At 41.6% G+C, this 144,179-nt stretch overlaps 1 long non-coding RNA gene across 1 annotated transcript; it reads left to right on the top strand.

The window, feature by feature from the left end:
• Window positions 1-27,837: 27,837 nt before the first annotated feature.
• Window positions 27,838-88,506, top strand: LOC141982537 (uncharacterized). The gene is made up of 4 exons (XR_012638112.1): window positions 27,838-27,998; window positions 63,063-63,184; window positions 87,944-88,041; window positions 88,437-88,506. It is a non-coding gene; the product is annotated as an uncharacterized LOC141982537 (long non-coding RNA).
• Window positions 88,507-144,179: the final 55,673 nt, after the last annotated feature.

Genomic DNA, 144,179 nt, shown 5'->3' with positions numbered 1-144,179 from the left:
AAAATGTAACTCAATTGAAAAAACAATTAGCTAAATTCATGAAGGATAAGTCATGGCTATTAGCCAATATGGTCAGGAATGTAACCCCATGCTCTGTGTTTCCCTAAACCTCCAACTGCCAGAAGCTGGGTCTGGAGGAGAGGGGATGGATTATTCAAAATTGCCCTGATATGTTCATCCCCTCTGAAACATCTGGCACCAGCCACTGTGAGAACAGGGGATATTGGATTAGATGTACTACTGGTCTGACCTAGAATGGCCATTCTTCTGTTCTTCTGAATGCTAACATTACTTAACAATCCAGGCTTTAATTTATGGGACATTGATAGTTAGTTTAGGTGTCGGTTACAATGGAAAAGGAGTGTTTTACTTTCTCCGTTTGTTAGTGGGCATGTAGATATAATGAAGCAATTTCCTCACCTTAGCCTAAAGACCAAGGAGTAAGGACAGTGACCCAATCTGGCAGCTCTCCTAAAGACCATAATTAGGAACTTCACTATTAATTCTCAGCACCTTGGTTTAAAGGAGCTCCACAGTAACCAAACACTTAATAGTACAATATCTGAACTTGGGATGGGAGAATCTAGTTGAATCTAGATGCTTGTGTTTTCATGAATAGTTTTGTGATTTATATCTTCCTTTAACTTCAGCCACTGATGTGAAAGGGAAATGTAATCAAACAAACATACTCTGAGCTAATTGGAAGCCTGTGCTGTGCAAAGAATAAACATTTGTCCTTTAAAGTACTTTTTGCCATGCTTTCAGGATAAGCAGAGGAATAAATTGTGCAGCAGCAGGAAAGCGACAATTTGGCAGAGAAAAACAGAAAAATCTCACAAGATGAGATTTGCTCTAAGGCTGGAACTCCTGGTTTCCAAGTGAATTCTAAAGTTTGGCCCAATAAGTTCACCTATCCTCGCTTTTTCAAATTGGGTTGCATCCAACCCATCTATTTTTTTTGCTTTAGTCTGATAATCATTCGCTCCTGCTTCTGTTGTTTGGAATTATAAGAAACGGAAAAATGAGTCCTGGAAAAAAGTAACAGCTGAATCCGTCTGGGTTATTAGTAAGATTTGTGCAGCTTTCTCTGAATATAAGATGAGCTCAAGCTGTCATGCTCTGCAGCTAGTTTAGCACCTACAAGACTCTCTATGTTGTTTGATTTTATTACAGTTAATGATGAGGAAAGTTTATTTTAGCATTGCTGTTGAGTTCTTTTTCAATATGTTCTTTAGTCTTTGGTGCAAAAATATAATGCTACAACAACTGAAAATGCATTATCAGACAATAGTTTGAAACAACAAAGATCATGAAAAGATCTCAGTTGCAATTCAGGTATATGACTCACTTTCCCCTGATAACAAATATTAACTTCATCAAAAGACTAAGGACATACTGAAAAACAGAAGGAAAGGGAATATAGTAAAGACAGCAGATAAAACATTTACAGAAGTGTAGTTATCCCTTAGCTACTCAGAAAGATTGTTTAAGAAAACTCATATATGACTTTACTGCTTATAGACTAAGGGGTGGATTTTAAAAGATATTTAGGCATTTTAAGATGCAGATAGGCATCTAATGGGATTTTTAGGCACCTAAGTCCCTTGGTAAATCTCCCCTAAGGCCCTGGCTCTGCAAATGCTTATGTCCTTTGTTGTCCCATTTAACTCTCTAATATTAATCACATGTGTAAAGTTAAACATATGCATAAATATTTAAAGGATTGGGGCCAAGAGGATTATATAGGTACATCATGGTGGGCATACCTGCACTGATAAGCAGATATCAACAGTGGCAGTTTCTAGAGCTGAATGAAAAGTTGGCAGTCAATCACTGTCCAGGACATGCAGGAAGAAAGACAAGATGCAAGGCATGTGGTTTAATTAGGCCACAAATGTATTGACTTAACTCATTTGAGAGCTATCTGGCAATAACTTATACAGTGCAGGTCATCCTTCTTTCTATAATCTGTTCAACCTGGTGGTGTGCTGCCATCAGCCCTGCTAATCACTGACCTTATCTTGGATGATATATGGTTTTGGGTAAAACATAATCTATTTGCTAAGCATGCCTATAGAAATAATAATGGAAGTTACTGAAGTTGTAACAGCAAGCTGAAGAACCAAAATATATGTATTAAAAAAAGGCTTCACTATAGATTTCAAGTATTATGTGTTAAGGGCTTACAGTGAGGCGTAGAAGTTGACAGCTGGCATAAGCTAATGTGATTATTGTGTACCTGGCCTATTGGTTATAAAATTTAGCAATATATATAATGTGAAATTTTAGCAATGCATTTTGTGATAAACAGGTAAACCACAAACAAACATATGGTAACATCTTAGGGTAATTTTGCAATAAGGTAACAATGAAGCTAACTGCATTGATGTATCAAAACTATTGGGACATTAATGAAAGCAAGTGAAGTGTTAAAGGTCAGAAGTTTAGCTATGGTTAGCCAGAATACCACACATAGGAAGGGGCCAAAACCTTATCAAATATGGTCCCAGACTTGTGTGGGTGAAATAGGTAAAGTTGCAGGGATGCTGGAACCAGAAGTGCTGGGGATGCGGCAGCATCCCCTGGCTTGAAGTTGTTTCCGTCATATATAGGGCTTTCAGCACCCCCGCTGTACACATTGTTCCAACACCATTGAGAAGTTGTATAAAAGATGTGGTTATCCAGCCTGTTGTTGGGATATGGGATGACTTGGGACAACCAGATAGGAAGACTACCCAGCACCATCCTCTTGGGGTGATTGGCACTTACTTTTCCTTCCATCTTATAGATTTCAGAAGGTTGTAAGTATGCACAATGTAAATCTGTAAGTATGATCAATGCAGGAAACCTCTTTACTGTACTTATTCATATGTATATTGATTTTTCCTATGATTTCAATTATATGTGTCTGTATTTACTAAAGCTCATAAAGTCTCTCTAATTTCATCTTCTTAATTAACTCTAAGTAGCTGCGTGAAAAAGAACCTCTTGTGTCAGGTTTATGTTGCACTCCAATAAATAATTTTATAATTGCAATAATTAATCAGACTATAGCTCTCATCCCTTCCAAAATGCTGGACCCCTATTAAAAAAATACCTGCACTGGACACATGACAAGCTGTGACAATTTACCTCCTGTCCTACTCATTGGCTCCCTGGGCTGCTATAGGGAAGGTGAAGAAAAACAAAACCTATCCCATCCTGTCCAAGCTGGGAAAAAATATTTTGCAGTCCCCAAAACCTAACAATAGCAGGCCCCAAAACCTGGTCTTACACTAATACCATGGTTGGGAGGCGGGAGCTGCTGGTCCAGCTCAGAATGGCATCCAGACAGTAGGGAAAAAGCTTATATGCCCTCCCATCCAATATGTGAAAGCCAATGGGCTGCCAGAGAGCTCCTACCACTTCTATTGTCTCCCAAGTACTCTCCCCCACCACCAGCACCCTCACCAAACTGCAAGAAGCTGGCTCTCATGAGGTGTTGGGAAGAGAGGGGACACCTCCCACCCCCCATTATAAGAGCAGCAACCATTTTCCTCCTGCAGTTTCACACAATGAGCCCTGCTTTTGAGGCTGTGGGGGGTGCAATTTTTTCAATGTACATGAAACATCTACAAGCAGCTTGCATTGCCTTAAATTATTAGATTATTTCTTTTTTGGAATATTTTTACTCTGTGAATTGATCATGAACAATTTTCCTGTGCACATTTGATTTTTGATACTTGCTACTTGAGATGTATTTGTTAATTGTGATTGGTCAAATAAATTAACTAGAATTGTTTCTACTCAATGATTGGACAAGCCCACAAGCATCTCTCATATTAATGCTCATGTATGAAAATTTAAAATTTGGCTTCTGTGAATATTAGTCCCATTAAAACCCAAATGGAAAGTGAACATAAAAGGGACATGAACATGACAAAGCAAATCGATTTAAAATTCTGAATGAGTATTTGAGGAAACTTTTTCTTTACTACTATTCTAGCTCCAATGCTATTTCATTAATTTAGCACCTTCTTTTAAAAAGATCCCAAAGTGTTTTAGGGATGGCCAAAGGCTTCTTCATATATAACACACCTAGGTTAGCTCCACGGACAGGCAGATATTATCATCCCCAGAGAGACTTCTATATCTTCACTACTTTTTTGGACTGTACCACTGAAGAGTCCTTTCAGTCATGGTCAGGCTAAGCATCTCTGACCCAGACACGCTTCCTGCCTAACACTCTTGTAACCAACACTTCCAGCAGTGAACTCCAGGTATGTTTTCTTGGCATCATGTCAACTCATGATGGCTGTCAAGAGGGTCAAACTTCACTTCTTACCATCAATTTGCAAAACATATAAACAAATACAGTAGTGCACAGCCTATATTACCTCCTTCTACATCAAACAAAATCAGCCCAACCAAAAAAATGCATGCACACAGCACAGCCTCCCTGATGAAACTATCTTTGGAATTGCAGACATGTCACTAGGATCTAGGCATTCATAGAGGTACAGTCCTGTATTTAAGCCCTCCTGCAGGTGTCCTGACTTTTTCTTAAAAATGGGCAAATTGTCCTGTATTTTATGTCTCCGCCCCATCAGTATTGGTGGGTCTTGATGCTGGCTGGATCCCTGCTCGCCAGCCACCCGCCCACCAGCGGTGAGTGGTGGGCTCCAGTGGCCGACGATGGAGGTGGGAGTGTAAGGCTGGTGGAAGGGCGAAGAGGCAATGCATGGGACCGGCTGCTTTCCCTGTTGGTCCATCAGGACAGCCCCCACAGCCCGCTGGCTGTCGGCGAGCAGGGCCCCAGCCCCTATTCTGTTTCTGGCTGGCATTGGCTGAGAGTTGGTTGGTGAGTGCGGGCAGGCACCAGGAGGCAGCTGGCTACATGCTGCCCACCCATCAGCCCTCTACCTGCTTCCCCTCTCACTGACCTCTCCCTGCTTTGCCCCTTTGCCCCCACCCCAGCCCTGCTGCTTCTCCATATTCCCCCTCCCCGGTGGGGCGCATCCTGCTCCCAGCACTGTGCAAAGAATCAGCCCCTGGTCAGAGCGCTGAGCTCACCAGCAGCCTGGCGGGCAGGCTCCTTCCTTCCCACATTACCTCTGCCTGGGCTGGCACCCTGGGAAATCTCAAGACCCTCCGGCCCAGGGCACTGGACAGGAAGAGCCGAGCCCTGCATGTGCCAAAGCCCCAGACAGCGCTGGCATGAGAAGCCTCTCTGACCCTCAGCTAAGCTCTGGAGTGGTGGTGGGGGAGCGATTTCCAGCCTGTTCGCGCCCTGACCCTGCAGGCTCCACAGCAGCCCCCGGGGCAGGGGCTTATCATCCTTTTCATCCCCACCCTCCAGCCGTGGGTCCTGCCCCCAGGGAGCATGGGGCTGCTCCATTCCCTAGGCACCTCTCTGACCGGGTTCGCTGAAGCCCCTGCAGTCAGGTTTCCTGGGTCCTGGGGCAGAATACAGACTTAGGGCTTAATTCCTTCCTGTCCGTGCTGTAGCCAGGGGACAGGAGGTGGCTGGGTTATATCGGTGACCAGTAGCAACCTGGAGATGTTAGCTGCCTTTCAACACTGTGCAAGCCAGAAGGGACAAGCTGGTTCCAGCAACACGGAAGCGGTGCAGGGAGGGAAGACCTGAGCTCTGCAAAGACACAGGCCAGGTCATCCCTCCCCCACGACTCCTGTGGTTGGAAGCAGAGCAGCTCCCATCCCTTCCCTCCCGCACAGTGCCAAAAGGCTGCTGGTGGCCACATTCTGGTGTGAACCCTGGCAGAAATCTGGTGAGGGGGGACATGTGACTCTGTATGCTCCCCCCATAGCGTTGCCTCAGGAAGGAGCTGTGCCAGGTACCTCCTGGGGGCTCAGTCAGGCCCAGAGGGCAGAGAGTGCCAGGCAGGGAGGGTTGGATCGGTCGGTCACCCGCCCGCCCTGTGTGACAGATATGTATGGGAGTGTGTGTGTGACACCCTTCCCCATGTGTGTGTGGGGGGTAGGGTGTGTGTGTCACCTCTCCCGTGTGAACCCTAAAGTCTTATGAATGTAAATAAAAAGAATCCAATTATGCAGTATTTCTTTTTAACAGGGGCTCAGTTGACTTGATGTTAATTTGAACATTTGTACAACTGATTGCTGTTGAACTCGCTTGAATACGAGTAATTTTACCAGGTGTTCCATATTCAGCATAGGGAAATATGGTCACCCTAGGCATCCATATATCACTTCGTAAATGCCGCACTGACCTTGAATTCAAGCCCACACCCATTTCTGTGGACTCTTAGGGTATGTCTATACTATTGGCCAGATCGGCGGGCAAAGATCAATCCAGCGGGGGTCGATTTATCGCATCTAGTCTAGACGCAATAAATCGACGCCCGAGTGCTGTCCTGTCGACTCCTGTACTCCACCAGCACGAGAGGTGCAGGTGGAGTTGATGGGGGAGCACCAGCAGTCAACGCACTGCAGTGAAGACACATCGACTTCAGCTACGTTATTCTTGTAGCTAAAGTTGCGTAACTTAGATCGAACCCCACCACCCCCCCAGTGTAGACCAGGCCTTAGTATGAGCTCTCTCAAAAGAGTTTCCTGTACAGAATAGTGGCTCCCTTTTAGTAAGAAGCTGATTACTGACATATATTTACTTTTGCAGCACCTACCCTGGGAATGTGGATTTTGGAGTTCAAGGCCTATCGGCAATGACTTCATTTTATGTATCCTATACATAATATATTCAACATTTCTTTGAAGAAGATTCACAGATCCTCAGACTTCATTGGATTCATTCATCTCTAGTTTAAACTAACAAAGTTTGAGTAAGTTTTACCTGGATACAGAGATTAACACACCTGCTCTTACAAAAAGTGTTGTGGGCAACAACCTAAGTTCTACATCAAACCATGTTGAGATAGTTCAAATATGAAGAGATTGGCATGCACAACATTCTCCTGAACATATGCAAGAGTCCCATTCGGATACTAAAAGGACCCAACTTTTATATCCAGTCACCTCATGGAATAAGGTGGGATTGCTGCAGGATAAATAGACTCCAGTGTAACATCAACAATCTAATACCCATCTTTTATCTGTATTTAAAAGTCTTGCTGGAATTAGCACAATAACTCAGTGGTCTTTAGAGAATATAATTTAGTTAAATGTGTGTTGAAACAATTCTGTTCTCAAAGGAATCTTGTTGTGATAACTCTTCTGCCTTCAGTTTATCTGACTCTTCCCTTTTACCACCTTTTTACACTTCACACTTGAAGTTAATATTTTTTTTGCTGTATCTCATTTTAGGTATTGAACTTGATCTAGTGGTACCAAAGATGTTTAAAGGACTGTTATAATATGTCACTCCTTCTGCTGACTCTCATTTTGAAAGTTTGAGTTTTCTGAAGATATTTTATTTTTTTTAGTTATAGAATCATTGAAATGTAAGACTGGAAGGGATCTTGAGAGATCATCAAGTTCAGCCCCCTGTGCTGAGGCAGGACCAAGGAAACTTAGACCATTCCTGACAGGTTTTTGTTCAACCTGTATTTAAAAACCTCCGACTCCACAACTTCCCTGAGAAGTCTATTCCAGAGTTTAACTTTCTTACAGTTAGACAGTTTTCCCTAATATCTAACCTAAATCTTTCTTGCTGAAGATTAAACCCATTCCTTCTGATCCTACCTTCAGTGGACAGGAAGAACAATTTATCACTGTCCTCTTTAGAACAGCCCTTAACATATTTGAAGACATATCAGATTCTCTCATTCGTCTTCTTTTCTCAAGCCTAAACATGCCCGTTTTAAGTGTTCCTCATATGCCAAGTTTTCTAACTTTTTATCATTTTTGTTGTTCTGCTCCAGATTCTCTCCAATTTGTCCACATGTATATACTATACTATGATTTTTATATATTTTACAAATTCCTCTGAGATTTTGGGCTCAATGGAATATTCAAAGAGGTATCAAGAATGCAGCACAGAGTTAATTGTCCTACTATGTATAACTCTGGTGACACAGCACTTGGAAGACTGAATTTGGCTCTGGGCTCCTCAGTACATGAAAGGTTGTCAAATTTTAGGAAGCGAGAAAAAGAAGTGGCTGGGTGGATTGATTTATGAAGAAACATCATGAGAGCACTAAATACATACAGCTTGACTAAATAATAATAACTATCTGGGGGACATGATATGCATATCTGAAGGATATTAGCATCAAGGAGGGCCTTTAAGGAATACACAGTGGTATAATTAGAAATAAGAGATTAATATCTTTGAAGCTAGTATCAATAGTACTAAAACAGCCAACCTAATGTCTTTTAAACCATTATTATGCTTTGCAAATGGCCTTTATTGTGACTGTCAAAAAATTTATATTAGTTAATAAGTATATCACCTTTGCATTAAAATTAATTATATTATACTATCCCTGTTGCACTGAGCAGCTGGTATTCATATTTCACTTGAGATTTGTGTACTAAATATTATCTGTCATGATTACCAAAATTTTCAAAAAAGAAAAAAAAACCCAAGAAATAAAGGTAAATTTAGACTAAATATGAAGAACAAAGAACTTTGACTAAAATTTCCAAACATAGATGCCTAAATTTAGGGCCCTAACTACATATTTTTAAGGCAACTAAATGAAGTAATCTGATTTTCAGAGTTGCTGAGGATTTATAAAATCCACATCTTTGAAAATTAGTCTACGCTTACTTAGGTGCCTAAATGAAGATTAAGAAACCTAACGCTTCACAGCATTTAGCTGTGAAACTTTTTGCTTTCTCTTGGTTATGCCTAATTCCAGAAAAGAACTTGTGGAAATACAACAATTAAATAAAGCTAAAGTACAGGAAAAAAATCACTTTGAGTTCCAGCTGGGTATTCCACTTTGCTAGCAATTATCACAAGTGCCTCCCGACAACAGGGAATGAGATAGAAGCTTCTGTTTCTGCCGCTTCCCAGCTCTCCATGCCCTGGTCTACACTAGGAGTTGAGGTCGATTTTAGCAGCATTAAATCGATTTAACCCTGCACCCGTCCACATGACGAAGCCCTTTTTTTTTACTTAAAGAGCTCTTAAAATCGATTTCCTTACTCCACCCCCGACAAGGGGGTTAGTGCTGAAATCGGCCTTGCCGGGTCGAATTTGGGGTACAGTGGATGCAATTAGACAGTATTGACGTCCGGGAGCTATCCCAGAGTGCTCCATTGTGACCGCTCTTGACAGCACTCTCAGCTCAGATGCACTGGCCAGGTAGACAGGAAAAGGCCCACAAACTTTTGAATTTCATTTCCTGTTTGGCCAGCGTGGCGAGCTGCAGGTGAGTGCAGAGCTCATCAGCAGAGGTGACCATGATGGAGTCCCAGAATCGCAAAAGAGCTCCATCATGGACCGAACGGGAGGTACGGGATCTGATCGCTGTATGGGGAGAGGAATCCATGCTATCAGAACTCCGTTCCAGTTTTCAAAATGCCAAAACATTTGTCAAAATCTCCCAGGGCATGAAGGACAGAGGCCATAACAGGGACCCAAAGCAGTGCCGCGTGAAACTTAAGGACCTGAGGCAAGCCTACCAGAAAACCAGAGAGGGAAATGGCCGCTCCGGGTCAGAGCCCCAAACATGCCGCTTCTTTGATGAGCTGCATGCCATTTTAGGGGCTTCAGCCACCGCTACTCCAACCATGTTGTTTGACTCCTTCAGTGGAGATGGAGGCAACATGGAAGCAGGTTTTGGGGATGAGGAAGATGATGATGGTGAGGTTGTAGATAGCTCACAGCAAGCAAGCAGAGAAACCGGTTTTCCCGACAGCCAGGAACTGTTTCTCATCCTGGACCTGGAACCAGTACCCCCTGAACCCACCCAAAGCTGCCTCCCGAACCTGCCAGGTGGAGAAGGGACCTCTGGTGAGTGTACCTTTTTAAATAGTATACATGGTTTAAAAGCAAGTGTGTTTAATGATTAATTTGTCCTGGCATTCGCAGCTCTCCTGGATGTACCCCAAAAGCCTTTGCAAAAGGTTTCTGGGGAGGGCAGCCTTATTCCGTCCACCATGGTAGGACACTTTACCACTCCAGGCCAGTAGCATGTAGTCGGAAATCATTGGAGAACAAAGCATTGCAGTGTATGTTTGCTGGCATTCAAACAACATCCGTTCTTTATCTCTCTGTGTTATCCTCAGGAGATTTTCAGAGTAGCAGCCGTGTTAGTCTGTATTCGCAAAAAGAAAAGGAGTACTCGTGGCACCTTAGAGACTAACCAATTTATTTGAGCATAAGCTTTCGTGAGCTACAGCTCACTTCATCGGATGCATAAAGTGGAAAGTACAGTGGGGAGATTTTATATACATACAGACCATGAAAAAATATACATTGTAAGGAGAGTGATCACTTAAGATGAGCTATTACCAGCAGGAGAGTGGGGTGGGGGGGAGAGAAAACCTTTTGAAGTGATAATCAAGGTGGGCCATTTCCAGCACATTTCCAGGAGTTAACAAGAACGTCTGAGGAACAGTGGGAGGGGAGGGGAAATAGTTTCACTTAGTATAATGACTCAACCACTCCTAGTCTCTATTCAAGCCTAAGTTAATTGTATCCAATTTGCAAATTAATTCCAATTCAGCAGTCTCTCATTGGAGTCTGTTTTTGAAGTTTTTTTGTTGAAGGATAGTCACTTTGAGGTCAGAAATCGAGTGACCAGAGAGATTGAAGTGTTCTCCGACTGGTTTATGAATGTTATAATTCTTGACATCTGATTTGTGTCCATTTATTCTTTTACGTAGAGACTGTCCAGTCTGACCAATGTACATGGCAGAGGGGCATTGCTGGCACATGATGGCTTATATCACATTGGTAGATGTGCAGGTGAAGGAGCCTCTGACAGTGTGGCTGATGTGATTAGGCCCTGTGATGGTGTCCCCTGAATAGATATGAGGACACAGTTGGCAACGGGCTTTGTTGCAAGGATAGGTTCCTGGGTTAGTGGTTCTGTTGGGTGGTGTGTGGTTGCTGGTGAGTATTTGCTTCAGGTTGGGGGGCTGTCTGTAGGCAAGGGCTGGCCTGTCTCCCAAGATATCAGGAGAGTGATATCATTCATGATCACCTAGTTGAAATAGGGTGCTTTTCTTAAGGGGACATTCAGAGGTGTCTGTTCCTGCTGGGCTGTTTGCCTGTGGCTGAACAGAAACGTTCCCTGCTGTCAGCCATGGGGAGGAGGTAGGGGTGAGGTGCTAGCCACGTGGTGGGGGGAGGCAAAATGCGACCTTGTAACGAAAGCACATGTGCTATGTATGTAATGTTAACAGCAAGGTTTACCATGAAAGAGTGTACCCATTGTTCTATAAAATGTGTCTTTTTAAATACCACTGTCCCTTTTTTTTTCTCCACCAGCTGCATGTGTTTCAAGGATCACAGGATCTTCTCCTTCCCAGAGGCTAGTGAAGATTAGAAGGCAAAAAAAAAACGCGCTCGCGATGAAATGTTCTCTGAGCTCATGCTGTCCTCCCACACTGACACACACAGATGAATATACCGCAGAAATGAATGCGTGGAGGCAGACAATGTCAGAGTGCAGTGAAGCACAAAATGACCAGGAGGAGAGGTGACGGGCTGAAGAGAGTAAGGTGGCAGCAGTGTGATGAGAGGAGGCAGGATTCAATGCTGAGGCTGCTGGAGGATCAAACTAATATGCTCCAGTGTATGGTTGAGCTGCAGAAAAGGCAGCAGGAGCACAGACCGCCGCTACAGCCCCTGTGTAACCAACAGCCCTTCTCCCCAAGTTCCATAGCCTCCTCACCCAGACACCCAAGAACGCGGTGGGGGGCCTCCGGCCACCCAACCAATCCAAGCCAGAGGATTGTCCAAGCAACAGAAGGCTGGCATTCAATAAGTTTTAAAGTTTTAAACTTTTAAAGTGCTGTGTGGCCTTGTCCATCCCTCCTCCACCCGCCCCCCCTCGCGGTGCTTCCCTCCTCCACCACCCCTCCTGGGCTACCTTGGCAATTATCCCCCTATTTGTGTGATGAATTAATAAAGAATGCATGAATGTGAAGCAACAATGACTTTATTGCCTCTGCAAGTGGTGATCGAAGGGAGGAGGGGAGGGTGGTTAGCTTACAGGGAAGTAGAGTGAACCAAAGGTGGTGGGGGGGGTTCATCAAGGAGAAACAAACAGAACTTTCACACCGAGCCTGGACAGTCATGAAACTGGTTTTCAAAGCTTCTCGGATGTGCACCACACCCTCCTGTGCTCTTCTAACCACCCTGGTGTCTGGCTGCACGTAACAAGCAGTGAGGCGATTTGCTTCAACCTCCCCCCCCCCCATAAATGTCTCCCCCTTACTCTCACAGATATTGTGGAGTGCACAGCAAGCAGTAATAACAGTGGGAATATTGGTTTCGCTGAGGTCTAACCGAGTCAGTAAACTGCGCCAGTGCACTTTTAAATGTCCAAATGAACATTCTACCACCATTCTGCACTTGCTCAGCCTGTAGTTGAACAGCTCCTGACTACTGTCCAGTCTGCCTGTGTACGGCTTCATGAGCCATGGCATTAAGGGGTAGGCTGGGTCCCCAAGGATAACTATAGGCATTTCAACATCCCCAACAGTTATTTTCTGGTCTGGGAATAAAATCCCTTCCTGCAGCTTTTGAAACAGACCAGCTTTCCTGAAGATGCGAGCATCATTTACCTTTCCTGGCCATCCCACGTTGATGTTGGCGAAACGTCCCTTGTGATCCACCAGTGCTTGCAGCACTCTTGAAAAGTCCCCCTTTCCGATTATGCACTCACCAGCATGGTGCTCCAGTGCCAAGATAGGGATATGGGTTCCATCTATTGCCCTACCACAGTTAGGGAATCCCATTGCAGCAAAGCCATCCACTATGACCTGCACATTTCCCAGGGTCACTACCCTTGATATCAGCAGATCTTTGATTGCATTTGCTACTTGCATCACAGCAGCCCCCACAGTAGATTTGCCCACTCCAAATTGATTCCCGACTGACCGGTAGCTGTCTGGTGTTGCAAGCTTTCACAGGGCTATTGCCACTCGCTTCTCAACTGTGAGGGCTGCTCTCATATTGGTATTCTTGTGCGTCAGGGCAGGGGAAAGCAAGTCACAAAGTTCCATGAAAGTGCCCTTATGCATGTGAAAGTTTCGTAGCCACTGGGAATCGTCCCAGACCCGCAACACTAGGTGGTCCCACCAGTCTGTGCTTGTTTCCCGAGCCCAGAATCGGCATTCCAGGGCATGAACCTGCCACATTAGCACCATGATGCCCACATTGCCAGGGCCCTGCTTTGAGAGAAGTCTGTGTCCATGTCCTCATCACTCTCATCACCACGCTGATGATGCCTACTCGCCCGGTTTCGCTTTGGCAGGTTCTGGTGCTGCATATACTGCTGGATAATGCGCATGGTGTTTAATGTGCTCCTAATTGCCAAAGTGATCTGAGCGGGCTCCATGCTTGCTGTGGTATGGCATCTGCACAGAAAAAAGGCGCGGAATGATTGTCTGCCATTGCTCTGACGGAGGAAGGGGCGACTGACGACATGGCGTACAGGGTTGGCTTACAGGGAATTAAAATCAACAAAGGGGGTGGCTTTACATCAAGGAGAAACAAAAACAACTGTCACGCAGAATGGCCCCCTCAAGAATTGAACTCAAAACCCTGAGTTTAGCAGGCCAATGCTCAACCCACTAAGCTATCCCTCTCTCTGGTATTTCAGGCAGGACTGAATCTCCATTAAAGTTTTCAAGGTGCCCCGACAGAGCTCACCAAAACGATTGTTGGCCGTTGATTTCACAGAGGGAGGAAGAGAGGGAGGGGGAGCAAATGAATACAAAACAAATCTGGTCTATTTCTTGTTTTGATCCACTCCATCTATCTTTTATACCTTTGCCTGGCAGCAGACGGTGCAGTAGGACTGATAGCCATCCTCATCTCCTGGCTGCTTGGCAGAAGATGGTGCAATAGGACTGCTAGCCATCCTCATCTCCTGCCTGCTAACCATAAGGTGGTACAATACGACTGCCGGCAGGACTAAAGAGAATGACCTGGTCGAGTCACTCCTAATTTAGTCCCTGCACCCATGTCTGCCCAGGCGCTCCTGAACAACCTTACTGAGGTGGCCAGGAGCACCTCAGACATGATGACGATGGTTATCAGACCTATTGCACCATCTGCTGCCACAAGGCAATGGGTTCCTGCTGCTGTGTAGCAATGCAGTAGCGCGTCTGCCAGCACCCAGGAGACACACGGTAACAGTGAGCTGAACGGGCTCCATGCTTGCCGTGGTATGGCATCTGCAGAGGTAACTCAGGAAAAAAGGCACGAAATGATTGTCTGCCGTCACTTTCGTGGAGGGAGGGAAGGAGGGAAGGCCTGACGACATACCCAGAACCACCCGCGACAATGTTTTTTGCCCCATCAGGCATTGGGATGTCAACCCAGAATTGCAATGGGCGGCGGAGACTGCGGGAACTGTGGGATAGCTACCCACAGTGCAACGCTCCAGAAGTCGACGCTAGCCTCGGTACTGTGGAAGCACTCCGCCGAGTTAATGCACTTAATGCATTTTGAGCATTTTGTGTGGGGACACACACAATCGAGTGTATAAAAACGATTTCTAAAAAACTGACTTCTATAAATTCGACCTAATTTCGTAGTGTAGACATACCCTATGTTGCTATTTTATCAATGGTAGCCTCCTAAACAAGTTATCCAAAACCAACAAAGTGCACCCACTACATACTCATTTCAAAAGCATTTATGCAAGCAAACTGCACACACTGTTCCTAGTTTCTCAGCCATCATCTTTTTCTACTGAGAAAACTGACAAACAAAGCAAACAAACCAAAAACCCCATACAAAATGAGAGCATGATCTGCTGTAGAAAAATTAACTATAGAAACAAAGCGAAGTGTTACTCTGGAAAGGTGCTCAGGTCCTTGGACAGCTGGGTACCACTCACTAACCTTGTTTTCATCAAATTCTAGTCTCTGGGTGAGCCCCTTGGTGCCTCTTGTTCTAGTAGTACAAAGGACAATTAGGTCATCAGCTGAGGATTCCATTAGTGCAGGGAAATCCTCAGATGGTGTAGGACTGTCATAACAGCATTTTACAATAGCCTAAGGCTGGCCTTTTGGCTGATGGGATGTTCCAGAGTGGGAGGGTAGCATGGGTAGGGGCAGAATCAAAGTATGATATGCTTTTGAGATCAAGGCCAGGGAAGTGAGCCACTGAGGCTTGATATCTTCTTGCACAATTCAGGGCTGTCCTAAATACCTAACTGCCCCTCACCAGAATCAGGGGGATAGATATTCATTGCAAGCCACCCACAACTCCTGTCCTACATATACTGAGCATTGCAGTGGTGCACTAACCTTTGTATTTAAATCATTTGCTTTGTGATATTTCAGGATGAAAGGCACTACATACATGAAAATAATTATTATGATTAAAGTTTCTAGTAGATGTAGCAGTTTAATAATGACCCCTTCATCTTCTTTGTTGTTACTTTGCATGATATGCATTATTACTCCTCTACTGATCTGTGGACTTCACACAGCAATTAAATATGTTGGGTTTTTAAGAAATATATTGTCTTGTTTTTTTTGTAAAATTAATATAAGCCATTTACACACTGAGTGCAACGAATGAACTTGAAATCTGTTCTGGTTAACACAAAAGGCTGTAGTCAGGTTTGTATTACAAATAAAAACTAGTGTACTTTCAAAAATATAAGTCAAATAGGACATTCCATATATTAGCAAAAGTAATAAACATAAAGGAAATTTTAAAAATAATTATGAGGAGCAATAATGAACTAAATTAAGGGCATCATGAGCATCCATTTAATTGCAGATGTCATTAAATATATCAGTAAAGAAATATGTCTGTGTTTTAAAGTTTTTCCAGAGTTTCTGGCCAACTCATTTTCACAATAAGTACAAGAAGGAACTTCCAATTCAGGGACATTTGGTCACAAATTAGTCAGAAATCTAAACCAAAAGTTTCATTTATTTTAGGCTCATCTATCTATTTAATTGAACTACAGAAAAATGATACTGTATATGAAGTAAGTAGAGCTGAGTGAAATTTTTCAGATGAAACTTCTTACAAAAATACAGATTAGAGTCAAGCAAAACATTTAGCAAATCCATATTTAATAAACCTCAAAAAATGAAACAAAAAATTGTGTTTCAGGTTGAAGGAAACACTTTGTTCGACCCAAAGTAAAAGTTTACACAGTTCAATTATTAACCATATTATAAAGGAGTAACACAAGTTAATCATCTCTGGTTTTTATTGTTCTTTAGGGCCTGATCTATCCCCCCTCCTCTCAGAGTCAATGAGGCTAATAGAACCATGAAAAATAAGCAGTGTTAGTTTATAAAGATTGATTATATTTTTTAGAGGCAAAACATGATTGTGCTTTTTATTTGGTAGTGTCTCACAAAATCTTACTCTGAAAAATCAAATTGCCTTGGATATGAACACTTTTATATGGCATGAAAAGTGGCTGAATAACCATAAACAATATTTAATGATGAACGACAACTTATCAAATAAGGAGAGATGTCTAGGGGCATATCACTGAAGCAAGTTTCAACTTTCTTCTTATCTGATATCTTCATTAACTATTTGGAAGGGGGGGTTAAATAACACATTAAATTCACAGATAATGCTAAATTGAGATGTGTTGCAAACATACATGAGGACAGAGAATAATATAATGAGACATTGAGTTTGATCCTGATAGATACTGAGTGTCTACAATTCTCACTATTTATGCCAGTCTAAACATTTCTATGTGTACATCTCAGTGTTCCCCTATACATAGGCATGGCAGAATTCAATTTCTTGCATATTGTTTTGACAGATAATATTGATGTTCATTTTAAGCCTTTTTTTCCAATTTTTATCAATTAAAATTTTCACAATTGTAGGAAATTGAGGAGAGGGGGGTAATTATTTAATGACAGTAGCTGTTGAGATTCAAAAGGTTAAAGCTTTATAACTGTTAAAACAGAAATTGTCAATGTCACATCAACACATACAAAGTAAACATCCTTAAAGTGAACTCTACGTTCTCAAACAGTATTTTTCATACTTTGTCTATCTGTAAAGTTTCAGTTATTATTGTTGGTTTATGTGTGTACAGTGAAATCGACACTTATCAATAAAAATCTAATCCTTCCAAGCCTATCTGTACATGGAATAGCCTGACACCTGCTTGTAAAGTCATTGTCCTCCTGGCTTTCAAATTCTTCCTAAAACACTTCTGCAGTGTCAACTATGGAAAGTAGACAATAATAATAAAAAATAAATGATGAGACTATAATAGTTTAGCAGAAACAGAAAGCTATATTGTAAATGCTTTGATCCCACAAGCTACTCTGTACTGGAGGTCCTATGCAAGGAGTAACTGACCGTAGTAGGGTTAAAATATGTGACTGATTTTACCATGTGATATTATTGACAATCTTGTCCTACCCATTGCCCTTTTTTTTAATTAGTTCATAACATTCTTTTTGTGTGTCATATTTGAACTGAGCCCTGATCCTACAATCTGATCTATCTAGCAGACTTTGTGCAGCCACACAGAGCCCCACTGATTACAGTAATGATTCTGATGGAAAGAGGAAGCTACCCACATGGATTATATTGCTACATCATTGAATTGTATGTTCAAGTTCAATACTGCTGCAGAAGTTTAATGTTGTTACTAAGTAACAGGACATTTGTACTGAGGCATGCACCAAAAAATAAAAATAAAAAAAATAAAAGACGACATTCACATAAAAGTAAATATTTTCATCTGCTAATATTCACAATCGTCATGTTCTGTAAAAGAAGTTTATATTTTTATTAGATCCACAGACCCCTTTATTCTCTTACCTCGCCAAGGGAAAACTTGATACAGTCTCAGCTTCCCCTATCCATGTTTGAAAACGTTTAGCTCCTCTAGAATAAGAGCTGCGTTAGTGCATTGAATCGGCAGTCATTCAAGTGTAAATTGGATTTTTTTAGTTTGTAATGAACAAAGTGACATTCATCTAACAAGCCCTACTGTATACTTCCATTAAGCTTCCTTTATTTAAATTTAATGAGCCTTAAGGATTTCAATGAAAAAAAAATCCCCAAAATGGAAGAAGAATGCCAGAAACTCAGCACTCAAGAAAGGAACTAAAAAAGTCAATTTTAGAACTTTTCTTTTTGGTTCATCGTATCAGGGCAATCTGCATTATTCAGATCCTTTGCAATAACAGGGAATTATTTTCATATTTCATGCACCTTATGAATGATATCATATACAATATTTTTTTCTGGTTAATACCAGTGCATCTTGATTTACCTTAGGAAATACTATGTGTCAGATTCTCAGTCTCAGTTGAGAAGTGTACAGAGCATATGAGAAGGTGTGTGTGCACGTGCAAAGCTAAAGTGAAGAACACTTCTATGCTCCCCTGATCTGAGGACTCCCTGTGTGCTGGTTCAAACCTCTGGCACATTAGAACATCCTGAAGTCTTCTCTAAGTTATTCTAGCTGTCAACAGCTTCCAAGAGGCTGAACAGATGTCAGAGACTGGTGGGGAACAGAGAAACTACAGCTATGGCCCTTATGTTGTCATCATCAGAGGTGGCTGCGGTTGAGCCTCTCTACACCAGCTTTACGTGACCAGTGAATACCCTTAGGCTGGGTTTATTCTCTCAGTGCCGGTTACGCCGGAACCACTATCAGTTTCCATTGGTAATGTGGTGCAAAGAGGATATACTTGATTCAAAAATTTCCCCCAGTGTCTCCAAGATCAATGCTCTACAGTGCATTGAGAGGCCATGAAATGACTGAACTTATAGCTTCTTCCAGCTCAAGCTATTGCTTTTCTAACTCCATCCCATATACATTGTTTTCTCTTTGGTTTCTTAATTATGCCTTTGCTGTAGACAATGTAAAACCAAATAATTTTTCCAGGACCCATCTGATTCCCATTCCCTAAAATGTCTCACTCTCAGGCAATGGAGGGGAGTGGGTGCAAATGAAATAATTTTCCACTAGGTTCACACTGTATGTTTTGAATGTGAATTTTGGAGCTGGTAGAACATTTTGGGGAAATCACAGTGAACATATGCTGAAGGCACATTAAATAGTAGCATAATTTGGGGAGAACATTGGCATTTTTGAGTAGTGGAACCTTTCCAACAGCACATAAGAATTAAAGAAAACCCCATTACACTTAGAATATATATATTTTTAATATTAGTAGAAGACGGCAAATGAAATTGACAGGCGCATCAGCAAATAACATAAATTCAGCAGATCTATACAAGCGAAAGTTATACAGTTAGCAGAATGAAAAGAAGTACTTGTGGCACCTTAGAGACTAACAAATTTATTTGAGCATAGGCTTATGCCTCCTTTTCTTTTTGCAGATACAGACTAACACGGCTGCTACTCTGAAACCAGTTAGCAGAATATAATTTTCATTTCTCTAAAGCTTAAACCTCATAATAAAGCCTCCACTAGAAGGGTTATATGAACCCAGTCACCAGAATCAGTTACACTGAGCCATCCAGCAACACAGCTCCTTTTTTTATTTTTCCGTTAATTCTGACAGGTTGATTCCAAAGAAAAAAATCTGTCATTAGCATCTGACTCCTGCAGAAGACAAAGCATAACAGATAAGTCTGGAAATTGATCCTTCAAAGATTGATGATCCGGTTATCTATGTATCTTTGTGCACTGTCTTGCAGAATCAAACCTTCAGTTGGAAATTACATTTATGGTTTCTTTTTATTTCCTTCCCCCTTTGGTGGGAAACTACCTTTGTAATTAGCCATTATTCTTCATTCCTCAAGTTGTATAATTTTTCTCTGGGAAAAAAAATTATATGTTGGCTCTTCAAACCTCTCAAGGAATGAACCTTATTTGCATGAAGTTATTCTAGCATAAAATTATTTTATCTGAAGGAGACTAGCAGCAGGTCCTGAAATAAATGAGCACTCATCATTCTGGAGGGATATTAGAACAGCACACTCTCTCTATAAAACTGGCTACTGATGTAAACGAATTTGTGTGGGAACAGCTAATGCGAGGGTAACAGCTTAACATGAACCGTTAGAAGCCCTAAGATATATATTGTGACATGGTGCACTGCATTTGAAGAGGGCTAACACCAGCTTTAATATCCTGCTAACTTTCTCCGAGACATGTACTGTCTGTATAGAAAATAATGGATAGAATTCTCAAAGCATGGTATGCACCCAAATAATGAGGTTTCATCAAGCAGGTTAGTAGAATTAAGCAAATAAAAAAAAGGCAGAAGGATGACTTAAGCTCACACAAAGCTGCTGCAGGCACCAAGATTGGTGTGTCTAATATTTGTATGTTGTAGGTATGGCCAAAAGGGATTTTGAAAATAGATGTCAGAGCACCCAGCCAGAATTAGTCACTGAAAAGTTACACCAATCTAGGGCACACCTACCTTGTTAGGTGCTAAGGCAGATTTTTCCTTGGTGCTAGGTCAGTGCTGAAGAGGTTGTTTGTGGGGAACATCAAAAAATACCAGCTGATGGAGGAAAAGAACTAAGGTAAGAAATCAAAGAGAAAAGGCAGATGATACCAAAGTAAAGTAGGTGCTTCGTCTTCATTTTTTCCTCTTCAAATGCTTGAGCTGTTTCATGGTGACCTGCTGGAAAGGTGTATGGATGACTCTTAGGAGACTCAGTGAGAGAACTTCGCTGGTCCATTGTTGCTGAGGACATATGTGAACCTTGTGGCATGGGTAGGGAAGAGGAGGTATTAATTGATCAGAGGGGACAGAAAAATTAAAGATTGTGATGTCATCTTGAGTGGATGCCTTGCCAAGAAAGCTGTGCACATCTAGTGCTGGGTGACTCTACTGAAAAATCTGTGCTCTTGCACAGGGAATCAGCCATGCTACTCAGGGCCTCAGGGAACTCTGATGTTCTGCATTCACAAAGGCCTAGTTTGTCATTTCCCTGTAATGAAGGTCACTGCTTCTTGGCCTTTACATCAGGCTCCTGTCTGGGTCTGATCCAAAGCTCACTGAAGTGAACAAAAAGACTCCCATTGACCTCAAAGGATTTTGCATCACAGGCCTGTGGTGTCTTAAGTTCCTGAAAAAGCTTTCATTTTGCCAGACATCAGCATCTTTTCCGTGAGGGTCAAAACCTCCTGAAGAGAAAGTTCTGTGCTCTGCCAGAAGTACCAGGTGCCCCACTGGGTCTTCATGGAGAGACATTGCTGTCATCTTGGATGAAGATGCCATTGCTCCTATCATGCCATTGCTGACTGAGAAGGCTGTTGGGGTGGAGGAGCACACATTCCTGTTCCATAGAAGGAAGGAAAAGATAGGCACGACACACTTCTGGATATAAATCTTGGAGAACAGGCAACAGTCATCAAGTCCTTTAGAAAATCCAAATTCTTCCCTGGTTGACAGGGCCCCTGTTAATTAAACTCAGTCCGATTTTCAAACCAAAGCTTTTGAAAATACATATGTAAAAGAGGACACATAAATCAAACCCCATGACTGTAAACTTAGATGATCACAAGCACATCTTGAACATTCGGACCATCAGATTAGTATGAATGCTGAGACTGTCAGAATGCATTATTAATTTATAATTTGCAAATTTAATGTTGCAGAAACAGACTGCAGATTTACACTCGTAAGAGATGCTGCTAATTTAGCTTCTACTTCTTCACATGTTTTGGATACAAATAAAATGTCACACCTCAGGAGATAACACAATGTTATAGATGCTATTAGCAATAAAAGGAACAGAATGAATGGACTTTTTTTAGTTTCTGGTTCAACTATATCAAGATTGTTTTAAAAACGGAAATTTTGCTTGCTACTTTAATGGAAGCAGCATTGCTGCACAGTGCCAGGATATATCAGCTAAAATGAAGGCCTGAGAATTCTTTACTCATTATAACATCACTGTGTAACAAAACTAATATACAACTTATTCACACCATATACTAGAGAAGGTTCAGGTAAACAGCAATAATAACACTTCATAGATTTAGGGTATGTTAGATTTGTCACAGAACTGACTGGCATATGTAATGGTGAATCAAAACACAGGTTAGCAGTGAGAAAGCACATTTTACATCTGACAGGTTCTCTCGGCAAATAGCTTTTAATGCATGGTGCGACATCACAGACAAAGAGACAGCGGCAATGTTTGCAATGTACTTCTATATGAATGAAACAGTGTTGATAAATAAGCAACTATCCAAGTCTGACCTTCAGTTCAATGTCAGTTTGGCTTTCAAAAAACACTAGTATGCTTGAGAATGTTCATGGTAAGAGAAACTGTAATTGCTACTGTCAGATCATATTTAAGTATTTTCTTGACCTTGGCATAGGCTAATTTTAGGAAAACATTATTTTACAAGTATTTGCACTGGGAAACAAGGCAAGATTGCTACAGTTTGTTCTATTTCTTGTTTATTTTTCTTTTCTTGTTCCTCTTGCATAGTATGTTCCATTACATTAAAAAAAAACTACATTAAAAGAATGTTAAGGTTGCCAAGTCAAGCACTCAGAGCTAGGAAATGCCAGAATGAAGGGTGCCCCGCCCTTGCATTAGGATGGTCTAATTAAATGATTGCATATTATTTTCCCCTGTCTGATTCAGTGAATAGGCAGTTATTAAATATTTCTTTGTATCCACCATATTCAGAGTGTGGCTTTGAGCCTTATTTAACATACACTATCCAAACCTGCACTGCACTTCATTTCCCCCTAGCTATTTCTACGGTACTCTCACGCATCTGAGTGCTTTACTAACATTAATGAATTTATCTTCACAACAGCAGTGAGATTAGGTGATATTATCCTCTTTTACAGATGGAGAACTGAGCCACGGAGAAATTAAGACCAAAACGGTCAAAAGTATCCATTACATTTGGATGTCTCTTTGAAACATCTGTGGTCTATTTTTCAGGGCATTTAGCATTTTTATATGCTGCTTTGTTCAAAGCACAGCTACCACTGGCTTCAGTTGTGGTTATGAGTACTCAGGACTTCTGCCAATTCGGGCCCCAAGTGTCTCAGGTTGGGCACCCAATCAGTGGTCAAGTGTGAATATTTATTTTAACTGATTTGCCCAATATCACATAGGAGCTCTGTGGCAGAGGCCAGCATAGTATTCAGTTCTTCAGGGTGATGTTTAATTGTACTAACCATGAGAACATACTTTCTCTTTCTATAATCCCATGCCTTGGTCACCTTCCAGCTTCTATAAGAAATAAATCAAGGGTCTTACAGACAACAGTCTCCTTCACTACACACTTCTGATTCATACCCAGAGCAGATCCATCCTGTGCACTGAATCAGGAAGGGTACTATGGTTCAAAAATAATGAATATGTGATCATGCAATTAAAGACTGTATCATAATGCATACACAAAAAGCTGTCAAATTGTGAAACATTAACCTTGGCATTTCCTAACTTTTGAGTGATTGATTTTGCAATCTTAATGTTCTTTTCAGGTAGTTGGTTTTTTTATGAAGTTTAAATTAAAAAAGAAATCAGCCAGACCAAAAAAACTCACAACAACAACAAACACCACTATATAGAACCATATTGACCCTAATTTGGTTCATCAGCAGGGTTGAGTCCTTTAGATCCATGGCAAAGACTTCTATCACATGGGCTAATGGAGTAACTGGTATCAGTAGTAAGCTGTTATCCTCTGTGTGGACCAGTCACTAGATGGGTGACGATGCACACAATTTGTACGTTTCACAGCTATTTTCTGATAATGAAAGATTGTAGACACTCTGGACTTCCGGGTTCAACTCCAAGTGTTGTATAGGAGTGTGCTCTAGTTATCATAGACCTTTCTATCCCATATTTGTAGCCTATTTCTGTCCCCTTGTGCTCCTGTCTGCCTCAACCCAACTCCTATCCACACCTCTGCTGCTATGTGGCCCTCCATTCTGGATCCTGCCTTTCCCCACATACTCTGTTCCTATCCAATCCCCATGGTGCATGGCCTCCTTCATTACCTCTCCTTACTCTCAGGATCCTGCTACCCCCTCTCCCCACCATACTTCTCAGCCCTCTGAATTCCAGTGTAGCTGCTTCCTCCTTCTCTTCCCTACTGCCTGGATGTGCAGAGGTAGTATTGAGAGCAAAGGAGAGATCATTTAGTTCTGGTTCCCAGTAGTACAGCAGCCCATAGCAGCCAAGAGGAGAAATTGCACGGAAAGTCTTGCTCAGCCCCTGCATCCATGGGCTACTGTAGCATGCTTAGTGCAGATGAAATCTCTGGAGAATTTAGTTGCCAAGCTCTAACAAGTCTCTGCTGTTCTAAGTATGTTTTTATCATGGGAAAAACAACATGTTTTCCCCTAGTTTCATTATCAGAAACAGCTAACTAGTTTAGCTGAAACGTTTCCCAATCAATAAATAGTATCAGCCTGAGGCCAAAACCTGGTACGGAATATTTAAGCCTGAGTGGTTAAAGTTTGGAAAAGTTGTAAGCAAAATGGCCTATGATGGCAAATGTTAGGCAATGTTAAGTATCGGCTCCACTACCAATTTTGCCTATAATAAGCTCAAAATGCACATAGATCAAAGTCATATGATTAGGTCTGATAAAATGTGGGTCAAATTTATCACTGATCTACCAACAGGTAAGTCAGTAGAGTTCTGCCAAAGATGGAATTAGCCCTATATATTTCTTTATGAATGAGGCAAGATAATTGTTAGTCCCAATTTTGCATCAGTCAAAATGTTCATATATATGAATAATGAAGAATATGATAAATATTCTTTGATCACAATTAATGCATCTGATAAAGTGAGCTTTAGCTCCCGAAAGCTTATGCTCAAATAAATTTGTTAGTCTCTAAGGTGCCACAAGTACTCCTTTTCTTTTTGCGAATACAGACTAACACGGCTACTACTCTGAAACCAATTAATACATTGTAATTGTAATCAACAATTCAGTTTGCAGGAGTTTAAAGCAGTTGCTTGGAATTTTGAGTTCAATCCCTTAGCCTATCCCCCTGCAAGAAACCCTAAAATCACTATTCCCACCTTCTTACCTTGGATGTCTCCAAGGTGGTCCTTGTACTTGTTGGGAATGGAGACATGCTGGGGGAGCTCAGAATGGCAGCTGTAGGGGAAGAAGGGTCATCTATATTTCAACTGAGATATTCCATGCTTGTCTATCTTTTGTGATCACAGACTGTATTTGTGAAGTGTATTGAACCTTGAACACAAGGCTCAGTGGGATTGAGTTTGAGGTTAAATATAGAGATTATGCAACAATTTGATATATATTTGCAAATGGGCACACACATGCATGTGCACGCACACGTCATCTTTTTTATTATTCAGATTCATAACTCTAGCCTGAAGCTGAGAAGATGGATCATCATTTTTATTTGGTGCCAATGTGCATTTGTTTACTGAAGGTCAATGCGTATTTATGGTGCCAAATAAAACAACAACAACAAAAGTCATGGAATAGCTACAATCCTTTTAAAACTTGTGACAATTCTAGGTAAATCCATCTAGTCTAGGATTTACCTGTCACTATTACATGCAAAAAATGCTCACTAATCAATTAACCCAAAGGAACGGACAGGCTGACAGATTCCTCTGCTTCCTGACTGAGGATAGTTTAGTTTTCATTAGTGTACAAGCTTCACTTGTGACAGCAAAATGTATATTCGAAGCTGAATTTTTTGGTTTGTTTAAATATATTGTGATTTTTCCCATAGCTGGGGGAAACTGCATTTCTTTGTTTCCTCATCTCAAGGATTCACAGTATGTTTTTAACTTCAGGGAGCCTCCCATTCTCCACCAGTCTGTGAGCTAGAAGTACACTCTCAAATCCATTTGCAGCTGCTCTGCCTGACAGTACTTTATGGTACAACCTTACTGAATATCCAGGGAGAGGTTTAAATAGCTACTTAAAATGTCTGTACAAAGGCAGACATATTTTAAAAAATATACCTTCCTGTAACAAAATGTTCCTACTTAAAAACTTTGCTTTTTCTGATGGCAAAAATCGTACTGCAAATGCTGCATCTAACACAAATGTCACTTTATTTTTATTGATTTCTTTTGAACAAATGGCAAGGCAATGGCTTTTGATAAAAAATTCAGTATTGGTAAATGGATCAGGAAATATGACCTGGCCAATGGATTTAAGATAGAGTGACTAAGGTCACTCAGGGTTGTGTGTGAAATGATTAAATTCATGTACAGTAGTATAAATTTTTATTTATTGTACACTTACATTAAGTGTTAGAGCGCAGACCAAGGGATGTACCGGCTGCCGCTTCCTGCAGCCCCCATTGGCCTGGGACGGAGAACCACGGACAGTGGGAGCTGCGATCAGCCGAACCTGCGGACGCGGCAGGTAAACAAACCGGCCTGGCCCTCCAGGGAGCTTACCCTGGCGGGCCACGTGCCAAAGGTTGCTGATCCCTGCTCTACACAGCAACAGAGTCTGTCTCCCAGTGTTCCATTCCCAGGTCTGACGCCACAGAGTGTTTACCTATTGTCCCCCTTCCATGCTCTGACACCTCAGAGCCTTGCCTGTGTCCCCATTTCCTATTCCCCATTTCCATTTCCCACCTCCTCCTTCTTAGCAGGCCCAAATATACGTGCAATGCACGTCCTTCGTCCCACCCCTTACAACTTATGGTCATGTTCCGTTTGGAGGGTCATGAGTCTAGGGTCTTCGTCCCACCTCTTTTGTATCCCATGGGAGGGGTGAGGAATGAGGTTGTGCTATGGTCAGAGACAGGCATTTCTTTGGCCTTTTAGTGTTTTATGCCTTCTCCCCAATCCCGCTTTGCCCCTCTCGACTGATTGCTTGACCTTGCCTTGAGAGAAGAGCCAGGCACATATTAGTATAAGTAAATATAAGTATATTAATATAATATTAGTATATTAGTACAAGATGTAAAAGTGTCAAAAAGTCAAACCCAAAATTCTATCTCAGGCTGAAAAACAAGCCTACATACTAATATTAAGCAACACAAGAAAGCATTCTTTCTAACTTACTATGACCATCGGTTGCCGTCGGTTGCATACACAATTTAATAAGGTACCCAACTGTCTGTGGGCAGAATTTGTTCCTGTGCAAATCTTATCTGGCCAACATTTTTCTTAAATGAATATTTCAATTTTTATTTTTTTTTACTCTCCTTGTTTATGAAAATGCAACAGGGACAGATTCTAATCTCATTTACACTAGAATAATTCCATGCATATATCAATGACTTCAGTGGAGAATTCAAATTCACACCAGGGGAGATAGTGATACAAGCGGGGTTTTTTTTAAGATGCTCTCATCCTGTGTAAAAATTTGCAGCACCCAGGACAGAGACATGCCCTGAGGCAGCTGGAGAGGGAGAGACACATCATTAAAAACGTATCTCCCCCAATTAGCATAACAAAGGTGGTGACAGTATCATAATGCTTTAGCTTGCATAAAACAGTAGTTAGTTTTAGAATTAAGGCATTAGATAAGGAATAAATAATGACAGTTTAGAGCTGAAAATCCAAAATGGAGGACTCAGGTCAAATCAACCAATAACAGATAAGAAATAGGAGTGAAATAAAGTTCAGCAGGTATGACTCTGCTCAGTGCAAAATACCTGAAGGGAGGGATAAGGAGGAGGTTCAGCTCCAGTGACAGGCAAGGGTGATTGGCTGAGCTGTTGCCACCCATGCAGGGAGGATCCATGCTAATTAGTGAACCAATCCGAGAAGGAATTCAGAAACTGAATATAAGGCTGACAGCAGGCTTGGGTTGGGTGTTGGAGTGGGTGTTGGGTTGGGTGTTGGAGCAAAGAAGAGTGGGTGGTGGAGAAGGCAGGAGAAGAGCAGAACAGCAGCAGGAGAGTGGAAGACAGTAGAGTGGAGAAAAAAAGCAGCAGCGAGCACAGCAGCAGTGGCATCTTAGACAGAGCAGAAGGACCAGAGACGTGTCAGAGGGATTGATAGAAGACAGAGTGTAAGTCTGATTTTATGTTTATTTCTAGAGAATGACTGGGTGTGCTTGTAAATAAAACTAGATACCTGAGTTTGAGTGCGATCCACCCCACGTGTTCTGTGATTGTTTGTCCAGCGCTCACAGAATGTCAGTGTTAAATAGTAAATGCTTCATTGGTATGTAATGTTGAAATGTTCTCTAATACATAGGTATAGAAGTTCTGCATGTTACATCATAGTAGATTTAGTATTATACTGTAATACTTTATACATATGTCTGAAGGGTCTCAATCTACCTTAGGTATTACATTGTAACCGCATATAGTCTGTGTCTCCTGTGTATTCCATTATACTATGCCACTTTAGTGTATAATTCTCAATGAATGAATGAATTCTATAATGTCTTATAAATTATAGTGTATTTTTCTTGCTATATTGAATGTATTGTAACTGATGAGTTCTTTTAAATAAATGATGCCTTGTTTTTGAAGAATTACTGCTTGAATGTCAATCCTTGGAGCAGAGGGCTATATCCGTGTCCTCCCACAGGTTAGCAGGATTAGCCTACCCTGGGGAGTCCACTGTGGGTCAAAGACAAACCTCCTGGTAAAACCCTGGCAATTCATATAGTAGGGTGAGCCATCCCTTGTTACACATTTGGGTGGGGAAAAATTAACATTTGGTTTATGGTCATGGGCAAGCCATTATTAGGGTGCCTTGGGACCAAATTTAGGGGTAACAATAGGGTGACATTGTGTTATCAAGGTAAAAAGGTTATAGGAAGAAGCCTTTACAATGCAGTGGAATCACCGTAGCTCTGCTGCATGGAAGGGAGAACAGCTGCAGAACGGGTGCACATGGGGAATTGTAACCTTTGTTCATGATGACCCAGGGTTCTGCATTAGCTGTAGAGCTGGTTGCAAATTTTTCATCAAAATGACATTTCTGTCAAAATTGAAACCTTTAGAAAAACAAGTTGTTAGGATATAGATATTCAGGCTTATCTGTAAAGGCCTATACTCTTAAGAATTTAGGTGTATTCTTATCACTTGGCTAGTTATAGAGGTATAAAAGAAAGAATCAAAATCACTGTCTGCCGGTGTAAGGGCCTTCTCTTACTGTGACAGTCTGAGGCCCTGTTCTTAGGCTAAGGCCTTTGGCTAAGCAGCAGAGGCAGCCATAAGCTGGGAAGCGAATGGTCACATCCTCATATTCCAAACTAGTCACATTGAAATAAGGTGCTATTGGGCAGTTAGGAATACAATCCTGTCCTGATAATGCCTGTCACCTCCAGAGAAAGGGAAGTGCCTAGAAAATGTAAAGGGAAACTTAGTTTGATAGCATCCTGTCTGGCAAGAACTCACTTATCAATACTGGGATGTGAAATCCTCTCTTCTGTATTGTTTTGTCATTATAGTTCCCACTTTGCTATTGTTTGTCTGTATAATCTCTGTCTGGTTCTGTGACGGTTCCTGTCTGCTGTATAATTAATTTTGCTGCGTGTAAACCAATTAAGGTGGTGGGATATAATTGGTTACATAATCATGTTACAATACTTTAGGATTGGTTAGTTAAATTTCAGGAAAATGATTGGTTAAGGTATAGCTAAGCAGAACTCAAGTTTTACTATATAGTCTGCAGTCAATCAGGAAGTAAGGGGGGGAAATGGGAACAGGGAATGGGGGTGGGGAATTGGAATCATGTTTTGCTAAAGGGGGAAATGGGAACAGGGAATGGGGGTGGGGAAATTGGAATCATGTTTTGCTAAAGGGGGAAATGGGAACAGGGAATGGGGGTGGGGAAATTGGAATCATGTTTGGCTAAGGGCAGGGACACAGGTGTAAGGCTCTGTGGTGTCAGAGCTGGGAAGGGGGACACTAAGGAAGGAAACTGGAATCATGACTTGCTGGAAGTTCACCCCAATAAACATCGAATTGTTTGCACCTTTGGACTTCGGGTATTGTTGCTCTCTGTTCATGCGAGAAGGACCAGGGAAGTAAGTGGGTGAAGGAATAACCCCCCTAACACAAGTCAGCCTCAACAAAATTTCTTTAGAATCACCATTCCCTCTACCCGCACACAAAACATTTTGATAATGTTGCAACATTTTTAGAACAACTTTTCAGTTTTTCATTTCAACATTAAATCTTTTATATAAAAATACACTTCACAATGTTTGAAGGCAAACTTAGAACAAGCATTTTCATTTTATCAAAATGAAACATTTTGATCAACCCAAAATGACTTTTTAAATTTTCCCCCTAAATTTCAACATTTTGTTTTTATTCAATTTCTGAAGGAAAAATATCAAAGTCATAGAATTTCCCACAAAACAGAATATCCATTTCCTGCCCAGCTTTAATTCGCTCTACTTAACCCATCTCACAGTGGTTTATTGTAGGAGAACAACCAACATTATGAGTATGTAGTGGGCACACAGATACATGGGGGGGCCATCTTGGATTTCCAACTTGCATTCCAGCTCAAGAGTTGAAGTGATGCCTGTGAAGTTTGTAAAAGAGACAAACTAGTGAAGCTCCCACCTACCTCATGTTAGGGAGCTATGGCCCAAGAGCAGTCAGTCCAATAAAGTCAGTGAACTTAAATACCCCCATTGTATCTTCAAAGAAGTAGAATTAGAGGCAAGTATTTGCACTAAGTTGCATATGCACAATTAGAAAGCAGTCTGAAGAGACACTGAAATGCCTGAGTAAGGAGACCTTGCTACAGCTCTCCCTCATAAATCTTTGCTGAGCTTTTTTCCTCACAAATGTTATGCTATCTACCAAGTCTACTGTAAGTTTAAAGTCACCATCTCTTGCCTCTGGGTTGACAGTCCAAACATGTGATCACCTTGTCCCTAAGGTAGTTATTCAAGGACAAAGGCCTGCAGTACACAATACAACTGCTATTTAATTTATCAAATCTGAATCTTTTTTTTCTCAGAAACAGCACTACTTGGGATATGTGGGATGGAAATCAAGGTTGAGAATTTGCAAGGAAAAGGTCACATGCCCCCTGGCTTCACTTATGTATCTGAGAGAAATGACTAACAGAAAAATTGAAAGAATAAAAGTTAAAATGTTAGTTTAGTTTCCTGCTGTACCTTCTGTCCCTTATATAATTTAAGAAGCAATCTACATTACTGGAATGCACCTGTGAATAAATGTAGCATGCACTGTAATACTTCAGGTTTCAGAGTAACAGCCGTGTTAGTCTGTATTCGCAAAAAGAAAAGAGTACTTGTGGCACCTTAGAGACTAACCAATTTATTTGAGCATAAGCTTTCGTGAGCTACATCCGATGAAGTGAGCTTCTGCTCACTTCAGCTTATGCTCAAATAAATTGGTTAGTCTCTAAGGTGCCACAAGTACTCCTTTTCTTTTTGTAATACTTCAGTCATGGTTAGTCAATAGTACATTGTTATTATTGTCAAAGCTGTGTTGCCAAGAATGGCCCTTCACGTGCCTTTGAATTTAGTAGCTGAATCTTGTCCACCCACACAGAGAAAAGTATAACTCTGTTGTCAAGATTTTGCAACTTGAAATTATATAGCATTATAATAGTTACCAAAATGTAGCCAATTTATTTATTGTTAAGAGAATCCATACTTATGCTAAAGTGAACTATTTTCCCTAGCATCCTCTATAATGAAATATATTAAAAACTGTGTGAGAGCATTTGTTCTTCACACACACAGAGATAAAGCAGTATTTTGCTACGGTCTGTGAAAATAATAAGCAACTGATATAATTGTTGTTAGACACTAGGTACAAATTTCTAACAATCTTGAATAGCAAGTGCAGACTGCATGGGAATGAAAATATCAGAGTAAGAATGACACAAACTAATTTAGGAGAGCTTTGTGCTAATGATAACAGCCTAAGATATATATATATATATATATATATATATATATATATATATATATATATATATATATCTTATATGTATATATATATATTCCTCAGCAGTGACTTATATTTCCAGAACAGTCGATGCTGCCCATTTTATCCCTAAGTCAATGGAAAGGTAAAGTATTTAACCTTTATCTTTCTATATTTGTGCTGGCTGATCTTTGACTAACAGTCATGGATTAATAAATTTGGTTAACTGAGATTATTTGACATTTTATTGATAAAGAAACAAATCGAGTAACAGATATTATTCTAATTTATAACACAGGACAATTCATACAGAGAATCATTTGATATCAGTTATTAATTATTATTATTATTTTGGGTAGTAGAACTTAATATGAACAAAGAAGAAAGCCACCAAGGGGCTGACCAATCTCCTATTTAAGTTAGTGGAAAGATTCTCAGGGAGTTCAATGGAGTTGGATTGGGCTCCAAATGAGCAAATGTTCAGTTGTCGTCTTCTGCTCCCTATATACAATAGCTAACTTGTCTGCTTGTCAGACACTATCCAGCTTTGAGTTTCAACAATGAGAAACACTCAGATAAGTCTCATTTAAGAGAGCCCATGGGATGTATTAAAAGCTTGCCAATCATACCTTAGAATGATAACATTATCTCAGTATCTGTAGTATTTTCAGCAAGCTGGTAGTCCCTACACTACATACAGGGGAAATAGGAATATGCTGAAGTAACCATACCAATTCATTATCTTAGCCAAAATTGGCAATTTTTAAGGGTAACAATTGTACTATAGTTTGCAGTAATATTCATTAGAGCAGACTCTACAGGTGTGTAAACTAAGCACAAGCACAAAATCATATTATCATCTTTGTCCTGCACCTGTCCACCTTCTTTGTTTGTAACCTTCACTTGTCAAATCATGACTGGAATTTAGACTGTATGTGAGGTGTAGCAGGAACCTCATTTTTACATGGTTGTAAAATACCTAGAACAATAACAATTTCAATGTTTTTTTTTAAAAGTAAGATAAAGAATAAGGACTTTATCATGCCTCTAATATCAGAAGAAACTGTAAATTTATTTTATTGCCATAGTTTAAAAGGCAAGGCATTGTTCTGAAATACATATTTTTCTAATTGACTCGGCCTCAAGTTTGTGTAGTGCTTTCACACAGTTTAGTGAGTGTCATCCCACTTACTCCTCAGTATAGCCTAGTTAGACAGGCTGGGCAGCAAGGGCTATGCATGCATTGTTCCCTAAACTGGGAAGAAGGGCAAAGATACAGCTCCATCCCCCATAATATGCTGGACAGCAGAGCTGATTGGATATGAGAAGTTAAGGATGTTGTGCTCTGTAAAAGTGTCTGTAGCAGATTACTCACCCCTCCAAACCAGAAGTGGCTCAGGGAAGTGTCACTGAGCCTCTCTGAGTAACTGCTGCAGGATGCAGTGTATCCACCACACCTTCTTAAGGGCTATGCCTAAAGACACAATTCAACCTTTCTTTTTTTATTTCCCTCTCTGAACACATTTCTGAAAGGCTATGACCATGTTCCATTACCATGTATTAGATTCGTTGCACTCTTGCTCTGAATGTAATACTTGGAAAGAAATAGAAATATCTCGAATATTAGAAGTCGCATTAGCAAGGCATTGTCTTCACTACTGTTGAGGTAAGGATTCCAGAAACATTCTAAAGGTACAAGGTGAGGCACAAAAGAAACATTTGGGAAACTTTAAATCATCTCTCCCCCAGAAATTGTTTTTTTAAGATCCCTCAGTGCTTCACACCCTTTTAGTTTGTGCAACATATTTAATATGCCACAAGGCAGAACATTTCAACAAAATTATGTCTCTTATTATAAGAACCATATGCTTAGTATAAAAGCAGCTCGTAGCACTTTAGCATTTTGGACCCCAGGAAACCAGGAGTGCATTCTGTCATAGCATGTTGTAGACACGAATCCATCATTGTCTCTAGGGGGGGAAGCAAATGGCAAAAACAAACACCTTGTATTGGTCTTCAGGGCTAGCCAGGCAAGCCCAGGGGTGGTACAGCAGGCAGAAACTCCTCTTCCTGTGCACAAGGGCTCTTAGGCAGATATTCTGCCTCCCTGCAGCAAAGTTCCTTCTATGCCCTCCCCCTGGGATGGTGTAGATCAGGGATCAGCAAACTCTGGCACTCAGCCCATCAGGGAAACTCGCTGGCGGGCCAGGACAGTTTGTTTACCTGCAGCATCCTCAGGTTCAGCTGATTGCAGCTCCCATTGGCCATGGTTTGCCGTTCCAGGCCAATGGGGGCTGCGGGAAGCAGTGGCCAGCACATCCCTTGGCCCACACCACTTCTCACAGCCCCCATTGGCTTGGAACGGCAAACCATGGCCAGTGGGAGCTGCAGTCAGCCGAACCTGTGGACGCTGCAGGTAAATAAAGAGGCCTGGCCAGCCAGCAGATTTCCCTGACAGGCTGCGTGCCAAAGGTTGCTGATCCCTGGTGTAGATCATAGATAGTGGCTAAGTTATACAATTTTACCTACATGGATCAGCTCCTCTGAAGCTGTGATCCATTGTACCTGTTTTCTGTCCCTGAAATGCAGAAACTCACCGTTCAACAGCTTTCAAGTCCTTCTGCTTCAAGGGCTCAGTGAAAACAGAACATCCTCCAATGACCATGGACAAGAACATCACAGGGCTGAGTGCTCCCAAAATGAATGTAAGCTTTGCCATTTACTTTAGTAGCAGGCCCCATGTGAACACACAGAATACAATCTGAATGTTTTTAAACATTTCAAACTAAGAGTATCTTTTCAGTGCTAATTAACATAACTTGACACAATTTTAGGTATAAACACTTTATAAGCACTCAGTAGCAGGAGTGTAAAAAAATGTGCTACACTCCATCTGCTCAGACTGCATACTCGCTCAGACCTCATGTAGCACTTGAAAAGCAGAGGAATGTGCTCAGATTAGCTAGCTAGCAATACAAAAGAGGGAACTGTGCAATTCAGGCTGTCAGCAAAATAAGCCTGGAAAGGGACAGCTTGCATTCTAAACCAAGAATGCGAAACCAGCATGGAGAAATTCAGAATATCGTAGCCCCGTTTTCCAACACCCGTTTACCATTGCTGGCACTGGTAATTCTAGTCTTAGGTAGCAGAATTCTGAGGCCTTGCCGTTTAGCTGCTCAGAGGAGAAGAAATCGGTAATGCAGATTGTGATATATTCTATATGTTGTTTACACATATACACCAGTCCTGAAACAAAGGCAGTTTGTTTAACAGTTTGGCCCACCCCTTTAATGGCCAGAGGCCTAGGGCAGCCAGCCCTGGTCAGTTATCAGAACCATCTGGGAAGGGAGTTAAGTTATTATAAAAGTCAGCAAGTGGCTCAGTTGAGAGGGGATGACAGGGAGAAGCTGCAGGAAAGGACTGGCTCCTGCAGTAGTCCTGGAGGAAGTAGGAATCCGGGGGTAAGCCCTGGGATTCATGACTGGGTACAAAACCCCAGCTGTTTATTTTCCTTCCGTAAGTCTATGGCTAGCCCAGAACTAAGGGCTACAGACTAATTCAGTCTGGCTGATAATTTCACAGGCTGGTAAGGAACCCACTGTCTTAGAGGCATCAAAAAAAACCAGCCAGACAATGCCTCCTTTCTGAAATCTCAGCCCACTCACCAACACCCAGTTTCTAGGAAGCTGTCCTGTTCCAATGATTGCCTCCCTTGCCTCCCAATGTAAAGAATAAAGCAAAGTGAAAACTGCTACCTGCCACAGCTTCTTTCCAAGGAGTACTGTGTAACAAGATCAAGTGCTGCAATTATTAAAATACTAAAAATCATGCTTATATGTTAAGAAAAATAAAGTCTAAAGTTATATGTAACTGTATCAACTAGGGACGCCTGTCATCACAGTATTATAACTACAGCCAGGTGAATGCCTCCAAAAATAATTTACATGAATAGTCTCTCCCAATCTAATTATTTTGTTTGTCATATTCATACCCCTTTTCTATTCTGTCCATGAATATTCATGTGATAACATTCACAGAAAGCAGATTTTTTTCAGTCGCATGTGGGACTGAATATTTTATTTACACATGCAAGCGTAACACCGTCAGACCCTGGTTGTCGGCGGGCAGGATCGAACCTGGGGTCTCTGGAGCTTAGTGCATGAGCCTCTACTGGATGAGCTAAAAGCCAGATGGCACTTAGCTGAGGCTGCGGAGCAGACTCATTTTATCTCTCTCTTTAAGTGGTCTTGGTGCCACTAGATGAGACAGAACCTCACACCCAAGAGGTGTGTGGGTTACATACTTGCCCTAGCTGAGGAAGCATGTCCTGAGCTTCAGAGACTTCCCACTTGAAATCCCAGATAAGCCCCCACTTGTAATACTGACAGACCCCGGTCATTGGTGGGCAGGATCGAGCTGGGGACCTCTGGAGCTTAGTGCATGAACCTCTACTGCATGAGCTAAAAGCCAACTGGCTGTTAGCTAAGGCTGTAGAGCAAACTCATTTAACTCTCTCTCTCTCTAAGTGGTCTCGTGCCACTAGACGGGATAGAACACCACACCCAGAAGGTGTGTGGGTTACACAAGCAGTTGCTTGTGTGCTAATTCAGTCATGGAATAGAAACAATATCATAAAAAGAAAAGGAGTACTTGTGGCACCTTAGAGACTAAGCAGTTTATTTGAGCATAAGCTTTTGTGAGCTACAGCTCACTTCATCGGATGCATAAAGTGGGAAGTACAGTGAGGAGATTTTATATACACCCAGACCATGAAAAAATACACATAAGATGAGCTATTACCAGCAGGAGAGTGGGGTGCGGGGGGGAGAGAAAACCTTTTGAAATGATAATCAAGGTGGGCCATTTCCAGGAGTTAACAAGAACATCTGAGGAACAGTGGGGGGGAGGAATAAACAAGGGGAAATAGTTTTACTTAGTATTATGACTCAACCACTCCCAGTCTTTATTCAAGCCTAAGTTAATTGAAGGATAGTCAACAAAAAAACTTTGAAAACAGACTCCAAGGAGAGACTGCTGAATTGGAATTAATTTGCAAATCGGATACAATTAACTTAGGCTTGAATAAAGACTGGAAGTGGTTGAGTCATAATACTAAGTAAAACTATTTCCCCTTGTTTATTCCTCCACCCCCCCACACACACACTGTTCCTCAGATGTTCTTGTTAACTCCTGGAAATGTGCTGGAAATGGCCCACCTTGATTATCACTTCAAAAGGTTTTCTCTCCCCCACCCCACTCTCCTGCTGGTAATAGCTCATCTTAAGTGATCACTCTCCTTATAATGTGTATATTTTCATGGTCCGTGTGTATATAAAATCTCCTCACTGTACTTCCCACTTTATGCATCCGATGAAGTGAGCTGTAGCTCACGAAAGCTTATGCTCAAATAAATTGCTTAGTCTCTAAGGTGCCACAGGTACTCCTTTTCTTTTTGCGAATACAGACTAACACGGCTGCTACTCTGAAACAATATCATGTGATATATCTGAGCAACCGCAACACAATTTAAATATATAATAATGCAGAGCTATATTCAGAGTATACCTATGGTATTTTTGGGTTTCACCCAGGCCAGTAAGGAATTTGATCACCATCTGCCTTGTAACTTGGGGTATCTTGTGACTGTACAGCTTTTGTCCAGAGCTCTGACCCCGACAGCCTGCCAGCAGTTCACAAGCCTCAGTCTGGCTTTGCTCAACCTGGCTATTCCTTACAGTCTTACCTTAGTACCTTTCCAGTCCCAAATTTCCCCCTAAATCATCCTACTGTAATGACCAGTCCTTCTTACTGGACCCTCACAGAGAAAGTGTTAAGTTTTCTGCCTCTTCAGAGACAGTAAAACACTCCAAGTAGCTAGCTTTCCAGAAGCACACACTTTACTGAACTTAGCACTGATTTATAATGAAAGCAAGACAATTAACAAAAGAATATGGATTAAGTGATACCAAGTGACAAGGATAAAGGATAGAAATGGTTACAAGCAAAGAAAAATGAAAACACACATCTAAAAGACTAAAACGTAATCTAGCAAGATACAGTCTTTGTTCAAGATAGTTTCTCTCATGCAGTTTCATTTCCAGCTTTTACTTGCCTGCTTGGCCAGGATCCATCACAGAGATCAAATTGCTTGGTGCCTTTTTCTTCTAAGGTGAAAGATAAAGATGAAGTCTCTCTCTGTGTTCCTCATGTGCCTCAAGGAATGATTTTGTTTTACAAGTCAGGAAGGCCTCCTGTGGGATTCAGTCTCCTGTGTCTCTCTGGGGTTCAGGAATCATGTTACTTCTCTGTTTCTCAACTTCAGGATCAGGATAACCTCTGCTAGTTGAGCTCCATAGCTTTGTTTACTGCTAATATGTAAATTGAGGTAAACTCTCATTCCTTTGTCTCGGACAGATCTGTTTATCCCCTTTACATGGTCTTAAAACATATTCTAGTAACAGCATTCAGAGATCTGGGGGTCGTGGTGGCTAATCAGGAGAACATGAGCTCCCAGTCTGACACTGTGGTCAAAAGAGCTAATGTGATTCTGGGATGCATAATCAGGGTAATCTTGAGTAGTTGCAGAGAGGTTATTTCACCTCTGTATCTGGCATTAGTGTGACCTGTGCTGGAATATTGTGTCCTGTTCTGGTGCCCACAAATCAACACACATGTTGATAAAGTGGAGATGGTTCAGAGAAGAGTCATACACATGATTAAAGGATTAGAAAACATACCTTATAGTGAAAGAGTCAAAATGCTCAATCAATTTAGCTTAGCAAAGAGAAGGTTAAGGGATGATGTGATTGCAATCAATAAGTATCTGCATGGGGAACAAATATTTAATAATGGGTTCTTCCATCTAGCAAACAAAGGTATAATAGGATCCAATAGTTGGAAGTTGAAGCTAGAAAAATTCAGACTGGAAGGTGTAAATGTTTAATGGTGAGATTAATTAAACATTGGAATAATTTACCCAGTGTTTTAGTGGAGTTCCTATCACTAACAATTATTAAATGAAGAGTGGATTTTTTTCTAAAAGAAATGCTTTAGGAATTATTTTGGGGAAGCTTGATGGCCTGTGTTATACTGGATGTGCGACTAGATGATCACGACAATCCCTTCTGGCATTGGAACTATGAATAATGCTCCTGACAAGCCACGATACAAGTTTCTAATGCATTCTGTCTCCACACCTGGCTTCAAGATTGCTTGGAAATGGTGACCGACACCTCTGGTAGTCTTTATTGTTGTAGTTCATTGGATAGGACCCTCTAGAAAGTCAGTAGTTCCAGGAGCTGACAGACTCGAAATAGGGGCTATACTAAAATGCGCAATATCCTGAGAAAAATTATAGCATTTCACGTTTTGTTTTTCTCCTGTCATTCTGAAGTTGATTTTACTGTTCAAGGAGAAGTTCTAGATCTGAAGGGAAATTCACAACATTGCCAATATCTTAGTGAAGAATGCTATCAATGTCATTTCACATCCTGGGAGTTCCTCCTGTGAGTGGTGCCTGGCTTAGAAACAAACTACTGTAGAGTTCTTTCATACATATTACTTGGCATTATCAGAATGGCTTTCATCTAGCCAACCTTTATCAAAAGGACTCTTATCAACCACACAGAAGAAAATGCATTTTGTGGGCTCATAAGTGCCTCTTTCTAGATCATTTTTTTTAATCATTTCCTCCAGCAAAGATTTAAGTACAAGAAAAAATCTAATCCAGTATCAGAGCAAGGTGAAAAAAACCTGTAACTCACAGCCAATTATGCAGTGCTATAAAAGAGAGGAAATTCCTTTCTGACTCTTTTAGGTAATTATTATCCTTAAGCTACGGTAATTCTCTGCATAACACCCTGCCATTTTATTTTTGATCCATGACATCTTCTAAGACATTGTTTTCCTTAGCACTAAGGGAAAGGAAACAAAGAAGCAAACATTTAAAAAGAAGAATGAAGAGGGGAATGTAAGAATAGAGAAGTTTTACAGACTGATAGAAAACAGACAAGAAAGGAGAAGGTACCTCAGCACACTAGTGTCAGCAGCAGACCCTAGGAAAGGTATCTATCGCGTATTAGCATATTGTTTCTGAAGGGTGCCTAAGGGCAGAGATGAAATGTTCTTATTAGGAATAACTTTAATAGGACATCATTATTTTTATTCCAACACTTCCCTAAGAGGCAAGGTTAAGCCCCCTAGAGTGGGCTTTGCAGAAAAGCTGATGAAAAATGATTGTTAAATCAAATATTGGTGAAAGATGGAGGCAGCTTAAGAGGGAGCTGAATGGTTTCAGAAACGACCTTCTAGTAGGGTGCAGAGGATCAAGGAAATAGTAATTGACATAAGTATTACTCAGCCAGGATTAATTTAATGAGTTCAAAAGTACAGAGAAGTTGATTAAGGCTCAATTTCTCCATTTTCTGTTTTCACTCACAACACTTATGGTGTTATGATTCTGATTCAGAATCAAGATATTAGAATGTCACTATTAATACTACTAAATATCTATATTATAATGGTGCCCAAAGGACCCTGCTGTATTAGATGGGATACAAATAAATATAGACTCTCTTCATTACCCCAGCACTTTTTAATTTAAAATGACAAACATACACAGCTATGTGGAACTAGTATGTATGTTTAAGGCAAATAATCAATTATTACACACACACACACACACCAGTATCCTTCCATTAACAGGCTTTGGATAAAGTGCTTAAATGCTGTTCTTTAAATACTTTCAAGCCACTATGAATCATTTTAGTAACTCCCCCACCATTCTGCTGTGGAGAGTTGAAATTTAGATTTGCTATTCACTGAAAGTAGTTACTACTGATCAGAGGAAGGACACTACAACCCTCCACTATCTAGTTTAAAATACAAAGGCAGCATTAATTTTCCATTACAAAGGTTTAAGAGGAAATACAAAGAAAATGAGTATTTTGGTCAGTTATTAAATATTACAGACTAAACATGCTGTCCCAATATAAAGACTTTTTATCAATTATAAAATCACATGTCTTGCTGATTTATGGAACAGATGAAGCAGGGCATAATTAATCACTCCCTTATGCCACTAGAGCTTTTAGAAGTAGACACAACAAAAATGTATGAACATCTAATATTTGGGGGAGGTTCAAAAGAGCCATGACACTCTACTTCCTATTAAGGTGTGAAAACGGTAAAAATGCCATCATCCCACACAAGGCTCATTTGCAGATTCCAGCACTGGCACCTAAAATTCACAAAGCAACCACCAACATACACCCAGATTTGCTTATTCCAAAAAACAAATTATCCTGATTTTTGTTGGTGCATTCATCCAAACACAATGAATGAGGAATATACAAGATACGTTCATCCATTTCTGTACAAATGCAATAATGTTACTACTACTGTTCTTAACAATAAAATCTTCTACTGAGGTCCCATAGGAGTACTGTACAAATACATATTAAAGGACAGCACCTGCCCAAGATACATTATTATCTACATACACAAGGAAAACAAAAACCAGGAAAGGAAAGATGGTATAGTGGTTAGGGTACCTGCCTAGGATTGGGGGAACTAGGGTTCATGTCCCTGCTCCACCACAGGCTTCTTATGTGATCTAGGACTGTGAGCAAATCTCTTAACCTCTCTGTGGCTCATTTCCCTACTTGCAAAAGGGGATAAGAGCACTGGGATCACAGAGGGTTGTTTTCAGGACAAGTACATGAAAGACTCTTGTGAGGTGCTCAGATGCTAAGGGAATGGGGGTTTTCAAGATAGTGGACTCACTGCTGGAGTGCCTTCTAGTGGCCAGTAATGGGTCTCTCCTTACCTGACAACCCCTACCAACTGGCACTGCAGTCATTTCTCTTCCTATGACTTGGTCCTCCAGCCAGGTCACAATTTAGCCCATCCCTTTGGGTTAATAATGGCCTAACTCAAATGAACAAAAACTTTTCTATCTTTCCCAGAAACAATCCTCTGCACACTTTTCACACGACTCCAGGCTCTGCAGAGTCCCTCTTCACTCTGTCACAGGGCTGCCTCCCAGGGCCTTCTCCTTGGGGGCCCAGCTCCTCCTGAAACACTGACCCTCAGGACATCTTCTCTGAAGCTTCTCTTCTCCCAGGCCTGCTTTAAGAGTCTTCTTCTTCCCATCTGCCTTCTCCTTTCAGGGACAGTCTCAGGGCACAAGCTCCGTCATCCAAATCCCTCTAGTGTTCCTTTCCCCTTTCATACTGGCCTTCTTCCTTAGCCCAACTTTCCTAGCCTTGCTCCTTGTTCAGGGCTTAACTCCCTTTTCAAAGACCTCACCCAATCCTACCCTTGTCTCAGAGTCCAGTTCTCTTCCCCTGTCACCCAACTTTTCTTCCCAGCCTTCTTCTAGCCTGGCTAGGATCCCAGAGGTTCCTTTTTTCCCCAGAGCTTCCGCCTCCCTACCCCTCTCTTCCCAGAGAATGACAACAGACTCTCTCCTTATAGCCCTTTTCTTCTTATGTTTTATGGTGAAGCAGACTCACCTACTGAGCCTATAACCACCACCAATTATATTCCTTGTACATTCATGTCACTACTGCCTTATCCTGCTCTATATCCTTAAAAATTATAGTAGAGCTTTTCTAATGTTACGCCACTTTTCCTATACTCTCACTAAACCCCGGTTAGTGTATTCTGTCACCGTAAATTCTTCATAAAAGACCTGTCTTCCCCGGGAACTCACCCTGCATTCCCATATCAGGTGATCAATTGTTTCTTTAACATTACAAGTTACATAATCCATCTTTATGTCTATTCAGTAAAAATAAATTATTCAAGCCACAGTGACCAGTTAATAGTTTAAATCTAAGGACTTCACTGATTCTTGCATAACTTCGGAGTATCCTCTATTTTGGGACATACTTCATAGAAACGTTCCGTTCTTTCTCTTTGGTCCACATTTGTTGCCCTGACTTTTCAAACTTTTTTTTACTTTGAATTCCTTCTTACTCAAAGGAATCTTGAGATCAATTTCTTCATTGTTAAAGCATTGTTTGCTTCCCTATCTGCTATTTCGTTGCCAGGTATCCCAGCGTTATAACCAGGCTACTACTATGTTCACACCTGTGCATACTATCTCTGTTGTCAAAACCAATATTTCATTTATGAAATCTCTCCTGCATTCTGAAGTATCCCTTTTAATTGCCAGTATACCTGATAGCGAATCTGAAAAAATAATAGCTGTGATAGGCCATATGTCCTGTGAGGGGTTTGGTCACAGAGACCCCCTTGGGACTGTCACCTGATGTGCTGAAACTACCTCTGAGCCCGTTTTCTTTGCCAGCTTTGGACTCCAGAACCATGCCTTGTTGAGCCAGACATGCCAGTCTGCTGCAACACAGACCCAGGGTCTGAACCACACCACCAAAGCTGCAGACTTAACTGAAAACAGCTCAGCAAGTACTCCTGTCTCCAGCACCCAGACACCCAGCTCCCAATGGGATCCGGTTGACCTCCAGTGGCCCAATGGGTTAGCACACAATATTTATAGAGCAGTGATGCTGAGGTTGTGATTTCAAACCTCATCTGGATTGGGGAGGTTTAGGTTGGATATTAGGAAAAACTTTTTCACTAGGAGGGTGGTGAAGCACTGGAATGCATTACCTAGGGACATTACCTCAAACATCCTTTGAGGTTTTTAAGGTCAGGCTTGACAAAGCCCTGGCTGGGATGATTTAGTTGGGGATTGGTCCTGCTTTGAGCAGGGGATTGGACTAGATGACGTCCTGAAGTCCCTTCCAACTCTGATAACCTATGATTCTATGGTCCAAACCCCAAATAAATCCATTTTACTCTGTATAAAGCTTAAACAGGGTAAACTCATAAATTGTTCACCCTCTATAACACTGTTAGAGAGAGATGCACAGTTGTTTGCTCCCCCAGGCATTAATCACTTACTCTGGGTTTACTAATAAACAAAAGTGATTTTATTAAGTATAAAAAGTAGGATTTAAGTGGTTTCAAGTAATAACAGACAGAACAAAGTAAGTTACCAAGCAAAATAAAACAAAACATGCAAGTCGAAGCCTAATACATTTAAGAAATGGAATACAGGTAAATCTCACCCTCAGAGATGTTCCAGTAAGCTTCTTTTACAGACTAGATTACTTCTTAGTCTGGGCCCAATCCTTTCCCAGGTACAGCCCTTGTTAGTTCCAGCTCAGGTGGTAACTAGGGGATTTCTCATGTTCTGTTCCACCCCGTTTTATAGCTTTGTCGCAAGGCAGGAATCCTTTGTCTCTCTGGACTCCCACCCCTCTTTCTAAATGGAAAAGCACCAGATTTAAGATGGATTCCAGTTCAGGTGACATGATCACATGTCATTGTAAGACCTCCTTCTTCATAGCCTAGTAACCGGGAGACACCTACACAGGAAGGCTTGCAGGTAAACAAATCCATTCACAGTTCATTGATTCTGAAGCACCCTTAATGGCTTCCACTTAACATGTTTACATCAGTAATACAAGTTTATATCTTATTTTCCTAACTCCAGACATAGAAATAATACATGCAAATGAATAGGATGAACACACTCAGAAGATCATAAGCTTTGTAATGATACCTTACAAGAGACCTTTTGCATGAAGCACATTCCAGTTACATTATATGTACACTCATTAGCATATTTCCATAAAACATATGAAGTGCAACGTCAAATATCCCTTATGCATTTTAATACTAACATTATTCCCACCAATTCAGCTGTCATAATAACCACAAAATTAGATATGCTTTTAGAGTTCTAAACTCCAGTCTCAGGGATACAAAAGTCTGCTCTCACTCTACTTATTTTCTCATCTTTATATCCGTCAGTATATATTTAGTGATGGTGACTCCATTTACCACATAAAAAGTCAAACTTTATCTGTTATGTAGGATGACTTTTTCTTTTCTTTTCTTTTATTATATAATTCTAAATTCACATCTGGAGGGATGATTTTCTAGGTATAATTTACTGCCCCGTAACTATAAATCTTAATCTCTTCTAGTCTTTCCTTTTCACTTACATATTTTACCTACATTTTAACCCTAACAGATTGAGGAAATTTATGTTGTTGGGCGACATTCTATCTGCTTATTTCCCAAAATTCCTTGTATATTTGTCAAGTATTCTTATCTGCACTATTTTATCTGATTTTAGCCCAAAATGTCAGATCTAACATTAGAGAGACAAGTTGGGAGAGGTAATATCTTTTATTGGATCAAATTCTCAAAAGCTTGTCTCTTTCACCAACAGAACTTGTTCCAATAAAAGATATTACCTGATCCACCTTGTCTCTTTAATATCCTGGGACTAACTATCCCAATCACACTGCACACAGATCAAACATTTTCATTTTTAAATTGGCTGGATTTATTCAAATAGCTGCATTACACACAGCCATAAGCCTTTTTGTGCTACAAACTTCCTCTCTTTATATTAAGCAACCTGCTCTGACCCAGCTGAGCTTCATGATCTGTTAAGTCTGGCTAGCCCTCCAAGTGCAGCCTGGTATGTTAGTTGGCCTCTCAGGACCACATTAGCCCATTCAGAGCCTATATGAGGTGTATACCCAACCACAGTGACATAAAAGTTCCATATCTAGTTAGGAAGTATTTAGATGGAGTGTTGTAATTAAGACTATGAAGCACTGATAAGACCTCAACTGAGTATTGCATCCAGTTCTGGACACCACACTTCAGGAAAGATGTGGAAAAATTGGAGAAAGTCCAGAGGAGAGCAACACACAGTGATCAAAGGTCTAGAAAGTGTGACCTATGAGGAAAGATTGGAGAAGAGAAGACTGATGACATAACAGTCTTCAAGTATGTAAAAGGGCTGTTATAAAGAGGAGGAAAATAAATAGTTCTCCTTAACCAATGAGGGCAGGAGAAGAAGACTTAAATTATAGTGAGGGAGATTTAGGTTAGACATTAGGAAAATTTTTCTAACTGTGAGGGTAGTTAAGCACTAGAACAAATTATCTAGGGAGGTTGTGGAATCTCTGTCACTGGAGGTTTTTAAAAACAGGTTAGACACCTGTCATGGATGGACTAGATAATACTTAGTCCTCCCTCAGTGAAGCGGATTGGACTAGATGATCTATTGAGGTCCCTTCCTGTCCTACATTTCTGTTATTCTATTTTCCTCATTTTAGGGACTCAGCACTGAAACTCAGAGGGCTAGATTCACAAAGAGGATTTAGGTGTTATAACTTCTAGGTGACCTGCAACCCAGTGGAATTCACAGCCTTGGGTGAGGTGCCCAGGCTCTGTGCATTGTATAAGGAGAGTCAGGTGCCTACGAAAGCATTTACAAAAGCCAGCAATGTGTGAGGGCAGCTGCCTAAACTAGCCAGCAATGAAATTAAGAGGAAAGGGGAGGAGGGGTTACAGATGTAGAGACCTAAATGAGAGCCTGGGGAGAAATGCTGCTTTTCAATTGTGGCTCCACAAGGAACTTCTCATGGAGTTATGCCTGGTCAGCTCTTTGTTGCAAAAAAAAAAAAAAAAAAAAAAGAGAGAGAGACCCCCATCCTGTTACAGCCAATAGCCCAGCAGTTAGGACACTCACCTGGGATATTGAAGACCTGTTTTCAAACTCCTGCTCTGCCTGATTGGGAGCAGAGATTTGAGTCTAAGGGTATGTCTTCACTACCCACTGGATCAGCGGGCAGTGATCGATCCAGCGGGGATCGATTTATCACGTCTAGTCTAGACACAGTAAATTATTCACATAGCTGAAGTTGCGTAACTTAGATTGATTCCCCCCACACACACTAGTGTAGACCAGGGCTAAGAGTTCCACACTCCAGATGACCTAGTCACCAGGTTATTCAGTACTCTGGGGTGGGCTGCTCCCAGCCTCTCCTGTGGCAACTGTTCCATTTTGTTTAGATAATTAAATAGTCATTGGTTCAGAGAAAGTGAGAGATTAACTCTGTAGCCCAGTGGGATGTGGAGAATCAGGTTCCAGTCCCTGCCCAATGAATATTTAATTGTTTATACAAAGTGGAACAGCTTCAGCAGGAGAGATTGAGAGACTCATCCCAGTGTACTTAATACACTAGTGGTTAGATCACTTCCCTTGGAGGTGAGAAACCCAGGATTAAATTGCTGCTTCAAATCAAGCAAAGTAGGGATTCAAAATTGGCTCTCCTACATCTCAAGGGAGTGTGCTAACCAGTGGGCCATTGGGTATTACTCAGAGCACGCCCCCTGGGCCCCAGAAATGAGATCAGTGGAGGAACACCTAGTCTGAGAATCCCACTGGGGCTTAGGCATGACCTATGGCACCAAGCAGCTTGGGGGCATCAGGACTTAGCTTTGCACATGCCCACAGGCAGAGAATTAGTCACCTAGGGGACTTTAGGTGCTTAAAAGGGTAAGCTGAGCAGTGGTTTTGTGAATGTCAGTGGAGTTGGCGTTAGATCCTTTTGTGCATGTAGCCCAGAGAGACTTTAAGCAGATGCTTAATTTTAAGCACATGAATAATCCTATCCCTGTTCAGCAAAGCACTTAAGCATGTGAAAAGAAAAAAGAAAAGGAGTACTTGTGGCACCTTAGAGACTAACCAGTTTATTTGAGCATGAGCTTTCGTGAGCTACAGCTCACTTCATCGGATGCATAGCATATCGTGGAAACTGCAGAAGACATTATATACACACAGAGACCATGAAACAAAACTTCCTCCCACCCCACTCTCCTGTTGGTAACAGCTTATCTAAAGTGATCATCAAGCAGGGCCATTTCCAGCACAAATCCAGGTTTTCTCACCCTTCCCCCCCCCACACACATACAAACTCACTCTCCTGCTGGTAATAGCCCATCCCTCTTTGAAACCTCTCTTTATAATGCGCATGATAATCAAGGTGGGTCATTTCCAGCACTAATCCAGGTTTTCTCACACCCCCCCCCACACACCCCCCTCCAAAAACCACACACACAAACTCACTCTCCTGCTGGCAATAGCTCATCTTACAATGTGCACAGCAATAATCCAAGTTTAACCAGAACGTCTTGGGGCGGGGGGGTTTGTAGGAAAAAAACAAGGGGAGATAGGCTACCTTGCATAATGACTTAGCCACTCCCAGTCTCTATTCAAGCCCAAATTAATAGTATCCAATTTGCAAATGAATTCCAATTCAGCAGTTTCTCGCTGGAGTCTGGATTTGAAGTTTTTTTGCTTTAAGATAGCGACCCTCATGTCTGTGATTGCGTGACCAGAGAGATTGAAGTGTTCTCCGACTGGTTTATGAATGTTATAATTCTTAACATCTGATTTGTGTCCATTTATTCTTTTACGTAGAGACTGTCCAGTTTGACCAATGTACATGGCAGAGGGGCATTGCTGGCACATGATGGCATATATCACATTGGTGGATGTGCAGGTGAACGAGCCTCTGATAGTGTGGCTGATGTTGTTAGGCCCTGTGATGGTGTCCCCTGAATAGATATGTGGGCACAGTTGGCAACGGGCTTTGTTGCAAGGATAGGTTCCTGGGTTAGTGGTTCTGTTGTGTGGTATGTGGTTGTTGGTGAGTATTCGCTTCAGGTTGGGGGGCTGTCTGTAGGCAAGCATGTGAGTGGCTCCATTAACTTAATTCTTGCAGCATCAAGCCCATAGAATGTACAAAAGGGGAAAAAAATCAGCCCTGCTATACAGAGACAGCACTCTTGTTGGCTCAGAGAGGTGTTGCACCATGTTAGGGGTCCAGGTGTGGTCCAATGAACCAAATATTTGGGAATTGATGAAAGTCATGTCACTGTAGAAGATGACAATGACTCGTATCAGTCTTCTGATGTTCCTGACCTCTCTCTCTTTCTGTTTACCCATCTGTGTAAATAGAATTCAGTGTAATTTTAAATCTTTTTGAAATGAAAGTTGCTAATGGAATTGAACAAATGGAATAAAAAAGTGGCAATATGGTAAATTTTAGCTCCTTTTTATTTCAGAACAATAGCATTTAGTTTAAGCACAAAGTAAATTTGTGACTTTAATAAATGTCATGTAACACTTCATTATTCATAAAATTGACTTCACAAAGCTGACTCATAGTAGGCTCTGATAAATTATTAACATACATTATTGCCATCTTTGTTCATCTGTGTGTATGGAAAACACAGCAGGTAATCTACCAAAAGTCTTATTTGTGACAGTAAACCATTTCTGAGAATCTACACGATAATACTCTATCCTCACGTTCACTAACTCAACAATCTTTTCACCAAACATTTCTCCAAGCCTGATTTTATTTTAGCAAAAGCCCTTGTAGCCCATATGGATTCCCACATACAATGTATTTCAATAGAATGAAATAACCCCCATGCAGCCTCTTAAAGTGACATGTCACAGATTAGCAAGTGATTTCCACATTGCCTGATGTGTAGTGACTGCCGCCGTTGCTGGATCAGATTTATTTCTACTCCAAACAGTATGTGGCAGCTGGGACTTGATTCCAGTTTGGACCTTTGGTGAAATTAAGGAGCCATTCTTCAAAGATAAAAAAAATATAACATTTTAATCTGAGACAACTCCCAAAACAAAGAATTTATAGCAGTAGCAGATGAGTGATTATGTAATGATTTATAGTGTAATCACTTATGAGGGACTTAAGGGTTTATGTTGCTGGCTTGGTATCAGCCAGCTGTTTTACACAGTATCCAACTTTTGTGAAACAAACCTTTTTTAGCTTTTTTCCTAAGAGTACTAATGTGCTTACTTCATCAAATAAATAGGATGAAATTTAGTACACATAACAGAAAGCAGCAGGAGTCACCGTATGTTTGACTGCAGAGAAGAGTCTGGGAAAGAATATTTAATAGGATGTCCACTTAGGATACTCTAAACATCATTACTGGCACTTGTCCAGCTCAAAAAAAAAAGAAAAAAAAGGAGGAGAAAGGAAACTACATACTGCTTATTTTAATTAGGTGAAATTATGTGGTTCAATAAAGCATGACAGCCTGCATAATGAGAGGAGAGACCCATGTTTATGAGAGAATTATTGATGACAAAAATGTTGGCAGAGTGCATGTTTTACTGTGACAGTTGAAAGCCATTTTATTATCTTTTCATTCATAATTTCCCACAAAGTGCTTCAGAGTGTAAACTGATAACACCATAGAAGTGTAGCGGGGAGGGGAGTAAAAGCTTATATACATATATATATATTTTGCACAGGAATGAGCACGAAGCATTTTTGTTCTTCACTTCAGAAGAACTGAGTCTAGTTGACCCTATCACAGTCCTCAGGGGGACAGTGTAAAGGCAGGTAAAGAGGAGCACTAGACTGTTATTTTATCCTGCCATCTGTGTCTCAGATTTCTTTTTTTTTTAAAGGTCAGCAACTAAACTTCAAATTGTATTGATCAGCACAATAAGCTCTAGTTTTTGGCACTAAATGGAAAAGTATTGGCTGCCTACAATCTAGCAGAGGGTTTAAATGTAGACCTTTATTAAAATAAGCTTTCTGTCTGCAATATTTTCTCCCTCCTCCTCTCCATACGTCATCACTTACTGTTCAGATCCTAAACAGAGACTATCTCAGCATGTTTAATGCTTAGCAACTTAGAGATGTGTATTTTCATGAGTGCTGTAAAAAAGAAATAAAAGGAAGCATCAATACACTGAGAAAACAAGATGACAGATCACTTCCGATTGGAATTGGTTTTAAAAAAGCCATTTTTTCCCACAGGAAATCTTTTTAGAAAAATTGCTTTCCAACTCACTTTCAGTAAAAGAATTAGATTTCAGATTTTTGGAAAAAATACAGGAAAAATTCATCCAAACTGAAATTTCTCCACAAAAAAGTTTCATTTTGTTTGAGAAGCCATTTCTCAGAGAAAAAATGTTTGGATGAAAAAATGTTGATTCCACTTTGGACATCCAGCTGCAACCACTCTTCTGAACAACTAAAGAGTTAAATAGTTTGGCCCTGCTCTACTGCTGTCAAAGTGAATGGCAGTTATCATTTCGGTGGGAGCAGGAATGGATTCTAACATCTATTTTGAACTATCTGAAATTTTATTGACTGTATTATAGTCAAATGCCACTATTTACATAGGGAAGACGGGCAGTGTAATTGCTTGCATTTCATGAGTAACAGAAAAGAAAAAAAAAGAAGGTGAAAAAAGAGAAAAGGAGAGACAGAGGGGGAGAATCAAACCTCTCCTTTTACTTCACCCTTTCATGAAGCTCAATATAACTACCTATCTTTGGTGCAAAGAGAGAGAGAGAAGAAAATGTAACTGAAACAATCCTAATATAGATTACTAAAGTGGTAGATTCTCAAATTGCTTGAATAATACTTCATGAAACTGGCCCAGGGGCCACTATGCTACCTTCCCTCCTGCCTCAACCCTAGAGCAGCCAAGGGACAGCTCAGCTCTCGCCATAATTTAGAGCAGACTTTGAGTAAATCAGCAGTTTCAAGGCTGCTCTAAGTTAGGACAGCTTGTAACAGGTCCCAAAAGATTTCTGGGGATTCCTGGAGCATAGCAAATTCTGACCTCACCCCTTCCCTGTGAACATGGTATTACAACAAACAAACAAACAAAAAGCAGAGAATGGGTCTTACATTGTCACCCATAATCAGTCCATCATTAGGCAAAACTCCCATTGACTTTGCTTGACTAAGGCTGATTAATGGCTATAAAATTTGGCCTCATATATTTAATACATTGGTTAAAATGTTCAAACCTAGATGCCCCAAATTGGGCTCCTAAATTCAGTTAAGAGATACTCAGTGTCAGCATCTTTCATTGACTTCATTGGAGTTACACCCGATTTACACCAGTGGGAGTGAGAGGCGTATCAGGCCCAATAACCACTAGCAGATTATGAAAGAAAAGATGTACACACATTATAGCTTCTGTTCAATTTGTACTTAATATTTAAAGCAAAATAACATTTTAACTCTCTGCTGAAGCTGGAAATAAGTTAAATTGTGTTAAATTTTCTTTACTCTTACCTTTATAGAGAGACACTGTAAACAGGGAGCTTTTGCCAAGGGGAGTGCTAGCATTACTAAATGATTTAAGATATTTTAAGGCTCTACTTTAATTCCTATTGACTGTAATGCTAATCACTAGCAAGGCCAGAGATGTTCAACTGCTGGCTCCATGAGGCTTCAACTGCTGACTTCGGATGGTTGTGTGCTTTACACCGTATAAGACCTTTGCAAGCCATTACTCCTACACCTTTCTAGAATAAAATGCCAATGTGTCAAAACTATGAAAACCCTCTTGTGATTCCAGAGAGGAAAGTGCTAAACAATGAGTTTCCAAACACTTAGCAGGTCTTCTGGGGGGTGGTAGGGAGGGGCATGATGAAGGTAAAATAATTGCGGAGTCTAAATAATTCAGTTTTAATTTGGCTGATCTACTACTTCCTCATATCCCATTGTAGACATTAGTTTCTCACTATGACCCCAGTACAGGCCAGAGATGAGGAAAGGTTCTTACTGGTTCAACAGACCTGCCACTGTTGAGTATCCTGCTGTCTCCCGTAGGGAGAGGTGTTCATTTGAGATTTTAGAGAACAAGAGCCTTTTCATAACCTCAATTACCACAAGGTCAATCTGTGACTGAGTGTTCGAGTGGTACTTAGATTGCCTGGTAAGCAGCTGTGGCCCAAGAGCTGTGCTGAAATCAAGTTAAACTGTCATCAATGTCTATCTGCTAATGACAGCAGGAGCAGAGATTCTTTTCTCATAATTGGCTTTTTGAGGAGCCAGAGATGGGATTTGACACTTGAACAAATAAAGCCTTGTCAGGATTAAACTTTCATTTGTAATTCATAAAAAACTTCTCTGTCTTTTCTATGTCCCTTTTCTTCCCATAGAACTTAAAAAAATAATAATTTGCTGGGCAATAGACTTAATAGGCTTTCAAAATGGCAAAAAAATATATTCATATATTTTACTATAAATATATATTACATTTTTGCAATAAATATATTTATGCTCTGCCATGAGATTCATGCATAAGAATTGAAAATTACTGAGAAGCTGATGGCAGTATGTCAATTGATTGAGAATCCTTCACTCCCTTCAACTTTTATTCTTTCAGTAAGGTCTTACTGTAGGTTAAAATACAGTATGAAAAACAGCATTACAGTGGAATGAATAAACTGATCCAGTTAGATTAAAAACCAATGATAGCTTGTCAATACCTAAATCAGAATGTTCCAAATCAAAGCCCCAAACTAAACCAAATGTTTTAACTTAAGGTCTACTGCATATCCATAGTAAAGAACTAAATGTGTTGTAGTCACAACTGTTTGAATGTTTGTGATGTATTATAAACATACATGTTTTATGCATTATGCAGACTCTCTTTTATCTTCCCTTGGAACTGTTAGTCCTTGCTGACAATTACTTAAGCCTGGCAGGTTTCTGGGTAAAAGCCATTAATGCACATAGAGTAGTATGCCATCATTATTTAATAACGTATTCTAGAAAGGAACTTTCTACCCAATTTACTTCTCTTTCTGAAATTTAGCTGCAAATGCTTTCTATTATTGACAAATCTGTGTTTATTGGGAAGATGAGTTTTGAATGGTAGGCTCTATGTACTATTTTATATCTATTTGGTTTAAGCATACAGTTGTTACCCAAGCAAAACAACAAATGACCTCAAAGGGAGTTTCACTGTATCAGAACTACATAATCGTCGCTTGTAATTCTAGTCCTTTATTTCTCAGTTTCAGTGAGTGGGATTTTTATATGCAGTGGAATTCTGATAATAGGGCCAATCCTGCAAACGGTCCTTACATATTTACCTCTAACTTGAGCAGAGCCACTGAAGTCAATGAAACTAGCCCCGAGACAAGCAGCTGCAAAAATGTTTGCAAGGCCATAATGGACAGTTTTTTGCAACTCCCTTTTGGAGTGTTACAACCAAATGATCACTATATACAAATTCATAAAACAATGAATTTCCAGAAATCGGGCATACAGCCCGAAGGAAAATCTTTACTTTAGGGTATGTCTACACAGCAAAAGCTTTGCATAGGCTAGCCTACCCAAACTAGCTTGCATCCAGCTTGCACAGGTAACAGTGGCAGTGAAGGCAGAGCAACATGGGCTTCAGCATAGGTAGTATAATCCTGGCAAAGACCCTGGGTATGTATTTGGCTCAATACCTCACTGTGGGTTAACTTCACTGCTCTGGTAGCTAGCTCAGGTAGGCTAGCCCATACAAAGCTTTTGCTGTATAGACCCCTTGGAAGGACGGGCATTAGGTTAAGTCAGTCAAGTTATAATTTTACCAGTCAAGTTATAATTGCTTACAAATGGTGTTTCCTTCAGCTGATTATTATTAAAATGCTGAAGAAAAGCCTTTCCAATCTGATGCTTACACCAGCAGTTCTCACTGGTCAGTGTGAGTGCCAGTGTGAAAGTGGCTTTTAGAATGTGCTGTAGGGTTTGAATTGTATACCCATCTGATCGCTCACAGCAGTGATCAGTGAAACAAAATCCCCTGGTATTCAGTTAGGTGCTACAAGTTATTAAAAGACACTAGGCTGGTTTGTGACTTGTGCTACAGCCCTGAGTGGTGTGGGGGCTACAGGGCCTCCCTGTTCACAAGAAGCCTTCACGAGCTTGTGCCTCAGGCAGATGCAGCCCTGGCAGAAGTTGTTTCTTGCATATGGTGAAAGAGGTGTGGGGAAATAAACCACCTGCGTCAACCCATTCAAGGGGGGAGTTTTCTCTCCCAAAGCTTTGAGTGCCCTGTGCTCAGGGGTGGCAGAGTGCCGGAACGAGGAGGCATCTTCCTCACTCCTGTGCACTTGAGAAGTGGCTACAGTGCTGCTCCATGGCTGATAGGGGCCTTTTCCCCCAGCTCACACAATGGTCTTAATGCACAGAGTCACTGCTCAGGCCATCTTCCCTACTCTGGGCATTTCACTTACCTCTTATTTTGATAAGAGGTAAGTGAAATACCCAGAGTAGAGAGTTTAGAGTTATGTTTACTTTGATCATAAACTCTTTGGGGGCAGGGACTTTTTTGTGCCGTTTCTACATGGCCCAGCACAATGGTGTCCTGGCCTGTGACTGCGGGTCCTAGGTGCTACTATAATACACAAAATAAATAAATATCTAAAAGTGGGTAACATTTTTCTAAAAGGGTAGGGGGAATTCTCAAAGACAGACAAGAGAGTTTGACACCTGAGTACCATGGAGAGTTTTTAACAAGCTACAAACCACCTCATTAAATCAAACATTTATGCTATGTGATTTATCTTATCAACAAATGAATTAAGTTTTCCAAGCATTGACAGTCAAAGGACTTAAGAATGTGAGCAAAAATTACAAATATCTCTTGTTCTTTCTCAAAGTTATACTACTGAGATCAATTTTCAAATATAGAAGTCTAAGATTAGATAACTAACTGCCTATTCAGGTGTTTAAATCCATATGTTAGATACCTCAATGATAATTTAGGACCTTGATAGGATAATGATATCAATATTGACATTGGGTACGGGATGCAGAAAATTAACTCAATTTCAGGCTATATAACTTTCCCTTTAAAATCTCTGTAGGTGTGGTAGGGGGGAAGATGTGTAGCATCCTGGCTCTGCTCCAACCCACCCGGTGTTCCCTTGGCCCTTCTTCTGCCTGCCACCACACCTACACAGAAATGTGGGCTTATGGAGACTGCCTTCTGGGGAGGGGGAGACATTGCTGCAAAGGCAATGACCCCCTCTTTGTGGGCAGAATGGGCAGGTCTGCACCTTGATCACTAACATACTATCAGTTAGTACTATGTCTCTTTTTTCCTAACCTAAACAATTACCCAACCTACCTCAGTGTTTGTGTTGCTACATAAATACCCTTTAGCCAGTAGATTGGGCTTATGTACCCTAATCTTTACATTGCCTGCTTGCTGTCACTTACTCATACAATTCTGATCCAAGGGACCAAATTCTGTGCTGAATTATATGCCTATAACACTACTGAATTCAACAGAATTACTTCAGATTAGGCCAGATGTAACTCAATTGAATGTTGGTCCTTTGAGGTTTATTGGATGATAAATGGCCACCATGAGGAAAAAGGAACACTCCATTCCCATTGTCATTACATGACTATATGTAGTTTTACATGTAGATTACAAGCAATTTTTTTTTAATATCACCAAAATTAGACAGGGAAAAAGATTTAAATATTGTTTTACACAAGGTTTTTGTTATTGATGTGTTTTGTTGGTCTTTCAGAAACAAAAGCTAGATTTCTCTCTTCTTTTTGACACATTTTGACAGAGAATGGAGAGATGTAGAAAAGACAACTGACACTGTAGAGTCAAATATACGGTAGTAATTTAATTTAAAAGTGTGCTGATGACTATAAACAACTCACACTTCTCTTTCAGAGTTTATGAGATCAATAGAACCCCTTGAGTGAATTACTGCCTGATATTTAGATCTCAGTCATTCATCATTCTAGCTACTGCATTTAGCTTATTCTTTATTATTTTTAATATTTTACTATTTCTATTTTTTCAGACAGAAATATTGGAAAATCAGTAAGGTGCTTTTTTCTTGTATGATCTTTTAAGATATTTGAATCCAGGGAGTACTAAAATAGCTCTAAATAAAGACATAAGAAATTCAGGAATATTTTAGCACATGCTTGCAGTTTCACCCAAAGCTGTTTGGCTTTACTAATAGAGAAAGGAGAAAAAAAGGGATTTTTGGCTAACAAATTTTTTCCCAGAAGGCAGATTACACAGATGATGATTATGGCACCGGCACCTTGACTACACATTCGATAAAGTGCTTAGCACAGCCCATCTCTGTGCTGAGTATGCTGAAAAACAAATGGAACCCCTGGGCATTGCTGAGAATACTGAAGGACTCCTGATACCATTCATTTGTCATTTATCTTCTTCAGTGTCAAAACTTCGTGAAACTTGGTGATACTTGGTGAAACACACAAAAAAAGAAAGCCAGATAGGAAACTGATAATTGTCAAGGTCAAATGGAGACATTCTCCTTTAAAGCTGTCAGCAAAAATTGTATTTGCACGTTCAATTTAAGAAACTATATTTTAACTTTTTTAAAGCCTAACTACCTCACTGGAATTACAGCTTTAGCTATCCGTGCTGAAGGCCAACTACAGGTAAGAGATGGCCAGCAGGATCCATTTATTCGAGTTGTGAGTGTGTTACCTGCTATTTTCCTGAATTGTCCCTGAAAGTAGGACATCAACACCATTTTTTATTTTGATGAAGGCTGCTCTATAAACAAAGTCAGAGCTGCTGTTGACCAGACAGTAGTGTACTGTGAGAAACCCCAAAAATGTCAGACATGATTCTGTAGTCAATGTTGCATTCCCTAACCTGCCGATGCTCCAGTGGTCACCAATTCTTGTAAAATATGAAAATAGGATTAAAAGAAAAATCTCCTTCCATCTGTTGACATTTCTCCCAGTTACCAAACAGTAGATTTTGAGACAGACGTGTGTAAATCTCCCTCTTCAGTTCGAATAGGACATAACTGCAGTTTCTCAGATATTGCTGTCTGGTAAGCATGAGTAAACATTAATTTTTAAATAGCAACTACTATATTTGCAGTATTACAATGTTTGACAAGGTGGCATATTGCTCTAGACATTTTCATAGCCCTAAAGAAAAGTATTACCTTTGATAATATACAGTGTCTCCACACCACTCTTCCTGGCATTTTGAATAGTTTACATTCACAACGAGTCTTTGGCTACTTTGTAGTCAAAGGACTCAAATCCAGTCCCCAGTTCTTTTTAAAGTCATTCCCATGGTACATTAACGGATCAGGTAATTTTGAATTCCATAATGGCAGATGAATGGATAGGCTCGGAATTGGAAGACTGGTGTTCAATTCCCTACTATTCCACAGACTTCCTGGGTGATCTCGGGCAAGTCACTTAGGCCCAGGTTGTCAAAGGTATTTAGACCTTGCTCGGTTCAGCATTGCAACACTTAACTGGGTTAGGCTCCTAACTCTTATTTTCAGAAGTTACTTAGTCATTTAGAAGCCTATGTCTCATTGAAACTGAGTCTGCCTTTGAAAATCCCATGCTTAGTTCAGTGCCGTTCTGAAGTTTGCCAGCTGTTTGGTGACCAATATGAAGAGAGTTGGTTGTTTCAGCTGAGTTCCCAGTAGCTGGGTAGCTGTCCAGAGCACAAGAAATCACAACTGACATTAATGAGCGCTCACAATAGAGAGACCAAGGGCTGAATAGTAATGGATACAAATCTAGACTCTTCCTCCTGCTGGAAGATTGGTGAGTTAAGCTTTCTCTATTATCAGTCCGAGATGTTGCTGGGTTACTAAATTAACATACAGGTAAAATACTCAGTGAGGAGATCCACAAACTAACATACAGTGCATAATCTATTTCTATAACTGTATTTTTCCCATTATTTTAATAGCCAAATAGGACATATGGTCACATTCTGAACTCATTTGTAGTGGGGCATAGCTTTACTGTTGTAATTCTAGAGTACAATGTCATTATTTTCTGTTTACACCAGCGTAACAGCAATTGGAAAATATATTGTAATAGGGCCTACGTTTTAAACTGAAATTTACTTCAGGGGACAAATAAGAGTAGAGTTGTCTACCTCATTCCAGAATGGATTGAATAAATTTATACTACTTTACTTTCACAGAGCTGTTCATTGTTAAAAGCAAATTCACTTGTGGGTGCTTCTATAAGGCTGCCCAGTTCATAGCCCATTTAAACCAGAACCACTGCTGATAGCTATAATTAGTTTCATAACAACTCTTCCTGCTGCTGCTCTGTAAATGAGACTGCCAATCCAACTTTTATAGCAGGCGTGTCACTAATTAGCACAGCCCAGACCACGTCCAAGGATGTCATAATGAAAGTATAACAATTGAGGAACTGAGGTCATTTTTCCAGCAGAATCTTGGAGACATTCCATTTGTAATCTGCATGTAAAGGTCGATTTGAGAAGAAATAATTATACTTTGTTTTAGTCCATCTGGATTGGGCTGTAAATATGCCTTTCAGTTTTACAACATTAAGGGTTGGGGACAGCACTCAATGTCAGAATAATGTTCAAGAAGTCCTATCTGGGTGATTAACCTGGGAACATTCATCAGTTCCAATGTCCTGGTTTTGTCTTTCTAATCTTCCAAAGATTTATTCTTAAATGTAAGAAAAACGTCTATATCTCAGATCTTGGCAGCTAGACCAGGATCTGAATTCTTAATAGGGTATAAAATTTAGTTCCAGGGCAGCATATTTTTCCTTTGTGGCCAGTCATAACATATGTAATAAGTTTGTTAGCAGGGGAGAGGGAAAGTGAAGAGAACAAATCTATATTCCTTTGGTATGAAGTCTTTTTATTGGTTCTTCAGCAATAGGAAGCATTGTATTTTGCTAATCTTCTGACTTGCTTTATATTAACTTGCTGAGTTTTACATAGTGTTTGAAAAGTATCTGACATTTCTAGCTGTTTCTATTTCTGGTTTAAATGTTCACATACCCATTAACTTACTTCTTTCTCTTCCAGTCTAAATTAATTTAGAATGAGAGCTAGCAATTTTAGCCCATGCAAGCACAGTATCAAGGCTGAGCAAGGCTATTGGACTAAAGTGTCTAGCTCATTCCCAAAATCTTCACTTTCCAGTTTCAAGTGTTCTTCAGCCAGCCACATACTAGCCATTAGTACCAAGAGGGCAACTGGTCACTCTTTAAGAAATTATTTAACAGAAAATGCCTGAAGTAGAAATAAAGTCATGTTGATGTCCCCTTTTACAGCCCCATCCTCCCCCGCATACCCCTACTCTGCATGCTCTTTCAGCTAAGGACAACCAGAAATTTGTATTTAAAACCCAGAAGAAATATAGGTCACCAGGTGCTGGGAAACATCTGGTACTTAAAGGCCTGATGCAGAGCCCCCTGAAATCACAGGCAGGCTTTCTATGGATGACAGTGGGTTTTGGATCCTTAAACAGGTCCTTAAACTGCAGGACTGTTGACTGCCATGCCTTTTTCTACCAGCCAAACCTTCTGAAAGTATAGGAGCTGTTTTTCTTGCCACTCTTGTCTCTGAAAACAATGCTAGTTCCAGAATGACATTGTAGTTTTGCAAAATGCTAGTAGAATGGCCCTGTGACTGGCACTGACATTCTCAGAACTGCTACCAAATGGAGTAGGTCACATATTCCCATTCTGCTGTCTCGATGCAAGCAGCTTTTTGGTGTGTTTCTTTTTAAACACTAAGTAATGCCAAATCCTTCTATCCAAGAATCATGTGCAGCTCCCATGCAACTCCATTTGGAAGAAAACTTCTTTTCATCTTTCTAGGTGGCTAGAAATGGTAGAATAGAGATGGTATGCTTTTAATTTCCTTGGGCAAGTTCTACCAGTATGCATCTACAGTCAACTTCCGCTGTAACCCTGTACAACTTCAGTGTAACCCTTCTGCCCGTCAGAGTTGGCAGCAACAAGGGCCGGGTTCAATATCTAGGGGATCCATTCCAATAACACAATGCAAACCGGCTCGAGCCCCCACCCAGTGACCTGGGACAAATATATACCACCCCCGCTGGGCGCCTCCAAGAGGCAATACTTCCCCTCTTGCAAGCACATAGTCTGAGTGTAGCAAAAAGCCTTTTAATAACAGAGAGAAACAATGTGGCATTATGTTGGGGAAACACCACCAACAGGATTCATAACACAACACATGAGCAAAAACCCACCCCAAGCAAATTGGGGCATGCCCTTTCCCTTTGGTTCTTGAGTCCAGCAACCCCAAATCACCCAAAGTCCCAAAATTCCAGTGACCCAAAAGTCTCTGTCCCTGGTCAGGGCAGCCCCAGAGTTCGAAAGTTTATCTGCAGAGCTTTACCTCCCAACCTGGGTGGAGATGGGGGGGGTAGAGAGAGGTAAGGGGCACCTTACGTGATCTGAAGCTGACTGCCCCACAGCTCCATAGGCCTCCGCTCCACCAGCCGCCCCACAAACTGTTTCGCTCAGCTCAGCTCCGCTCTGCAGCCCACAAGCAGCTCCCACCGTCCCACGAACTGCTCCGCTCTGCAGCCCACAAGCAGCTCCTGCCGTCCTATGAACGGCTCCACCAGCCTGTCCACAAGGCACTCTAGCCGTCCCACAAACTGCTCCACAATATATCTTCAGGCTCCCCCACTACTTAACACAACGCTCCGTGATTTCAGCTCTTAGTCAGTTCAGCTCTTTGGTGAATTCAGCTTGTAGCGGGGAGCCTCAGTGCTGGTGCACCATTAGCCCAAAGTGAGCTCAGCAGCCTGTAACTAGACTCCTAACAGAATCAAAATTAGCTCTGATATTCCACAGTGAAGAGAGGAAGTACAATTAGCATTTAAGGCCCTCACCAAGGGGCCCATGCTACCAAGTATTAATACTTGTCCCCAGCCTCTCTCCATTCACAGAGTTTTGGAACCCATGACCCTTGCCTAGCAAGTGCTACTTAGTTGATGGTGAGTCCCTCCATCATAACAAAAGGCCAAGTACAGTTCCAAGCACAGTTCCCATAATCAGGGTAATAACAATTTATTCTTCCTGCCTCAATAACAGAGACACTGGGGATCCCACAGCAGCCAAAGTGACCATTTGGGCAGCTATGGCCTCATTCTAGGCGGGGTGGGTGTGCCTATGCAAATGAGATCGGCCCCTGAAGTTCTTTTCCACAACTTGCCACACCTCACCACCAGATGTCAGGGTGGAGCTCATCCTGACACTGCTTACATCAGTAAGATCTCTACAAGCATATCTGAATTTGACCCCTGGGTATGAACAGCATATAGTCTTCATTAACACTTTCCCAGAAATCTAGCAAAATCAGATGGAGAAGTTTTCTTTACTCATTTGTAATATCTGTCTGTACACAATCATCTCAACCTCACACATATATTTTTGGTCAGTTTAAAAAAAAATCACTGCCATGCAACTAATGCACCTGTTGTGACAAAGGAAACAAAAAAGGAATAGGAAAACTATCCTTGTATAGAAATATTGCTCAGAATGGCCCTTATATACTAGGTGACATGCTTAGAAATACTTGTGGATGAAAGGCATATAAAAATGCAAGGTTATCATTAATGCAATTAATAACTGAACTAGAACATCAACACATACTTGCACTCCACGTACACCTTTACATGCATAATTTATAGGTTTAAAGACATAGGACTGACAAAGTGAGCATTTTGGTTGCACACACCAAACAAACACCATCTACTTTCATTCACTGCAACCCTAACTAATTTTCCTGGGACTGCCATTACGATGAGGTGCTGTTATATTTCCTGATTCTAGGGCCATTGACATAGGGGTCATTCTCTTTAATCATGGAAAGTGTGGGGAGTGGTTCCCACCTGGAGAGAAAAAAGGAAATAGAATTCCTGTCATCCCAGATTGTTTAAACATGTTGCTGATACAGCAACACTATTGACAAGCAGCAGCTGTGGAGAGAGCTTGTATTATTTCTGTCTCTTCAGTAGCAAAATATTCCTGCAAGGCCGTATTATGATTTGCTAGAACTAAAAATATGGTAAACCAGATTGATCATGCTTACCATAAAAGAACTGTCTTATATGTGTAGTAGGCATTTTACTTTAAAAAAACTCACAATTTTAGGTTATATTTTTTCCCCCAGACATGAGGAATTCTTGCCAGAATAAGAATCTCACTCACAATTACAAATATATATTTGAATAACTCAGCTTCTTTAATGAGACTTAGAGAAAAAATATATACTGCTTGTGTAAAAGCAGATGTGTACTATACCAACCCTTGGGCTAGCACATATTTGCATACAGAAATTGCATTCATCATAGAGAAAGAAAAACTAGGGGAATTCTTGTAAGTTAGTGGTAGATGCAGTGCAGGTTGAAACAATGAGTGGCAAAGTACAGCTGATACTGTGAACTGAATCTGAGATAAACTAGGCATATTCTATTCATCTGCTGAAGTCAGCTACTCAGAAAGGTGATGAGCATGGTATAAAAGAGAATGTTAAAACATTCATTGATTTCAGTGAGAGCAGGATTAGGTTCCATACTTGGTTATATGGTAAAGCAGATGCTGTTACTATAGGCTCTCAAATGAATTGTTCTGGTTTTGTTACCTTAAGCCTTCTGCTTCATTGTTTCAGTGATTCTTAAAAGAAACATTTTTTTTTTAAATCAGGGTATGTTCTGGAACTCCACTTCTAAAGACAAAAGAAATTTTTTCTGAAAAATGTCAGGAAAAGAGAGAAATGCCTAACTGGAATGTACCTGAAGTCTTGCTTTATAGGGGCTCAGTTAGAGGTATGTGACACTATGTATGTAATATTGGTTGACATAGGGTTTAACTGGGTCTGGGCTAAACTTCATGCTCATAATACAACAGGTGAATTTAAATATTTTCATGTTATGAGAGTCCCCTAAAAGTATATTCTCAATGGTGACACCCTCACTATGCTGTTCTGTTCACATTTCCTTTCTCAAAACCCACCCCCGGTCAGGTAATCTACCAGTCTGATGCTCACCAGCTCCACCATATTAGACAATGATTTAGAGAAGCATTGTTTTCCCTCTCAGGGTCAGAAAGTGCCAGATCTGTGTTATTCTCAACACCTCCCGGCTGAGAAAGCTTAAGAAGCGACTCAAGAAGCATCTAGCTCAGAACACAAAAATGAACCTGAATCTCTGACAGAGCAAGTAGCCCAGAGCACTAACCACAGAGTCACAATGCCATTCCATAGCTGATAACGGTAAGGAAACATGCCAAACAGTTTCTTTCTTTCTTTTGGTTAGGAATGTTTCAATACCTTGAGAAATATACAGTAGCATGAGTAGGAGGAATAAGGAGATTTTTCCATTGAACATTTATACCAACTAGGCACGACATAGCAAGTGCTGGATGCTTGATTTACCCAAAAACTATACATAGATAGCCCTTTCAAAATATACTACACACTATTTTCCTCTTTTTAGGATTATTGTGTGGATTTAAAAAAGCAAGCAAGCTGGTGAGCAGGGAACATTATTGTAAGAGTAACACCTCTGGTGGGTGAGAGAAGGGATGTAACCTCTTTCAGGCATAGTCAGCATCCCTCCACAACCACAAATGTTTTTATTTGCTTTCAGCCTCGTATAGCCGGGTTATTTTACCACAGTTTATTTTGTTGTTCTTGTTGCTGAAAAGTGCAGGAAATGCCAGCATGAGAATGGCCTTTTCCGGTGAGGTTTTTGGACACAAGCTGTGTTGTAAATCGTGGCAACTGGCTTCAGAAAGTGACAAGAGAAGTTCAAAGCAAGAGGATGGTTCAGGGGATCAGACTGATGACAGCAAAGCACATGAGATTTGTTTTTTCAACAAATCCAATTATTGAATTTCAAAATATGGTGAATTATTGCTTCAGCAGTACTGAGGGTGCCTACAGTTAGGCCTGGTCTACACGAGGAGTTGAGGTCGAATTTAGCGGCGTTAAATCGATTTAACCCTGCACCCACATGAGGAAACCCTTTTTTTCGACTTAAAGGGCTCTTAAAAGCAATTTCTTTACTCCACCCCCGACAAGGGGATTAACGCTGAAATCGGCCTTGCCCGGTCGAATTTGGGGTAGTGTGGACGCAATTTGACAGTATTGGCCTCTGGGAGCTATCCCAGAGTGCTCCATTGTGACCTCTCTGGACAGCACTCTCAACTCAGATGCACTGGGCAGGTAGACAGGAAAAGGCTCGCGAACTTTTGAATCTCATTTCCTGTTTGGCCAGCGTGGCAAGCTGCAGGTGAGTGCAGAGCTCATCAGCAGAGGTGACCATGATGGAGTCCCAGAATCTCAAAAGAGCTCCAGCATGGACCGAATGGGAGGTATGGGATCTGATCGCTGTATGGGGAGAGGAATCCGTGCTATCAGAACTCCGTTCCAGTTTTCAAAATGCCAAAACATTTGTCAAAATCTCCCAGGGCATGAAGGACAGAGGCCATAACAGGGACCCGAAGCAGTGCCGCGTGAAACTTAAGGACCTGAGGCAAGCCTACCAGAAAACCAGAGAGGCAAACGGCCACTCCAGGTCAGAGCCCCAAACATGCCGCTTCTATGATGAGCTGCATGCCATTTTAGGGGCTTCAGCCGCCACTACCCCAGCCGTGTGCTTTGACTCCATCAGTGGAGAGGGAGGCAAAATGGAAGCAGGTTTTGGGGACAGGGAAGATAGTTCACAGGAAGCAGGCAGAGAAACTGGTTTTCCCAACAGCCAGGAACTGTTTCTCACCCTGGACCTGGAGCCAGTATCCCCTGAACCCACCCAAGGCTGCCTCCCGGACCCGCCAGGCGGAGAAGGGACCTCTGGTGAGTGTACCTTTTTAAATAGTATACATGGTTTAAAAGCAAGAGTGTTTAATGGTTAATTTTCCCTGGCATTCACGGCCAGTACAGCTACTGGAAAAGACTGTTAATGTGTCTGGGTTATGGAGCAGAAATCCTCCAGGGACATCACCATGGTAGGACACTTTACCACGCCAGGCCAGTAGCACGTAGTTGGGAAACATTGCAGGACAAAGCATTGCAGAGTATGTTTGCTGGCTTTCAAACGACATCCGTTCTTTATCTCTCTGTGTTATCCTCAGGAGAGTGATATCATTCATGGTCACCTGGTTGAAATAGGGCACTTTTCTTAAGGGGACATTCAGAGGTGTCTGTTCCTGCTGGGCTGTTTGCCTGTGGCTGAACAGAAATGTTCCCTGCTGTTAGCCATGCAGTGGGGGGAGGGGCTAGCCACGCGGTGGGGGGAGGCAAAATGCGACCTTGTAACGAAAGCACATGTGCTATGTATGTAATGTTAACAGCAAGGTTTACCGTGAAAGAGTGTACCCATTGTTCTATAAAATGTGTCTTTTTAAATAGCACTGTCCCTTTTTTTTCTCCACCAGCTGCATGTGTTTCAAGGATCACAGGATCTTCTCCTTCCCAGAGACTAGAAAAGATTAGAAAGCAAAAAAAACGCACTTGTGATGAAATGTTCTCTGAGCTCATGCTGTCCTCCCACACTGACAGAGCACAGATGAATGTGTGGAGGCAGACAATGTCAGAGTGCAGGGAAACACAACATAAATGCAAGGAGAGGTGGCGGGCTGAAGAGAGGGCTGAAGATGATAGGTGGCAGGATTCAATGCTGAGGCTGCTGGAGGATCAAACTAATATGCTCCAGCGTATAGTTGAGCTCAGGAAAGGCAGCTGCAGCACAGACCGCTGCTACAGAGCCTGTGAAACGAACCGCCCTCCTCCCCAAGTTCCATAGCCTCCTCACCCAGATGCGCAAGAACGCGGTGGGGGGCCTCCAGCCACCCAGCAACTCCACCCCAGAGAATTGTCCAAGCAACAGAAGGCTGGCATTCAATAAGTTTTAAATTTTTTAAGTTTTTAAGTATTAAAGTACAGTGTGGCCTTGTCCTTCCCTCCTTCCCCACCCCTCCCAGGCTACCTTGGCAGTTATTCCCCCTATTTGTGTGATGAATTAATAAAGAATGCATGAATGTGAAGCAACAATGACTTTACTGCCTCTGCAAGCGGTGATCGAACAGGGGAGGGGAGGGTGGTTAGCTTACAGAGAAGTAGAGTGAACCAAGGGCGGGGGGGGGTTTCATCAAGGAGAAACAAACAGAACTTTCACACTGTAGCCTGGCCAGTCATGAAACTGGTTTTCAAAGCTTCTCTGATGCACACCGCGCCCTCCTGTGCTCGTGTAACCAGCAGCCAGGCGATTTGCCTCAACCTCCCACCCCGCCAAAAACATCTCCCCCTTACTCTCACAGATATTGTGGAGCGCACAGCAAGCAGTAATAACAATGGGAATATTGGTTTCGCTGAGGTCTAACTGAGTCAGTAAACTGTGCCAGCACGCTTTTAAACGTCCAAATGCACATTCTACCACCATTCTGCACTTGCTCAGCCTGTAGTTAAACAGCTCCTGACTACTGTCCAGGCTGCCTGTGTATGGCTTCATGAGCCAGGGCATTAAGGGGTAGGCTGGGTCCCCAAGGATAACTATAGGCATTTCAACATCCCCAACGGTTATTTTCTGGTCTGGGAATAAAGTCCCTTCCTGCAGCTTTTGAAACAGACCAGAGGTCCTGAAGATGCGAGCGTCATGTACCTTTCCCGGCCATCCCACGTTGATGTTGGTGAAACATCCCTTGTGATCCACCAGAGCTTGCAGCACTATTGAAAAGTACCCCTTGCAGTTTATGTACTCGCCGGCTTGGTGCTCCGGTGCCAAGATAGGGATATGGGATCCATCTATGGCCCCACCACAGTTAGGGAATCCCTTTGCAGCAAAGCCATCCACTATGACCTGCACATTTCCCAGGGTCACTACCCTTGATATCAGCAGATCTTTGATTGTGTTTGTTACTTGCATCACAGCAGCCCCCACAGTAGATTTGCCCAATCCAAATTGATTCCCAAATGACCGGTAGCTGTCTGGCGTTGTAAGCTTCCACAGGGCTATCGCCACTCGCTTCTCAACTGTGAGGGCTGCTCTCATGTTGGTATTCTTGCGCCTCAGGACAGGGGAAGCAAGTCACAAAGTTCTATGAAAGTGCCCTTACGCATGCGAAAGTTTCGCAGCCACTGGGAATCGTCCCAGACCTGCAACGCTATGCGGTCCCACCAGTCTGAGCTTGTTTTCCGGGCCCAGAATCGGCATTTCATGGCATGAACCTGCCCCATTAGCACCATGATGTGCACATTGCCAGGGCCCGTGCTTTGAGCGAAGTCTGTGTCCATGTCCTCATCACTCTCGTCACCGCACTGACGTCACCTACTCATCCGGTTTCACTTTGGCAGGTTCTGGTGCTGCATATACTGCTGGATAATGCACGTGGTGTTTAATGTGCTCCTAATTGCCAAAGTGATCTGAGCGGGCTCCATGCTTGCCGTGGTATGGCGTCTGCAAGGAAAAAAGGTGTGGAACGATTTTCTGCCGTTGCTCTGATGGAGGGGGGGCGACTGATGACATGGCTTACAGGGTTGGCTTACAGGGAATTAAAATCAACAAAGGGGGGGCTTTACATCAAGGAGAAACAAAAACAACTGTCATACAGAATGGCCCTCTCAAGGATTGAACTCAAAACCCTGAGTTTAGCAGGCCAATGCTCAACCCACTGAGCTATCCCTCTCCCCGCTGTGCCAGGCAGGACTGAATTTCCATTAAAGTTTTCAAGGTGCCCTTGACAGACCTCACCAAAATGATTGTCGGCCATTGATTTCACGGAGGAAGGGATAAAGGGAAGGGGGAGCAAATGAATACAAAATAAATCCGGTCTATTTCTTGTTTTGATCCACTCCATCTATCTTTTACATCTTAGGCTGGCAGCAGACTGTGCAATAGGACTACTAGCCATCCTCATCTCCTGCCTGCTTGCCAGAAGACAGTGCAATACGACTGCCGGCAGGACTAAAGAGAATGACCTGGTTGAGTCACTCCTATTTATGTCCCTGTGCTCATGTCTGCCCAGGCGCTCCTGACCGACCTCACCCAGACAGCCAAGAGCACCTAGGACATGATGACGATGGTTATCAGGCCTATTGCACCGTCTGCTGCCACAAGGCAAAGGGTTGATGCTGCTGTGTAGCAATGCAGTAGCACATCTGCCAGCACCCAGGAGACGTACGGTGACAGTGAGCTGAGCGGGCTCCATGCTTGCCGTGGTATGGCATCTGCACAGGTAACCCAGGAAAAAAGGCACAAATCATTGTCTGCCATCACTTTCATGGAGGGTGCGAGGGAGGGCCTGACGACTTGTACCCAAAACCACCCGCAACAATGTTTTTTGCGCCATCAGGCATTGGGATCTCAACCTAGAATTCCAATGGGTGGCGGAGACTGCGGGAACTGTGGGATAGCTACCCACAGTGCAACACTCCGGAAGTCAACGCTAGCCTCGGTATTGTGGAAGCACTCAGCCAAGTGAATGCACTTCATGCACATAGAGCATTTTGTGTGGGGACACACATAATCCACTATATAAAAAAGATGTCTAAAAACCGACTTCTATAAATTCGACCTAATTTCGTAGTGTAGACATTCCCTTAGAATGGACAAATGAAGGGGGAAAACACAGTCAGAATGATGAGACTCCTCACAAGAGGCACAATGGGCAAGATCCAGAACTAATGTACATCAGCATAACGCCATTGATGCATTCCAGCTGAAGTTATAGCCAAAAAATCCTGGGCTACATTGTCAATAGCCCTGCATGGCTGTATAAAGGACCCAATAACTCCACCCCCTCCCCCACACACCTTGCACAGTTGCAACCACAATCTTGGCTTCCATTTCTTGTGCATAAGGACCAGCGGTGGGTAGCACCACCAGACCCCTAAAGAGGAGGCCTGGCCTTGCCATTTTACATAGCAGACAGAAAAGCAGCGCAAGGGAGAAATGCTGCACCTGTACAAAGGGTTCAGAGTAGCAGCCGTGTTAGTCTGTATCCGCAAATAGAAAAGGAGTACTTGTGGCACCTTAGAGACTAACAAATTTATTTGAGCATATGCTTTTGTGAGCTGCAAAAGCTTATGCTCAAATAAATTTGTTAGCCTCTAAGGTGCCACAAGTCCTCCTTTTCTTTGTACAAAGGGTGTCAGCTCCCATAGTGGCAGTACCATGTTCTGCAGGGTTAACAAGGAAAGTCTGCCAAAATGCCTTGGGAGGCTGTCATTGAGGTAGAGAACTTCCAACCCCACCCTCACTACTAACAAACACTCTGGCCATAAGAACACTTCCATTACCTCAATGTGAAAAAAATCCCTTCCTTCCATGAGAGATCATACACAATGTAGGAGAAACAGTAACCGAAGCAGGAAATGGATAACGGAAGACAACTGCTTTTAAGAAGAAGCATATCATACTTGCCAGAAAACAGCCACACCCTAAACTTTAGAGATCTGTCAAAAGCCTCAGAGAAAAACAGGTACAACTCAATGAAAAGGAAGGAAAGGGTTTCTTCCTTTACTATGTTTCTGAAAACTCCTTACATTATTGGGGGCTGAAATTTTGTTTTTGTGTGTTATCAGAAACATTGCCTTCATTAATTATATAAACCAGAAATGATAGTAAAGTCTAATGTCCATCCATCAACTTCCTCCTTTTTCCAGGTTGTCTTCATAATCACTGCAGAATTAGACCTTCAGTTTCTGTTCCTGTCTCAAGGCTTCAAGTAAATCATAATATCCAAACTAACTTCTTGAGGATTTCAGATGCTCTTCAGGATTCAGATAGTACATCAGCTATCCTAGAGATACAAACTAAAAGTAAAAGTGAAAGAAAGAGGTTATTAAATTATAAACTTATCTATGCCCAATGTCCAGAAGATCTTAAAACGATCAATTGAAAGCACTGGGGCAAATTCACCAGTAGTATGCTATGATGGTTTTGGCAACACAAAAATAGCTGTAAACCTGTGAAGATTAGTTTAAAGCTACTTTGTGTTGCTGAGGAAGTACAAAGCTGCTGAAGTATACAGGTGTATCTTTATTTGCAAACAGCTCACTAGTTGCAAATAAAAAAGCAACATTTTCCAAATAAAGCAAAAAGAGGAGCAATGGGGAAAACCTCCAAACATTCCTTCTAGACAAAGTATAAATATACTCACATACTCAGCAAATACAAAAATAACAAAGAAATTCAAATAAAGGGGCCTTGAGCTTTGCATTAGAAAATATCACAGATTAAATTTGGTGTATATAAAGATGTACTTCAGAGAAACAAGCCTTCAAAGAAACAGGCCCTCAACAGAAATAGCTCCCTCTCCTTGGGATGCTCAGCAGCTATAATCTTGCTAACCTCAGTTGCTGAAATAAGAGAATGGGCAACAGACCTCCTGGTTTGGTAGGAAATATTTTTGGAGATTCGAGCAGTTTGACTAAACTTCCTGGCAGCTCCTCCTGAATTTATGGCTTTGCTTTTCTGGGTGGATCCAACAGTTTTATTTGGTTAATTCCTTTGATACTCTGCAAAGCCGTTTGTATCTGTTCTGTGGTGTTTCTCTCTTTTTTCTTGTAACTGAAAAGTGGCACAGACAGGAAGACAAGGATCAGTCCAACTCCTGCTCTCCTTTTACAGCTTTTTGTGATTTGCTTGCAATTTCACCTACAAACTTTTCCATTTTAACATTTAAAAGATTAAAGACTGAGAAACTGACAAAGAATAACTGATAGTATTTCATCTATTTACTGTTTCCTCTCTGGCCCTAAAAATACCTCTAGCCCCTATTTTTCTAATTCTCCCACAATTCCCCTGGAAAATGGGGATGATTCACTCTTGAAATTTTGCCATCCTCTTCTCTGCTTCTAGTGTGCCTATGCCATGGTACCCCTCTGCTGACTGTAGGCCTGTTCATTCTCCCACCCCAGTCTAAGATCCTGATTTATTCCATTGCTGAACTATTTCTTCTATCTGAGAAGAAGTGAGGCAAGACAATATTTTTAATGGTGCAGTTATAAAAACTCAGCATTTTCCACACAGCAATATGTGTCTTTACTGAAAGATTTGCAATCGTCTTTAAACTAGGAAAAGAAAGTTTACTACACCTGATAATAAATGTTGATTAATGGCATTCATGTACTCCAGGCAAGGATTCTGATTTAACCTGCCTTCCAATGACCAGAAACCCTCCCCCTCTTAGCAACCACACTCAGTGACTAAGTGATTTTACCAGGAAAACAGCTCGCAGCTATCCTACTGCTAAGAATTAGTCTGCTCTCCAAATTCAGATTTATACTCCTTTCCTAAACTCAGAAACCAACCAAGTCTCCTTCAACATTCTGTTCAGCTGCAACCAGGCTCACTAGCCCTTCAGTCTGCCCTCACCCTTGGAAGTGTGTGCACCTGGTCATACTCATTATCTTGTCTTGCCTAAGTTTTTCATATCTGGTGCAGGGGTGGGCAGAGGGGGGAGGAAGGGGAGTTCCTACAACCTGGCCATCTGGGACTCTTAAATAGGGGCACAAAATAGGCAGAATCCTAAATCCCTGCATCAGAATTGCATCGCCCCCACCCACCAGGAATTTCTCTTCCTTCCTCCCTCAACAACTCATACATGCAAGACAGCAGGCTGATCTCTTCCTTGCACTCCAGGGATGTGGAGGTACTCACTCTATCATGTACTATGCTTTTGTAGGATAATATTGCTCCAATAAACTTTTTATAATTTTGCACTTGGACTGTTATTATTCATACTTCAAATGCTATCAGTAAAACACTCTTGAATACCTGAGAGCGCACCATTGGTATAATGTTCCCCTAGAAGCAACACTGGCACTGACTTGCTGAGTGACCTTCAACAAATCACTTCATAGTAATGTACCTTAATCTCTCCTTGTATGCAATGGAGATAGGAACACTTGTGACGTTATCTGATTAAAATATGATCATCTAGATCACTGTTTCAACCACTGTTACATATTTGAAACAAATCTTGTATAAAATATGGCATGTAAGATGTCTATGAAAAGGTTATGATTTGCTGGTTATGACTGTGCTATCTGTATGCTTGTATCATTTTTGTATTTTGAGTTATGAATATTGGCTCTATACCTGGATTTCAACTGTCTGCTCCTGGGGTAGCGCCCACAAGGGAGTTAGCCAGCACATCTTGGAGGGAATATTCAAACTGAGTGGCCCATCAAAAGGACACTTAACCTACAATGGACCATGGGAGATGCCCTTCATCACTGAATGGACTGTCCTGCAATTGTTCTGTTTGAGGTATAGCTAACAGCTTCCACTGTTTCCAGACCTTCATGAATGGACATGTGACTTGCTCATGTGACTCCAAACTCCCATCTTGTCATCTGTAATTTTCCACTAGCTGTGCTGAGGGCTTTGTTCGAAACAATGGGTTTCCCTCCACATGGCAGAAGATATAAAAGGGCCTGGAAACTCCTCCATTTTGCTTCTTTTGTGCTCCAGCCTCTGGACTATGAACTTATATTAATGGAAGCATTCTAACCAAGAATTTGAGGACATTCCAATGATTTGGAAGCAGCCAAAGACTTGACTTAAGGTGGCAGTTTATTCCATCACTACTACAAGCCTGAACCAAGAACTTTGCAATTACTCTATGTATTTAATTCCTTTACCCAATTTTAACTGTCACCTTTCTTTCTTTCTTTTTATGAATAAACCTTTAGATTTTAGGTACTAAAGGATTGGCATCAACACAATTTTGGGGTAAGATCTAAGTTATATATTGACCCGGGTGTTTGGCTGGTCCTTTGGAATCAGAAGAACCTTTTATTTGAAGAGACTGGTTTTAAAGAACCACTCATCTCTAAGTCTAGTGTTTTCAGTGGTAATACAAGGACTGGAATGCCTAAGGAAACTGCTTTTATGAATTCTTGTAAGCCAGTGTGGTGAAACAGAAGTTTACTTTTGTTGTTGGTTTGGTATATCCTATGGGGGATTAGCCACCAGTCTTGAGGTGTATCTGCCCTATTTCTCCGCAGTTTGTCCTGAATTTGGCATTCTTAGGTGTGGCCTTGTGCAATGGAGATAGGGACACTTTAAAGCTGCTTTACAATCTAAGGATGTAAAGCCCTATGTAAGTCCTACATATTGACATCATCATTACTTTTAACTCTGGGGCTAAGGTGTACCTTGTCCCATCTCCCCAGCTCAGGGGTTTTGAAAATGAAACAATCCACTCTGAGAAAATCCCTGGGAAAAGCCAATAGTCTCTTCTTAGCCTCCAAAGGGTACATAACTCTGAGGTTCTACTGTATCTGTGCATTCAGACTTTTCATTTTCAAGAGCTGTCAACTAATTTCTATCACCTTGAATAGCATCAGATGATACCAGCGACCACATCACTAGGGTAGCTCCCCAACTTGTTGATACAGTAAATGTTTTGCTACTAGATACCTATAATAATAAAATGTCTAATGAAAGGATCAAATCTATAGCCTTGAATGTGTGTAATTGGCATATGATGATACTAAAATTAATTCTATTTTATATTTAGAATGGTACCTGGAAAACATACTTTTCAAAGATTGGAAAAACATGTCTTAGCTCAGCTCATTATTTTAGTATAGGAGAAGAATCTGTTCAGTTTCAGATTTCAACAGGTCATCACAATAGAGCAAGCATCTTACTTAAGTGTTTGATTTTTCTTCCTCCAAACCATGATAATTTATTTAAAATTTTGGGGAAAATTAAAAATCAACATCTCACTTCCATGAAAAAAAATGATTAATTTATTGTAAGTCTTTTAAGGTAGTTTCCATTTGGGTCACCCAGGTGGAGTATGATTTTTCTCTATGTACATTTCTTATGACGAGGTGCAAAAGGAAGTGAAGTTTGACTGAAGAGAAGGCAGATACTGCAAAAATATTGGTTGGATGTTACTTTACTTCCAACTAAAATGTATTAGAAATACATGAATCAAAATAAGCCGTTCTGTTGAGGCTTTATTGTAAAACTATGATTATTTACTATATCCTGGAGAATACCTGGAGGCTGGATTGATCTATCTTGCACAGTCTGAAAACTGTAGTGCTGCTTGTTTGCTGTTCCATGATAAAAGAATAAGGGTTGGCTCCTCATGAATGACAGAAAGTTAAAAAAAAGAAAAAAACAGAAGGAAAAACTCTTCACACCACATATAGCTAGTATGTGGAAGACACAGGTACTAAAGGAGAAGCACAGTCCTATGCTCAGACTAGCAGATGTATTTGCACACATGCAGAGGTCTCAGAGAACGTGAACAAAACAACATTCATATGTATGGACTGGATCCTTGGCTAGTTTAAATTAAATTAAATTAGTGCAACTCCATTGAAGTCAATAGAGGTTCACTAATTTACACCACCTGGGGATCGGACTTACAATGTCTAATTTTTTTTTCTGTATTTTGAGATGCACAGTTCTATGAGTCAATCTTAAAAATCAAGGAAATAATCGTACTCTCATCATTATAGAAAATATCATTCCTATTTTCTGCACAATGGCCATAGATATTAGTCACTGCTGATAACTTCTAAAGGCTTGTTGGTGCTTTATTGCTTTGTGTAACGGCAGGTATGCTAAATACATTAAACTTATTGCAGCACTGCTCCCAGGTGCATCACCATCAAAATCATCACTGAGTGAATTAGCATGGTGAATCAATGCTTCTAGCAATATAATTCTCAGCAACCCAGGATAACTCTTCTTGGAATGATGTTCACAAATCAGGCAGCACTCAAGAGATAAGCAAAGGTCTGAGTACCATGTACCTTATTGCAGGTCAGCTGGGGACCCGCTGGCAAAGACATGGAGTACAATGTTAGTATGATAATCTGTAAAAAATAGAAATAGAATAAAAATGAAAGACATCGATATAACATGTAAAATTTACTAAGTCAATGGATATGACTCATTAGAGAAAGAAATATATCAGTTGCCTTTCAGTATTTATGCTTTTATACTGACAATATCCAGCCTGATCCTGAAAACACTTAGGCACATGAGTAAATGTAATGCTGTCATTTAGGGACTTAGGAACCTAGTCACACACATGACCCTTTTAAGCTAACTTGCTCTTGGGTCTGGATCCTGTGTGAAGCACAGGGAAAGAGCTTCAGGTGGTGAAGTTAGGAGTGAACTGAGTAAGAGAAGCTTTTGCTGGACACTGAACTGAACTGAGCCCTGAACTGAGCCAGGCTCTTTTGTTTTACTTCCTCTCAAGGCTTGGTATTAGCTGCTGGCAGATCAAGGAGAGGGTAACTTGTCTATAGGCTCTCCTTACACCCTTCTCTGCTGGTGTGGGGCCTCTCTAAGGCTTCACAATTATTCATTACAAGATAATATACACCATTTTAGGACATTAGTTATAGAGTTGCCCACTAACATAGCAATGGTTATCATGCAGTCAATGTTTCCACAATATTAAGCCCATTTTTTGGTAAAATTTCCTTTGGGTTTAAGCTTTGACACAACTGAACAGCCACTTTCACTTTTGTCATCTATTTCCCCAATCCCTTCAGAGAGGAGTAATAATCCTGTCTAATCTTTTATATAATTTTCCTCTCTATATTAGATGTCTAACTCTTACAAAGACTAGCTTTTTGTTGGCTTTGTGTCCTGAATTTGGACTGGTTCTTTATGTCCATTTTTTAATTAAAATGATTTATTAACATTTGTATGCATGTGCAGTTATTCTACAGCTTTTTTCCTGAAACAGATTTTAGATTGTATCTGTTTAACTTTGTGGAGCTCAATGTTGTGAATTGAATCATGTTAATGTTTTATTTTATTGAATGAAGCCACAGCCAAATCCACACTGTGGATAAAATCCTTAGTCGTGCCCACCCCAGTCCAAATAAAAAAATCAGTATTTATTTATAATATGATAGCACCCAGCTGGTGTTGAAATACCTCCAAAGAGCTTCTAATCTAAGTATCAGACTCTGAAAAACCTCATGTAGAATGGGTATTTTTTCTCTTCTCTTTATCTAAACATTACACTTAGTTTATTTTCTTCAATTTCCACATATTTTTTATTTTAAATCTAGTTTAATTATTGCTAAACTATTGATTATAAACTCCCTTCCACAATGACTTTAATTTTCCCCTAACATATTACTACTTTTTGCTTTATTGTAATGTTTGGCTATTTTCTTTTTATACCCTACTTCTCCCTCTCGTGGTAGATTCGACACTTAGCACATCACTCCCCTTCTCTGTCCCTCATGGTTTCATAATTCAGTTCACAGTTCTTCTGGTACCAGAAGACTGAACACATCCAGAGTCGCTGAAGAAGGAAGCTGCTTCTATCCCACCATTTCTGTCTGTCAATGACCCAACACATGCCTAATAGGAGGAGCAAGAGCCGTATGGTTCATTCCTCAGGGAGCTACTTGGAGGATATCTGACCACTTGTTCCAAAAGGGTAGGTGTCATGTTCTGGGGCACAATTCAGCCAGCGAGAAGCTGTATCACTGTTTGTATTATAACCCTGAGTGCCCCAACATTCTTCTGCTACTTGCGGTTCCCTGCCTGGGGCATACACACAGCCAGCATGCACTTCATGTTCTGTATGCTGTACAGCTCTGATTCAACCACTTGGAAAGCCTGCCCGCAGTTATCACAGACACACTTTTGTCTTTACCAGACATGGCTAATGTTGGCAGGTGACACCAACATACCCCAGTCCTGAACTTCCTCAGACCTTTGTAGTCTGATATGTCCAGCGCTCTCCTGCAACATTCAGAGGAATATAAAGATCCTTTTGCTCCTTTAAGGAGACAAAACCCACCAGCTTGCCACATTAACCAGAGCTGACATTCACTTTAGTACAGACACAGCACTGTTGGTTTAGATAATGATAAAAGAAGTTTATTAAAGGTAGGATTTTAAGTGAGTTGAAGTATAAGAGATAGAGTTAGAAATGGTAGCAAGCAAATAAAAGGGAAAATGAATCTAAAAGTCTAAAACTTAATCTAGCAAGGTTCGATTCACAGCTTTGTTCAAGATGGCCTTTCTCAGGCTTCCAGCAAAATGTTGCCAACCCCCTTCCTCAGTCAGGATCTCTTCCTAAGGCCCAAAGGTGCTGGTTCTTTTTTATTCTTAGGTGAAAGATAGCAGCAGAAAACTCAAAGCTTTCTGTTATAACCTTTGAAATGGATTATTCTGAAGTTTATTCCTCAAAGTAAAATTTATTCAAGCAGTGAGGAAAGAGTCTGGTGGTAAAGGATGCTCCATGCACTTTTTATTTCCCCCTGCTCATGTTTGCTAAAATGCAAACTATTTGGTTTCCTACAATCTGCTTCCCCTGATTCTGTTTACTACCTATATGTAAGCTGAGGTAACACACAGTCCTTTGTTTAGGATAGACCTGCTTAACAACTTCTGCCTAAGCAGGACTGTCTAGTTTGAACAAGTAACAAGTAACGGGGGAATTCAGAACTTCACATATAATGTGATGAATACATTTAACCATGATATTATTGGCCAGCAAGTTACTAGTTTTCAAATGATACCACACAAGGCATTTTTGTATGAAGATCGTTACAATAGTGCATATGGTGTGGATACAAGTTGCTTAGCATCACAGTGGGGAAGGTCCAGCTAGCCTGCTCGCTAGTCTGCCACTCCTTTGGCTGCCACAATCCCCATGTGCCTCCTCCCAAGGAAGCAGAGACGTCATGCTCCATCCCTCAGGGAGACAGTGATTGGGTTCCTGCCCAGGCGTTCTGGAAGTGGAAGAGGACAGGTGTCTCAGTGTCCTCTAGTGCAGTAGGGCAGAGTTACAGCATGATAGAATCCACTCCCTAGATCGCCAGGAAAAATTAGTGTTCAATGTTAAAGGGATGTAGCAGCTACTCCTGCCTATAGAAGGAAGTAGAGTATGTGGCTGCTACACTAATGCCCACACAGGATTTTAGGTCACGGTGTTTGTGCTGTGCAAAAAAACATTAGTTATCCCTCCACTGCATACTTGGGAGACTAAGGCCATGTCTACACTACAAAGTTAAGTTGACACCGAGCCTCTGATTTAAGCAAGTCGATTTTGTGTTTCCACACTACACTCATTGCGTCGGTGGAGTGAATCCTCACTAGCAGGGCTTGCACTGACACATGGAGCACTGCACTGTGGGTAGCTATCCCACAGTGCACATAGCCAAGTGAAATTTTGGGTTGAGCTTGCAATGCCTTATGGGACCAAAATATTGGCGTGGGTGGTTATGGGAACATGGCATTAACTTCCCAAGATCCATTTACCTCCATCCCTACCTGAAATCAACAGAAAAGAAATCAAGCCTTTTTCATGCCTTTTTTTGTAAGCCTAGGTTACCTGCACGGACACCATAGCACCATAAGCATGGACTCCACTCTGCTGTAAACTGTTGTCTTGAGCATTTCAAACATCTCATGCCTTTATCCTGCAGTATTTGTAAAGCTGATAAAGGAGCCACACAAGGAGCCCTGCTGGAAGGCAGAGTGGAGCAATTCAGTTTCTGGTGACAGTCACGTACCACTTTTACACAGCTGAGTGCCATTTCTGGGCCTGGGAAATGAGCATCGTTATGCAGCTATGGGATGACAAGCAGTATCTGCAGAACTTTCGATGTGTAAGGCCACTTTCCAGGAACTGTGTGTAGAGCTTTCCCCAGCCCTGAAGTGCAGCAATACTAAAATGAGAGCTGCTGTGACAGCGGAGAAGTGTGTGGCGATAGCTCTGTGGAAGAAACAAAATAATGCAGAACTAATCCAGTTCCATAAATTATGCCAGGTGCAAAATAATAATGGTTTTAGTGGGCGTTCCACACACTAAATCACAGGATCGGGACTTTCACTGTCTAATCTGACCCCATTGCATGTGGGTACTTTAGGAATCTCACTATAGCCCGTGGTGCTACATAGAATATGTGTTGTATGGTTTAGAGCACAATGAAATGAGGGGAAGATGGAATAGGGTTTACTCTATTTCCTTGTTTTTACTTGTTTTTAATCTGAATCTTAACATTAACATTTTACTACTTAGAACAGTTGCACACCCAGGCATTTCCAGATCCCTGCTGGTGCAACTATATCATGCAGAGATATTTATTTAATGCTACACTGAGCAGATGAAGCACTCTACACAATAATAGCTTCCGTTTTCTGAATGTAAACAGAAAAAAAACCTTATAAGTGCTCAATACTCTTGAGAAACCTTTTTCCGCATTCAGAAAGTTTGTGGCTGTTTTTCCTTATAAATGATTAAGGTTTCATAAATGGATTAGCTTATTATTTTTTTGAAGAAAAAACCCTACTCTCACATGATCTAAACATACACTGAACAGAGAAGAGACAGAATAAGGAATGTGGAAATTAAATTAAAGGAACTGCACACAACTCCTCCTCGTCCTCCCTCAGACATTCAAATAAAGTTAGGGCTTTTCTTTTTCTTTCTTTCTTTTTTTTTTTGGGGGGGGGGGGCAGACAACATGGAACAATCCCAAGCATTCCAGACACAGGAATAAGAGAATAACTTGAAAAACTAAACTTTTGTAAGTCACAGCATTGAGAAAAATCCAACAGTGTGGATTCTAGTATCCACAAAACTAGGTAAAATCCTCTAAAACTCAATATTATAGCAGAACTAAGACAAAACTTAGTCTATTTTTCAGTGAATGATACAGTAGGGAAGAGTAATTAAAATCCAATGTTATGTGTAGCAGCTGCCAGGCAAGTCAGAATGTTAACACTAGGAGTGATATCCTGACCCTATTGAAGTCAATGGCCAAACTCCCATTGTTGTCAATAGTGGGGAGGGCCAGGATTTCACCTTAATGGCAGAAGTGAATGGTTTCTTTAGGTAAAGCTGTTGGAAAGGGAGAGAGAAGTATAGGAAATGAGAGTGAAGCTATATATCCAAAGATGGAGTCTAGGTTTCCATTTTTCAGTATCATTATATGACAGGGAGAAAATCAAAACAAATATATAAGAACTTTGTGCCCAATCCTATATAGTCCTGGGAGACTTCTGAGACGTGTTAATGGTTATCATTTGCCACTGAAGTCAGTGAGAACTAAGGATGGCTGGCACCTATCTAGATCTGGCCTTTACCATGGCAGCTACATGCTGTTATTTTCCTAGAGGCTTCTTACAGCAGATTTTCCATGTGTGTTTCCTCAACTAATATTCATCTTGCCCAGAAGGAGCAGATTTCATTGCTGCTCTCCTTCTGAGCTAAGGAGATGAATCTGTAAGTGCTGGATAATTTGCACTAAATATAATACTGTTTTTTCTCCCAGTGCCCAAATTATGTCTTTCCCTCACCAACATCTCCTTGTGGTGACGTCAATTGATTATGTACATTGTAACAGTGTAAAACTCTTCCATATAAAATAAAAACCTTCCAAAATTATGTCACCAGTCTCATGACTGAGTGAATAAAATAATTTTGCTCTTTTCCCCCCAGGATATTTTTATATGAAAATTAGTTATATACTTGCAAAAAACCCACCACCACCTTATAAATCTGAGTGACTGTTAAGGCATTACCCCTCGCCTACTGGAGAAGGCATGGTCCACACGGATCACTCAGTGTGCTCCTGCAGCCCTGTGCTGTCTATTAATGGCCATGTATGGAAACCTAAATAACTGCTCAGTCCACAATTTCTGCGCTGTTTAGGTTTGTTCATTTGTTGCAAATGCTCATTAGGCCTCGATTGCTTTATCTGCTTCTGCAAGTGGAGACCAACATGCTCGGCTGAGCCATCCTGCATGTGTGGAAAGTGCTGGCTGTCTCTACAGCATCATTGCCCTTTCCCACTATGATATACCCAGGGTACAATCCACACTAAAGAGTAGCTGTGTCACTCCTGCCCTCTAACCTGGGGTGCCCTTCACACTGCTTTGCTGCTGTAGTCTCCAGTATGGACTCCCCACAAACAGCCTCCAGCATGCAAGTCACTCCTAGCTACATCTGTGTGTGCTGCAGAAAGTGTGGGGCCAGGGGGCTAGCCTCCCCAGACGCATGGTTCGTTTGCCACCCTTGCCTACAAGCCCTTTCATAACCTCAATCTATGCATGCCACTGACAGCACTGAGAGTTGCAGAGCCACATTAAGGACTTGGCATAGTCCTAAATACATTATATAGTCCAGTCACCAGTTTTCTGAGGACAGCAGCAGCAGGTAAGTAGCACAGTACACACTGGTTTTCATAAAGTGTCCCATTGGTGAAAATCTCCATAGAACATGTAGTATATTGTATATCTACTTCCAAAAATACCACTACTGCTGGTAAGAGCTAGGTTTGCAGAGGGATGTCAGAGTACCATATGACAATCCAAAAGCATGCCACTGTATTAAATTTGGATGCAAACTGGTAGTTCTGCCCAATTCTTGTGATAACATGGGGAATATTCAGATCAAGACCTATTGGTCAAGCAAGTTATATTTTATCTCTGACCTTCAGTTCAATTTCCACTGTGGTGCATGCACACATTATACAGTTTTTTCTAAGTGAAAGTGTTTTCCACAATAGTTAAACACGCATAAGAGCCCCAAGGAGCTGATTTTTGCTCCAGTAATTAAATAAGTGTGTATGTATTAGAGTGTGTGTGTGAGAGAGAGAGAGAGAGAACACAGAGATTTAAGTTTTACAGTCGTGTTTTAGGTAGTATACATTTTCACAAGCCTCCACGTGACCATGTCTTACATGTCAAGCACCTTACCAGTTGGAGTTATTCAGCTTCTTTCACAAATAGCATTAATATATAGGTCATTAAGGAACACATCTGATAAAGCCTCCAGATGCAAAACACAATATTACTCTTTGCCTAACTGGGATTTAACATACAATTATTTCATTTGCTTTAGGAACAGGACAAATTTGAACTGCAAATCTGAACCCTGATTGTTTACATTTGCAGCATCTAGACCCAAACTGGTTCTACAGTTTTGGTTCTCTATCAGAACAAAAAGCAGTAGGACCCTAATTTCCGTTTTTCATAGTATTGCTTCTCATCCTACCTTTTAGGTCACTTTCACACAACAGATATTTCCTCCCCAGCCCATCACCTCTACTCCCACTCCCAGACAGCTCCTTCCCACGTATTTTAGATGTCACTAAAAACACTACTTGCTTTCATTTGGATATGCAGATAATCTTGTCATGACAATCCAAATCAAACCCCCATGACATTGAGAAAGGATTAACTTGAGGACCTCCAAAATATGGAACAATACTTCCGGAAATGGAGGCTCAAACCAAACCCTGGAAAAACAATAGTAAGCACATTTCATCTTGATAATAGGAGCGCAAAAACACACTGAAAGAAGCTTTCTGTGGTAAAAATGTGCAACACTATTACACTCCAACAGTATCTTGGAGTGAAACTTGACCGCACCCTCTCCGTCCATGATCACCTTGAGAAGGTAGCTGCAAAGATACATATGAGAGCCAACATAATCCAGAAACGAGCAGGTACAACGTGGGGTACACCAGCTTCAGAGCTGCGAACATCTGCAATAGCACTTGTCTATTCATTGTGCACTGGTATGGAGCGGACGCAGCCACACACAATTTGTGGATACCCAGCTGAATACAGTGCTGAGATCCAACACCATGTCTAACATTGCTCCCCCACCAATACGCCAAACTGATGCAACATTCTGCGAAGCTCAGCGAATCTAGGAACACAGATGACTTCCTATTCACCAAGACTTTGACAACACCCTCCCTGCAATGTCTTAAGTCCCACAAGCCTTGCTGGGAACATTAGTTTAGCATCATGAAATCAGGCTATGATCAGAAGGAGGCTTGGAGAGCAGATTGGGCTAAAGTAGACTTTAAAAATAAGCACCCTGTGCCAGATACCAAACAGAAGGTAACTGGGTTTGACCTTCCATGGTCATCTTGGTAAACTCTCAACCGAATTTGAATCAACCATGGTAGATGTGGATATATAATGCACAAATGGAAAAATCAAGAACTCCCTGATGTGCAAGTGTGGTTCCCTATGACAGACCATTGAACATATCCCTACCGACTGCCCAATTTATAAATATGAAGGAGGCATTATTGCAGTAAATTCTGCTACTCCTGATGTAGCCATTTGGCTAAATCAACTTCCGGTGAAATTGTAGTTGTTGCTCTACACCAACAGAAAGAAAGAAAGAAAGAAAGAAAGAAAGAAAGAAAGAAAGAAAGAAAGAAAGAAAGAAAGAGAAAGAAAGAAAGAAAGAAAGAAAGAACTACTTGTTTTAAAAAATATATATTTCTACTCTGAACAGCTAACAATCTAAGGCTCCAATCTTGCAATCAGAATCATGGGATGGACCCTTTTATCTCACAAGATCTAGTTACAAGATCAGAGCCTAAGTCAACAACCATGAGAGGTGCAGGAGAGAAAATCAATTGATACATTTATATACATACTATGTATGTAGTACTTATGTTATTTTTATATGTTACACACACACACAAAGTAAATAACCACTCTTCAACCTATCTCTAATTAGCAGGTTAATTTCTTGTAGGCAGTGCAGAAGATTTGGATCTTGAGGAGGTCTTTAAGGAGGAACTGACTCACATTTAGCTTGCCAAGTAACTGTTTTGTTTTGTTTTTAATCTGTGAGAGTCGTCATTATATTGATATATAATAACCTTGGTAATCAGGAAAAAAGTCTCTCACTGCTCCTCTCTAATTTATTGACACTGGAATCAGAGTATGTTTTTTAAATATTTGCTGGAAAACTAAATATGCCAAAGGTGAAGCACAATTTGAAGTAACTAAAAATCACACGCACTATGATTGTAATTATTGGATTGTTTTAACCCTTTGGAGAGAAAGGTGTTAATAAAATATACTTGACACATGATGACAGGGATGTACAGTGCATTTGATAACTGTGAGCCATGTAAAGAGATTAAGTGAAGCTGTCCAGAACTTGTTTTGCACACTATAAGAAACATATATGGGTTGACTTGTTATTTAGGTGGTGGGAACAAATAGAACTATTGCTTCAAAATTTCCTTTCTGTATACCTCAAATTTAATTGTTTGCAATCATAATTTGCTTACCATACAACTACTACTTCAATACAATGCATACACAAGGATACATTTTCAAAGCATGGGAAGAATTACCATGTAACTCCCATTGACATTAATTGAATTCACACAGCTAAATCCCCATGGCTCTACTTTAAAAACGGATCCTATACCATAAATATAGATTTGTACTTTGGATCAACATAATTTTGATTTATAATAAATGCAGTGTGCAGTTTAAGATTTTCAGGTAAATAATTTGAGTATCATAAATCTATCCATCAATAAATACATGAACTTTAGTGAACTCCATAAACCATAGAGAGAGACAAGGTGGGTGAGGTAATATCTTTTATTGGACCAACTTCTGTTAGTGAGAAAAACAAGCTTTCCATAGACCTGAAGAAGAGCTCTGTGTAGCTACAAAAGTTGGTCCAGTAAAAGATATTACCTCACACATCTTGCCTCTTTAATACCCTGGGGCCAATACAGCTACACCACCACTGCATACCTATAAACTGTAGAAATTTGTAACATGAGTCCTATAAAGCACTTTTTTACCCCAACTACATCTGATAGACTGACATCACTAAAGTTCCCATTCAGCTAGTATTGACCCCTTACATTGCCACCACTTAAACCCTTCTGATGTTGGTGCTCTGGATAATGGGCTCCCAGATGGTAAGTGTTATTCCAGCCAGCACTGGCCCTTTGCAGTGATGACATGTGACTTGTATTTTGTGTTGTATCTCCCGCTGTCTTTTTTCCATCAGTTATATTAATGTACCTGTATCAAATCTAATATACAATGTGTCTGTTCTACTACAGTCATGTTAGTTTCATATTGCAACATTGATGTATTGGAACATGCATATTTATGATTGGTTACCATAAATATTCTGGTTTAAACGGACTCAATGTTGGGGCATGGTATCCATGACCCATCTCCAAATGAGTCAGATGTCTTCTAGATATAGTTGAAGTATTGCTGGTGTATTTTGAATTACTAGAATTATACACTATATTCCCAACCATAAGTAGAAAAATGAAAATAATAATTATTGTTCTCTGAATGTATTAAGATATGTTTGTATTGGAGCCACATGTCAAGCCATGTAAACATGGAATCATTGGAAGCACTAAATATTTATTTGTCAAGTGTTTGTGATTCTTGTTTCCAATGTCATTGTACCAAGGTTTAAAAATCCCAACCATTCACCATACTTCAGTTCCGGTTCACCTTAGTAAAGGTAATTATGAAGCAGTGATAAAAAGACAGAATATCTGCAGAAGCAGTATGTTCAGATAACATTTACTGGTAAATAACTTTCCTCCTCTATACATCCCCACAATAAAGATCTGAAAACCAGCAACATTTCTCAGGAGGTCAACTGAGGAGCACTTACTAAAAGAGACATTGAAACACTGTTCTCCCAGAGATTCATAATCTAGAGAATGCCACCATGGTGAAATTATTTATTTGTATATACAGCTTCATAAGACCTTTATGAAAGTGGCTCTGGATAGGTGATGTCTGATGCAACTTCACCAGGAACAAGACATCCATCCATGCAGATATGTATACCATGCAAACAACTGTGGTATTTAAGTGCCTGAGGTATTTAAGTGCCTGAGTTATGAAAAATTTTCTCTCAAAACAGACATCACAAACAGAGATAATTCTGAATTTATCAAAGATGAATGACCACCTAAAGAAAAAGGAATAATGCAAGAATAAAACATTCCTTTAGATCTTGCAAAAACTTTGTAACTTCAAACCTAAAGCATAAGAATGCTTACTGGAAAACTTTGTTCGTACAACATAGGTCTATATAGCATATTCCAACAGAAACATTCCCCAATTAACAGCTCAAAACCAAGTTTTCATATGAAGTAAATTCAGATAGGAGTGTAACCCCTGATTTTCCTTCCAGGAAAAAAATAATCTGGATTTGGGTAGGCATAGGAAATGGAACTTTTGGAACACAGTTTAATCTTCAAGCTCCAAGAACTTAGTGGTGAAACTGATCTTTGTGAAGGACCACATACTGCTCTTCTGCTCAGCTTAGCTACTGAAGTGTTCATCAGTCTTTCAAATATCTAAGGACACAGGCATTGTTGTTCCCAAGGGCACATCATTTAATTCCATTCCTGGCACATCTAGGGAGACATCCTCCTTGTCGGATCAGATTAAAAAATTGCCACTGTGCTGTCTGAGAAAAAGTGTACTGTCTGTCCTCTGATCAATGGAAGGATCACCCTGAAAGTGATTTGTATTGCACTGAGGTTCAAAAGATTTGTGAAACCTGATCCCCCTTGCTGACCAAGCACTGCAAATTATTTGTTTACATGCAGTAACTGTGCACCACATTCTAAATTGGACGCATCTGACACTATCACTAGATATGAAACTGGGGTGAAAAAAAGCATCTCCCTCAAAATATTTCTGGAGATATATATATAAAAACTACCCCCATGTGAGAGCTCTTGTAGGACACTCAGACAGCTGTGAGGGGATCCAAATGCTGAACCCCCTGATGGGCCAGGGCAGAGTTTAGACAATGTCTGGGCATCGGGTATCTGGGCACGTACTCCAGGTGCAGCCTCATATCTGAACCTGTCTCTGCTGTGGGGATCCTGTGGACCAATTACCTATGTCCTGCAATTAATGCCATCTTGAGCTGGGCAAACATTTTTGGGCTGAAACTTTTTCACCAAAACCCACAGATTCAGGCTGATCAAAATATTTTGAAAATTCACGCCAGTTTCTGCAAATTGTTTTAGTTGGAAAAAATGTCAAAACAAAACACTGATTTTTTGAGCTAGAGTCACAAGGGGCTTTAAGTGCCATTCACAAAGAGGAGGTTTTTCCCAGTGGCTCCAGCACTCGCTTGGACTATGGGAGACCTAGGTTTGAATCTCTGGTCTGGAGAAGGGACTTGAACCCAGTTCCCCCTATGAGTTCCCTAACCACCAGGGTATTCTAAGGTTGCGCTCTGTTGATGCTGTATAAATAATTAAATATTCATTGAGTCAGAGAGAGAGAGACTCTGAAGCTCAGTGGTTAGGGAATGTGGGAAGCCAAGGTTCCAATCCCCTGTTCTAATATGTATTTAATTATTTATATAAAGTGGGACTGCTTCAACAGGAAAGCCTGAGCAAAATTCATCCCAAAATACCCTACAGACTAGTGGTTAGGGAACTTACCTGGGATAGGGAAAGTCCAGGTTTTGAGTTCCTGGTCCAAATAAGGGGTCAAATCTGAGTCTTTCACATCCCGACTAAGTGCCCTATCCATGGGCTGTAGCGCACAAGGCAGGGACTGCCATTACTTTATCAACAGCACCTAAAATGTTGATGTTAGGCATCTAAGGTCCCTTGTGACTTTCCAAGTTTCCTTTGCTTTTATTTAAAAAGAAATTATAAATTCCCAGAATAGAAATGAAATATTTTGTTCAACCCAAAACAATTTTCCCAACTTTTAAATTCATCAGAATTTAAACAAAATTTGTTTTGAGTTGACCTAAAATTAATTTCTTTGCTTTTTCAGAACTGCTGGCAAACCAAAGAGTCATTCCCACAGATCTAGTGCCATCTCCCTCAAGCCTTCTTAGCAGTTCTTGGACATTTCACAGAATCCCACCAAAGGTGTGAGCCTTACTGTTTATAGTCTACATCTTCAATGATGTGTAGCCCATAAGGCCAGCTTGCTAGCTTGCTATATTGCATAATGTGTTTTCTTTTGGTTTGATTCATATTATTGTATCATATCTTATTATTAGTGAATCATAGTATTTTGGGGTTTTTTTGTTAATGTTGAATTCCAGTTTATGGTATTCATAAGAGTTATTCATAGTTATTCATAATAGTTGGTTGTAATTCAAGTAACCTACAGGCCTATATCCTGTATGATTAGCTACAGCAAGGTAGCATGAGTGTTTTTAACCTTTGGCATAGATAAATGGCCTACTGGTCACCCCCCCCCTTAATTTTAGGGAACTGAATGGAGAACCGAACAAAGAACTGAATCTTTTTTAACTTAGGTCTGGAGCAGACCGGTAACCAAAGGGCACACTGCAGAACATGGAAGTCATGAGTTATGCCAAGAGTAACAGTTTCGGGAATGAGATAATCAATACTAGTATGTATGAATATGTCATAATACATTAACCTATAGAGTAAGTGTCCCCGAAGATTTATGTGGGTGAGGAAATAAGATTTGGACATGGTAGGTTGGGCCTAGATTCCGGCAGTGGGCAGTACCGGGACCCTATAAGAGGGCAAACCACCATGCAGGAGAGTCGCTTTTGTCTATCATCTCTCAAGATACCAGCTCAGCTTTGCAACACGGCTTAGCTACTCAACATTCAAACCTAATCCCTACCAACTTGGGAAGCCTGGACCACCAAATTCATTGGGCATGCCAGAGACGAGGCTGATCCTCTGTCTCTTACTCCCTGGATTTCAAGGAAGGGTGTGAGTATGCTAGCTTAAGTACTCTTTTAGAATAGAGATGTTACCACCAGGGGTCACAGAATTGTATTACTTCTTTGTGACTCTGTGTTTTGTAACAATTATTCTTCTTTCATTCATTTTAATAAAGATCTTAGCAAGTTGGTATTGTCTTCAGTGTAAGTATCCTTGCCATACAGCCCGAGAGTCCTTTCACGATATTGAACTGTCTGTGTTCTCTATCCCTGTAGCCTGAATTGGGGCAAAAACCTAAAATATCTTCTGATCTAATCAGTGGCGAGACATAATAAACTAGCTCATACATTCAGTAGATGCATGACTGCAGAAACAAATATACACAGGCTTAGCAAAGGTAATGTAACTCAATTACTCTTTGCTTAAAAGATAAAGCATAGAGGATGCAGTTCATTTAGCAACCATCCTAAACCCAGCACTCCTCACTGTATCTCACCCTTCCACCTCTGAAAGTTCAGGAGGTTTTTTGACAGAGAGAAACCAAGGATCTTCTGGAATCCAAAGAGATCTGAGTGTCACCATCTATTGGGTCTTACAATAAACTTTTCTACATCCCCCACAACGTAAGGAATAGGTTAGTAGGGAACAATCCCGCTATCTCATTGGGAAGGATTGGTTGATCTAATAAGTCATTTTTGTCTCTAACTATTATGATTTAACCACATTTGTTTCTTGTGTTACTGTAATTCTCAGATTGTTCAGTTGGAAAAATATATTATATCCTCCCACTTACAAATCAATTCAGCATTCCAACAAAGCATAGTATGACTTCTAACTGCTATGGGCACACTGTCACACTGTCTGGGGTGGCTCATGACCATGAGTGCCAACCTGAGGGCAGACTGTCAAAAAGCAGCGCAGATACCTCCACAGGTGGTATGTTCTATAGACTTCACCAACCCAGTAATAAATGTGAACTCCCAAAGTACTACAATCGTATTATAATGGAGTCACAGACAGTCTCCTTAGACACTCCAGTCTATCTTGCCACCCAGGCCTATGTGATAGGTGGACACCAAAAAATCACAAAACATTCAGGTTACACCCAGTCCCAAGAGAACAATCACTCACTCAGGTCCCTTTGCATCCCAGATCTCACACCAAAGACAACACTAATGGTCAATTCTATAATAAACTCACTAAAGGTTCATTAGCTAAGAAAAGGAATGAGAGTTATTGAGAGGTTAAAGCAGGTAAAAACGTATGTACAGGTGAATCACAGTCTGCAATTCAAAACATAGCAGAGATGTAGTAAACCACCGGTTTCCCAAAAGTCTTTTAGGGCTACCCAGAGTAACTCTGGGGATCTCTGTCTTCTCATTCAGGTATTCTGCCCTGTTAGAATCCAAACAGTGCAGAGATTAAGAATTTTTTCTTGTGTCTATATTTATAGCGTCTCACAGAAACCAAGTTGACAGCAACAGTTCCCACACAGGTCTCTTCTTCGTGGTGGTGGTGTGCGGGGTGTGTGTGTGTGCAATGCACTTAACAAAGTCTTTGATCCTCGATCTTGCACAATGGCTCATTTGCATTGAATGAACAGGATTTTATATCATCTTGTAAGAGACTGTCATTTGCATTACACAAGGCTTCTTTCTCATTTGATGAATTACTTAGTTACAGGGATATATGCAATAAAAATATTTCCTGCCACATTATAACATGAGGTATAGTTGAGTGAGAACAATACATGCAGCATCACACAAATGATTTATAAGACATTGAACACATTCTTATCAACTTAACTTCTAATATTTATTTTGATAATGCTAATACACATGTAAGCAGGACCGGTTTCCAGCTATGCATTTGTAAGTGTTAAGTGAAGCCTGGGGCCTTGGGATGAACTGGCACATGGTCTGCCAGCATCACACAGACTCCCATAACTTTTCAGTGGTAGTTTTGCCCACTTCAGTGATAGCTGTCTGTGTTTAAAAACCACAAGACTTATCCCTTTGGGGCTACTTCAGTGACTACTCCATTGTTCACCATTTGTTTTGCTCCAAAACAGTCATTCACTGAAACTCTCACTACTCATGTATTGTCAATGGTCTCCTCTTGTAGTACACGTTAGCTATTGTATGCAACCATCTCAAACAATAGTACCAGAGCATTTATTTTCTTTGGTCATCATTTCATTGTTGAATATACCGAAAGGTAATGCTTAAATAGGTTTCATATACTAACTCATAGAACAAGTAGCAGGACATCTGTGAAGCTATTGCAAGATACAGTAGCCAATACATCAAAAAAACCTATTTTAGATTAAAATATTAATAAAATAAAAAAGCAATGGACACAGAACATTTCATTGCACAGCACTACAAATTTTCTTTCTGACACCATCTCTGTTTGTTCATTTAGTTGAAGACCTGTCTTCTATACATTGACTATGAGATAATTCCATTTGAACAAGTACTTTTTCCACTTGGAAGAAAAAAAAGATGCATTTCACTCTTTGCAAACTATACCTTGCTGGTAAATTTATGTAATGTTTTCTAAATATTAGCCAATTAATCCTTCCATCTTCTTTGTGGGGTTAATATTATCCCCCTCCTTCTACAGATGGGGAAAGAGGCAGAGAACTTCATTGATGTTCCCAAAAACATATTCTGTCAGTGATGGTCTTAGAATTTGGGAGTTTCTCATTCCTACTCCTCTATTTATAGAATTTCACCATTCCTCCCTCACTCTCTCAGTACATCTTAGATGCCTTTTCTCTGAATTACTTGCTGTTATTTACCCAACATAAAGGCATGCCAAAAGGAACAGCAGACAGAATGACTTTATATGGAACATGCAAATGCCCTGCTTGGTTCCAGAAATAAAGATTCAAATGGCACTAACATAGCATGTTGACTGGAGAGATGTAAGTATTTCACCCTTCTGTTTGTGTTTATTGTAAATAATTTTAAAAATTAGATTGGACATCTGCAATTTTTTAGGCACTAATTTCAGAGACCATGAAGCCCTTTGGGTAACTTTTTTTCTTTTCCTTAATAGATAGTTTAGTTTTATACTACATACGTTTCCTTCACAAGATGAAAAGCTTTCCATAAAATTGATTTGGCATAAACATAAAGAAAGTCTTTGTACGGAGCGGTACTAACCAAGAAACCTTCTCCATCAAACATCTGTCAAAAAATTAAAGTTTTACTCAATTCTGGATAACTTCCCCAGAAGAAAATTGCACAAGTCTGTTCTACAAAAAACCCAACCTTGTATGTACTGACTTATGTTTTTAAAATGAGTCATTAACTTTTGGCTGCAGAATTCATTGTGCCCTACTCTAAGACTGAAAATATAAGAGACCTTAAGAGGTACATTAGATATTCTGAACTAGTTCTATCCAAGATGATTCTCCATACCTCCTTTCAGTCTAAGTGTCCCTATTATTATTTTTTTTTGTTTAAACTTAAATATACAATAGTTTTGATAGTAGATTTTATGTTATCAGCATATTGTTCTGTTCTGTGGAAAAGCCACACGGAAGAACACATTTGAAACTCTCCATCACTCAGTGAACTAGGGAAGAAAAACTCCTTTGAGGGCATGACACAGAAGGTGGCAAGAAACTCGAAGCTGCTATATTATTCCAATACACATTGCTGTCCAGTTTATGAATAAAATTGACATGAATCTTACAAGAGGCTGCTTGCATTGCCCAATTTAGGATTAAAAAGAAAAATGCCTTACTTTCAAAAGATATGCCTATCTTTAAAAAGCAAGGATACTTTCATACCTTATTGAAATAATTGATCGTATGTTAAATGAATTCTGTGTTGGATGAGCTGTACAGAACAGTCTTTTAATATGTATTATTCTGTCAGTCTGATGGTAAGCCCTTCTCCATTATCCCACCCCACCAACTAGTTATTTACCTTATCTGACTGCTGTGATGTCACATGTATTTAGAAAAGTCAAAGAAACAATTACCAGACTAATTACTTTTTATCACCTGACATGACAGCAATGCTGAAATGATTCATTTTCCATTTCAAAGAGTAGCCTCAAGCTCCATTCCTTAATTTTATTTATTCATCTGGCTCAGAGACTAGCTGTTTCATTTCTGATGCCCAATGTTTCTGTAAAATAATTTTTGATAAACTACAGTACCCAAAACCAGGAGCTTGAAAGCAGTGCCCAGGCACATTTGTGCTCAACTGACTTTCAATCATATCATGCCCAATGCATGAACAAGTTCATGAGCTGTACGTATGCATTTAAAATATACATGAAAATGCTATAATCTGCCTGTGCATAAAGTCTGTACGACAAGATTTAATAGAGACAAATATACAAAAGAGAGAAAATATATTGTAATCTGTTAAATGTGAGAATATATATTTTGTATGTCAAAAATAAAATCTCTTCAACAAGTGTGAGATATATAATATATAGATATAAATATAAAGACAGATTATCTCTCTCTGTTGGTGTGATATTTATATATCTGATCACTGGTGCATTATGTATGGTTTGCCTATTTAGACCCCATTTAAGAGAATGGGACTACTCAGATTCGTAAAAACTAGGTTTATCAGTAAGTGTTTAGAGGACCAGGTCGTAAAAGCATAAGCTCCTTGAGGCAGAGACCAAGGTATGTACAACATATAGGGTGAAATAAATAAGTATCTATTTTCAAATGCATGATGTGTGAGAGTTTACATACAAATAATGCAAAAGAATAAAATCTGGCCAAACGACTTCTGGGTAACAGGTCAGTATGATATAGTCAACATCACAAATGCACTGCATCCTCTACATCATGTAAAATACCACCATATCATCCAGGAACCTCACAAGAAATATCCATAAATATCAAGTCATTTATATAAATCCCTGATTTACCTGTTGCCCTTTTATGTGCCTGAGATAGGAACCCATCATATCCCATAATGAATTAAAGGCTTGAATGAATCAGGTGCACTTGATACCATGCTCTTAACCCACTGATTGCACCACACAAGTGGTTTGTTGGAGGAACGTGTGTGCCACTTTAAGGGGTTAGAGCAGCAAGGAGTGACTTTAACAGCGCTGCAGAGCCGGTCAGCCTGGGAACGCTGACCCATCCCTTTCCCCAGGCCACAGCAATATGGGGGGTACTATTTAGGTCCATGCCAGGCAGGAAAAGGCACCCACCCACACACATGGAAGTGGTGAAATACCAGGTTGTCGGGATCTGCTGTGGACATTGCACTGGTTGCTCCTTTCTTAGAGGCCTGGGAAGGAAATTTTCCTTCACTGCCAGATTGGGCAATGCAAGGTGGGGTGGGTTTTTTAGTTTTTTTTTTGTTTGCCTTCCCCATAGCAGGCTGTGGGGGAGGGGAGGCTCAGTTGGGATGAACTTGGAACTGGAGTTAAGCTATGATGTCTCCATTTGTTACATAAATGTGGGGTGGATGTCCAGTGCAGGTACTCCATAGGGAAGGGATACAGTGATCAGATAAAATGGATTAGTAAAGGATTTAAAGGAGGTATTTGTTAAAGGAGCAGGGGGTTCCAGGCTTCTATGAGTGGCACGGCAGGGAGCCAGCACTCCATTTATAACCCCTTCCACCTCACTCAAGGGGGTGGGGATGGGGAGGTCCCAGCAGCGGGTTGGCTGGGGTCTAGAGTGGGTAAGTGGGAGGGCTGACAGAAGCCCCCCAGATATATATAAAAATGCTCATGGAATAACCTTCACCATACACTTTTATCTGCTGGGTACTCCCAGACAGTCAAGAATAAAGTTGAGGACTAATTAAACCATATCTAATGCCTCCTATCCTTCCAGCATAGCTGGACAACAAATGTAGGCACTAGATGATCAAAGGGAACATGTTCCACATGGGAAGGCCTTCAACTTAGAATACTCTGCCACAGTTCCTAGAAAGTTTTACTCCAGGAGAGGAAACGTAATTATTCCTAACACCCTATGGGTCTGGTTCAGTATCTGAGTTACAAATGGCTCAGGATTTTAAGGATAGTTACTGCTAAAAGTTTGAGCTGTATTTAAACGACTAGATTGCAAGAATGGACAAGAATCATGGTGTTCCTCACAGTCTACCCCATTATTATTTAATAGGTGAGAAGCAGCCCGTTTGAGCTTCTTGAAGCTTCTCAAAGTCTTTCTAGGATAGCTCCATGTAGAGAGCATTGCAATTTAAACCTGGAGGCAACCAAGGTGCATATAACAATGGAAAAATCCTCACCACAAAAAGAGAGCTTTTTGCAGGCTTTTGGCTAGCCATAAATTGAATAAGGTATTTTTAGCTACTAGTGACATCTGAAAAACAAAGATGGATGTAGTCTGACCCTGAAAAACCATCTAGGCAATAGATAGGCATAGCCTTTCTAACAGAAGAGGCTGACAGAAACCTTGCCGACTCCCACAGTTGCTTTCTCCTGCCAACTAACATTATTTTCTGGACGGAGCCTCATTCAATTTATTTTTATCTGTCTCAGCCTGGAACACTGTGCAAGGAAAGACAAGTAGAATGTGGGTTAGCTGGAAAGAACATAGAGCCAAATATCACCAACATATTAATGATAGTGTAAGCCAACATTCTCAGTCATCCCCCTTAGCCTTAGATATACACTGAACAGGAGGCAGGGAGAGATTGATCCCCTATATGGAGCTCACATGTGAGCCCTCAGGGAAGAGGAATAAATTATTCAACACCATCCTTTGGGATGTCAGTGCTTATGGTGTAACAGACTACACATGTTGTGAGAGTGCCTCAAGGTTCAAACATTTGGGAACTTATTCAGTAAATACTGCAAAGGAAGCCTTGTTTAGACATGTCAAACTTAACATAGTCGTAAGCCCAGACTAGGTAATAGAATGAAACACCAACCTCTCTTGGGTCCTGGCAGCAGTAAGTATTACACTCACAGCATGCTGGCAAAACTCTTTTATTCCAACAGCCAACAAATGGTGTGTTAAAATATAGGATGCGCTCCCCACTGACTGATGTGTCTGCATCAGAAGAGACAATCTGGAATTCTGAATCTTTCAGTTTAGTCTCAAAGAACAGAAATAGCTCCTTTCCCACCTATTGATATACTGTAATATGGAATGGATGCTGTAAGGGATTAATTTTTAGTAGAACTACAACTACTGCCAAGATGGAGAGCCGGGGAAAGAATCAGAACTGAAAATGTGGCCTCTTTGCTTTTATGCAAGATTGTTAAAGTGACTGGAACTGCGTACCTGTTTGTAGAGAAGTCCCTATTTTAATTTCTGTGACTAGAAAAATATACATCCCTTGCTAAACCAGGGTAGCAGATAATAGTGGGGTATACTGCTCTACTTCAGGGCGTGGTCATCCCCATTCACACAAACCTCAGGTCTCACTGGCCCCAGTCAGTGTTACCTTTATCTTTGAAAACTCATGGCGATCTGGGGAAGTCCCGGACGACTGGAAAAAGGCTAATGTAGTTCCCATCTTTAAAAAAGGGAAGAAGGAGGATCCTGAGAACTACAGGACAGTCAGCCTCACCTCAGTCCCTGGAAAAATTATGGAGCAGGTCCTCAAGGAATCAAATCTGAAGCACTTAGAGGAGAGGAAAGTGATCAGGAACAGTCAGCATGGATTCACCAAGGCCAAGTCATGCCTGACTAATCTAATTGCCTTCTATGATGAGATAACTGGCTCTGTGGATGAGGGGAAAGCAGTGGACATGTTGTTCCTTGACTTTAGCAAAGCTTTTGACATGGTCTCCCACAGTATTCTTGCCAGCAAGTTAAAAAAGTATGGGCTAGATGAATGGACTATAAGGTGGATAGAAAGTTGGCTAGATTGTCGGGCTCAACGGGTAGTGATCAATGGCTCCATGTCTAGCTGGCAGCCGGTATCAAGTGGAGCGCCCCAAGGGTCGGTCCTCAGGCCAGTTTTGTTCAATACCTTCATAAATGATCTGGAGGATGGTGTGGATTGCACCCTCAGCAAGTTTGCAGATGACACTAAACTGGGAGGAGAGGTAGATACACTGGAGGGTAGGGATAGGATACAGAGGGCCCTAGACAAATTAGAGGATTGGGCCAAAATAAATCTGATGAGGTTCAACAAGGACAAGTGCAGAGTCCTGCACTTAGGATGGAAGAACCTCATGCACCGCTACAGACTAGGGACCGAATGGCTTGGCAGCAGTTCTGCAGGAAAGGACCTAGGGGTTACAGTGGAAGAGAAGCTGGATATGAGTCAACAGTGTGCCCTTGTTGCCAAGAAGGCCAATGGCATTTTGGGATGTATACGTAGGGGCATTTCCAGCAGATTGAGGGACGTGATTGTTCCCCTCTATTCAACATTGGTGAGGCCTCATCTGGAGTGCTGTGTCCAGTTTTGGGCCCCACACTACAAGAAGGATGTGGAAAAATTGGAAAGAGTCCAGCGGAGGGCAACAAAAATGATTAGGGGACTGGAACACATGACTTATGAGGAGAGGCTGAGGGAACTGGGATTGTTTAGTCTGCGGAAGAGAAGAATGAGGGGGGATTTGATAGCTGCTTTCAACTACCTGAAAGGGGGTTCCAGAGAGGATGGCTCTAGACTGTTCTCAGTGGTAGCTGATGACAGAACAAGGAGTAATGTTCTCAAGTTGCAGTGGGGGAGGTTTAGGTTTGATATTAGGAAAAACTTTTTCACTAGGAGGGTGGTGAAACACTGGAATGTGTTACCTAGGGAGGTGGTGGAATCTCCTTCCTTAGATATTTTTAAGGTCAGGTTTGACAAAGCCCTGGCTGGGATGATTTAATTGGGGATTGGTCCTGCTTTGAGCAGGGGGTTGGACTAGATGACCTCCTGAGGTCCCTTCCAACCCTGATATTCTATGATTCTATACCTGATAAGGGCTCCTACTCAGGGTAACAAAAAAAGACCAATTATGGACGAAGAGGACGAGAACCAAGTTTGCCAATGTTAGTGAAAGTGGATAAGCTATGACTGTAGAAACCTGGACCGCAATAGGGCAGAAGAAGAGCTAGATCATTTTAAGGGTAACCCATGGCCTCAGGAACTAATGGCATCTGGCAGAAGAATTCCTGGTAAGGGGGATGGTGTCCTCAAAATAAAACCCTTCTATATCTCCCAAGTCCCAAGGAAGCAGAGTGAAATGCAGCCCTCGCAGACCACAACAACAGCACAAGGATTACATCTCCTTTTATTACCATCTTCAGGAGGAAGGGAATGTTCTGCATGCAGAGGATGGGTACAACCCAACCCCTACTTAGCGATGGTACAGCCCTAATGACCCCAAATTTATCGAAGTCCAAATCAGAGATTAGAGGCATATTCCATGTCACCATAAAACATGTTAACACTGAATGGAACCGGGTTACAAAACAGCTTTTGTCAAAAGAACTCATGCTACAAGTCTATCCTCACATTCCAAACTAGTCACATTGAAAGAAGGTGCTATTGGGCTGTTAGGAATACAATCCTGTCCTGATAGTGCCTATCACCTCCAGAGAAAGGGAAGTGCCTAGAAAATGTAAAAGGAAACTTAGTTTGATAGCATCCTGTCTGGCAAGAACTCACTTATCAATAGCTGGGATGTGAAATCCTCACTTCTGTATTGTTTTGTCATTATAGTTCCCACTTTGCTATTGTTTGTCTGTATAATCTCTGTCTGGTTCTGTGATTGCTTCTGTCTGCTGTATAATTAATTTTGCTGGGTGTAATCTAATTAAGGTAGTGGGATATAATTGGTTAGCTAATCATGTTACAATATGTTAGGATTGGTTAGTTAAATTTCAGTAGAATGATTGGTTAAGGTATAGCTAAGAATATTACTATATAAATTAGGGGCAAACAGGAAGTAAGTTGGGATTCGAAAATAAGGAAAAAGGAACTTGTATTTAAGCTTGCTGGAAGTTCACCCCAATAAACATCGAATTGTTTGCACCTTCGGACTTCGGGTATTGTTGCTCTCTGTTCATGCGAGAAGGACCAGGGAAGTGGCAGAGTGAAGGAATAAGCTCTCTAACAAAAGGGAAGGAGAATTATCTCCATTTTACAGATAGGGAACTGGGGCACTAAGGGTGAAAGATTCACAAGTGTTGTAGTGCTCAGTCTCCCCTCTTCAAGGTGAGTGTCCTAATCACTGCACTGCAGAATCACTCATTCTCTGTCAGGTCCAATGAACATTTAATTTATACACAGTGTACTTCTGGGGGAAATCTGCGCCACTGGGCGTGAACAGAATTTATGTCCTCTACAGATTTCTTTGCTTCCCCACAGAAAAATGACTTTCTGACAGGGAAGCAAAGGGAAGCCACAAGAGCGGTAATGATATCCTCCCCAGCAGTACGTTTCAGGGGCCCAGGGCAGCTGGCAGAGAGGTAAATCACTGTCAGGTCAGGGTGGGACTGGGGAAGACCTGGTTGGAGGCTCCTACCCTGCAACAGTCTCAGCTGCTCATCCCAGCTGGGCTGGGAAGGACAGGACTTCCTCTTCCCCTGCACAGCATCCTGGGCCGGGTCAGACCCACCCCCAGATTTCTCCTTTGGCTGTAGGAAGTTCTGCAAACTCTCTCCCCGACCTGCGCTTCCTGCACCCACTGCTCCTTAGCTGCAGGGGGAGGGATCAATGTACAGCGAGCTGCTCTCCCCATCCACCCAACCCATGTACATCCAGACCCCCTCATACTCAGACCCTCCCACCGAGCCTCACTCCCCGCACCCAGAACCCCTGTGAAAAACCCATTCCCCTGCACCTGGACCACCCTGATGAGCCACCTGCACCTGCATCCACACCCTACAGAGCACCAGCCAGCTGCACGTGGATCCCCACTCCACTGAGTCCCACTCCGCCAGCATCTGGACCCCCCACACCAAGACCCGCATGCTGAGCTCTATCCCCTCCGCACCTTCCCCTCCACTGAGCCCCAACCACCTTCACCTGTACTCCCTGTTACCAGAGTCTAGTTACCGTTGCACCCAGAACCACCGCCCACAACAAGCCCCTGTGCACCCAGAACCCCCCTACACCCAGATCCCCCACTGAACTACCTGCACCCAGATTTCCCCACATAGAACCCTTGCTGAGCCTGCCTGCCCACACCTGGTGTACCTGGCACAGATGGGCAGGGTGCTGGGGTGGTTCTGGGGCAGGCGCTCTCCTTGTCCTTGTGCTGTGTCAGGGTTGGGTTCAGCCTCATCGCTGAGTCCATGTCATGGGAGGGAGTTGAACAGTGATCTCCCATCTCTGTGCAGCCAGCGGTGTCTGCTCCACAATGCCATGCTGGAGTCCCCACATTTATTTGACAAATAAAATGTGCAGAATTTTGCAGAATTTTAAAATATTGTGCGCATAATTTTTAATTTTCTGGTGCATAATTTTTAAACTTTGGCACAGAATGCCCTCAGGAGTAACAGTGGAAAAGCTTCAACAGAATAGACTGAGATTCACCTTCCCCAGAATATCCCCTAGCCCAGCTCTCCCTCAGAGGTGAGTGCTCTAACCATTGGTCAACAGGTTATAAGGTGACCACCAACACCTCTGTGCACCTTTTGTTCAGATTTAGTCTTTCTCAGAGCATGTCGACTGAATCAGGCCCCAAATACAAGACAGGTGGGAGAAATGCCTAATTTGTGGATCACATTAGGTCTTAGGTACAAGTTAGATGTTGAGCTGCTAGGTGGTGTCATGACTTACATTTGAGCAGTTTGGCATGCTCACGGTTGCCTAAGACTTGTGTATCTTGGACTTTAATAGTGGAAACTTAATGTCTAGGGACTTTCAGGACCTACAGGTTTAGGCAGCAGCTGTGGAGTCATTTTAGGCACCACTGGCATTCACAGAAATTGGAGTTATACACTACACTGACAAATAAAGAGGTTAAGGGCTAGATTTTTAAAGGTAATGCAGTGCCTACCACTCGTTGTTTAAAAATCAGGTCCTCAAAGGTCCCACAGGAAAGTCTTGTGGCAGATCCAGGAAATGAACCTAGATTGGCTAAGTGGCAGTTCTGCAGAAAAGGACCTGGGGATTACAGTGGACAAGAAGCTGGATATGAGTGTGCCCTTGTTGCCAAGAAAGCTAATGGCATATTGGGCTGCATTAGTAGGAGCATTGCCAGCAGGTCGAGGGAAGTGATTATTCCCTTTATTCAGCACTGGTGAGGCCACATCTGGAGTACTGCATCCAGTTTTGAGCCCCACACTATAAAAAGGATGTGGACAAATTTGGAGAGAGTCCAGCGGAGGGCAATGAAAATGATTAGGGGGTTGGGGCACATGAATTATGAGGAGAGGCTGAGGGAACTGGGTTTAGTTAGTCTGAAGAAGAGAAGAGTGAGGGGGGATTTGATAGCAGCCTTCAACTACCTGAAGGGGGGTTCCAAAGAGGATGGAGCTCGGCTGTTCTCAGAGGTGACAAATGACAGAACAAGGAGCAATGGTCTGAAGTTGCAGTGGGGGAGGTCTAGGTTGGATATTAGGAATACTATTTCACTGGGAGGGTGGTGAAGCACTGGAATGTGTTACCTCAGGAGGTGGTGGAATCTCCATCCTTAGAGGTTTTTAAGGCCCGGCTTGACAAAGCCCTGTCTGGGATGATTTAGTTGGGGTTGGTCGTGCTTTGAGCAGGGGGTTGGACTAGATGACCTCCTGAGGTCTCTTCCAACCCTTGAATCAAATGGCTAGTTCTCCTCTCATTCATATCCAAGGCTATGGCTACACTACAGCTTAAGTGGACATAGTTATGTTGGTCGGGGATGGGAATTAGCCACCCCCCTGCACAACATAACATATGCCGACATAAGCGCTGGTGTGGACAGCGCTATATCGGTGGGAGAGCTTCTCCCTCCAACATAGCTACTACTGCTTGTGCGGGCTGGATTAATGAAGCCAATGGGAGATCTCTCTCCTGTCAGTTTAGAGTGGCTACACTAGAGAGAGTACAGTGGTGCAGCTATGCTGCTGTAAACTCTCTAGCATAGCCATAGCCCACATGATGTAGTGAGTGGAAAGTACATGGCTATGATGATTAAGCAGGTTAATTAGGCAGAAGTACTCATGAAATATGGATTAATTCATGAATCAATACAGCAGCTTCTGCATGCTTTACTGGTAGAGGCAGCAGGATGAAGGTGGAAAGATAAGTAAGTCAGATGACTGTCAATGAGACATAGGCACCTAAGGGCTTGTCTACATTACCCGCTGGATCGACAGGCAGTGATCAATCCAGTGGGGGTTGATTTATCGTGTCTAGTCTAGACACGATAAATCGACCACCGAGTACTCTCCTGTCAACTCCGCTACTCCACCAGGGCGAGAGGTGCAGGCGGAGTTGATGGGAGAGCACTGACTTACCACAGTGAAGATACCATAGTAAGTAGATCTAAGTACGTCGACTTCAGCTACTTTATTCACGTAGCTGAAGTTGAGTACCTTAGATCGATCTTACCCCTCCCCCAAGTGTAGACCAGGCCTAAGTCATTTCGGGTGTTTTTCAAGCAAACTTTACTCTTAGCATCTCCTGGAATGAAAAAGTTAAGTCTACTTTAGGATGAACATTTCCATTTTTGAGAAACTATTGAATTTTCCTGTACTTATGTTGAACACTTTTAGATATCCAGATCGACACATTCTTGTGGAGGAAATATAAAATTTATATGTACACACGTACACCCAGCAACAAACTATTGAGTCAGATGCCAATAATAATGCCACAAGATACTATTTTGCTCTTAAATCAAAGTCTTACTATAGACAGAGATAAAACTGAAGTTTTATGATGTTTCCTCACTTCACAGACTATGGACCAATCCTCTAGTCTTTACTTAAAGACCCCTACTGACTTCAAATTACAGAACTGCAGGATTGAGCCCTACATCTGATTCAAGTGGCCAAAGCCCTTACACTATTCTGCAAAATACGTTTCCATTTTGAAAATTAATCCCAAATATTTTTATTTGAAAGTTAATCCCAAAAAAGTTAATCCCCAAACCAAATATTTTATATAGCAAAGTTTATTGGATTTGACTTGCAGTTTTGATGGTGGTCAGAATAATGAATGCATAGTAAAATAAGGGCTGTTACTTTGCTTACTTTTCACTGTGTTTCTCTTCAGAGATACGTGAAGCGGCATCATGGGTTTATGAGTAAGATTGATCTGAACATAAGTTCGAAGTATTGTAGGTAAGTGAAAGCAGTTTAGTCATTATTGTATAATTAAATGGTGTATATTTGAATCCAAATTTTATGATCCTCTTAAGGGTATACTAAGATAGAATTCAACCACAACCAGAGCTGTAGTTGTCAGTGTATCTGCAATATATTTTTGCCAAATATTATAAATTAACTTCTATGCATTAAGATGAATAAGCTTGGGCAAAACCAATCCTATGTACTGAACAAAGTCACTTTATTTCCCTAGAAAAAGCTCTCAAAACTCTAGTGTAGGGCTAGCAAGTTTTTCCCCCCTGTACTACACCAAGTATGTACATTTCATGTGCCTATTCCTGTTACAGATTTGTTTGTCAGGCTACGATGGCTGAAGACCTGAATTTCCTTTTGACTTTCACTGAGATCTGTCATAATTGGGTTTTGAGCTCCTTCTGCAACTATCAGCGTCAAGTTTTGGTTTAACTAAACTGTTTCTGTTGCAGTAAGATTTTACTTGAGCGAGTCACAAATCCTTCTCTTTATCTGGCCTTCAGATCAGCATTGTTATTAATTCTGCCATAACAGTGTATGGCTTTTGAATCTTTGTGGCACAAATACCCTATGGATAGGAGGCAGTCTCTTCCAGCACAAGAGGATTCACAGGCTCATATGGAGATCACAGGCTCATATGGAGACAATGCAACTGTCCACCTTATGGCTCATTCCATTCTATATCAGACTTAGTAAAGCTAGTATATCTAAGAGATGGGTATCTTCTCTGAGGGATGTCAGTCAGTAGAGGAGCAGACATTGGTTCATTTATTATCTTTTACTGGCCGTGTTACATTTTAAACAAACAGACAAACAAACAAACAAACAAAAAAACGAAAAGAGAGTGTTCTAGCAATAGAGAATTTCAAGTACATAGAAACAAAGATCAGATTCCAGATTGTACTTAGCAACCATTCCAGTGATATGCAAGGCTAGGCTGATGAAAGTCTGGAAAACAGATGGACGAAGTGCAAGAGGATGGTAGATGAGACAGGAGAGGAAGTACCAGGCCACCAAACATGGCAGAAGAAAGGTTCATGGATTACATCTGAAATATGGGCAGCTACTGATGAGTGGAAAGCTCTGAAGGCAAAAAGGAACAGTGCAAGAGATGGATGCAAGATACATAAAAAAGGGCAAAGAAATGTAGCAAGACAGAGGAAGGCTAAGTTCAGAGGAAGGTTGCAGGGTAAAAGACGCAGCACAAAGGGGAGACATCAAGCAGTTCTATAAAAAAGAGTGAGACACCTCCCAAGAAGAACCGGACCATCACAGGCAATTCCCATCAGGGACTCTACTGGACAGATGATGAAAAACACTTTAAGAATAAGCCAAACAATGAAAAGAACATTTTCATTTCATATTTATCTATCCAGAGTCAATGATCATGCACTGGTTCAAGAGAAATGCCAACGTAAAGTTAGAAATAGAAGAGGGACCAATCACACTGGATGAAGTTAGAGCAACCATCAAAGGCCTCAAATAGGGGAAAGTACCTGTGGTTGACAGAATTCAAGAAGAGGTACTAAAGGTGGAAGGCAAAACTCTGATTAAGTAGCTAATAAATATCTAATGAAATATGAATGAAAGAAGAAGTGCCACAAGACTGGAAAGATGGTATCATTGTGGCATTGCCCCGAAAAAAGGTGATCTTATTCAATGCACAAACTGGAGAGGTATTGTGCTGCTATCAATACCGGGTAAAGTATGCCTACCATTATGCTGAATAGAATGAAGAAGGTAATGGATGAAATATTACTAGAAGTACAGGCTGGGTTCTGTTCCAGTAGATCATGTTGTGATTAGACATTTACTCTTCAACCGTTCATCAAAAAGCTACTGCTTAGCAAAAGCCTGTCTTAATCAACTTCATTGATTTAAAGAAAGGTTAGACAGTGTCCACAGTTAGACCCTATGAAATATTCCTAGAAGCTATGGGATAAATGATAACTGAAAAGCTGACTAACATAATAAGGAATTTATATGAGGGATGCAACACTGTGACTGGAGTTAGACAAAGGTATAGAAAGAACAGGAGTACTTGTGGCACCTTAGAGACTAACAAATGTATTAAGCTTTTGTGGGCTACAGCCTACTTCATTGGATGCATAGAATGGAACATATAGTAAGAAGATATTTATACATACAGAGAACATGAAACAATGGGTGTTACCATACACACTATAAAGAGACTGATCAGTTAAGGTGAGTTATTACCAGCAGGAGTACTCCTGTTCTTTTTGCAGATACAGACTAACACGGCTGCTACTCTGAAACAAAGGTGTAGGTTATCACCAATACTCTTTGCACTAGCAATAGACCGGGTGATGAAGCAGGTAATAAAAGGCACCATGGACAGTATAAAATGGGTTAGCAGAGATCAGCGACACAAACCTTGACTTTGCTGGTGACAGTGCTTTACTAAGTATGATGTAGAATGGAATGTTTGTCTTTACATCAGAGGTAGAACAGGAAGCAGTGAAAATTGGATTGAAAGTAAATGAAGAGAAAAATCAAGACTCTAAAAGTAGAAAACTGGATACAAATGAAAGTGGATTTAAAAGAAATTGAAGTATTCTGCTTTCTGGGGAATATGGTGACATTTGAAGGTAACTGCAATAAAAATATTTACATGAGATTAGGGAAAGCAAACATAATTTTGGAAGATGATTAACATCTGGAAAAACAGATCTTCACACCAAACTGTAGGTCAAATTATACCACACAATTGTACTGAGCACATTACAGTATGGAGCAGAGACTCAGTGATGACAGTGACTAACAAAAAGGGGTTGGAGGCTGTCCATCAGAGATGGCTGAGGAAGCTATTACACATTTAGTGGAAAGACAAAACAAAAAATGTGAGAGTAAGGGAGCTGACAGGACATGTTAGAAAATATCAAAGACAGAGGCTCAGGTGGTTGGAACATGTACACCATATGGACGATGGGAGATATTCTAAGCAGACGTAAAATTGAGTACCTGAGGGAGGAAAGAGAAAGTGAGGAAGGCTGCGGAAGAAATGGCAGAAGACAGTGACAGGATATTGAATGTATTTGAATAAGCTGGGAAAGAGTACTGCAACTATCAAGCTATCATCAGTGGAAGAACTGGACTGCCTATGTGTCAGTAGCATAGGAGGAACTAAGGTAGGCAGGGCTGGCCTTACCATGAGGAGAACTGAGGCGGCTGCCTCAGGTGCCAGACTGTGTGTGTGTGTGTGTGCGGGGCACCACTAGGACCCAGAGTGTAGAAAATTGTGTCTGCTGCTGGTGCATATGTATTCTCTCTGCTCTAGATGCACAGAGATGGTGAAGTGCTGTGCTGGAGGAAGGAGGGCACAAGAGACATAACAGGCAGGCAGACAAGGTGAGAGGGAATAACAGAAAGCAGAGGGAGCTGCAGGGAGAGAGAGGCGGAGGAACCTCTTATATACCTCTCTAGCACCCCCAGGAGCCTGGACTGATTAACACCAGCTTCTCAGGGAGCTTCCTGTTTCCTGCTGCTTTCCTGAACCCACTTGAGGAGAACAGGCAGTCAACTGAAGTAGTAGGAGCCAGTTAGGCACTTAAGACACTGATGTCTTTCCTCACTCAGCCCTTGCTACCAGCCTGCTTATTTGTTCCCTTCAATTGAGTGTTGAGAGCCACTATACCTGGCACAAGAACAGCAGTCATGAGTGAAAGAAGAAAACCCCCCTCTGGGGCAGCATTCAGAAAAAGAAAGAAAGCAAAGGAAGCCTTTCTATCTAACCAGGAAGGAGCTCTCCTGAGATACATAGACACAAATGTTCACGGTGAGCCTTCCGGCCCCAGTGACTATGTGAGTGGTGAGGAGATGCCTGATCTTCCAGTTAGCCAGAGTGCAGGTGACCTGGCAGCTACTGCAGCATCCATATCTCCATCTCCACTGGATGTAACCATGCACATTCCTGAAGAAAAGTGTAGACCAGAGAAGAGTATGGTGGAGGCGCAAGAAACAGCTGCTGCTGAGTTTAGTTCCTTAAGTCTAGATGATCCAGGACTGTGGACCCACCTGAGCAGTAGCCTGAGGGACTTCCTTGTCCTGCATGGGCCACAGCAAGTGAAAAACTTCATGTTCCCCAAAGAAAGTGAAAATAGAAATTTCCATCCAACACATTACTGGTGTGAAATCCCCAATGGTGACAAAGTGGAGAGGTCATGGCTTATGTACTCAAAAACCCAGAATGCTGCATAGTGTTTTTGTTGCAAACTCTTCCAGTCTAATGTTCCAGCCCCATTGGGTTCTACAGGAACAAAGGACTGGAAAAATCTGACTAGAAATCTGGCATGCCATGAGAAGGCAGCAAATCACCAGAGAGGATGCCATAGGTGAAAAGAGCTTGAGATGAGACTAAGGTTAAAGGCCACCATAGATGATCAGCATCAAGAGAAGATTGCATCAGAGTCTTTTTACTGGCAAAATGTTCTAAAAAGGCTCATTGCCATTGTGAGAATGCTTGCTACCCAAAACCTAGCACTGTGTGGGACTTCAGATCAGCTGTATGGAAACTTCCTTAAAATTGTGGAGCTGATGGCTGAGTTTGATGCTGTAGTCCAGGAGCATCTAAGAAGAGTCACCACCCAAGAAATGTACACATATCACTACCTTGGAAAAACAATTCAAAATGAGATCATACAGTTACTGGCAACAAAAGTCAAACAGAAGATTGTGGCAGATCTGAAGTCAGCAAGATATTACTCTGTTATTCTGGACTGCACACTTGACATCAGCCATATGGAACAAATGACTTTAATGATGAGTTTTGTAACAACAACAGAACCTAGTGAAAATGTCCCTGCAATGGTGACTGTGAGAGAGCATTTTCTAGAATTTATTTACATTGATGATACTACAGGAGCTGGTATGACAAATGTGCTTCTTAAAAAGCTGGATGATATGGGAATTGTGCTAGCTGACATGAAAGGTCAGGGCTATGATAATGGTGCCAACATGAGAGGAAAGAACAGAGAAGTGCAGACACAGACCCGAGAGTTAAATCCTTGAGCTTTTTTTGTCCCATGCAGTTCTCATTCATTGAACTTGGTGGTCAGTGATGCAGCATCAGCTTCTAGTGAGGCTGCTGAATTTTTTAATGTAATTGAAAGCATCTATGTATTTTTCTCTGCATCAACTCATCAATGGCAAATTTTGAAGCAACATCTGGGAACATCCATCCTCTCTGACACTGAAACCACTGAGTGCCACACGATGGAAAAGTTGAGTGGAGGCGATAAAGCCTATCAAACAACAAATTGGGAAGACAGATGTTGCCATTATGGAAGGTAATGCTATGACAGGAACTATTCATGGGAGAACAGTGGCAGAGGGAAATGGAACCACCAGAAACATACATAACTTCACATTTCTGTGTGGCTTAGTGTTGTGGCATGACATACTGTTTGAAATAAATGCTGTAAGCAAGAGACTCCAAGGTGTTGACCTTGATATATCTGGAGCAATCGAACAACTGGACAAAGCAAAGTCATACCTACAGTCTTACCGGTCAGATGAGGGATTTCCAAACGTTCTGAAGAGTGCACAGACGTTGGCAGAGGAACTTCACACTGAAGCTATTTTCCCACCCATTCAAGAATACAAGAGTCACCGAAGAAGAAGATATTTGGATTACGAGGCATGGGATAATCCCATAAGAGACCCCAAACAACAAGTCAAAGTTGAATTATTTAACCAGGTGCTAGATTGTGCAATACATTCAGTTGAGAAACACAGCAGTATATTTGGGATGTTGTATGATATTCCAAAACTCCTCACTATACCTGAAGAAGACCTACACCAGCAATGCGGGGCACTAGAGACAGTGTTGACACATGATGACATGCGCGATATTGATGCGAGTGATTTAGGTGATGAACTGAACGCCCTTTCAAGATACATTTCAGCAGGATGAACTCCAAAGGCTGTTCTGGAATATTTGTGCACAAATAAGATGACCACCCTCTTTCCCAATGCTTTTGTTGCTCTGCGCATACTTCTAACACTTCCTGTAACAGTTGCCAGTGGAGAACGCAGCTTCTCCAAGCTGAAGTTCATAAAAACACATCTACGCTCCACAATGACACAGGAGAGGCTGGTCGGCCTTGCAACCATCTCAATAGAGCATGAGCTGGCCCAGACTGTGGACCTTCAGCAGGAAGCAGTTCAAATCTTTGCAACCAAGAAGGCACGGAAAGCACCACTTTGATTATTCAAACAGATAAAAATGCCAGTGTTTACTATGCAGACAAGAAAAGTTACATTTGCTGTTCAGGCATTTGAAAGTTAAGTGTTACTTAAAATTTTTGAACAAGGCATTTTAAGTTGTTAGTTCTCCTTTATTGGGGTAGGTAGCAGAGCAGTACCATGAGAGGAGTAGAAGAGGAGGAAGGCAGAACTGAGACCTTTCAAAGTTTTGGCCCAAACAAGGGGGCATGAGGGCATCATTTGAGCTCCCTGCCTCAGGTGCCAAAATGTGGTGGGTCGGCCCTGAAGGTAGGTAAGATAAAAGAGTTTCTAAAGGCATTGTCATCAATGGGACTTCAGCACATCCTTGAAGTTAAGCACATGCTACAGAATTGGGGCCATAATGGGTTTGTCTACACAGCACTTTGGAGTGAGCCTCACAGCCCAGGTCAACAGACTTGGGGTAGCAGGGCTCATACCAGCTCTCTACAAATGGCTGTATAGCCATCCCTTACCCCCAGACTTCAGAGCCTAAGCCACAATTTCAAAGAGCTGTCTATACGGCTATTTTTAGAGTCGAGACTGTTGACTGTTGACCAGGGCTGTAGACATACCCAATATAAAGTATAGATCTTGCATTACATTCAGTGGGAGTTCCATGCATGGAGGTGCTTCAGGATTAGCTTCAAAACCAATTCTTTCCTTAACTTCTTCTTTTTACAGTTGTATGGGAGAGTTCCATTACTTACCTACAAGTAATGTTTTTAAAGCTCCTTGAGACCCTAAGGAAAAAGAAGTTATAGAAATGATTTTTGTGTGTATGTAATAATTTCAGGATTCATGAGTCCAGGAATGACAACATCAGACTGCAGCAGAATAGACACAATAAGCAAGCTACATATTTAAGACAGATGATCTAACCTCAGACTACTACATATACCTAGGTTAGCAATATCTGAGCCAAATTCTTACCTATGGAAGCTTTCCCCACTTTTTACCAACAATATTTTATCATTTCCATTTGTGGAGTACGTGATTCTACCAATGGTAACTGACAGAGCATGTAGGGCACTTGGGGATGTTTGAGCCTTATTGTTAGCATACATTTGTGTCCATTGCTTCAAGAAACAGGAAGTATTCTATGGGTTTTTCAGAGGCTAGGCTTTTATTTATTTATTTTTAAACTCCAAAGAATGGGTGTAATTATTTGTATTTGCTGTTACTGTCATTTGACTGTCCTAATATCTTATTTGCTTGCACTATCATGTACATAAAATGTACACGTCATCTAAACTGAGCCCACAAATAACTGTTCCTGCAATTTTGCAGCTGTCAAAAGTTGCAATTATAGGCAGGATGAAAATTCAAACCTATGTAACTCAACATGCATGTGTTTGCACCTTCCAGTCACTAGATAAAAGCCATCACACAGGAACTTTCCATTCCATACAGAGCACTGTCCCAGTGGACTGGTCATTCACAAGTACCTGGAACAGACCTACATAAAATGTTTCTTTCCTAGCATTACCTGACCAGCACATTGGCTAACGAGAGCTGGTCAAAATATTCTCATTTTGTTTTGTTTTTCATTGGGAAAAAATGTATTTTAATAAATATTTTGATCAAAGTGTTTGGAATTTTTGACCAGTTCCAGCTGCCAACAAACTTTCTGTAAATCCACAGCAGCATGGTAGAGCTCTGTTTGATATATAGATTCCCTATGACTGCAGAGATTGCTCATTTCAGAGCACTTTATTACATTCCCAACACTCTACCTATGCTCATATTTGGTTCTGACTTAACTAATCAAGACATTGTAATTTATAACTTTTCCCCCACAAAGTATATGATGTTAGTTTTTATTTCCATAATCTATTCTTATTATAGAACGTGTTTCTTACAGTAGCAGCTTTTAATCTTAGAAAATAATAGATTATATATTTGACTACATAAGTAACGTTATCACATATTTTTGAAATAATAAAGACAGGTATATAATAAATTTAGTCTTTTTTATTCTTTTAACTGGGCACCTGTAGATTTGGATTGGCACACCCTATTGTTTGGATTTTTACTACAACAAACTTATTATTTCAGAGAGACATAAACATATTAATTTTAAATATAGGCATATATAGAGATCGTGTAGGCAGGCAGCTACAGCCATCTCAATGGTCAGCTTGCAACATATACAGGAGGGTTTCTCTATTGCTAAGAAGTTCTGTATCAATAAGTGATTATAGATGTTAAGCCTCAAATAGGCAAAATCCAAATTCAACAACAGGTTTTTAAAAAGTTTGTTCAATTTTACCATAAACTAAAATAGAACAGTCAATCAACAACATAACAACCATTGTGTTCAAATTGTGATATTCTTATTCAGGTGAAACTCATTGGGCCCAATACACTACTGGCATAAATCAACTCTGCAGGTTTTGGAGGAATTTTGCTTGAGTAAAGACTTCAGAACTGGACTAAAGGCAAAGCTTAAGGTAAAGAAATTATCCGCACAGCTAAAATAAAAAATTTGGAATAGTGACATGGAAAGCATAATGAATGACTAGCAGAAAGTCTCACATAGGATCTCTGAACTTTGTCAGTGGCTTATGCCAAAGATATACATTCATTCTGCCACATAATAATAAGCCAACCAAGTGAACAGTCACACATGTCTAAGAAGTGTGAAGCAGAAAAGAACCGTGAAGTAAAAAAGAACTAATTTTCCTCAGGACTTTTCAATAAAGAAGGCAGAAGCTTAATTTTCAGCCTACCTGCAAGTCAAAGCAAAAACATCCTGAGTGTCACATAGAGTGGAAAATATATTACACTTCAGACTTTCTTCTTTATATAGCCTGGTTTTATTAAGTTTTCAATTTTCATTAGTAGATGAAACTCACTTTTTTATTAAGTCTGGAGAACACTGTGAGAACATCTGTGCATTGACAGAAGTTATCTATATTTCTTCTTAATTCTGATATTTGAGTATTGTTTAAGGTTAAATATTCTGTGCCATGTATCTTATTACATATTTGAAATCCTCATTCATCCACAGGGATCAGCAAGTCCGTGGAAACCAAAAATACTCAGCTCCTTTCTTGTACCCCGTCAATATTATTCAAGTGAAAACTCAGCTGGGAAGCAGCATCATATTTGGCAAGTTCTATATGAGTCTCTGAACGAGACAAGTCAAGATTGTAGAGACTTCATAGTAATAACTATCTGTATTTATCTCTCTTCCTGCTTGATAGGAAACTAAACTCTAAATATATATCTCTACTTCAAAGGAGTATACAAAATAATCTGGTAAAAATCTGCTACACATTACCCCTTTTGCTACTTGCATATTTATAACACAGATACCAACTATAAATACACTACTTGAAAATGAAAACTGCCAAAATATCTAGGTGAGCACAGTCAGGCAAAATTAATGTGATGAATATTCAGAGGTACTCAGTATATTTCAAGTTATTTCAAGCTCCTGGGGCTGATCTTTAAAAAAAAAAGGAAATGTGATGCTAAAGACCATTCAGAAGGGGCATGGGCAGTACATTAATCATAATCTAAGAAATTCAGTTTTCCAAATTTTCTAATATTCATCTCATGGAATAAGATGTCACTTACTGTATAATACAGTAAATACTCATAGCATTTATAAGGTCAAAGCGGTTGCATATTGGTTTTGTTTTCCTATTTATAGTTCTTTACCTTAAGTCACCTCCTTTTAATGCATAAGAGAAACTGAAGATTTCCTGAACAGACGTCAGGATATGCTTCTACAGACACAATGTTCTGAAGATTCAGAGCAGGCTGCACTGCGGGGACAGGAGGACGGTGAAGAAATTTGGCAGCATGTGACCTCCAGAAGGAGAAAGGGGAGCGTCCATGTAGCAGCAATGCAGATACAGGTAAGTAACCATTTTCATGTTCTCTCCACAGGTACTAATGCGGAGAGTGGACTAGATGATACATCTGAGGGAAGAGAACAGAAGGAGACTCCACCAATTGGAAGGCATGAGATTCATTGTCCTAGGGTTGGGGGTTCCACGACCACCGCTCCCAAGAGAAGGAGGCGGGTGGTGGTGGTCGGGGACTCTCCTCAGGGGGACTGAGTCATCAAGCTGCTGCCCCGACCGGGAAAACCGAGAAGTCTGCTGCTTGCCAGGAGCTAGGATTCACAATGTGACGGAGAGAGTGCCGAGACTCATCAAGCCCTCGGATCGCTACCCCTTCCTGCTTCTCCACGTGGGCACCAATGATACTGCCAAGAATGACCTTGAGCGGATCACTGCAGACTACGTGGCTCTGGGAAGAAGGATAAAGGAGTTTGAGTTGCAAGTGGTCTTCTCGTCCATCCTCCCCATGGAAGGAAAAGGCCTGGGTAGAGACTGTCGAATCATAGAAGTCAACGAATGGCTACGCAGGTGGTGTCAGAGAGAAGGCTTTGGATTCTTTGACCATGGGATGGTGTTCCAAGAAGGAGGAGTGCTAGGCAGAGACGGGCTCCACCTAACGAAGAGAAGGAAGAGCATCTTCGCAAGCAGGCTGGCTAATCTAGTGAGGAGGGCTTTAAACTAGGTTCACCAGGGAAGGAGACCAAAGCCCTGAGGTAAGTGGGGAAGTGGGATACCGGGAGGAAGCACGAGCAGGAGCGCGTGAGAGGGGAGGGCTCCTGCCTCATATTGAGAAAGAGGGACGATCAGCGAGTTATCTCAAGTGCCTATACACAAATGCAAGAAGCCTGGGAAACAAGCAGGGAAAACTGGAAGTCCTGGCACAGTCAAGGAATTATGATGTGATTGGAATAACAGAGACTTGGTGGGATAACTCACATGACTGGAGTACTGTCATGGAGGGATATAAACTGTTCAGGGAGGACAGGCAGGACAGAAAAGGTGGGGGAGTTGCACTGTATGTAAGGGAGCAGTATGACTGCTCAGAGCTCAAGTATGAAACGGCAGAAAAACCTGAGAGTCTCTGGATTAAGTTTAGAAGTGTGAGCAACAAGGGTGATGTCATGGTGGGAGTCTGCTACAGACCACCGGACCAGGGGGATGAGGTGGACGAGGCTTTCTTCAGGCAACTCACAGAAGTTACTAGATCGCAGGTTCTCATGGGAGACTTCAATCACCCTGATATCTGCTGGGAGAGCAATACAGCGGCGCACAGACAATCCAGGAAGTTTTTGGAAAGTGTAGGGGACAATTTCCTGGTGCAAGTGCTGGAGGAACCAACTAGGGGCAGAGCTCTTCTTGACCTGCTGCTCACAAACAGGGAAGAATTAGTAGGGGAAGCTAAAATGCATGGGAACCTGGGAGGAAGTGACCATGAGATGATCAAGTTCAGGATCCTGACACAGGGAAGAAAGGAAAGCAGCAGAATATGGACCCTGAACTTCAGAAAAGCAGACTTTGACTCCCTCAGGGAACTGATGGGCAGGATCCCCTGGGAGAATAACATGAGGGGGAAAGGAATCCAGGAGAGCTGGCTGTATTTTAAAGAATCCTTATTGAGGTTACAGGGACACACCATCCCAAAATGTAGAAAGAATAGTAAATATATCAGGCGACCAGCTTGGCTTAACAGTGAAATCCTTGCTGATCTTAAACACAAAAAAGAAGCTTACAAGAAGTGGAAGATTGGACAAATGACCAGGAAAGAGTATAAAAATATTGCTCAGGCATGCAGGAGTGAAATCAGGAAGGCCAAATCACACCTGGAGTTGCAGCTAGCAAGAGATGTTAAGAGTAACAAGAAGGGTTTCTTCAGCAATAAGAAGAAAGTCAAGGAAAGTGTGGGTCCCTTAATGAATGAGGGAGGCAACCTAGTGACGGAGGATGTGGAAAAAGCTAATGTACTCAATGCTTTTTTTGCCTCTGTCTTCACAAACAAAGTCAGCTCCCAGACTGGGCAGCACAGCATGGGGAGGAGGTGACCAGCCCTCTATGGAGAAAGAAGTGGTTCAGGACTATTTAGAAAAGCTGGACAAGTACAAGTCCATGGGGCCAGATGTGCTGCATCTGAGAGTGCTAAAGGAGTTGGTGGATGTGATTGCAGAGCCATTGGCCATTAGCTTTGAAAACTCATGGCAATCCGGGGAAGTCCCGGACGACTGGAAAAAGGCTAATGTAGTGCCCATCTTTAAAAAAAGGGAAGAAGGAGGATCCTGGGAACTACAGGCCAGTCAGCCTCACCTCAGTCCCTGGAAAAATCATGGAGCAGGTCCTCAAGGAATCAATTCTGAAGCACTGAGAGGAGAGGAAAGTGATCAGGAACAGTCAGCATGGATTCATCAAGGGCAAGTCATGCCTGACTAATCTAACTGCCTTATATGACGAGATAACTGGCTCTGTGGATGAAGGGAAAGCAGTGGATGTGTTGTTCCTTGCCTTTAGCAAAGCTTTTGACATGGTCTCCCACAGTATTCTTGCCAGCAAGCTAAAGAAGTATAGGCTCTTCTAGATTGTTACAAAATCTCCTCAACCTTCTATTGGATACACTAAATAGATTGAGTTTCTTTAGTATTTCAATATTAAGCAAGTTTTTGCAACCTAGAAACCTTCTTCTAGTTTTTTTTCCAAATCCTTTCTACATTTTGAACATTGTTTTTCAAGTGTAGATACCAAGACTTGACATGTTATGGTCCCACTAATGTCATATGCAGAGGTAATATCACCTCCTTCCTACCTGATATTCCCTTTCTGAACCCTTTCCAATTTTCCAAAAATCATCCTAGACATTTTAGCAATGTGATTTTATTTTAGGGCCTGCATAATGTAAATTCAGGGTTCTCAATGAGAAAAACATCACTGAATATAGAGAAAATCAGCAGCGAATAGTGAATTTAGGGAAAGGAGAGATTGAGCTTCATAGCTGTACCTTTATTATATTGCACTTTTCCCCATAGTATTTGGATTTATTTGGGACCAAGTCTGCCCCAAACTGACCCTGATAAGGTTCTCAGTATTCCAGATACATACAACATGACCATTCGCTATCACTTACTTTATATTGCCAATGATGATACATACTAAATAATTTGACTGATACTGACAACATGTCCCCGTCAGTTAGTAAAAGTTTATAAATCACTTAAGAATGTGTCTGGATGACAGGCACTACATATATTAAAGAATTGTATCATTATTTTAGTCTTTGAACAGCCCTTGCTGTTCCAACAGCACTCCTGTTGCAGAGAGTGGGAGTGTTGTCTTATATCCAACCATTGCTATAGCTACAAAAGTGCAACAACACTTCCATATATAGCAGATGAGCAGACACCTATGCCCTCCCCAAACAGAATCAAACACGCAATACAGACAGGTGACAGATTCTGGGGATGGGTGGGGGAGACTTCCCTTTTTAGATGTCTCAGGGACCCTAAGAAGAGCTAGTGGTCTTGGTCTTGAGGAAAAAGGTAGGATTGGAGTTAAGCTGACACAGCTCCCACATTTTCCCCTTCCCCTGCTTCCCCCATGGTGTTTTAAAGAGCTGTCCCAGCAGATAAGAGAAATACTGGGGAAGCCCTCCCTGCTGTCAGTGGGGAGAGTATGAGTATGAGAACACAGTCAGATGATTTCTAGTGGCAGTGAAAAAAGCTGCAGCGCTTCCTGCTCCCCCTTCTTTAATCTCCTATCTTCCTCATCATGATTTTTTTTGGGGGGTGGAGGAAGGGTTTACTTTTCTGTCTTCTCCCTATGCCTCCACCAGCCTCTCAATGGGGAGAGATTCTTATTGTTTACACACATGTAATAACATTACTCCCCAGTGGAGCATCAGGTGCAGATGTGCCTCAATTTTCCTCCAACTCAGCTACAGTTTCCCTTGCTGTCAGGGTAGCTCAGAAGTTTGAAGATCAACCCAAAGTAAGGTTCCTTCTAGGGTAATAAACAACCAGGTCAAACGGGCAAACAAAAAGAGTCTAAACAATCATGCTCTTCATCCCTTAGTACAGGGTTAACAGATCTTTGTCCTCCCTGTGTAAGCAAGGCAATGAATCCCTTTCTACAGGGTCAGCTCTGGTCTTCCTCTTTGTTAAAGAGCATGAAGATTGGGCTTCCTTCTCTTTCTCTGGAAGCTCCAGCTTGGGGCCCCCGAACAAGTACACATGCCCACAATGGTTCTAAAGCCCCCAGTGTTACTTATTACCCCAGAGTTTTTCCTTCACTTGTCTTCTTCACAGGTCTTCCATCTTCACCGCTCTGCAGGACTCACCAGACAGTCCTTTCTCAGATAAAACCAAATCCCATGTTTGGGGATTTGCCTCCTCTCATGCTTTCAGATGAGTACCTTCAGATCTCCTCTTCCAGCTTCCACAGCCTGCTACCATCTAGCCAGCCCTTTCACCTATGTAGCAATATAGCTTGGTAAACATACTGCGTAATTTATGGGTCTTCCATCCTAATAATATGTCAGTACCAAAAAAGCCACTATAACTGAACCAGGGCTGATGGACGCAGCTGGTGGGTTTGACTATGCTATCTTCATTGCTCATTTGAATGATACAGGATTGCAAAATAAGGGTTAGAGCCTGCAAACATGTATAATCAAGCACAGTGTTTACTACCCAGAATAGGCATCATAGTTATCATTTCATGATGGGAACATTGGCAGTTTTCAGTCTGGGGGGAGAGTGATATACAATATTCTCTCTCTCCAATTCCTTCCGCCTCCTGGCTGCATTTCATCAACATCTTCAGTGGCCATCACCTGTGACTACAAACTCTCCTTTTTGCCCCACGTTGGGTGAGAAGGAAATTGGCATCTGGCTGTTTCTCCTTGCCTCTCTCATCTCACTCCCACAACTGCCTCCTTTTCTGAATCTCACTGCAGCCAAGTCTGGTAGGAGACTAAGCTACGTGCTCAGACTCCTTCTTATAAGGAGTCCTGGGCACTGGGGATTCCTTGTGGGAGGGCACCTGGAAAAAAGACAGTGAGGGATAAAGGGAAGGTGAATTTTTATATAGTCAATTGTGTGTGTCCCCACACAAAATGCTCTAAGTGCATTAAGTGCATTAACTCGGTGGAGTGCTTCCACAGTACTGAGGCTAGCTTCAACTTCCAGAGTGTTGCACTGTGGGTAGCTATCCCACAGTTCCCGCAGTCTCCGCCGCCCATTGGAATTCTGGGTTGAGATCTCAATGCTTGATGGGGCAAAAAACATTGTCGCTGGTGGTTCTGGGTACATGTTGTCAGGCCCTCCCTCCCTCTCTCTCTCTGTGAAAGCAATGGCAGACAATCGTTTTGAGCCTTTTTTCCTGAGTTACCTGTGCAGACGCCATACCACGGCAAGCATGGAGCCTGCTCAGCTCACTGTCACCCTATGTCTCCTGGGTGCTGGCAGATGTGCTACTGCATTGCTACACAGCAGCAGCAACCCTTTGCCTTGTGGCAGCAGACAGTGCAATAGGTCTGAAAACCATCCTGATCATGTCCAAGATGCTCCTGGCTGCCTCGGTAAGGTCAGTCAGAAGAGCCTGGGCAGACCTGGGCACAGGGACTAAATTAGGAGTGACTCAACCAGGTCATTCTCTTTAGTCCTGCAGGCAGTCCTATTGTACCATCGTCTGCCGAGCAGCCAGGAGATGTGGATGGCTTGCAGTCCGACTGCACCGTCTGCTGCCAGCTGAAGATGTAAAAGATAGATGGAGTGGATCAAAACAGGAAATAGACCAGATTTGTTTTGTATTCATTTGCTCCTCCCTCCGTGAAATCAACAGTCAACAATCGTTTTGGTGAGGTCTGTCAGGGGCACCTTGAAAACCTTAATGGAGATTCAGTCCTGCCTAAAATACCAGAGGGAGGGATAGCTTAGTGGGTTGAGCATTGGCCTGCTAAATCCAGGGTTTTGAGTTCAATCCTTGAGGGGGTCATTCTGTGTGACAGTTGTTTTTGTTTCTCTTTGATGTAAAGCCACCCCCTTTGTTGATTTTAATTCCCTGTAAGCCAACCCTGTAAACCATGTCGTCAGTCGCCCCTCCCTCCGTCAGAGCAACGGCAGACAATAGTTCCGCACCTTTTTTCTGTGCAGACACCATACCACGGCAAGCATGGAGCCCGCTCAGATCACTTTGGCAATTAGGAGCACATTAAACACCACACGCATTATCCAGCAGTATATGCAGCACCAGAACCTGCCAAAGCGAAACCGGGCGAGTAGACAATGTCAGCGCGGTGACAAGAGTGATGAAGACATGGACCCTGGCAATGTGGGCATCATGGTGCTAATGGGGCAGGTTCATGCAGTGGAACACAGATTCTGGGCCTGGGAAACAAGCACAGACTGGTGGGACCGCATAGTGGTGCAGGTCTGGGATGATTCCCATTGGCTGCGAAACTTTTGCATGCATAAGTGCACTTTCATGGAACTTTGTGACTTGCTTTCCCCTGCCCTGAAGCGCATGAATACCAAGATGACAGCAGCCCTCACAGTTGAGAAGTGAGTGGCAATAGCCCTGTGGAAGCTTGCAACACCAGACCGCTACCGATCAGTCGGGAATCAATTTGGAGTGGGCAAATCTACTATGGGGGCTGCTGTGATGCAAGTAGCCAATGCAATCAAAGATCCGCTGATATCAAGGGTAGTGACCCTGGGAAATGTGCAGGTCATAGTGGATGGCTTTGCTGCAATGGGATTCCCTAACTGTGGTGGGGCCATAGACGGATCCCATATCCCTATCTTGGCACCGGAGCACCAAGCCGCCGAGTACATAAACTGCAAGGGGTACTTTTCAATAGTGCTGCAAGCACTGGTGGATCACAAGGGACGTTTCACCAACATCAACGTGGGATGGCCGGGAAAGGTACATGACGCTCGCATCTTCAGGACCTCTGGTCTGTTTCAAAAGCTGCAGGAAGGGACTTTATTCCCAGACCAGAAAATAACCGTTGGGGATGTTGAAATGCCTGTAGTTATCCCTGGGGACCCAGCCTACCCCTTAATGTCATGGCTCATGAAGCCGTACACAGGCAGCCTGGACAGTAGTCAGGAGCTGTTCAACTACAGGCTGAGCAAGTGCAGAATGGTGGTAGAATGTGCATTTGGACGTTTAAAGGCGCGCTGGCACAGTTTACTGACTCGGTTAGACCTCAGCGAAACCAATATTCCCACTGTTATTACTGCTTGCTGTGCGCTCCACAATATCTGTGAGAGTAAGCGGGAGACGTTTATGGGAGGGTGGGAGGTTGACACAAATCACCTGGCTGCTGGTTACACGCAGCCAGACACCAAGGCGGTTAGAAGAGCACAGGAGGGCGCGGTACGCATCAGAGAAGCTTTGAAAACCAGTTTCATGACTGGCCAGGCTACAGTGTGAATGTTCTGTTTGTTTCTCCTTGATGAAACCCCCCGCCCCTTGGTTCACTCTACTTCCCTGTAAGCTAACCACCCTTCCCTCCTCCCTTCGATCACTGCTTGCAGAGGCAATAAAGTCATTGTTGCTTCACATTCATGCATTCTTTATTAATTCATCACACAAATAGGGGGATAACTGCCAAGGTAGCCTGGGAGGGATGGTGGAGGAGAGAAGCACCGGGAGGGGTAGTGGAGGAGGGAAGGACAAGACCACACAGTGCTTTAAAAGTTTAAAACTTTAAAACTTATTGAATGCCAGCCTTCTGTTGCTTGTGCAATCCTCTGGGGTGGAGTGGCTGGGTGGCTGGAGGCCCCCCCACCATGTTCTTAGGCATCTGGGTGAGGAGGCTATGGAACTTGGGGAGGAGGGCGGTTGGTTACACAGGGGCTGTAGCGGCAGTCTGTGCTCCAGCTGCCTTTCCTGCAGCTCAACCATATGCTGGAGCATATTAGTTTGATCTTCCAGCAGCCTCAGCATTGAATCCTGCCTCCTCTCATCAAGCTGCCGCCACCTTTTCAGCTTCAGCCCTCTCTTCAGCCCGCCACCTCTCCTTGCATTCATGTTGTGCTTTCCTGCACTCTGACATTGTCTGCCTCCATGCATTCATCTGTGCTCTGTCAGTGTGGGAGGACAGCATGAGCTCAGAGAACATTTCATTGCAAGTGCATTTTTTTCACCTTCTAATCTTCACTAGCCTCTGGGAAGGAGAAGATCCTGTGATCCTTGAAACACATGCAGCTGGTGGAGAAAAAAAAAAAAGATGGTGCTATTTAAAAAGACACATTTTATAGAACAATGGGTACAGGCTTTCACGGTAAACCTTGCTGTTAACATTACATACATAGCACATGTGCTTTCATTCCAAGGTCGCATTTTGCCTCCCCCCACTGCGTTGCTAGCCCCTCCCCACTCCTGCCTCCCCGTGGCTAACAGCAGGGAACATTTCTGTTCAGCCGCAGGCAAACAGCCCAACAGGAACAGGCACCTCTGAATGTCCCCTTAAGAAAAGCGCCCTATTTCAACCAGGTGACCATGAATGATATCACTCTCCTGAGGATAACACAGAGAGATAAAGAACGGATGTTGTTTGAACGCCAGCAAACATACACTGCAATGCTTTGTTCTACAATGATTCCCGAGTACGTGCTACTGGCCTGGAGTGGTAAAGTGCCCTACCATGGTGGACGGAATAAGGCTGCCCTCCCCAGAAACCTTTTGCAAAGGCTTTGGGAGTACATCCAGGAGAGCTGCGAATGCCAGGGCAAATTAATCCTTTCACATGCTTGCTTTTAAACCAAGTATAGTATTTTAAAAGGTACACTCACTAGAGGTCCCTTCTCCACCTGGTGGGCCCGGGAGGTAGCCTTGGGTGGGTTCGGGGGGGCGGCTCCAGGTCCAGGGTGAGAAACAGTTCCTGGCTGTCGGGAAAACCAGTTTCTCTGCTTGCTTGCTGTGAGCTATCTTCCTCGACCCCAAAACCTGCTTCCGTGTTGCCTCCATCTCCATTGAAGGAGTCAAACAACATGGCTGGGGTAGTGGTGGCTGAACCCCCTAAAATGGCATGCAGCTCATCATAGAAGTGGCATGTTTGGGGCTCTGACCAGGAGCGGCCGTTTGCCTCTCTGGTTTTCTGGTAGGCTTGCCCCAGCTCCTTAAGTTTCATGCGGCACTGCTTCGGGTCCCTGTTATGGCCTCTGTCCTTCATGCCCTGGGAGATTTTGACAAATATTTTGGCATTTTGAAAACTGGAACGGAGTTCTTATAGCACGGATTCCTCTCCCCATACAGCGATCAGATACCGTACCTCCCGTTCGGTCCATGCTGGAGCTCTTTTGCGATTCTGGGACTCCATCATGGTCACTTCTGCTGATGAGCTCTGCACTCACCTGCAGCTTGCCACACTGGCCAAACAGGAAATTGAAATTCAAAAGTTTGTGGGCCTTTTCCTGTCTACCTGGCCAGTGCATCTGAGTTGAGAGTGCTGTCCAGAGCGGTCACAATGGAGCACTCTGGGATAGCTCCCAGAGGACAATACTGTCAAATTGCTTCCACGCTACCCCAAATTTGACCCAGCAAGGCCGATTTCAGCGCTAATCCCCTTGTCGGGGGTGGAGTAAGGAAATCGATTTTAAGAGCCCTTTAAGTCGAAAAAAAGGGCTTCGTCGTGTGGACGGGTGCAGGGTTAAATCAATTTAACGCTGCTAAATTCGACCTCAACTCCTAGTGTAGACCAGGGCTTAGTGTATTTAGGGTTACATTGCTTAGTATGTGTAAGGTTGGGTCCCAAAGTCCCAATTCTGCAGCTTCATACAGTTAGGTGTACCCTTGTGATTGTGTGGATCTCCACTGACACCCTCATGGGCACAGGAGTCTCCCCCCAGATCAGTTTGTCAGAAGCAGGGCCCAAGCCCAAGATAAGACACCATCTAATGTTCAACCAGCTTCTGAATATCCCCAGCCATTTGGCTTGAACTTTGCACAGCTGAGCATTTCATCCATTACCGACAAGTCTTTGTTCCTCAATTATTGCATGTCTGATAGTGAAAGGGACACCTTGGAACAGGGCTGGTGATTTATAGTTTGTGCTCCAAGCACTTCCTCCTCAATTTTCATTTTGTTAAAAAAAAAAAGCCTCAGACTTTATGTGCATTTGTGGAGGAGTAGTGGGGGAAAGCCTGTAAGTTATAAAGTGAATTTGTTAATAATATGTTACATTCTCTCTGAGTTCACTTCCATTGAATACTTCAGTGTTACTCTTTGTTACTTTAGCCATTGTTCCATGCCCACTAAATGCCCTTGTTCACCGCTTTGTAATTTGATTCATTTCCTTTGTAATAAGAATGTTCTCTTTTTTACCATTTTTTATTCTCTCTGGGCTGGAACAGCAATCAGCACATCTGGGTTTAAGGACACTGGCTCGGCTATGCCTGCTCCCCAAAGATTTGGAGATGCCCTGTGTGGTCACTCTGTCTGGCTCCTCACCAGAACAGCCCATCCATAGTACTGTAACAATGAGACTCGAATATCAACTATACGTTTTTTTCCCTTAATAATTAATGAGTTCTTTTAGTGAAAATCTGTGTGCACTTTGAGCTTAAGTCCAGTATCATATGATCTGTGTAGAGTATTGTAATTTAATAATATAAGTGTATATGGATCTTTCTGTACTTTATCATTAATCTCTTTTCTACAGATGTGATAATTATGACATATCTAATGAACTTAAATAAATGACCTTGCAAAATGTATCATAGACGTGGAGATACAGCTCAATCTACTCACTGAAGAATAAACATTTCAGCTTCAATCTATCCATGATTTTTTTTTAAGCAAATATTTGATAATATTGATAATTGCTGTCCATTTGCTGGTAAGGCAAGTGGTGTAGCAATCTCCCCAGGCCCTGTCAAACCTCTCAGACACTTAAGCAAATCAGTAGATTTGAGTAGTGTGTTTGAAAAACAACATCACCTGTCATCACCTTCCCTTTGACTGAATAAGCAAAAACAAGATTTGCATGAAGCTAAGGTCTTTAGTTGTGAATAGCCAGGAAACATTAGGAGACCGTAACCTCAAGCTCACTACTATATCCATTCACCCCCCAGCCAGGACCCCTTAGCGCCATGGAACAAACTTTATAATTGAAACTAAGGTCCATAAAATGAACACATCAAAAATAATTTAAAAACCTCTCTCTTGTCCTATTGAAATTATCCAAATTCAAGAGATCCAACAGATAACAAGTAACATTCACTGCAAATTCAAATTATGCTTTATTCCATAAGCTATAAACACAGCCCTTGGGTGAACTCTGTCCCACATAGCCAAAATGGACAAATCACTTTACAAAAAAATAAATCTTAGAAATTAAAAGTTGATACTTAAAACTTGACTCAAGTTTGAAACTATGCAACTGCCCATCAAAAAACAAAAAAACAAAAACAAACAAACAAAAAATCCCAGAAACAAAAAGCCAATGAACAAACAAAAAAGAAGGACCCAGATACCAAATACTGAAAGCACTCAGAACTGCTGGTTATTGCAAACAGCATCCTCAAGTAAAATTAACTCATTGTTTTGCCCATATTTATAGTACTTTTGTTATTACTCTAGATAAAGTCAAGCAGGAATGACAGATATGTTCAAAGAGAAGACTATTGTAAATTACCTTCCAATAACCTCAGTGCAGTAGTAGCAGTGAGGTTTTCAGCATTTTGAAATTTAGCACACATAGTAAGACAGACTACAGCAGACTACTACAGGGGAGATGATGGTGGAAAGTATGGTAATGGAGCTCAGACACTGAACTTCACTCTACCACAAACTTCCTGTGCGACTTTGAGTAAAACACTTAATCTCTCTGTGCCTTGATTTTCCATGTGAAAAACAATAACAGAAAATGTGGAAATGGCAGACGTGCTTAATGACTGCTTTGTTTCAGTTTTCACCAAGAAGGTTGGTGGGGATTGGATGTCTAACATAGTGAATGCCAGTGAAAATGAGATAGGATCAGAGGCTAAAATAGGGAAAGAACAAGTTAAAAATTACTTAGACAAGTTAGCTGTCTTCAAGTCACCAAAGCCTGACGAAATGCATCCTAGAATACTCAAGAAACTGTCTGAAGAGATATCTGAGCCATTAGCAATTATCTTTGAAAATTCATGGAAGGCGGGAGAGATTCCAGAAGACTGGAAAAGGACAAATATAGTGCCAAACTATAAAAAGAGAAATAAGGACAACCCGGGGAATTACAGACCAGTCAGCTTAACTTCTGTACTAGGAAAGATAATGGATCAAATAATTAAGCTATCAATTTGCAAACATCTAGAAGATAATAAGGTAATAAACAAACTAGGGAAATGCAACCCAGATGGAGCTACTATAAGGTGGGTGCATAACTGGCTGGAAAACCATTCTCACAGAGTAGTTCTCAGTCATGCTGGAAGGCCATAATGAGTGGAGTCCCACAGGGATCATTTTTGGGTCCGGTTGTGTTCAATATCTTCAGCAATGATTTAGATAACGGCATACAGAGTACACTTCTAAAGTTTGTGGACGATACCAAGCTGGGAGGGGTTGCACATGCTTTGGAGGATAGGAATAAAATTCAAAATGATCTGGACAAACTGAAGAAATGATCTGAAGGCCATAATGGACCACAAGCTAAATATGAGTCAACAGTGTAACACTGTTGCAAAAAAAAGCGAACATCATTCTAGGATGTATTAGCAGGAGTGTTGTAAGCAAGACACGTGAAGTAGTTCTTCCACTCTACTCCATGCTGATTAAGCCTCAACTGGCATCCAGTTCTGGGTGCCACATTTCAGAAAAGATGCGGACAAATTACAGAAAGCCCAGAGAAGAGCAACACAAATGATTAAAGGTCTAGAAAACATGACCTATGAGGGAAGGTTGAAAAAAGTTGTGTTTGTTTAGTCTGGAAAAGAGAAGACTGAGAGGGGATATGAGAACAGTTTTCAAGTACATAAAAGGTTGCTACAACGAAGAGGGAGAAAAATGGGTCTTCTTAACCTCTGAGGATAGGACAAGAAGCAATAGGCTTAAATTGCAGCAAGGGAGATTTAGGATGGACGTTAGGAAAAAACTTCCTAACTGTCAGGGTGGTTAAGCACTGGAATAAATTGCCTACAGAGGTTTTGGAATCTCCATCATTGGAGATTTTTAAGAGCAGGTTGGACAAAAACCTATCAGGGATGGTCTAGATAATACTTAGCCCAGCCATGAGTGCAGGGGACGGGACTAGATGACCTCTTGAGGTCCCTTCCAGTCCTCTGATTCTATGAAAATTGGGAATAACACCACTTCACTGATCCCACACTGTCTCTCTTGTTTACTTAAGCCTTGCTACGCACAAAAGTTGTACCACTTTAACTATATTGGTATTGTTAACAAGTACAGTACAACTCCCCATGTGTGGATGCAGTTATAACAGTATAAAAGTGCTTGTATGAGTATTGTGTATTCCTTTATGAGAAGAGGAATAAGCTATACCAGAGTAACTGCATTCACACTAGGGATTGTACCCGAATAACTAAATAAAAAAAAATTACATCCCCAACCAAGATAGTTATACTGGTACAACATTTTTGTGCAATGCTGGATTTAGACTTTGTCAGGCACCAGAGTTCTCAAACCCAGCCCCATCAAGACCAGGACCAGCAAGGTCATATAAGGGAACTGCAGCTAATACTCCACCATCAGAGGTTACACCTTCTGATTTAGAGGGGTCTGATTCCCACTCTTTGTTCCTGTTACCACACCTTGTCCCTGGTTCCTGCTTCCTTGTCCTAACTCCAGTTACAGACTCAATCTTTGACCCTTGGAGTGACTCTTGACAATAACCATGACTCTACTCTGAACTCTGATAATTAAATCAGACCACCCACAGTACAGGCCCTAACAGCTTGCTTAGACCCTCTCGGAGTACATCACATACCATGTTAAGGTGGAGATAGCACTGAGCCTGCTTATCAGGCCCTGCTGTGGCATGGGCCTCCCCTTTTCTAGAGCAGGACCATCCAGTGTTGACCAACTGAGACTCATTCTTTCAAGCATTTACTACTATTTGCACAAAGCCTGGAAGTCAAAGGCTTGTGTAGCCAGTATTCCTGACCAACACTTTTTGCTGCTTTGACATAACATGCTAAACTAGCTCTGAGGATCTTTCTCTAAGGGCCTTATCCAAATCCCATTGCAGTCAATGGAAAGACTCCCATTCACTGCGAATGTCTGCAAGGTGTCCCTGATCCCACACTATGTTCCGGTTAACGTAAGGTCAGGATTTGCCGTATAGAAAAGCCCCATGACTCTTTGTTGTGCTCTATGGCCCACCAGTTCTGCTTCCCTTTATATCCCCTTTGTTTCCTTCTTCAACAGGTGCCTCTAAGCCTGTCCCCATGCTGCTCAGTCTGTGTGGATCTTGTGTGAGGCTAGGCGGGTGAGGTAATATCTTTATTGGACTAGCTTCAGTTGGTGGGAAGGAGAGACAAGCTTCCAAGCTTCACAGAACTCTTCCTCAGGTCTGGAGAAGGTAATCAGAGCATCCAAGCTAAATACAAGGTGGGACAGATTGTTAAGCATAAGGGGTTAACATATTTTGCAAGAAACCAATTCAAACAAATTAGGCAATTAACATCTCTGAAGTCATAGGACAAAAAAATGTTAGTAGGTTACAAATTGCTGTAATGAGACAGAGACCCAGTGTCTTTGTCCAGACCATAATTTTTAGTGTCCAGCAGAGTTATGAATTTAAATTCCCAGGCTCGTCTTTAAAGGTGTTATGCAGGTTTCCTGTTAGGCCGAGGCCGAGAGGTAAGTTATAGAGTGATGGCTTTGTGAGAAGTGTTTGCCTATGGGTGATCTAGTGTAGTTATCTTTTATAATTATTCGGTGTGAGTTCATTCGGCGCATACTAATTGTTTCATTTCATCCACAGTTGTTGTTGTTGGGACATTTGATGCACTGGATGAGGTACACCACATGCTGTGACAGGCATGTCTAGGACCCATGCATCTTGAAAGGTGTGTTATGGGGAATATTGAACATTGCAGCAGCGTAGATACATTTGCAGGCTTTGCATCTGTTGTTATGGCAAGATATGGTGCTGCTTTGAGTTGGTGTGTCCTGGTCTGTGGGGAGCTTGCTTCTAATGATGAAGGTCAGAAGAAGGGGTTCAGGAAAGTTTTCTTTCAGGTTGTGGTCCCTGTCAAGTATGGGTTGTAATTGTTTGATGATATCCCATGTGGGGTCATTAGTGACATCTAGGGGTATGTGGTCAATGTTTTTTTCCTTTACTGAAGCAGGTTCTGCTGGGGTGTGTCATACAGCCGCCTTCTCCTCTATTTTGAAAAGCCATCTGCTGTTCAGACTTTCATTCCGGAGTGCACAGACTGAATTTCACATAGTGACCATGTCCTGGTTCACACAGAGAAAAGTGAGAATGAAAAGAGAACAGAACACCAGAATGACAAAAGAAAGTGTTGTTAAAAAGGAAAGGGTGGGCGAGTAATAGAGAGAAAAGGGGATACAGAAATAAGATGACAAAATAACTTTGGTTATTGTATTTAATTGTATTTATTTACAGTCTCATTTTAGTGTAATTCCTTATATCCTAGATGATTGGTGGGCAAATTGTTTAGCCTGAGGGCCACATCTGGGACTAGAAATTGTACAGCGGGCCATGAATGCTCACAAAATTGCGGTTAGGGTGCAGGAGGGGGTGCGGGCTCTGGTTGGGGGTGCTTGCTCTGGGGTGGGGCCAGAAATTAGGAATGCAGGATGCAGGAGGGGGCTCTGGGCTGGGGTGGAGGATAGGGGGGCTGAGGGCTATGGCTGGGGGTGCAGGCTCTGGGGTGGGGCTGGGGATGAGGAGTTTGGGGTATAGGAGGGTGCTCTGTGCTGGGACTGAGAGGTTCGGAGGTTGGGAGGGGGATCAGGGCTGGGACAGGGGGTTGGAGTGCGGGAAGAAGTGCAGGGGTTCGAAGGGTAGGAGGGGGATCAGGGCTGGGGCAAGGGATTGGGGTATGGGGAGAGGCTCGGGGTGCAGGCTCCGGGCAGCGCTTACCTCAAATGGCCCCCCGAAGCTGCAGTATGTCCCTTCTCCAGCTCCTACACGGAGGCATGGCCAGGCAGCTCTGCACGCTGCCCCGTCCTCAGGCACTGCCCCTACAGCTCCCATTGGAGCGCTAGAGGGCACCATTGGAGCGGGGCCATTGGAGCACATAGGAGCTGGAGAGGGGCTATGCCGCATCTTTGGGGAGACATGTGGAGTGGCCACCGGACCTGCACCCTGGCTGGAGTGCCGAAGCAGGGCATGCCCCAGACCCCACCCCCCAGTGGGAGCTCGAGGGCTGGTTTAAAACAGCTGTTGGGCCCGATGTGGCCTGCAGGCTGTAGTTTGCCTGCCCCTGTCCTAGATCTTTGTACATTCTGGACAAAACTAATGGAAATGGTTATGTTGAACGCTTATAATATTAATATTTTTGTTTCTATTCTATAGTTAAATAATTGGCCAAATGGCAAAGAACGTAACCTAGAATTCACCAGAAAACAGACACCCCTCCTTAAATTGTCCCTTGAATTATTTTCTTTTTTTAATTAATTATGATTATTATTTGTATTGTGATATCATTCAGAGGCCTCAGCTAAGGATCAGGGCTCCCTTGTGCTGGGCACTGTACATTGGATATAACAAAAAGAGATAGTCTCTGCTTCAAAGAGCTTACAGTCTAAATATAAGATGGGATACAACAGGTGGCTACAAGAAACAGATGTGGGGAGCACAAGTTAATAGTTAGATGATTATGATTAGTGTAAAAAGCACCAGTCACAGCACACCAGCTGCCCAGCCATTCACAAGTGGCATCAAAATAATAACAACATGATAATATGTTGACAACTTTGTCCAGATTCCAAGATAGCAGAAGGCTTCATTTCCCAGGCAGCCAAGGAGGCTGAGGGAGTTCTGAAGATACCCATTTTTATATAAGGTATGTGAGATAAGTTTGACAGTCCCAAACAATCATCTCATTGACCCATCGTAAAATCAGAAGGCTGGCCCTCTGTATAATAGTGCCGTCCTAGTGGAAAGGAATATGTTAAGTTTAGGGGATAGAGTGGACAGAAAAAATTGCACTCCAAAACGCTAAGGCCAGCTTTGTGTACATAGTGACATTCTCAATCATACAAGGCATACATCATATTGATATTTATGACGAACATCCTGAGGAGTTGCTGCCGAATGGCTAGGCAGCAGTTCTGCGGAAAAGGACCTAGGGGTGACAGTGGACGAGAAGCTGGATATGAGTCAGCAGTGTGCCCTTGTTGCCAAGAAGGCCAATGGCATTTTGGGATGTATAAGTAGGGGCATAGCGAGCAGATCGAGGGACGTGATCGTTCCCCTCTATTCGACACTGGTGAGGCCTCATCTGGAGTACTGTGTCCAGTTTTGGGCCCCACACTACAAGAAGGATGTGGATAAATTGGAGAGAGTCCAGCGAAGGGCAACAAAAATGATTAGGGGTCTAGAGCACATGACTTATGAAGAGAGGCTGAGGGAGCTGGGATTGTTTAGTCTGCAGAAGAGAAGAATGAGGGGGGATTTGATAGCTGCTTTCAACTACCTGAAAGGGGGTTCCAAAGAGGATGGCTCTAGACTGTTCTCAATGGTAGCAGATGACAGAACGAGGAGTAATGGTCTCAAGTTGCAATGGGGGAGGTTTAGATTGGATATTAGGAAAAACTTTTTCACTAAGAGGGTGGTGAAACACTGGAATGCGTTACCTAGGGAGGTGGTAGAATCTCCTTCCTTAGAGGTTTTTAAGGTCAGGCTTGACAAAGCCCTGGCTGGGATGATTTAACTGGGAATTGGTCCTGCTTCGAGCAGGGGGTTGGACTAGATGACCTTCTGGGGTCCCTTCCAACCCTGATATTCTATGATTCTATGAGTTGATCAAACCAGGCATTGTGTCATTTATAAAACCTACCCGGAATAGTGCAGCATGCTGCTGCCGCTACTGCCGATGCAGACGTCATGGCCACTCTCACACGTGCAATACACAAGCACCAGCATTTTAGCTTCATGCCACTGAGGATGCCCTTACGTTGGATCCATCAGGATGTTGACATAGAGAAAGGAACTAGAATTTGAGTCATAGGGTGGATTCTACTTGTTCTTTCTCAGGGACAACATACATGCTCCCATGCCTGCTGAGAAAGACAAGCATTTGCCTTGAGAAATAAGGGGAAGTTTCTTAAAAATATATAAAAATTTAAAAAAAGACCTCTGGCCGATAGGCTCTGACTGACTGAAGTTGGTTTTAAATAAAACAAAGAGAATGTCTTAAAATGTGCCAACATGGCCCTTTTTACCCCACATACCAGTGTTATCTCAAAAATTAAGGTCTACATAAAGCCAGGTGCAAAAATTAAAATTGTGGTCAGCAAGAAGGAGGGGAAGAAATAGGGAGGAAAGGCCTTGGAGAAAAGGGAGGTTGTATATCTTGTCTGGACTGGTGAATCTTGCCCATATGCTCAGGGTTTAGCTGATCACCATATTTGGGGTCGGGAAGGGATTTTCCTCCAGGGCAGATTGGAGGAAACAGAGGTTTTTCGCCTTCCTCTGTAGCATGGGGCACGGGTCACTTGCTGGAGGATTCTCTGCTCCTTCAAGTCTTTAAACCACGATTTGAGGACTTCAATAGCTCAGACATAGGTGAGAGATTTTTCGCAGGAGTGGGTGGGTGAAATTCTGTGGCCTGCGTTGTGCAGGAGGTCAGAGTAGATGATCATAATGGTCCCTTCTCACCTTAGTATCTATGAATCTACGGACTAAGACTGGAAATAAGGATAAACTGTCTCAAATTGGTTTTTAGCTCTAGTCAGTAATTAGCAATGATATCACTTGTTCGTTAAAGAATATAAAAAAGGAAACTCTTAAAAGGTTCATTGCTAATACCTGCTTGAGCACTTTGGAGCCGGCGAATATGGGTCGGAGCACCCCTGGGTTTAGCCCGCTTGTAAGTATATTGACCAAATGCTTATAAATGTTGTGTTACTGTTTGGATGTAGTACTATGCTTATTATTTAGGCTTTTTAGTCACGTTTAGAGCAATTGTATAGACACCATTTGGTATTTAGATTTACTAAAGGAATTCATGGTTAAATTCATGTTGTGGTACTATCTTGCATAAATAATAATAATTCCAAAAAAAGGGACAGGATTTCACCATTGGCTGAGACCCTGGGGGGGTTTCACCTTCCTCCGCAGCGTGGGGCATGGGTCACTTGCAGGTTTAAACTAGTGTAAATGGTGGATTCTCTGTAACTTGAAGTCTTTAAATCATGATTTGAGGACTTCACCCTGAGGTTATGAGACTATTATAGGAATGCATGGATGAGGTTCTGGGGCCTACAATGTGCGCAAGGTCAGACCATTAGATGATCATGATGGTCCCTTCTGACCTTAAAGTCTATGAGTCCAGGAAAGAAGGTAATAAAATGCAGTAAACCATTGTTTGCCAATCAGACAGATACATGGACTAAATTCTATTTCCCTGGATTTTTCCAGTTAGATCAGTGAGCTCAACTGAAATACAGTCCTCTACATTTGATAATGAAACTGAAATGACTGCTCATGAGATGAGCTGAACGTCCAGGGCATATTGAACAAGGCCCTGCCAGTCAGGAGCATAGTAGAAATCCCCTATAACTTCACCTATGTGTTCATGTGGATACGTCCCTATAAGCCAAGTTTTAATTAAAAATACAATACGGATAATTTCCTGATAAAAATCATGTGAATCATAGAAAAATAAATCAATATAAAAGCACATGTGGCCTATTTGTGGGCACCAACTGAATTCTAACAAACAGACTGGGTTGATGGACACACCTTAAAACTCAAACCCGATTTTAAGTACTTTCTAAATGGAACAGTTTTTTATTTCAAACAAATGGGTCCCCTCTTGAGGAAAGCACATAAGCATGGGTTTAAGTCCATGCCACTTCAGGACAGAATTTAAGAACTGACTTCAGCATGTTTAAAATTAAGCACATGCTTAAATGCTGTCCTGAATGGGATTCTTTCATGAACTGAGACCTAAATAAAAATATAATTTAATGAGCACAAAGTAAATTGCTTTGCTTCATAATTAAAATAAACACATATAAAACCAATCCAGATAATGGCTGTATTTATAATCTCAGAAGGCACAAGCATCTTTTGTTTTACTTAATCTTTTAAATATTCCAAAATCCTAAGAGAGGTGATATATCATGTCAGTAACTTCAAAGTTTTTCTAAAAATCTTTTGTACAAATATTTTGCAATTTTAGCAGCTACAGAAGTAAAATATAAATCAAAAGTCTTATTCAAAGACGTCAGTGTCAGTTTCCCCGTATGTTATCATCATCTTATTTTCTCATAAGGATTTATCCTGTTTCCTCATGACTTAGTAATTTCCTAGATTATTTGAAAGACTGGCTTCTAAAAATGTATTTAATACAACCTTCTTTGATCTCTAGTATATGCATAGTTATACATGGTGTAATGCTTTATCCTGCACTCCCATACAGGCAAAAATCAGCAGAAGTTTTGTCTCCATACTGACACAAAAGTTACACCAATTAAGGACACTTTCTTACTGGGGCAATTGATATGGTTGAAACATTTTGTAAGGCAACATGGATGCTACTGCTAGCGGCGTAATTTCCAGCTTAGGTATACACACACTTGCTAGCTTTGCCTATCATAGAATATCAGGGTTGGAAGGGACCTCAGGAGATCATCTAGTCCAACCCCCTGCTCAAAGCAGGACCAATCCCCAATTTTTCCCCCAAATCCCTAAATGGCCCCCTCAAGGATTAAACTCACAACCCTGGGTTTAGCAGATCAATGCTCAAACCACTGAGCTATAAAGGTTCTACTCTCTGAACTTGAATTTCTTGATAATGCAAGAATGTGAGGCAAAACCACTAACATTTATTTTTCATCCTAATGTTAGTCCCACAGGACTGGGAATGATCTGAGTTCTCAACTCCCCCACAAGCTTGTGTAATGACATTGGAGAAGATATTTAATAACTTTGGCCTATGTCCACAAAGGGACTTAAGCATTGCAATATTCAGTGTCACAATGCCTAACTTTTTGGTGCCTAGAAAAACCACTGGAACAAGAATGGGATCCATAAAGCCTGAGTTAGGCGCCTAGACTCCCTATACAATGAATGGGGAGAGACAGATGCCTAAGCATGCCATCCACAAAGCCACCTCACTATGCAGGGAGCTAACTAAACTAGACATGGGAGATGATGATGAGAGAGGTGGGTTCTAAACCCTCCCATGGAGATTGGTGCCTAAATCCAGGATTCAGGGCACCACCTATTTGTGCTTGTAATCCACAGCCAGGAACCCTTCTCCTGGAGTCTTGTGGGTTAGGTGTCCAAGTTTCTTGTGAGCATGAGTTAGGCGCCTATCTCACTCCACACAAAATGGCCAGAGGAGAAGCAGGAGGAGCCACTGCCCACCTAATAACTTTTAGCCCAGTGGTTAGAACACTCATCTGGGGTATGGGAGACACCAGTTCAATTCACCCCTCCGCCTGAGTGGAAGAAAGGATTTAAAGAAGGCTCTCCCACAGCACACAGAAGAGTGATCTAACCACTGAGCAATAGGATATCCTGATGTGGGGTGCCCTCAATTTTTCCCTGTTGAGCTGTTCCCCTGTGGGTAACTAATTAAAGATTCCCTGGAACAAGGGGACTGAACCTGCAGGGTCTCCCACTTTTCAGGTGCGTGCTTTAAACACCAGGTTACGGAGTCATCCTGACTCTTTTTGTTTCTCTGGACCAATGAGTCTAAGTATTTCTCCACAGTGGGAGAAAAAAGATTTGAACAGGGGTCTCCCTGCCCTTCTGGCAGAGAGGAATTGAACCTGGGTCTCTCATATCCCAGGTGAGTGCTCTAACCCACTGGGCTAAAGGTTAGCAGGTACCAATCCCCTTCTTCTGGTCAGATTTTTAAATGGGACCCAATCTGGTAGGTGGCCTCTGAGTATGTCTACTGGATCAGGACCTGGAGGCAAGATAAGAAAAAGAATGGCTTTCTTCCTCTGGTTTGTGAATCACTCTGGAGCTTAGGCAGGAGAAAGGGGCTCAGGTGAATCATAGAATATCAGGGTTGGAAGGGACCTCAGGAGGTCATCTAGTCCAATCCCCTGCTCAAAGCAGGAGCAATCCCCAACTAAATCATCCCAGCCAGGGCTTTGTCAAGCCTGACCTTAAAAACTTCTAAGGAAGGAGATTCCACCACCTCCCTAGGTAACGCATTCCAGATCTTCACCACCCTCCTAGTGAAAACTTTTTTCCCCAACCTAAACCTCCCCCACTGCAACTTGAGACCATTACTCCTCGTTCTGTCATCTGCTACCACTGAGAACAGTCTAGATCCATCTTCTTTGGAACCCCCTTTCAGGTAGTTGAAAGCAGCTATCAAATCCCCCCTCATTCTTCTCTTCTGCAGACTAAACAATCCCAGTTCCCTCAGCCTCTCCTCATAAGTCATGTGTTCCAGTCCCTTAATCAGTTTTGTTTCCCTCCGCTGGACTCTTTCCAATTTTTCCACATCCTTCTTGTAGTGCGGGGCCCAAAACTGGACACAGTACTCCAGATGAGGCCTCACCAATGTCGAATAGAGGGGAGTGATCATGTCCCTCAATCTGCTGGCAATGCCCCTACCTATACAGCCTCAAATGCCGTTAGCCTTCTTGGCAACAAGGGCACACTGTTGACTCATATCCAGCTTCTCGTCCACTGTAACCCCTAGGTCCTTTTCTGCAGAACTGCTGCCTAGTCATTCGGTCCCTAGTCTGTAGCGGGGCATGTGATTCTTCCGTCCTAAGTGCAGGACTCTGCACTTGTCTTTGTTGAACCTCATCAGATTTCTTTTGGCCCAATTCTCTAATTTGTCTAGGGCCCTCTGTATCCTATCCCTACCCTCCAGTGTATCTACCTCTCCTCCCAGTTTAGTGTCATCTGCAAACTTGCTGAGGGTGCAATCCACACCATCCTCCAGATCATTAATGAAGATATTGAACAAAACTGGCCCGAGGACCGACCCTTGGGGCGCTACACTTAAAACCGGCTGCCAACTAGACATGGAGCCATTGATCACTACCCGTTGAGCCCGACAATCTAGCCGACTTTCTATCCACCTTCTAGTCCATTCATCCAGCCCATACTTCTTTAACTTGCTGGCAAGAATACTGTGGGAGACCGTGTCACAAGCTTTGCTAAAGTCAAGGAACACGTCCACTGCTTTCCCCTCATCCACAGAGCCAGTTATCTCGTCATAGAAGGCAACTAGATTAGTCAGGCATGACTTGGCCTTGGTGAATCCATGCTGACTGTTCCTGATCACTTTCCTCTCCTCTAAGTGCTTCAGAATTGATTCCTTGAGGACCTGCTCCATGATTTTTCCAGGGACTGAGGTGAGGCTGACTGGCCTGTAGTTCCTCTGTTCTCACTAGAGTGAGGCAGCAGTCCACATGTACAGAGACAGAAAATCAGGTGCCTAGGGAACTTGTAGTGCAAATATTTCGGCATCAGGTGAGTTTAGGCACCTACAGGATTAGACAGCAGCCAAAAATGGGGAGGTAAGTACCTAAGTACCTTTGTGGATTTGGGCCTTTGTGCCTCAGATTCCCTATCTGCAAAATGGAGGTAAATATTAACCTAAATCACAGGGACGGTGTGACACTTATTCAAGTGCTGTGAGATTCTCAGATAGAAAGTGCTACACAGGAGAAGTACAAAGTGTTATTGTGCTTCCCCTCAGTAGATTGCTGTACAAACATTCACTAACTATCCATAGCCAATTTTCTTGCATTATAAAAAGAGGAGAGAACGATTACACTCTGAAGTTTGATTTGGTTCCAATATGCATATGAAGCTTTAACCTGTGATGAGTCACTTTTACTTCTTTTCTAAGGGAGCGAATTTCAGGATGATCTAGTCTAGCTAGCCCCTTGTCAAAGTGACAGGGCTAGCTGAACCTCTGATCCCTCCTGGTCTGAGTGCATTCTCCTCAGGTCTCTTACCTTCACGTCTCTCAGGTTGGAACCCAGCGATTCTCGCATTCAGTGTGGGCTTTAGTACCCAACTGTTCTTATGCTGCAGGTCCAACTGAGGTCAGGAATTTCCAGTTCTTTCCTTTGGGAGCTTGTGACCAATAAACTTAAATGACACAAAACCCTTCTTAAAACAAAGGTATTGTTTGTTTAACCACAGGAACAAAGCAGAGTACGGGAAAGAAAATATTTAAAAACAACAACACATCTGCATGCATATCTATCTTACCAAAAGCCTAACAATCCTCTTGTGGGACCCCTGTAGCTTTTCCCGAGATCCACACAGCAGGATCTAGTGTCTCCTTAACTCAAAAACCTGATTCTGCTTGATGGCATGTGTCTCTTTTTAAACCTTCCTCAGGGTCTTATTTATTATTTATATTCCCATCCCCATTGCACAGGAACCAAGTCTTTCCTGGGAAAACCTGTCTGGCAGGCCCAGCAGGAAGATGAACTGGGGCGTCACAGGGAATGGCTCTTGCACTCTTTAAGTGTTTGCTCAGAGGTATAAATCTGGATCTACCTCCATCCTTTCTGTGTGGATTTCCTGACAACCAGGCCATTGAATTAACTCAATATATGCATATAGTAGACATCGCCATAACCCAGTCAAGATACAGTATTCGTAAATTATTGGAGTTCCAGATCCATCCATACACCTAGCCATTTCTCCCCCCCTTGACCAAGTATCACTAAATCAACATTTCCCTTATTGAGTTCTTGCCTCCACTGGTCCTGTGCTCCTTCAGCATATACAGACTCAGAGTAATAATATAGTATAAATTTTCATCTTGACACTTAAATTCTTGTAATGATCTTGGCAATTTCATAAGGACTTGCCCCATAAATTATCCAAGTCTCTATTTAGGGATATGAATATGGGGATGGAGAACGGTGGGCCTTATCATTTCAACAGAGATATTCTCAGGCTGTCTTATTTCCATGCTGCGGATCCTCTCTATAAGCAGCAGTCAAGAGGTGGCCACCTGTGTGGAGAATACAGTGGAGCTACACTGCTTGTATCTGAAGTTAATGGGAGTTGGAAACAAAACCCATGTAAAATTGTCCACACTTTAAGTTGTAACACTTTAATTAAATTGCTGCAACACCATAACTTTAGTTAAACTGATGCAACTTTGTATGTAGTCCTTCAGACTCTGTATTTTAATGTGTCTGGGCATGCCTGTCACATTAGGATCCCCGTCTCCGTTGGAAACTCTATATCCAACTGTAATACAAATAATAAGCAAAATAAATGTGTGTGTCACATTTCCCCTTTTTGGAATGTTTGAAAACTCGTCACCTATTTTTAAAGCACACTGTAGAATATGAAATAAAACCCACACTTTCAACAAATTAAATTAATTAGGGGTCAAATTAAGATAAAATAAAATAAATCTGGAGTTAAAAAAAAGTGGTCAGATTTAAAATTCATGCAAATTTTGCTCAGACTCCGTGTCCTTTGATTGCTTTTGCGAGATCACACCATGGGCTGAGTCAAAGCACAAACACTAACAAGAGAAATACAAATAGCTCTAATCCAGGGCTCAGACTCAAAGTCTCAGGACCCCGACCCAGGGTCCCAGGACCTCACGTGGCTGGAAGGTCTGAGCTTGGTCAATCTAAGACCAAGGGTTCAAGCCCTGTTGCTTTGCAGTGTAGACAGAGCCTCATTGGACTTGGGCAATGGGACTCTGCCAAAAGTTTTTCACAGTCCCATGGACCAACTTTCTTTGTTCTCTGGACAAAATTCTGGTGGACAGTCAAGTTTTCCCACACTGCACCCACAAACAAGGGGCTAGAGTGGCCACATTTTGGGAGGATGCTAGGAAGTCTGAGACATGGTTGGTTGGATTTAGGCCCTCATAACACAGTGTAGACACTGGATTCTCAGATTCGGACACAGGGTTCAACAGTTCCTAGTGGGTGGTTACAAATGAAGGTATATGCTCAAGCTCTAGGCTTACACTGCAATGTAGACACATACCCTTAGTAAATTTCTCATTATACAACTGACCATGCACTATTACCCAGTTTCTACCACTCACTCATGGTTAATTGTACCCCTTTATTTGGGTAATTGATCAATCTATGGTTTTAGATGCACAGTTGTAAATATGTATGCTGTTGGTAAAATGCATATAATAGGTTTTAAAGTTAATAGTGGATTGGATACCTCAGCAGCAAATGTCCATTTAGAATCACATTTAGAAAGAGAGAGAAAAAAATATGCAGGTTAAAAATAGTTGGTGGGTAGCACAGTGTTAACATTCTTTCCACTTTAACTACCCATTTAATGAAGGGCTTATGTGTGAATTTCCCAGATGTTTGAGGTTTTAGTGTTTTATCTTCAGTTGTATAATTATTGGAGGTGATTGGAATCCATCTCCCCCACCCCCTTGTTGCAGAACATTTTGACAAAAACAGGAGGGAAACCAGGTTTTCATCAAAAAAACAAAAACCTTGGAAACCAAAAAGTGTGGGGAAGGCAGGGCTTCAGATTTTCAACAAAAAGTTTAAATATTCCATGGAAACCAGATAGTTTTTTGGTCCAAAACCCAGCCAGCCCTAATATTCATAGGCTTGACAGCCACATTGGACCCTTCTGAACCCTACCTGGAAGGGACCATCTTTCAATTCACAAAGAAAGCAAGCTATCCCTGTATCATAAAGCCCCTACTCTCCCCTTCTTTCACATGGTTCTCTGTGGATTTAGGTATCTATACTTGGCCTGTGGAAGAGCAGTATGTCAGCAGGGGAAGAAATGGGTCAGCCAGGTTCTCCTTCCACATTATTGTGCATTTTAGGTGGGGCTTATGTGTTGCTGTAGGCCTTTTGTCAGTCCTCTACATTGGGATAAATTCATCCTTACTGAAGAATGGGGGGAGACATGGTGCTAAATAGGAAATAGGAAGTGTGATTTTTCAAATGGCCACAAATCCTGCCATACTGTACTGTCTACTAATGTTAGGAGCTGCAGTAAAAAATTCATAATACGTGTTTGTTGATGTGTGCTAACATAAGACTTTAGCTATAATTACTTACTTATGTTTAAAACATGGCATATGGAAGATATGGAGCTTTCAGAAAATATTAAAACAGATTCAGGATTTCTATATTGGTTAACAGGAAATCCATCCTCCTCTATTGATATAGTAAGGAATGCTTTGAAATACGCACAAAGAATAGCTACCGCTAGCAGACACACACACACGATTTTTTTTTTTAAAAAGCCAGCCTTAAAAAAAACAGTGTGCAGTAATTAAAATAATTAAAGACTATCATATTGGAGACATCTATATAAAGTCATTTTCAGTTCATATGCAGCCTTAGAAGAGTCTATGTGATTAGGCAGTCAGAAGAAAGTCTGGCAAACTCCAGCTAAACTGAGTTAATGGGACGTGACAGATTTACGTGTGTGAGATATAATGTATACTCCAAAGGTTAGCACTAGCAGCCATAAAACATCTTAAAACTCGATCCTGCAAAAAATATTTTTTTTAGATTTGTCAGCAAAAGCAATCCATGTTTATTCCATTTTTCACAAAAATCCTTAGAGTTAGCAGCGTACATCACTTTTGGATGTCAATCTACTCATTATAACAAACATTTCAGATGCAGCATGTAAACCAACATTCATTTGCCACAATTCGTATTCATTAAAATGAATTGTCAACATTTCAAAATCATTTTAATAGCAAAATTGACTTTGTGATTCTGTATCTCTTTAGACTAGTCTTTGGCAAACTGTGAAATCTGTGTACAGTTTCTATGGTAAATCATCGAACTCTGTCATGCATCTCTATGATTTAATAAAATTCTTAGGCCCAGTCCTGATGTCATTTAATTCAGCAGGTGTTTTGACATTGACTTTAGTAGGAAGAAGATTGGGACCCTATGGCTAAAGACACTACATGATGGTGTACCAGATAAACAGTTACACTGTTGAGATTCACACATTTAAAAAAAAAAAAAGAGCACCTGTAATACCCTCTTTACTCCTTTGCCTTTGATTATAGCTTTGTTCTTGATTATTTTTCCTCCTTTATCTGCATAAAATACAAAGTTTTGTTATTAGGGGCCTGATCCAGTTTCCTTTGTAGTCAACGATTTTCAGTGGAAGTTAGATTAGGCCCTGGATAAGCACTGGGAATGCGCATGTCAATGATATCTTTTAAAACTATTTACCCGATATTTTTAAATGAATAACTGAGTTGCTTTAATAAAGATTTCAAGTTATTCTCTAAACACAGAAAATCTGTAATGTTCATGTACATTCTGGTAGCCCCTAAATTAAAAGAAAAGCACAAAGTACATGGTTTGCTCAAGTAATAGGCCAACATCATTAATTTTGTAGTTATTGTAATAAGAGTCATAGCTGAAGTTTTGGCGGCTTTATTGAGTCAGTATCTAACTAAAACCACCCGTTTAAACCTTATGGGATTATGCAATAAAGTTTCATATTACATCCTGTACTAATTTTAGTGAACCCAACGTAAGCCACTGAAGAGGTGAAAACCATCATTGTCAAAGACAATTTTGGCTGTTATGCAGAAGGCATCTGGCAGCAAAGAATCCGTCTCCATAGAGAAATAAAGATGTCTGGCTTTGGTGATATTTTCATTAGTGAGAATCAGGGTGTCTTTTTTACATTTCATTTAAAATTGGTCATTATTGATGAAATGACCTCAACGTATTCATATCTTCAAAGACCCACCAGTCAAAACTGTCTTTTTACCCTTCTTATATCTGGTGCTATAATCTTCAGCATAACTAATTAAAACAGTACTAAGAGAACAATGAGAATTTATTCTCTAATTTATCACCACAAATTGTGCACACATACAGCTATTTGTTAATTGTAGCCAATCCTGATACTTTCCATCATTTCATTGCAAACAAATGGACTGGATACCATAACATGGACAAAGAAAATGTTAAAGAAAAAACCTACACACAAAAACAATCAATGAACAAAACAGAAATTACTCAGCCCACCCATCCAATTTTGTTTTAGAATACTTAATTAGTCCTCAGATGAATACTGTTACTGTGACATAAAATAATTGGAAATTCATGCACTGCTGGAGTTTAATGCAGTTGTACAGCTTTATTCAAAATAATATCAGATACCTATAAATGCCCTCAGATCCACTGGCATTTTATTGAGACATTTTCTTTTACTGACTGCCTGACTTTCTATTTCATGCTGATCAGATGTTTCCAATTACAGATTTTATCAATCATGATGTTCAACCCACCTACATTTACCCTATTTTATTTTCCTACCTTGTGCCAGAGAATGGGGGAGTAGCAGTGGAGACGATTGCAGTAGTGTCAGGGTTAGATAGATTGCAGTAGTGTCAGAGTGCACAATAAGTGATACCAGAGCCCCTCACCCAATGCTACTGCCCCTTCTCCATCTTAGAAGGGACACACACCCTACCTTTTCTAAAGCCAAGGCTGCAGAGGTATCCAACATTGACAGCTTCCAGAAGATAAATATGGGCCTAGCATGGAGACTGCTCCTGAGGGCAAGCAAACTTGAGACCTGATCAGGGAAAGAAGGGATTTGGGTTCCACACCAGCCACTGATTTGAGCAGGTCCGAGGGTTCACCTTCTTGTTCAGCAACCTGGCAGTGTAAGTAGCTGGGCTGAGGGAAACCAGCAGAGCCCAGGGAGCACCACTCAGAATATTAAAGCAACATCCTTTAACCCTGCTGCATGTCTTAGGAAGTGTGCATGTCTGCATGCTTCCAAGCTACTACAAGTCATTTGTTGTACAGGGGAGCAGCCTGAGACATGCATGCTTCCTAAGACATGCAGCAGTGTTAAAGGATGTTGCTTTAATATTCTGAGTGCCCCATGTGTGCATTTTAAAATGTGCATGATACCAATGCATGCCTTATAAATACAGCGCTCTGCCCCGTAAATCTGCCTCTTTCTAGCTCTGCAAACTTCCTCAGACATCAGCTGCTGCTTTGTGTCTGTGGGGCTATTTGCAGGCTTCCTCATTCAGCAAGAGATTTTAGGAATATCCTCAGTGTGTTAACAAAAAAAAAAGAAGAAATGGGTGACCATGGACAGGATATAAGATCAAATATTAAATTTAATTTACACATTCAATTTCTTTAAAAACTGAAAGCATTTTTCATTAGCTTAGGTTTGTGGCATTCTTGATCAAAGGTAGTTCGAACGACTTATGCTACTGTGTTATTTTTATTATGTATTTGTATTATGGTAGCACTTATGGTCCCCAATTATACATCAGGGCTCCATTGTGCTAGGCACTGTACAGACACAGAACAAAGACAGTACCTGTCTACAAAAGCTTATGATTAAGTGACCTGCCTCTTCCACTTCTCTTGCTCATTTGAAACACTATCCTACTCCCACTGAGGTCAACGATAAAATGCTTATTGATTTTAATAGTACAGAAACAGATCCGTGCAACAGAGGAACATAGACATCACTATATTGGATCAGACCTGAGGACTATATACTCTGATATCCTGTGTCTAATGGTGTCCAGTACTACATGCTTCAGAGGAAGATAGAACCACCATAATGAGCAGTGTGGATGCATAATGGAATATGCAGCCCAGAGGCAAAGTTTCTTGCTAGTTCATATCAGTTAAAGTTGCACTGGCCCCGAAGCCTGCAGGTTCATATCCATTCTATCCTTTTCTTGTCTAATGTGGACTGTGGATGGTCTCATTATCCATATAAATGGAAAATTATTTTTTTAAAATCACACTATGCTCTTAGCTTCTGCGATACCTCATGGCAATGAGTACCACAAATTAATCAGACATTAAGTAGAGAAGTATCTCTACTTATCAGCCTTGAACTTGCTACCTTTCAATTTTATCTTTGTTTTTGTACAATGAGAAAGGGTAAACAGAAGTATCTGATTTATCTTCTCTAGCCAATTCATTCAATAATTTTGTAT

This window comes from Natator depressus, chromosome 1 (assembly GCF_965152275.1).
Source record: "Natator depressus isolate rNatDep1 chromosome 1, rNatDep2.hap1, whole genome shotgun sequence".
NCBI lineage: Eukaryota > Metazoa > Chordata > Testudines > Cheloniidae > Natator > Natator depressus.
The sequence above is the reverse complement of the archived record's forward strand: the minus strand, read 5'-3'. Positions and strand labels throughout refer to the sequence as shown.